The sequence below is a fragment of the Thunnus thynnus genome, chromosome 2, assembly GCF_963924715.1.
Source record: "Thunnus thynnus chromosome 2, fThuThy2.1, whole genome shotgun sequence".
In the NCBI taxonomy this organism is placed as follows: domain Eukaryota; kingdom Metazoa; phylum Chordata; class Actinopteri; order Scombriformes; family Scombridae; genus Thunnus; species Thunnus thynnus.
In genome coordinates, this window is record NC_089518.1 from 31,379,017 (window position 1) to 31,523,195 (window position 144,179).

General features: G+C 38.8%; 7 protein-coding genes and 1 long non-coding RNA gene across 14 annotated transcripts; 4 read left to right on the forward strand and 4 right to left on the reverse strand.

The window, feature by feature from the left end:
- The first annotated feature begins 1,341 nt into the window (after positions 1-1,341).
- On the forward strand, positions 1,342-3,955 carry LOC137171739 (glutamate-rich protein 3-like). Its single transcript, XM_067575832.1, has 5 exons — positions 1,342-1,345; positions 2,388-2,571; positions 2,727-2,896; positions 3,052-3,450; positions 3,642-3,955. The coding sequence occupies exons 1-5, from the start codon at positions 1,342-1,344 to the stop codon at positions 3,824-3,826; spliced, it is 942 nt and encodes a 313-aa protein (XP_067431933.1). The 3' UTR covers positions 3,827-3,955.
- Positions 3,956-5,653: 1,698 nt separating this feature from the next.
- Positions 5,654-9,869, forward strand: LOC137172485 (NLR family CARD domain-containing protein 3). The gene is made up of 2 exons (XM_067576950.1): positions 5,654-5,952; positions 7,309-9,869. The coding sequence occupies exons 1-2, from the start codon at positions 5,738-5,740 to the stop codon at positions 7,910-7,912; spliced, it is 819 nt and encodes a 272-aa protein (XP_067433051.1). The 5' UTR covers positions 5,654-5,737; the 3' UTR covers positions 7,913-9,869.
- A 12,005-nt stretch (positions 9,870-21,874) lies between these two features.
- Positions 21,875-92,323, forward strand: col27a1b (collagen, type XXVII, alpha 1b). 2 transcript variants are annotated; one of them, XM_067616464.1, is made up of 61 exons: positions 21,875-22,420; positions 24,398-24,462; positions 29,112-30,424; positions 34,540-34,593; positions 39,655-39,708; positions 43,110-43,163; positions 45,207-45,260; positions 52,174-52,218; positions 54,603-54,656; positions 55,928-55,972; positions 56,877-56,930; positions 58,350-58,394; positions 60,412-60,465; positions 61,450-61,494; positions 61,981-62,034; positions 62,328-62,372; positions 62,593-62,646; positions 62,963-63,016; positions 64,132-64,185; positions 64,342-64,395; positions 64,483-64,536; positions 64,636-64,680; positions 65,759-65,812; positions 66,041-66,085; positions 66,268-66,321; positions 66,959-67,012; positions 67,246-67,299; positions 67,695-67,748; positions 70,755-70,808; positions 71,227-71,271; positions 72,171-72,215; positions 72,446-72,499; positions 73,158-73,211; positions 73,299-73,352; positions 74,309-74,362; positions 74,629-74,682; positions 77,001-77,108; positions 77,200-77,253; positions 77,529-77,636; positions 77,796-77,849; positions 79,125-79,178; positions 80,171-80,227; positions 80,322-80,375; positions 80,492-80,545; positions 80,660-80,713; positions 80,856-80,909; positions 81,027-81,134; positions 81,222-81,329; positions 82,710-82,817; positions 82,924-82,977; positions 84,876-84,938; positions 85,106-85,159; positions 85,261-85,296; positions 85,841-85,858; positions 86,015-86,050; positions 87,237-87,263; positions 87,389-87,454; positions 87,616-87,787; positions 87,901-88,010; positions 89,360-89,578; positions 90,550-92,323. In XM_067616464.1, exons 1-61 carry the CDS (start codon positions 22,368-22,370, stop codon positions 90,694-90,696), a joined length of 5,109 nt encoding a protein of 1,702 aa, XP_067472565.1. In that variant the 5' UTR covers positions 21,875-22,367; the 3' UTR covers positions 90,697-92,323. The 2 variants fall into 2 exon arrangements, with proteins under 2 accessions (XP_067472565.1, XP_067472572.1); XM_067616471.1 differs by having other exon boundaries at positions 87,619-87,787.
- On the reverse strand, positions 84,612-89,487 carry LOC137201450 (uncharacterized). Of its 2 annotated transcripts, XR_010932178.1 has the most exons (3): positions 89,353-89,487; positions 86,307-86,381; positions 84,612-85,335 (listed from the first exon to the last, which is right to left on the reverse strand). It is a non-coding gene; the product is annotated as an uncharacterized lncRNA (long non-coding RNA). The 2 variants fall into 2 exon arrangements; XR_010932179.1 differs by lacking the exon at positions 86,307-86,381 and having other exon boundaries at positions 89,353-89,471.
- zgc:101858 (uncharacterized protein LOC449555 homolog) lies at positions 89,719-97,645 on the reverse strand. 3 transcript variants are annotated; one of them, XM_067616490.1, is made up of 9 exons: positions 97,532-97,645; positions 97,202-97,372; positions 95,244-95,422; positions 94,063-94,156; positions 93,892-93,961; positions 93,759-93,795; positions 93,467-93,530; positions 92,581-92,745; positions 89,719-89,934 (listed from the first exon to the last, which is right to left on the reverse strand). In XM_067616490.1, the coding sequence occupies exons 1-8, from the start codon at positions 97,553-97,555 to the stop codon at positions 92,587-92,589; spliced, it is 798 nt and encodes a 265-aa protein (XP_067472591.1). In that variant the 5' UTR covers positions 97,556-97,645; the 3' UTR covers positions 89,719-89,934; positions 92,581-92,586. The 3 variants fall into 3 exon arrangements, with proteins under 3 accessions (XP_067472591.1, XP_067472600.1, XP_067472584.1); XM_067616499.1 differs by lacking the exon at positions 89,719-89,934 and adding an exon at positions 90,282-90,979; XM_067616483.1 differs by lacking the exon at positions 89,719-89,934 and having other exon boundaries at positions 92,533-92,745.
- A 324-nt stretch (positions 97,646-97,969) lies between these two features.
- ppil3 (peptidylprolyl isomerase (cyclophilin)-like 3) lies at positions 97,970-101,118 on the reverse strand. Its single transcript, XM_067616510.1, has 6 exons — positions 101,025-101,118; positions 100,690-100,764; positions 99,731-99,824; positions 99,567-99,634; positions 99,344-99,462; positions 97,970-99,182 (listed from the first exon to the last, which is right to left on the reverse strand). The coding sequence occupies exons 1-6, from the start codon at positions 101,025-101,027 to the stop codon at positions 99,056-99,058; spliced, it is 486 nt and encodes a 161-aa protein (XP_067472611.1). The 5' UTR covers positions 101,028-101,118; the 3' UTR covers positions 97,970-99,055.
- Positions 101,119-110,964: 9,846 nt separating this feature from the next.
- On the reverse strand, positions 110,965-121,626 carry lrrc8ab (leucine rich repeat containing 8 VRAC subunit Ab). 3 transcript variants are annotated; one of them, XM_067616535.1, is made up of 4 exons: positions 121,487-121,626; positions 120,766-120,891; positions 115,992-118,110; positions 110,965-115,811 (listed from the first exon to the last, which is right to left on the reverse strand). In XM_067616535.1, exons 3-4 carry the CDS (start codon positions 118,101-118,103, stop codon positions 115,536-115,538), a joined length of 2,388 nt encoding a protein of 795 aa, XP_067472636.1. In that variant the 5' UTR covers positions 118,104-118,110; positions 120,766-120,891; positions 121,487-121,626; the 3' UTR covers positions 110,965-115,535. The 3 variants fall into 3 exon arrangements, with proteins under 3 accessions (XP_067472636.1, XP_067472645.1, XP_067472653.1); XM_067616544.1 differs by having other exon boundaries at positions 121,398-121,606; XM_067616552.1 differs by lacking the exons at positions 120,766-120,891; positions 121,487-121,626 and adding an exon at positions 120,089-120,239.
- A 124-nt stretch (positions 121,627-121,750) lies between these two features.
- Positions 121,751-128,039, forward strand: hscb (HscB mitochondrial iron-sulfur cluster cochaperone). The gene is made up of 6 exons (XM_067616562.1): positions 121,751-122,135; positions 122,243-122,339; positions 126,618-126,707; positions 126,886-127,030; positions 127,617-127,664; positions 127,806-128,039. Exons 1-6 carry the CDS (start codon positions 121,768-121,770, stop codon positions 127,898-127,900), a joined length of 843 nt encoding a protein of 280 aa, XP_067472663.1. The 5' UTR covers positions 121,751-121,767; the 3' UTR covers positions 127,901-128,039.
- The last annotated feature ends 16,140 nt before the right edge of the window (positions 128,040-144,179 follow it).

Genomic DNA, 144,179 nt, shown 5'->3' on the forward strand with positions numbered 1-144,179 from the left:
GTTGCTAGAATGTGCACAAGAGAGCGTTTAGCTTTTAAAGTACAATACATGAAAAAAAAAAATCTGTGTTAAATGTCTTTGTTATTAGGATAGTTTAAAAGATTGCCTACAGGAAAGATTAAAGTTTGACATGCAGTATTTCCAAAACTATGGGTGAGGGTAATTAGAGATGATACAATTTCACCCCCTTTTTTCACGCATTTAATTACTCATCAGCCCTTAAAGCAACATAATGTAATGACATTGATGAGCAATATCGTCTGAGGCAGTATTGGAGTTGAACAAGAATAGAAAGCTGATAGACAACCATCACATAAAAAAAAAAAAAAAAGTCAGCAGACAAGACATTTCATCTATGCAGCTGGTGCATGTTGATACACACTGTACAGCCGTCACCCCGGGGACCAAATCACAATATCAGGCAGGTGTACAAGAGAGAAGATGTGGATTGCTGCTTGAAACTGCGTGTGTGTGTGTGATCTGATTACAAATCCGCTGCAGCTGTAGAAGCTGACGGAATAAAACAAAGGAGGAGCCAATGCACATAGAAGTACATTTAAAGTGGACTATACATTTATAAAGTTTGTTTGGACTACTTAAATTATACTGATTAATGCCGCTTTTTACCTTTATCGTATTCTTGATGTTAAACCAAATGTATACTGTATATTGGCTACTATATGGGATATGTAGCGTTTGTCTGCAGAGTGAAGGTTCACCATTAAGTAATGTATAATATACTAATATATAAGGCTATTTTTATACCAGACTGGTACATCTAGTGCCACTAACTAATGCCCTTACACATCAGAAACCACTGACTGTCAATTTATAGGCCTAAATATGATGATAGAAGAACATAACAACAGTTCTTGTCTTGTCTTGGACTTGTGACCTTCAGTCTATTTGATAGGGACTTGATAAGCTGTATGATTGACTGAATCTTGATTTGGTTTCCTATCAAAATATGACATATTGTATGTATATGACATATTATCAAAAATGTGATATATTGTACAGTATGCAAGTGGTTTCCAATGTTGGGTTGTGAGATGATCAGTTAGGAAACAAAAAAGACAAAACATAATTCTGCTAAACATGTTTATCTTTCTGGCTTTTCTTAAACCTGTTTAGCATATGTACAAACAAATCTTGAAGGATATGGCTGGCAATTTTCTACATTTTTCTCATTGCTGTTTTTTTTTTGTTTTGTTTTTGCTTTGACCTGCCAGACTACAGATGTGAATTAGCTTGCAGCTATAATCTGGTGCAGTGCATCAAGTGGTGACATTTATGTTTTAACTGTACACTGTCCCTTTTAAATAAAATAAATGAATAAAAATGGGTAACAAATCTCAAGTGCAAAGCCAAACTAACAATGTGTGTGTATCCAAAGCCTGATATATCGTAATCCTCCGTGCCGTAGACCTCAGTTGTTATCCAAAAATAAATAACGTCAGTGAGTCACAAAACTGAGCTGGGTGACGTGTTCCTTGGCCTTGAAGAGTTTGGTCATATTAGTTTGTTTAAGAACGGCGCCAAAGACATAATAACAATAACAGTGATCACATTTTCAGTCTCCAAGAGTAGTGCTGTGTAAGTATGCCACTGCGAATGCATTGGCACGTGTTTCTATTTACAGAGCATCGCTAGCTTGTTGTGCAACATATCACAACCTCTTGACTTTATACTAAAGTGTATGAAAATAGCACAATGTAGTACAAAGTCAAGAGGTTGTGATATGTTGCATAACAAGCGAAGCACTGTAAATAGAACTGGGGATAAATATGATACATCAGGCTTTGGATATACACACAATATTGTAAATAGGATCAATGTATTCTTGGTTTGGCTCTGCATGATTTGTTGACAATAAAAAAAACACAGAAAATTGCCAGCTATGTCCTTTAAACACCAAATCCTCAAGCAAAACAGTCTGTAGTAAATCATGATTGTCACTGACTGAATGAGAAGCTTTTTGCTTTGGAGTTTCCCTCACTGGTGACTGAGAGCAGCATTGTCAGCTCAGCTGTGACACATAGTACATTGATGCCTTGTTACAAGCTTACTGAAAGACTGTGAAACTCACAGAAATAATCTTGATGCAAGACGTCAGAGAGCTGGTTTCTCAGCCATTATCCTAATAAACAGTGTATGTATAGGACTAGTTTTATACTGAACTGAGTAACAGTGTGAACCAGCAACAGATAGAAAGTACTAAACAGTCAGAAGCAGCACTATAAACAGCATTATGAACGGTGATGATGATCTTTGTGACAATATAATCCAAACAAGACAGATAACCACGCTGGATATGTTAAAAATATCAAACATTACCATCTTTGTCTTTCAAGTGTGTCATAATATTTTCTCATTGTACCTTTCAGAGCAGTTCCAGTTTGTCTCTCAGAGACACAGAGGTTATCCCTTCAGTGCTACCCTGTATGTTAATGGTATCATGTTGGCCAGAATCAGCTCCTGTTGTGAGTACCGCTATGCTCCTGGCTTCCAACAGGGCAAGAAGAGCTGCTTCAGACTTGTGTGGCTAGCTGGTGGGATACCCTGTTACAGGTCAGATTTCACCCTCTGGGAGAGGAACAGCATAACATTGGCAGAAAATGTGAAATTAGTACCAGTCAAAACAGATCAGGCAAAACCATCAGTCTGCAGATATAATGTATTGTGGGGGGATAAAGGATGCATAATGCATGACACGGTGGTGGTAGGCTGTACGGTGGAGGGAAAGCAAGTCACGATGAAAGCACATTTTTCATCTTTTTCAGATGTACAAGTCTTCGAAACAAATACAGCTCCTGCCAGCAACTGAACAACGGCACAAAGGAGAACTTAATTCTCCCTCTAGAGCAGAGCCCTGGCAACGGTACAAAGCCTGGAAGTAAGTGTCTCAATTTTCCATTACTTCATAAAGCTTATTCATCAACATTTTTTTGACATTAGGCCCAATCCTTGATTTCTATGGAGTAGTTTAAAGACAAAATGGCCCACAAAGCATTTTTTCCCTTCATTTTGTCTCTAATGTCTCCAATGCAGGCACCATCGAGTCATGTTCATCATCCCCTCTGTTTATGCCCGCCAAACCAGAGAAGAAATCAGTGAGGAGGACAAGAAAACACACCAAGGAAGGTGGCGGTGGATCCACAGACAGCGAAGACCCCGCTGTAGCTGGGATTAAAGAGATCTCAAAGAAGAAGCGACACAAGGGTCAAACTAATCAGAAAGCGAGCAAAGGCAAAACAGCCGGAAATAGCAGAGGGGAAGAGGGACATGACAGCAAGGGCTCCGAGGTCTCACGGAGGTCAAAAGTGACAGAAAAATGTGAAAGTCTAGCATCATCTGCCAGAGAGGAGCAGAAAAATGAGAAAACAACCAGCAATGTCTCAGCGCCGCCGACAGAGAAGCTGCGATCGAACAAGACAAGCAAAGTTCATGGTGAGCACTGTTTGACTCATTTTAGCTGCTGTGTTCATTCCTGTAAGAGAAGATGGAAAAATAAAGGAGAATAAAATCTTCCACTCTTTCAAGTGGAGCTACAGACGACCTTCAGTCCATGCATGTGGTCTTTCCATTTAATATTCTTTGTGGGGGGAAAAAAATGGCAACAGGAGTATTTCTTTTTAAAGAGTCATTGCAGGATGAGGAAGCACTGACTAAGCAGAACAGAGAGAAACAGAAGGACCTGGGATCAAATGGGAAAAACAGAGATGGGGAAAGACTGAAGGACTTCTATGAAGAATGTGTGGAAATGAGTGCTGCGTTGGAGCAGGTCCCAAACAAACACAACTGGTTCAAGGCAAACAGTGAGTAAAGAAACCACAGCACAGTAGGAATGGACTGGAATCCCCCGGAGTGTTGTAACTGATTTACATAATACACTTTAGCAGAAAAGGTTGAATTTACAACAAAGTGATGAATTGAACAAAGTCTGCTTGAAGAAAGATAGATTACGTGTGGGAGAGGTTATGCAGACATTGTTCACAGACACACACACACATGCCAGCATACATAAATCTCACTGCAGTAGATCTGCTTTCTCTATTGAACCAAGTGAATTTTAGATTTTTATTATTTACAATCTCACATCAACAGTAGGTATCAATATGTACACTTGGCATAAAGAGAGACAGTTTTATTGTGGCTGAGTTGGTTTTTTTTTTTTCTCTCTCTGTATGCCAAGTTCTGGAGAGGTGCCGGCTCCAGAAGAGGTTGTCATCATGCCCCAAAGCTTCAGGCTCAGATGTGGAGCTCAGTGCAGAAAGTGACACTGTCCTGCAGCCTGATGGGGAGCCAGACAAAGAAGAGGACAAGGCCAGCCAGGGCTCTGGCGAAGAAGAGCCTGTTAAAGAACAAGACCTGCAGGCACAGGTGTGTGTCCAACACAAATTATTGCGGTGAATCTTTGTTTTTGCCAGAAAAGCTCTTAGTGTTAAATTACTGGCAAAACTCCCTGGAAACAATCACATTCCTGTGTATGCAGCTGTGTTAATTTGTGTCAGTGCTGAAAGTTTAATTGACAAATAATATAACTGATTGTCACTATAAAAAATCATTTCCTTTTAATACATTTCTCATCAGTGTAAAGATAAATGCATACAGTACCATGCACAGACCATGTTTTTCTTGTTTGCATACCGATTATTGAGTTTTACAGCTTTTAGTACAGTATAGCAATATACTGCAGCAGAAAAAAAGGTTTTTAATAAACATAAAAATATCCCAATTAAAAGGGCAATTTTTTATTTCAATAAGATGATGCGGTTTAAAAGGGATGGATGCATTTCAGTGTCAGTGTGTTTAATGATTTTACACTTCACAATGTTTGATACATATTTCAGTAACTTAACCTGAAAAGGGCATTATGCCATATGTAACATTTATTTGATTGGTAAAAAGTTGATTATTGAACTATAAAATCATTTAAAGCTAATGGATTATGCCATTATTAGAAGGTTAATACACAAACGGTTCTAACAAATGGTCACTGAGCGTTATCTGGGTCAGGCAGGAATTTGGCTCAGTCGTATCCATCATGATGAAAAAGTTTCCAACAGTTCCTGAAAAATTCCTCAAGGTCTAGCAAAGTGGCACAGTGGATGTGGCCGGCAGCCAGACCATATGTCTCTCTCTACTCTCACCTCGACTCAGTGTTTAGAAAACCTCCAGCACCTGTCCCGCTCACATCTCATTCCCAGCCAGCACATTTTGGTGCTTTGCTGCTGTCACGCACAAACAGTAAACACTGTACGTTTGCAATACTCTAAAGTCTGAATAGAGGGAAAAAATAATCTGCCTGTGCAACAAAACTTTCTGTATTTTACAAATAAACAGCATGATAGAAACTTGTTGTCTGGTGGTTGAAGTGAACTACAAGTTAGACGAGATATTTCTATTTGTATCACTTCTTCATAGAATTGCATCATCATGTAGGAGATCATATTGTACCAGGAGCAAAACATATTTTTAAAAAGTATTTTCTAACTTGAACAACATTTTTTCATAGTTCTACAACCCTTGGCCTCATGAAATCCTTGTGAGCCAAGTGGATAAACTCTCAAATGCATACCAATCATTTTTTTCCAGTCAAAAGACGACCTTTTGTAAATATGTCTGAACTTTTGGAAATGAAAGTCTCGCACCAAACCAAAACGAATCCAACAATAACAGCACTATTCAAATGCCCTTCTGACTTTATTTTGGTTTGTCACTGTAGCTGGAAGCGATGATGACAGTCCTGAGCACATCTGATGAAGTGGAGCAGCTGGTTCTGAGGAACACGGGCCTGACAGACGACCTTCTGCTGGGCCTGGCGGGGGCCTTGAAGAGCAGCTTGTCGGAGGTCACGCTGCTCAACCTCAACCTCAACCTCATCGGCCCATATGGTGCTCACATCCTGCTGGACGTTCTGAGAGTGAAGCCTCAGGTCAAAAGTTTACAGTAAGTCTCAGCTTTCTTACTCCAAACTGATCCAAGTTACATTAAAATCTGACTCGGAAACACGCTGAATAACATGACTTAGAAAAGAAAATAACAGGATTGAAGAGACAGTGAGAAGCAAATCCAAGGATGGCCTTTTCTTCAGAATATAAAATCTTAGCCTTCCACCGTTGAATTATATAATCCTTGACATTTATGTGAAGAAATGCCCCCACTGCTTTACATTTCTGAGTTATTTCATATGCACCACATACAGTAAATGTCAGAGTGTTGGGCTTAGAGACATATTGACAGAAACTTAGGGTGCAGCTGACATACATTAGATGCAGTGCAGTCCATGCACAGCTGGTATCACATACAGGACAAGAATAGTGTGTTTAAAGGACATTTTAGGAAATAAGTTTATTTGTTTTCTGGTGTAGAGTTACAGTAGATGAGGAAACTGATGCCACTCTCACATGTGTCCGTTAAATATAAGACTAGAGCTAGCAGCTATTTGCTTGCAGTACCTTAGCACAAAGACTGGGAATGGGAAAGCAGTTAGCCTGGCTCTGTCCAACAGTAACAAAGTCTACCAGCACCAGTCATCTGATGATGACTGATTAACACATTGTATCTTGTTTGTTTAATCAAACAATATAAAATCCTGGAGTGTAAAAACAATTGGCTGTTTCACAAGGAAGGTTATGTGTCAGACTAATTCTTGGCACTGGGCATTTGCCAGACAGCCAGTGACAGCTCCCAGCCAGGAATTAGGCTGTTTCCAGTCTTAGCTTCTGCACCAAGCTAATCTTTGGCTGGCTGTAGATCATATTTAATCAGATATGATGTGACATGAGAGTGGTATCAATCCTCTCATCTAACTCTCTGCTGGGAAGTGAATAACATATTTACCAAAATGCTGAACGATTTCTTTGTTGTGCACTGCAGATCGAATATGTCACTCTAAGGGGCAAAATTGTTCATACAATGATGATGAAAATGCATGCATAGATTTCCCCGCATACATCATTCCACACACTTGTGGTGCAATTAAGCAACTTTTCATTTGAATAAAGATTCCCTATATGTTAGACTCAATAACAGGGAATTGTGTAGAAAATCACAGACATGAAGAATCTTTTGATTAGATGTTATTCTAGCCATGAAAATATCAAGTTTCAATGAAGCTGCAGAACAACCAAACACAAAACCTGTAAGTGACTTTTTTAGACAGTTGGAAAAAATGTTTGTTGTAACTTTTAATGGAAAACTTAACATTATGGTACAACTGGCTTTCTTTTAGAGATGAGCAAGTCATGAAGGAATCCAAACAAATCGCCATGGTTACCACTTTTTTTCCCCCCCTATCTACAGCTTGTTTGGAAACAAACTGCGTGACCATGGAGTGCTGACCCTGCTGAACGGAATAGCCGAGTTGCAGGAGCAAACAGTAAGAGCTGCTGCCGCCATCCAACAGGCAATGCTTTTCTCATCGGAGCAGAACATGCTAACTCACCTCCCTGCTGGGTGGAGCTCTGTCAGGGTTTTTGCAATTTTGGAACTGGATATCGGAGGAAACAGCTTGAGCAGCGACGGGGTGAAGGTGTTAGCATCATATTTAAGGCATCATTCGCATCTGCAGTACTTAGGGCTGGCTCAGACAAGTGGCGCTGACCTCGCAGCTTGGAAGGAACTTTTCGACAGCCTCAGAGGAAACAGCTCACTAACACAGATCATTCTAGATGAGAACAACTTGGGAGACCCCGGGGTCAGACTGCTGGCCGACATGTTGAGAGTGAACATGAGCGTGCGGCAGTTGGACCTGGACAGGAACGGCATCAGCGACGTGGGAGGAAACGACATCATGGGGGCGCTGCTTTGCAGGACGCAGTTTCCGCTGAGGCATCTGAGCCTTCAGGATAACAACATCAGCGCAGGGCTCATGAGTAGGATACAGGAGGAGGTAAAATATAAATGAAATCACGCAGGAGTGGAAAAATGCCCTCGTAAACTATGAGAACCCATGTAACATAATAAACAAAGGGCTTGCTTAAGAATTCACAGGATCTTCAGTTTACATTTTGAGGTCAGAGAGGAAAACACTGACTCATTTGACTTGTTTGACCTTCAAACACACACACACACACACACACAAAGAGCTCTTCTTTCCTGTACCTGGGTGGCCCCACTAACAAATGCTGCATCTTAGTTTAGCCCAAACAGGTAGTGTAGGAGTCATGTTTGCTTTAGGGCTGCACTGTGGTCTGGATGCATTTTCAAAGAGCTCTCGATGAACTGAACCTTTCTTCTTTGTGGTGAGGTTACATCCTCACCTTGAGTTTTTTTTTTTCTCCTTCTTCTTCTTCCCACCAGCGTTACCCCTCATGACTCCACACCTCCTTCTTTTCTAAAACTGACTCCAGCTCAAGCCTCACTGATCCCTCTGTCATTTTATTGAATAATTTGCTGCCCCCTGACAAAAAAGAAACCACGGTGATTCATTCCACCCACAGTATTTACAGGTCATGGATGACTAACACACCACTTTTTTTTTTTTCTTTTTTTTTCCATAGTACATTTCAGCAGCCATCATCAGATCCCCTTCTGTACTTCTAAAAATCAAAAGAGAGTTATGGACAGCTAAGCCATGCCACGTCAACTACCCTCATTTTGTCGTTCTTGTCTCTTCATGTGCTAGACAGTGCCTCTATTCAGAATATAAACATGAACGAGGAAAAAAAAAAAAAAAAAAAGAAAAACTAGGGCAAATTCATCTGAATTTTAGGCTCGTCATCTCATTGTTCTATCAACACCGACATTCTGAGAATAACTGTACCTGTGATCAAAGCTTGTCAAAGTGGTAATTATCTCCTCCTCTCAGGGCTGCTAGTAGTGATTCTGCTGAAACCAATCCCTCCATATTTCATCTGAGGTCTTCGCGAATTCCTTTCTGTGGAACCCTGATAAAGACGCTCTCCGAAGCCCTGAGAGGATGACAGATAAATGAGACTGCCGCACCTGAAGATTACATCTGCAGAAGTTATCCCGCTCTAGTATCAGAGTGCATATGCTGATATTTGTGGTGCACATTTAAAACTCTATACAGCAAAGTAAAGATGTCTCATTTTGTGAGATCAATTCCGCTTTATAGTCTAGCAGATGATATACAGACTGAATGTTGTTACCGGCACCGAAAAGAGTACACAAAGTTGTTTCTTCTCTTTGTGATAGTTGATCTACTAAGATCTAAACAGCCACATTTGTACTAGGTTGAATACAGAACTAAGTGGTACACCATCATGCCTGGCTGAGCAAAGTCCCGCAAACAAGAGCTGCACTGTAACTCATCAACTCCTTCGATAAGGCCTTCATGCTTCTCTGTTACAAGTAAAACTCAGATCAGTAACCTCGTTGTTCGTCTGCTAATGTTATCTTTATCTGGCCTGAAACAAATCCCACAGTGTTACAAGCCTCTTTCAACTGCTTTTCCAAAAACAAGGTCTTCAGTCAGTGAAGCTCAATCTGTAAGGAATTTGCAAGTTTGCTCAAGAAACAGTTTCCCCTTTCAGGCCGTGTAGGATACTGTACTGTATCGCTTGGTTTACTGTATCTCTTGGTCTGAAATAATCAGGTTAAACACACCAATCATCAGTGTTTTCCTGATAAGAACTAGTATTTATGATTTACAGGTGGACAGATAATTTACTTTAATCTTTGTAAACCAAAGAATTATTCCTTTATACAGCAAAGTAGCAGAGATACATCTGATACACGGTTATACAGGGGTTAAGTTTTAGATAACTGATTCAGTGCTGTGGGGAAATGGGAAAGTCTTGGGAATTGAGTTTCTTGACTTTGACTTACGGCAAAAACAAAACAAATGAAGTGAACAATGGTTACCTAGCCTCATGGGAAGTTCAAGGATTCAGGCTTCCTTTAAGTTTCCTGGGCAAGGTAATACAATTTATTTCCACTTACAACACATAAAGGGTCACTGTCTGTTTGCAGGGCCATTAACTTTTGATGTCTTTGTACCTCTGGATACACAAAGGTAGGTAAAACTTTTTTTTTTCAACTTTAAGTGCACTTTTAGCTGTGCTAGCGATGTGGCTCTAGGGATGGTTGGTTTGGTCCACCACTTTGGTCCAGACAAATATCTCAGTAACTATTAGATGGGCTGCCATGGAATGTCATACAGATATCCATCGATCGGTCAGTGATCCCCTGACTTTCCTCTAGCTCCACCATTAGGTTTGCATTCTTTATTTTTAGTGAAATGTCTCAACAACTACTGGATGAATTTGCACATGAGGTGCAGATATTCAGTCTTTCAGGTGACCCTGGTGATACCTTGACTTTTCATCTAGCGCCACCAACTGGTCAAAGTTAAACTAATACTTTGTGTTGTTATTGTGTTTTTACCTAAATACAGTCTCACAGAGCTGCTAGCACAGCTCCAGACTCTGTCTTGTTAAATCTGCAGAGGTGGAAGAAGTATTCAGATCCTTCTTGAGTAAAAGTATCAATACAACAACATAAAATACTTCATTACAAGTAAAAGTATAGTATTAAGTACTGACTTGAAAATGTGTATATAGGTCGTAACAGTTAAAGTATTCACTCTTCGGCAGAATGGTTCCCGTCAGTCTCACATTCACATACTGTATATTATATGATTGAGGTAATACTACCGATACATATAGATGGGCAATATGATATATACTGTAAATGACACACATTAAGCCAAACGTAGCAATACTAGATTCACTTTTTTTTGATGTGATGAAGTACTTTGATTATTCATGTATTTAATTCACCAGATGAGCCAGTGAAACAGACAAAGCGATCTGGTTATTTCATTTACTGTATATATGGTTTCTCAATTTAATCAATCAATTGAAAGATACATCATGATAGAGTATATATCAATATCATTATATAAATTGGAGTGAAACAAGATGCCATCCATATTACAATCCCCTACTGATGCATAAATGTGTAAGTTTAATGTTGTAGCTGGTCAAGGTGAAGCTAATATGAGCTACTTTATAGACTGTTGGGTAGTTTATTCTATAAAAATGAATCATGTTTTGAATGTCAGATCTACAAAATCAAGTCAAGTCAGTTTTATTTATACAGCACCAAATCACAACAGAAGTTATGCCAGGGCACTTTTCATATAGAGCAGGTCTAGACCACAGTCTTTAATTTACAGAGACCAAACATTCTCCCATGAGCAAGCACTTGGCGACAGCGGCAAGGAAAAACCCCCTTTAATGGGAAGAAACCTCGAGCACAACCAGGGTGGGTGGGCAGCCATCTGCCTTGACCAGTTAGGTCTTCTGACTAGTAACTAAAGCTGTCAAATAAATGTAGTGGAGTATAAGGTACAGTATTTGTCTCTGAAATATAGTGGAGTAGATAGAAATGTAATGTTAAATGGAAATAAACTATAAACTATACACTAACATGTGCATCAAAATTGTACTTAAGTAAAAGAACTTGAGCAAATGTACTTTCCACCAAGCTAAATCTGTATATGTGCAAAACATGTATAATAAAAACCAACTTGAAAATTGTAACTGGGACAAAGCAGCCTTTATATAGACATTCAGAAAGGTTGTGATTTAATACATTCCCAAATAGAGTCACTGAGGCTACCCTACTGCGTCATTTCCACCACCGCCTAAATTAACAGCAAAGTGTGCCGGGAGAGACTGTGTTCACTTTGAGGACTTGTGCCATGAACACAGTCTGCGTCAGTGTATGACATGAAGGGGTGTATGTTTGTGTACACTGAGCCTGTTTTCAGCCAACATTTAGAAACCAAGGCGGTGTGTTTGTGTTTACGGAAGCCCAGGGGCGGTGGACCTCTGTCAGAAAACAGCAAACCCTCTGTTAGGTGTGCTCTGTACTGACCGTAGGCACATGCTAATTTGTTTTGTCTAGTCTGTCCAAATCTGATGTGCAGCATGACCAATGGAGGCTGTTTGTTGTTAATTCAAATATATTTTCTCATGTGGGGACACGCTGCAAGCCCTGAAACATTGCCTGGCTTTGTAGCTGGATAATTAGGATTGCTCTGTTTGCCAACTGGAGCAGTGAAGGATTAATTTATGAAAATAAAAAGCTTATCAGGTAAGTTACAGCACTCACAGGAAACCTATGATTAATTGCAGCATCAAGATCTTTGTCTTCATCTCCTCAACTGTTGCAGTAAACAATGAGAAGAGAGCAGGAAGTTCATGTTGGCTCATACTTTCCACACAAAAGCATAGCAGAGGATGGATGTCGAAAGGCCTGGCTGAGGATGAGAGTGAGGGTTTCTAGATCTGTGAGATGTAGCGCTGCTGTGAGATCTCATCGTGGGGCTTCTTCATAACGGATCCCTTTTTATCATCCAGAATAGGAGAGTAATTTATAGACTGGTTACTGCTGTGATGATGACACATGCAAAGCCACAGTTACAGAAATTTTTTACACTTCTATAAAATTTATTTTCTGTCACCAATGGTTCAGTTCACCAGACAGAGCCATAATCAAGAGTATCTGTGAAATGAATTTCATTGGATCTTGTAGACTAAGCAAATCTGTCTGCCGAGGTTTGCTGTGGATTTAAAATGATTTTTCTTTATTTTTTTTATTCAACCAGGTAAGTTCTATTGTGGTTGGAAACTTCTTTTGCATAGAAGACCTTCTCAAGATGGCAGCATAAAAAGTTGCAGATGAAACACAACAAAATAAGCCAACAGATAAAGAAGTTATGATTATACTAAGAAGACTAAAATAAACTGAATTGAATACTAACAACAACATTTTTGGATTGACGCCTTCAAATTTGAACATGATTATTCCAAAATGTTTGAAAAGTAGTAATTGTATTTTACTCACCTCAAACTGGGAAAGTTAACAGCATTTTGACCATCATGAAGTACTGAATAAAAGTGAAATAATTAGCTTCTTTAAGGACAGGGGAATTCAGGTGCTAGCTAACTAATCAGATAATTTGACGTTAGCTGGTTAGTTAGCCAGCACTGTTAACGTTAACTTACACTATTTAGCTCTTGACTTTGTAAAAAATCTCCATATGTCCATCCCATTGTATGGGATGCATGTCAGTGCTACAAATTTGTTTTGACAAAAACAATAAAGGCAATAGCAATAAAAGGCATAGTCACTGAGGGATGTCTATCATAAGGGCAGTGGATTATGTGACTAACAGTCTGTGAAATACTGCGTAATAAAGGGCCTACTCAACCATAGTTGTTTTATCAGTCTAACCCTACTGTCCTTAAACTCTCCAGATTATAAACAACTCCATGTTCAGTGCACCCTGCATTGCCACATTCACTTCAGGATGTGACACAGCATTATGATGATGGTGAATGAAAAGTTTTAGAGTCCGCTCCTGGAACAATGGCTCCTGCTGCTGTTTGACATTTGGCAGAAAGAGCAGCTTTTCAATATGGATTATTCATCAGCGGTTTGATCCTCCACTCAAATGTCACCACAACAATGCCTCTGACTTGGCAGCAGCGTCTGTCTTTCTGCAGCTCCACGGGGTAAGGAATTGGCAATAATTACCACATCTAATGTGGCCGTCAGAAAGATTCAGACTGTGCTCAAGCGCTTTTGCTTTTCACATTATTATGATTACCATTTAAATTTGTAAAGGAAGAAATGAGAATCTTGGCTTACCACATCACTGCAATGTTGTGCCTTAGCTGTATGCTCTGACTTGTGACGTCTTCAAAATAAGCTGTAAAGAGGCCGAATGCAGGAAATAACTGCTGCAGCATAACATGGGGTCTCAGATGACTGATGGATCTGGATTCAACAGACTTGAGGCCACAAAGAAAATATCCAATGCATTTACTTAACAAGCAGCTTGACCCCAAAACATGTCAGGGATCAACTATTACATCACTTGTTATTTGCTTGGAACAGGCTGTCATGTAACCTCGATTTGTGCTGTAAAACTAAAAAGTTTATCAAAATATTCTAAATTGTACCGGAGAAGCAGAACCCTCTTCCTGATTTGTGCCATAAAGCAATCTGTTTTTGTGCTTTAAAGGCAGAATCAGACCCGGTGGCATACATGTACTTTTTTTTTTTTTTAAAAAGGGCAATTTCACTGATTTTCAAGTTGATTCCTATTGTTGTAATGTGGGAAATGCCTATATATGAATGACATTAAACTTTCCTCTTCCCAAGATGAAGAGGAAACTTCCCTGTATTAACGATCTGCCTTTGGCTCCAACACTTACTCTCCAACACTTAAAAGACATACTTTTTACAATTTCGAACACAATTGCACAACATAGATGACCTAATCTTAAGAAATCATCCTATTTACAGTGGTGAAATTCCTCTGTAAGTATTCAAACCTGTTTTAATTGATTTTTTGGCCACTTGAGGGCAGCACAAGATGCTGTGGACACATCATTGATTAATTATCCCCTTTTAAAGTTGATATGCTGACCTTATTTAGACATCCAGCAAATACATACACTCTCCTTTTAGATCTGTTTCGTCTCCACCACCAGGACGATATCTGGCTATTCAGCTATTAAATGCTCCACTATGTTAACAAGCTAGCTGTTGTTTGATGCTGAGCAGGTAGCATACAGTAGGTTTACCAGAGCTGCCTTCTGTGCCTGGAAACAAAGTGACAGTGGAAGGAGTGAGCCAAAACTAAAATTGTGGCAGTAAAAAAGAAAAAACAAACAAACAATGAGCTGAAAGACTTCATGCCACAAATTTCACATTATATGTAGTAATTCACAACTTACGTAGTAATTTGATCAATTTTTAATATTCAAATATAAAACAGCTTTAAAGAAGAAATGTGTGGCAAATTTCCTGTATCCACTAAGCTATTAAGGCTGGTATTGGCTGTAAGTCTTATCTGATCTTCTCTTTCTTTTCCATTGTTTTTCTTTACAAATAATCAATTAATTTTCAACATTCATTGATTTATTCTTAGCAAAATGTGGCATGAAGTACCTTTAAATACGTCCTCATAGTTTAGTTATCAGGCTTTAAATAGTTTCATACCCTATGAAAAACATTAAAGAATCTGTGTCCATATTCACCCACCCATATTCATTCAGTCATGTATTTATTTAATTATTCCAGCTGTTGGTTTATCAATTGAGGTTAGTAACTGTTATGTTACCATTAAGGTCAAAACACTCCTCTAATTAGAAGCTTCACATTTTCAACAACATATTATTAACAGAGAGAGATACTGTTATGTCACTCTAAATTTGGACTTACCTAACATGAATGAATAGGACGTTCTTCTAAATTTCCTGTTGTAATGTATGGAATGGGTAAACAGAGCACCAGGGCATGCTCTTATTGAATCCAGCTGTGCCTGGACAGAGATTGCCGCATTCAGCTGGCCCCAGTTCCCCAAGACATGAGAGTAAAACAAAAGACCCTGTGTTTATCAGACAAGAGTTTCCATCACGGAAGGATACTTGTGCTATTTTTTAAGCTCATATTTTGAGGCCTCATGTAAAAATAGATGAGGAATAATCTAAAATTATCACAATCCCCTCAGATCTTTTGTTTGTACTAATCTCAAAAATTACATCCACATCCAATGGAAAAAATAATCACTTGGACTCTGCACAACCAAATGTTGCTCATGAATAATGTGACTGCTATATTAACTAAAGATGATTCATATGGATATGGTATAGGGATGCTAGTTACATTGACACTGCCTGTCTGCAGGAAAATCCTCTAATTTCCTGCAGACGCTGAACTTCTAATATCCATCGTAATGTCGGGGTATACAGGCCAGCTGACTTCTATTACCCACCACTGGTCTGGAGTAAAAACAGTCACAGCGCCTATCCACACCTGTCTATGGTTACAGACGGGGTCCAGGATGGCAGTCACATGTGATGAGTGGAAGAAAATCAACTCATAAAACACTAATAGAAAAACTTGCCTCCGGATCTCTTTTTTAAAAAAAAAAAAAAAAAAAAAGAAGCTAGTCTGTATAATTTCTCTTTCCATCAGAGCTCATTCGTGGTTTCCATGAAACAGGATTTTGGCCTCAATACGAGATGGAAGGCCTTTGCTTGGATTGGAAGGAGACTCGTGTTGAACTGCTGTCAGGTAGGAAATCGGTGATAAAATTGCGCTGCTCTTTCCTCCAGGCGCAGTGTCCCATAGGCCAACATGAAAAGAGTTCTCAAACTTTTTGAAGTCAAGGACCACCATGATGATAAACTGTACACTATATCAAACCACAAAACCCTATGTGTCCCAAGGAACCGTATCTTGGAAGACTTGACATAACAATTACGTAACTTTCTACAGCCTATGTTAAATAGTTAAGGAAGGACTAGTGGCGTTACTCCTTTCTTTTAATATTGTGCATTAAAGTCTGTTGTCAGCAAATTCCATGAAAATACCAAAATCAACAATGAATTGTTTCTGCTAAGAAGTATTGCCTGAAATAGCTTACTCCTCTGTGCCGTAGACCTAAACTGTTGTCCAAAAACAAATAAAACCACATCAGTAAGCATATTTATTTATTACCATGAACATGAACATTGCAGTTTCTTTTAAGTCTATCCCACAGGGTTAAATTGGGATTTGTTATGTGGGGGGGCTCTGTGGTTTCAAAGTTGCCATGGGCGCACATGTGTGTTCCCATAGACTACAAAATGTGATTGATATCTATCCAAGCTCCTCTGCTCCTCTCTCCTGTCCAATCTGCTCTGCTTGTCTCTCATCACCTGACCTGTCCTGCTCAACTTGGCATTTAAATAAGGAGAGCTGACAAAGGAAAAGAAAAAACTTAATATTAAGTGAAAGCACTGATGACAATCTGACACCAGATTGAAAATGAGCCAAGGGACAATAAACTTGAACTAGCTTGGCCATTCAGTTTGGTGCTTTTATATCAAGAAATGAAATCACCTAGTGAACATATTACAGAAGATACAAATGGCTTCGGCACATGTGCCTAGTTAAGCAAGATCAGAAGTGATGTCTAATGTACCTTTTGAAGAAGTCTGTAAGCTTCCTCCTCTTTGCTTCACCCATTTCTACACATAACTTTAACCTTTGAAACTTTGAAATTTAAAGGAATTAAATTTATGCAACACCTTATCTAAATGAAAATAGGGGTGAGAGAGCATAATAAACTAAATTTAAACAAAGCCTTGTTCCTATGAGAGTCAAGACAAAGACCATGAGCTAGTTCCTTTTCATTAATTAATGTGAAAGCTAGGAAATGGTCAAATAAGGTCTGCATTATCTAGCCATATGTAATTTGAGTTGCTCTGAAATTCTGCTCAAACCACAATTGTCTTGACAGTGCTGAGAGATTTCAATACATGCTAACTTGATTGACAGTTTAACTTGAACTACAGCTTGCCAGCTAGCTTAATGTAACAGCGAACTGCCAAAGACTGGAGGAAACCTGCTGCAATCAATCATATCATTTTGTAAAATCGAAACATTGTTTAAGCAGAATATCAAAGCAATTCACTTTCTGTTATTAAACCTGTCAGTTTCTGACCTACCAGCCCCGGCCCAATTTAACCCCTGGTCCTCATGGAGTAAATACTCACCAGATCTGCAGCTGAAAATAGTCCCCAACAAACACACTATTTACTCCTGTTTAATGTTTACTAAAATCATTATGAGCAGAAAGGGGTAGGGAAGTCAGGAAGTATTGAGAGACAAACTATGATATTAAGAAAAAAAGAGACTTTTGTCAGCTTCATCTTTTAAGTGACAGAATTTAGAAAAAGTAAAGGAGTAGTTCAACATTTCTGGGATATAGGCTTATTCGCTTTCTTGCGACCAAGGGTTAAAAGAGAAAATCAATACCTCTCTCATATCTGTACAATAAATTTGAAGCTAAAACCAGCTGCTGGTTAGCTCAGCTTGGCGCAAAGACAGCTAATTAAATAACAGAATATCCTATAACTTGTAAAAACAGCGAGTTGTTTTACTAGAGGTTATGTGCCTGAATATTTCTTGAGTGGGTGCAGTGACTTCCTAACTCCAAGTAAAACCACAACGTGTAATTTTTACACTCTGGTTTTTGTATGGATTAAACAAACAAGATATAACATTTTAATTAGTGAGTTTTAGAGATGATGGTGGGCAGATTTGTTGCTTTTGGACAAAGTCAGGCTAGTTGTTTCCCTATGTTTCCAGTCTTTATGCTAAGCTAAGCTAAGCTAAGCAGCTGCTGGTTGTAGATTCATATTCACTGTACAGACATGAGAGTGGAATCAATGTTTTCATCTAACTCTTGGCAAGAAAGTGAATAAGCTTATTTCCCAAAATGTCAAACTATTCCTTTAAACCACTTCCATAGATTGCCGCAATAATCATTAAAAACCCCATGAAACTTTACACTCCAGAAAAGAGATCTTCCTCTGTGCTCCTCCACAGGCCGCGAGGACATTGCCCTTCTTGTCTGTGAACTAAAACTTGTGGTAACAAAAGCTCACATCCGACGTAGCTTAGACAGGTACATGGGAAGTGCTCTTTCAAGGTGGTGAGCTCTCTTCCTTCCTGGCCCTGAGAGGACGAAATGTGAGGGGGCTCTGTGTGAGGAGGAGGGATCCAGTTGCAGGCAGCTGAATCGGTGCTCTGTTGGGTCTCCCCTGGACACTGTCATAGCGTGTTTGCTGAAGGCGGGTCAATGAGGACTTTCTTTGGCAGAGGAATTTCACAGCACACGACAGCACACACACACACACACACACACACACACACAAACACACGCTGGAACCAGTGTAGCCCTGCAACCCAGATCCCTGTTACTCTGGTGAGAACAGACGTGGATGTTGGTGGATCAGGAGGTGAAGGATAGCTGCAACGAAAAGCTGGGTGTACTGGTTTAAATTTCATGTGATGAAGTGAATTTGTTAACCGTTGTCTCACAGTAACATGTCTGTCATATTATACTGTAGTTCAGTGAAACTTAACGCAGACAGAGCAGTTGTGAAGCAAACAGTAGGAGTGTTTACACTGCAATTTTTCAACTGTCAAACAGATTATTCTGCAAAAGTCATACCGCTTCACTTACGCTCTCTCATAAGAACTGAAATTCTTTGAGAAACAGTTTATAAGTGATTACATAAAGGTTTTTTTTATTGTAACCGGGCTTCAAACATACTGATTTTAAAAGGATAAAGATGCTTGAGTCCATAGAGAGGATACCAATACTGTTTTTTTATTCTGAGAATTTGTGTTTCTAATAAATCGACTGCCTGATATTAGCTTATCACAGACATATTAGTATTGGCACATGTGTCTGCCAATGACAGACAAAAAATTGTACAGAAATGTAATAGATACAGTAGATATGTAGATATGTAATTTAGTGTATTCACCAGAGAGCACTGACAAACTTATTTTTCAACTTTAAAATATAATAACCTATGATTCATTTAGACACTTTTAAAGAATCTTTATCAAAAATAACTGTTGGGGTTATGCATTTGTTAAAAAAAAATAACACTGGCCAATATATCGTTATCAGTCTCAGATGTTGATATTGGCTTAGAAACCCAGTATCAGATGGATTCAAGTTTTTATTCTACAATAAAATGTAACACAAGGAGCTTTTTGAAAGACTGTAAACCAATAATTTTTAGCATCTGAATGTTTGAATTTGATTATTTTTTAACACCAGTCATTATTTCTAACAATGAGAATGCACAAACAGCTAAAACTTGGTGGATAAATTGTCTATAAACAGAGTCCTTCTTCACAGCAGACTTTTTGTCTTGTCACAGTTGTTACTAACAACATTAATGATGGTTCAGTAAGCCATGACAGTGGCTGTGTTTCCATTAACCTATTCTTTTATCACATTTTTAAGTATTGCATTAAAAAATCTTAATGGAAACACTGGAATTAGAAAAAACAACCTCAGTTTTGCAAAAAAAGTTTTTATGCTCGCTTTAGGTGGATTTTGGAAATGTCGAAAAAGAGTTTATGCGCAAAATTTGTAACGGAAATACATTTGCCGAATAAATAATGATGTAGCGAACGTTTAACTCATATGACTGATCAGCTATTTCCGCTTTTGGTGTCTTCCGGCATTTCAAGATAGCATGAAGATGGCCGGTATTAGCTGACATGAAAGAACAATTACAACTTGCCCAATTGAAACAAATTCCTGAAAACCTCCCTCTATTTTTCTCTCGTCAAGGCAATGTAACTATTTGTTTTGTTCCCAGTTGGCAACCTCTACTTCTTCTACTCTGTTTATTGGCAGATTATTTAAGCCTCTGCTGTCATCTTCTGACGAAACTATGTGTTGTGTAGCCTAGTTTATTCGCTTCGTACCAGTTGATGGAAACACACGTAATTCGCATTTTCCTTTTTCTGACATTTCAAAAGTTTGCTTAAAACTCTCTTGCGAAATCTAATGGAAACACGGCTACTGTGACTTTCGCCAGCATACGCAATACAACAACCCTGAAACTGAAACAACTAAATGGAATTCAGCCATTATTCATTTTATCATCTACACCTGTGCTTTTTGTACTGTGGCATGTCAATATGTCTTCCATGAAACAGGCCTACTCAGGTTTTTCCTGGTAGCGAGAGGAGGTCTCTGAAAGAATAAACAATAGTTACTGTTGCCCCAGTTTGTGCTTCTCATGTATAAGCATAGATTCAGGTCAGAGATATAACCATCGTTTTTTCTAAAACATAATTAACTGCAATGTTTGAAAAACCCAGACGGTTGTTGAAAAACCAATTGTTATGGAAGTATTTCCAGAATCCTCAAAGCTCAAAGACTCTTTTAATCATCTGGATGAAAAAATATTTAGTCCTCTGAATGGTAATTTTTTTTTTTGCCCATTTCCCAAGTTATGCATCTGTTTCCAAACAAAAAAAAATGGCAGCCCACCAGCTTCCTGGAAAGGAAACAGAGTTGCAAATTGGGGATTGGATTTTTTTCTTATTGTGTGAAGTGGATGCTGAATAATAAAATTAAAGGAGACATATTATGCTTGGGTTCATCAGAAGGGGAGTAGAGCCCCAGAATATAAATATAGACCTGGAAATGTGCATGATACGCCCTCTTTAACGGTCCAGTTGTAGAATTTAGTGGCATCTAAATGCTGCTAATATGATATAATATGATATGTCTGTGATAATACCACTTGATGCCATTAAATCCTACAAACTGGTCCTTTAACAAATATTATAATTAAAGCTTTAATTTAAAGGACTGGTGTGTAGGATTTGGTGGCATCTAGTGGTGAGGATGCAGATTACAGCTGGTTGAATACCCCTCCACCTCCACCTCCCCTTCCAAAACGTGCAGGAGAACCTACGGTGGCCGTGTTATTCATGAAAAACACAAAAGGCCCTCTCTAGAGCCAGTGTTCGGTTCGGCTACTGTAGACACATGGTGGTGCAACATGGTGGGCTCCTTGGAAGAGGACATGCTCCCCATGTAGATATAGAGGTCTCATTCTAAGGGAGTAAAAACACAACAATTCTTATTTTCAGGTGATTAAACACTAATTAAAACATACTTATGAATATTATATTCAATTTCTGACAAGTTTGTTTTGCTAGATGCCATTAAATTCAACACACTGCACGTTTAATTGATAAAATGATCAAGAATGTCAGATGTTTTCCACATGGCTTTCTGCAGGGGGGTTTAGGGGGGCTGAGGGGGCTTTGAACTCATTTCTAAAATCCTTGTTGAGGCCCTGGAAAGACTCTAAAATGCAACAGCCAGCTGCTGGCAGATGTGCTCAGCCATGTATAACTACAGTATTTCTGTTATTTACTGAGCATCAACACAGGATATAAATGCTACACGTGCAATCTGAGAGAGTCCCGCTTTCTAAAAAGCTTCAGCTGAAGGAGCGCTGCAGCGTATTGCTCCAAATTTGTTTCCCTCGATGTCAGCTGAGGGCGACAGAGGGAGGTGTTCCCCCTTCCCGGTTCTCAAGATTTCCCTCAGTCCACAATAAACTTTCATTTTGGGAAGTCGACACACACATACACACACACACTCAACGGCGGTCGTCATCTTGTCCTGCAACGGTTCCCCGGGAAAGCTGGACTAGACATGACTTGACGTTCATTGTACTTTTCAAAACGCGCGTTAAGGAAGAAGGAAAAAACACATAGGAAGCGCACAGGTGGAGCTCTGCGGAGCGTCTTTTTTTTTTTTTTTTTTTTTTTTTTAAATCCTCTGGACGGAGACTACAGGGACAAGAAGACACAAGACAATGACAGAAAGCAACCTTTTCACTGGTTTATCTTACAGTCTTTGATTTGTTGTTTTTGTTTTTCTGGCACGTTCACTCCTCGCGCGACCCTCAAGGAACACCTGGAATGGAAAAACTTTATCTGCCTCGTCTGGACTGTAGTAAAAACTCCCAAGAAAGAATGAAGTAACCGCTATGGAGCCGGACAATGCCCCGTACTCCAAACTCAAAACCACTGGAGTCGGGGGGTGAGTCGCCAGTCTTTATACTTCAGAATGAACAGCATTTTCTTTACGTGGTTATGAGTTATCAGGCTGAAGAGGGAGTCAATCATGTGCTCGTGAACATCACCTGCGGTTAAATTTGTGTCATGTCCATTTGACAATGATGTTTAGTTTCCATTTGGTCTTTAGCATGGAAGTGAGTTTTAATATTTTGTCTGTAAAAAAAAAAACGTGTAGCAGCATTTGTGGAGAGATGTCGTGAGAAATTACACAAATTTTTTAAAGTTTAAGTTAAAAAAAAAACAAAGAAACGAGGCAACTACAATTGTGAACAGGTGGTATACTTTCATAGGTTGCAGCTATGCCTATAGCTTATGGAAACAATTTTCTATGCTCTTCACACAGTTGAGGGGAAGCCAGTGCAGTCTGCTGTATACTGCTCTTGAACTTGTGTCTTTGCAGCTTGTATTAGAATGAGCTGCCAAGTACTGAACGATCTGGGACTGATTTGAGAGGGATGTATGAGAGGAGGAGACAGTCCTCCCCCTTTCCCTCCTCCCTGCTATGCATCTCACTCAGCTGGTTGGCCGGTCATCCCAATGGGAGGGGAAATAAAAGTCAAAATGTTGCATCATATACCACTGCTGTACATATGAGAGTTGATCACAAACTGCGTATCCCTCCCCCCTCTCCCCTGTTTTTGTTTCTGCTAATGTTACTGTAGTGTGAGAGCGGTGAATGAATGGGACATAAAGAGAGTGGAAGAAAACTTTAAGAGCTTCAGTGTGCCAGCGGTTGACCAGTGGTTTTCAGCTGCACTCTGGAAAAAAACCACAAATGTAAAAGATTTCCTGTATTATGGCACTTGACACTGAGCCTGTGCCACTTAAGAATCACTCGCTCAACAGGCGTCCAGTTTCAGCTACTGTATACAACCACATCGTTAGCTCCAAGATTGTAAAAACCAACATTACTTGGGTTACACCCATCAAAGAAAATTTAACACCTTCAGAGCCATATCAGCTCCCCGTGTGAGCAATCGACACCGCTGTTATCACTAGTCTCGAGACATAAATGTCGCCAAAAAAATCAATAGTGAAAAATCTGCTGTGTGTACACTGATGTGGGACAATAAATGTCACTCTTACAATGTGAAGACGGAGTTGATCTAATTCCACTTGATGGATTACATGGTCTTTTATGGGTGGAGAAAATTGTGAACCTTTTCTTAGATCCCTGAAGCCCGTTCAAAACCCTGGTGTCAAAAAATGAAAAGCACAAGCTATGATCAAGGCGGTTTGTCTCAGTCACTGAAAAGTTCAGATGTCGGAGATAAAATGCAGTGTTGATGTATGAAACCTGTCACATTTTGTCTATATCTTTACTTGAAACTGTAGGTTTTGAGGTGATGCAGTGTTTTGTGGAGTTGTCAGTGGCCTAGTGGGGGCACTCACCTCGCCCCCGCTGAGCAGTAGCTTATCCGGTCAGGCCCAAAGATAAAGTGATGCTTGTTGTCTTGAAACAGATGTTAAGACTTCGTTTAATAAAGCAGAGCTGCAGCTGATGCTCTCCTGCAGCAGGTCTGATCACTGTGGTAGGTGGAAGTACAAGATGTTCAGAACAACTCCTGATAATCTTTTCAGAAGTTGCAACTTTTATGTCAATACTGATCAATCAAATAATGAGTACCGTTTGCTAGTTACAGCTTCAAAAATGCCAAGGTTATCTTTCTTTTTCTTAGTTTCATTCATTATGAAGATGTGAATGAATGAATGAATGAATCGTTTTAGCTGCTGATCAGACTAAACAAGACAACTTAGGATAAAACTATGGAGCTTGGTAATGTTTTATGAGCATTTGTCATGGCTTGTGATATTTTAAAGACTAAACATACTTGATAGATTAATCAATTGCAATAAATAATCTCCTAGATTAACTGTATAATGACTGTCTGCCTTTTTTCTTGTTCCTTTATGTTAAAACGTTGTTCTTCCCCTTTAGGAAAGTTCTGATTCTTTGGACTATACTCTGCTGCACCTGCTCTCTAAGACTGGCACAAGCACAAGGTGAGTAACTTTAGAACAAGGAGGGGGCGAATGAGAAAGTATTGGTGCAAACATATTGTTGAACCGCAGCACAAACAGTGTGGGAAAAGAGGAAAAATTACTTTTTCAGGTGTCTCTAATGCACACTCAGATAACTAGCCAAAATGTTGATTTATGTGCAGTTCAATACCACTGGACCGCAGAATAGGGAAACAAAGTCAGAGTATGTAACCCCAACATGGGCCCCTTGTTGTAGGCGACACATGCCAGTCCAAGTTATCCCGGGATTATCTACAGAGGTGATCGGCATCTACATTTCCCTGAGCTTGGTCCTCTGTACATCTGTCAACACTGCTGTTTGATCTATCAAGGACAAAAACTCTGATTCAATATGTTTACTCTTCCCTGGAAAGTATATTACCTCTTTGGCGGTGATGGGAGGCTCTTTCCCCCCTTTGTTTTTCCTTGCGGTGAGTGTTGTGTACCGAACACTTGAACTGGATTAGTTGGAAACAGTAGACACCCCTCAAAATATGGCTCCCTGTTTATGACATTGTTTTCTAAACAGAATTGGTGATCATATCTTCTATTTGAGAGGTTAGACCAACACATTCTGCTTTCATAACACCTCATACTCTCAGTACAAACATTTTAAAACCCGATATCTTGGCAAGTAGGGTATTCAGGGTATACATAAACCAAAGTATGAAATAATATAGATGTATGTTTCTGAAGTGTTTTGACTTTTTTTTTTTTTTTGGATGAAAATCTAATCTAACTGGAAATGTTCTGATAAACCAGCAAACTTTTTACTATTCTGCCGCAGTTCAGCTCTTATGTCTCTTATCCTAAGCGAGCCTTATACACCGGTCTGTCTTAATAAAGGTTTCCAAGGTGTTAGACAACCTGTCACTGCTGATTCCCAATTTCTTCTCTGCTCCACTGAAGTGTGCTCTTTCTCATGTTCACTCACATTCAGCTGTGTCTTGATGTCTGGCACAGTCAGCCTTCTGTTATACGACTTACAGACACTAATAAACATGTCCTCAGATTTTTTTTGTCAATCAAAATCTGCCAGATCTTTTGCGATCAGAGCTCTTTTGATAATGTAAGCCACTGCGCTCAATGACAACTGCTTCTAGCTATTTCTGTGTACCTCTGCCTTCATCAGTTGATATTTAGTGAACGTCTAGAGACCTAGATTCTTATATGGGGTGTTAATTTGCAAACTTTCAGATCGTAATGACACTATAAATTTGTGCCTTATTAAGGGAGGCTGAACTGGAAAAAAACAGCACTGCTGGTATAAACCTGCAGACTGTGCTCGCATCATTTGTAAGTTATAAATGATGTATGTTGTCTACTCTCATAAAAAGATGACTTTCAGTGGAAATATTACATATGGAAAGTGACATGGTGTTGGCTATATCCCAGTATATCAAAGCCTCAATCCATGACTGCTTTATTGCACCTTACCCTCTGCAGAGTTCTACCACATGGGCTGCTTCTGCTACATTTTGACCTCAAACACTAGAGGCAAATGTAATTGTCCATATGCAGACAGTTGAAATTATTATATTTTGAATAGTTGCCCTATATTCCTCAGAGGGGTCACAGTGCAGGGTCAACCACACTGTAGCATCTTTGGAGCAGATTTTGGGGCTCAGTGCGGCACTGCAGATGTAATACCAGCCTCCTTCCAGGTGGTGGCTCATCTGTCAGTGCCAGAAATCAAACTCTGGTGTTACTGGTCGCCCCCCCCCACCCCCTAGCTCCAGCTCTTGAAGCTCTCCTTCACCATCCTGTAGACAGAAATCTAGCAGTTCATGTATAATAATATAAAGACATACATCCTTGGAACACACCAATCTAAGGAGTCAAGATGTTCCACCGCTCCCTCAGACCTTTTTAAGAGAACATTTCATCCATTTTAATGTGGCATGGGAGAAGTTTAAGTGAGACAACTTTTGACCGAGTTTCAGAGCTTTGGAAATATCCACTGGCCAGTAGATGCATTAATGTACTGAGCAAGAGGCCAACAACTCACGCCCTGTTTCTTGAATCTTTTCTTAGATCCAAAAAATTAAGAGTTGAAGTTTTTCTGTTTCTGTTCGACCTTGTCGTCACTGATTACTTTCATTGTGAAACAGCTGCAGAAAGTGTTTGCATTCAGATGATATATATACTAATATTTTAAATACACCAGTCTGTGCACTTGCCTGCTTTCTGGGAAAAGTTGTGTTGTCTGCTACACTTGTTCTTTAGCAATACTTTGTCTCCAGGATTTGTTATATTCAGTTCTATGTTGTTTTTTTTCCCAGCTCATCAGGAGGTCACAAAAAGCCCTAGGCAGCCTGCCTACCCGCTAAGATTTAGATATGCAGAAAGCTCTGAAAGTAGATCACAAATCACAAAATGAAAGAACAATTTTGCTTTCCTCATACCATATTATCAATTCAAATCAGTGTTTTATGGGAAATTCTGCTGAAAACAGTCTTTGTTCCTCTTTCAGTTTCTGTTTGATGTTTCTTTTCCATGTGTGTTTTTTTAAAAATTTGTTTTTAGTTGAGCTGACCTCCCACTGCCAGCACACACTGAGCAGGGTTTCCCTTCTCTGAACACAGCTAGTGTCTATACTTGTTTCTCCTCTGCTGAACTGTGATTCATCATTTAGTAGTTTTATTTCCTACATTTGTTTTGTATTAGGCTGGAAAAGCACAGATATTTGAGATCTATATGTAAGCTTTTAGTTGCGACATTGCACGACTGAGAGGATTAACGTACAGTATTCAAGATATGCTGATTGGCCTGAGATGATCAATTCCTCTTATTTTCCGACCTCACTAAACTAAACAAAAAGCTTTTGTTTGACAGTACTGATGACTTGCACCAGTGCCTAACAATAGACAATCGTATGATAATGGGAACATTTTCAGTTTGTTTTGGTGTTTGAATCAAAAGCAGATTTGATTTTCTAAGAGCGCTGAATGTTATGCTTTTGAAAGTAATATCTTAGATTTGAAAATAACCTTGGTGCTGTAGTTGCAGTTATGCTTGGTGTGGGGGCTGAGACCACCTGGTTATGTTTGGAGGTTGCAAAGTGCATTACTGTTTGAGGTCAAAATCAGGATTGTTCCCCAATTTTAGATTATTTTTTTCTAAAATACTCAACAGGTTTCAAGTTCCTCTGATATTTAATCCACAGACACAATCTGGAGAGGAAATATCATCTTTTTCATATCATCCTGTCTTTCTTTATACTGTAATGGAAAGCTAACAGTAGACATTGAGATGCTTTACAGTGTCACAAGGCAGAAAACGACTCTACTAATGTAAATCTTAAGAATGGGCATTTATGGTAAAGGATACTCTTGACAAAAAGGCTGTTTTTCGCTACACTGATTTGTGGATTTAAAGGACTAGTGTGTAGGATTTAGTGGCATCTAGAGGTGAGGTTGCAGATTGCAACCAACTGAACATGTAGGAGAACCCACAGTGCCCGCGAAACTTGCAAAAAATACAAAAGGCCCTCTCTAGAGTCAGTGTTTGGTTTGTCCGTTCTGGGCTACTGTAGAAACATGGCGGGCTATATGGAAGAGGACCCGCTCTCTATGTAGACATAAAGTGCTCATTCTAAGGTAACAGAAACAAACAATTCTTATTTCCAGGTGATTATACACTAATTAAAACATACTTGTGAGTATTATATTCCATTTCTGCCTTGACCGTTTTAGATGCCACTAAATTCTACACACTGCACCTTTTAATTAAACTCTAATGCCAAGGTGTGGATCCAATTAGGATCAATATACAGTACATAGAACACTCTAATATGTGAAAAATACCTGCATTTTCCTCCCATGAGATGCAAGTGACATTTAAAACCCCCAGGAAATATTCTGCAGTATGTTTTCATGATTTTGGGCCCATGTCAAAGCTGTCATCTTTAATCATCAGACATTGCCAGATAAAGTGAGATAGCTTTTCTGTTTCTTCACTAATACATCTCTTAAAACACCACTGCTGTCTTCTCCAGGGACCCATTCAGCTTCCATTTCCTGAGATTGTTCTAATTAAGACTGATGTAACAATTACATAATTTGCAGCAATTCCCAAAACTGGATTTTGATGTGTGGCTTTATCAGAAATCTTACGCAGCCTTTTAAAAATGCTTTTGCCACAAGATTTCCATTAATCCATTAAACTTGTGGTCTCCCAGCATAGGATCAAAAAATATGAAAATATTATTTATATTACTGCACTTCTCTTTTTCTCATTATATGTTTCGGTGTAGATCAGTGCATTTAAGTGGAAGTGAACAAATTAATGCAGTATCTTCTTTTTAAAAGCTTATTAAGCGCACATACAAAATGACATGTAATTATTGTAGACTTTTCTGTTTCATATTTCATTTTGACTTTTATATATTGTAATACTTTTCATTTTATGCTCTTATATAAATCTCTTTATACTCTGTGCCTTTACGAAAGTACTTGATTAAAGTCTTCAAAAATGAATTATCATTATCAAGGAAAGTACATGTTCTATTATGGTATAAATATAAGCTTAGAAATCATGTTTAGAAAAAATTATTAGTAATTCAATATTTCTACATGCTTTAAATCTACAAAGCTAATACTCGCTGACTTCTCTCTTCTGTTTCTCTGAAGATGTGGATGTTCTGCAGCAGCTTGGGCTTTCTGGGCGAAGGGCAGGCGGGTTGTCACCTTCAGGCACTCGATCCATCCCTAATGGCATCATCCCCTTCAAGTCTGGAGTTATTCTCACCCCAAGGGCACGTGTACAGGTGCCTCTGCACACTGTTATCCCTGCTACTTACAGCTCCACCAATCTCTCCCTGATTCTCAGCCTGTCTGTTCATCGCATCAACAGTGCTTTTCTTTTCTCGGTTCTATCCAAGAAAAGGAAAGTGCAGCTTGGAGTGCAGTTTGCACCGGGGCAGGTCCTGGTACACGTGGGGCACAGGAGCTCTGTAAGTTTTGACTATGATGTCCACGATGGCCAGTGGCATAGTTTGGCCTTGGATATCCGAGGCCATCAGGTGTTCTTACACACGTCTTGTGGAAAGAAAAGCGTACATGCAGATTTGCATTCTAAAAAAGAGGAGGCTCTGGATCCAGAGGGCTCTTTCCTGCTGGGCAAAATGAACCACAACTCGGTGCCGTTTGAAGGCGCCATCTGTCAGTTTGACTTTTATCCCTCTGCAGAGGCAGCTCATAACTATTGTGATTACATTAAGAAACATTGCAGAGAAGCCGACACATATCGGCCCGTGTTTGCACCCCTGCTACCTCTATTTTCCACAGATCCAAATATTACTGTCACTCGTATAACTCCACTGTCATTGACGGAGCTATCCAAAAAGGCTCAGAGACCTACTTTGGCCTTGATTGAGGAAAACACCAGGACTATGATTCTTGACCGCTCACTGATGCTGAACAAAACATCTGTGTATCAGACTGTGAGCACACCAAAACCTGGTGCTGTGCCTGTTTCTCCACCAGTTGATCCAGGGTTGGAAAGCCCGGTAAAGTTTCTGACTCAAACTGTCACTACATCTCTTAGGGTCAGTGTGACACGCCCAACCCAGAAACCGACTTCCAATGGCAGTGCTGGAAAGGACGCAAACCAAGGAGATGATTATCCTCAGAAACATTCTGGGAAAAGTATGGATTTACCTGCTTCCACTAGACCATCAGAGATGAAGCCAAACCTCCGGTCCACAGCTGCTTCCACACAGGGGTCTCCTTCAAACACCTACCTTCCCCATAAAAAACAGTTGACCACAGTAGCTCCAAAGAAACCTGAGCCAAAAGTGACCAGCATTCAGGATGTCAAACCCACCTCGTTTATTCCAGTCACTCCAGCTGCGACAGATGGCTTCCAAACATTTGACCTGGAACCGACCCAGTTCTCACTGCTGGCTGGACCACCTGGACTAAAGGGACAACCAGGACCGCCGGTGAGTGTTTGAACCCTAAACAGACACGACAAACTGCCTCACTTGTAACTGTTGCAAGAGTGCATGCATGATTTTCACAACCATGAGCCACAATAAGTGCATCATGTGCTTGAGGAATATTTGTTTATCCTATGACTTGTTTATAGTATAGTATTTTAGTGTTTATTTTATGAATGAATGTTTTATGAATTAGGGCATTCAACTTGTAATACATGCATGTTAGAACTCTTGGCTGGCATATTTCTACAACCAAAGAAATCGAGCCAATTTCTTAATACATATTTGGATCACAACAATATACAAGTATGACAGCTTGTTGTTTAAATGTTGGTTTGCCTTTCTTTGATTTCTGCAACTGCTGCTGACATGGATGCTGACGTGTGTCTCGATAATGTGGTTTTTTAAATCTGGAAGTCACCAAGATTGCATCTCTGAAATGTTTGCTTATTTGGCAACACTTATGTTGCATTTGTTAATGATTCAAATTTTGAATTGCTCCATTGCCTGTCCTCAGCTTTTTTTTCTGTCTAGCTTAAAATACTTGCATGTGGTTTTAAAGGTTTTCTATCCCTGTTGAATTGGTGCTGAATAATGTGTGATTTCCTTTTTAGCAGCAGTGGTAGAAATAGCCAGGTTCATAGCTGGACTTTGCCAGTTTGTGTTTGTCTGAGTGAATGGGTTGGCAGTGAGGTGTTAGATTCCTCTGAGAGGGAGTGAGACTCTTCAGAGAATGGATACTTTTAAAGTGGGGTCAAAAGTTAAAAAGGATAAAGCACTTGTGCACAATTAATGATTTAGACTAAAAATTCACAATATGATATAAATGCAGTGCTTTATCCCCATTGGTGAGATCTGTAGTGTTTCTGGATGTCTGTGTTGGTCTGTCTGCTTTTCCGCCACTTTGGTTCAGACTGAAATATCTATTGGATGGACTGCCATGAAATTTTGTAGAGACATTCATGGTACACAGAGGATGAACCGTAATGACTTTGGTGATCTCCTGACTTTTCCTCGAGCGCCACCCTCAGGTTGACTTTTGTGGTTTAGAGTGATATACTTCAACAACTATTGGATCGATTGCCATGACATTTGCTACAGATATTCATTCTAATGACTTTGGTGATCCTCCGACTTTCAGTGCCACCAGCGGGTCAAACTTTTTACTTATTCAGTAAAATATGTCAAGATATACATGATTTATCAGATTTATTCAAGGATCTCAGATGATGTATTCTAATGACTTTGGTGATCCTCTAAACTTTCCTCTAGCACCACCATGAGGTTGACATTTTGGGTTTGTACTGAAACATTTTGACAAATATTGGGTAGACCGGTGGGGAATTTGGTACAGACATTCAAAGTCTCCAGAGGATGAATTGTTACAAGTTTAATCCCCAGAATTCATCTCATGCCTTCATCAGCTCAAAATTTCTTTTTATCCAATACTTTTATATTTATGACCAAATACCAGGCAAAATTAATGCCATTCCCATTCATTTTCTTTCAAATACAGACAAATTCATGAAGAAAAAGATATATTAAAATGTATTATTTGTTCAGTTTGTGTCACATCCATTACTTGGACATGAAGTATTAAATATTAAAACACTAGAGTTCAGATGGTAGGTCTGAGGTTTTGCTTGTTTGACATTAAACATGAGACCTTACTAGACTGTTTCTTACCTCATACAGCAAGCTTCAGTGTTAAAGAGCTAGAATATAAAAAATAACTGTAATGGAGAGAAATGTAAATGCTCTTTTTTATTACTGACCTTTCTCAGTTCAGAGCATTGAAGCTTAAGGGATCACCACAGTCAAAGTAATTCATTTCGACATTTATCAGCCAGTGTTGACTGTAGACTGTATACATTTATATTGGCCATGTGGTCCTGTTAGGCGCTGTTCCTCTGTTGAACACAAAATGGTTACCCAGATTTTCCATTGTTAAGAGGACCTCTCAGTCTTGTATTCAGTCATGTTTGACCAGAAAGAATGTTTTAAGTAAAGCTTTCCTGCTTTGGCAGTGAGGGAAACCACAACTCTGCGTGCCCCTGAAGCCACTCAAACCATTTTTATGAGAGAGCAGCAACTGATACTGATCAATCTCTATTGTGTGGTAAAGGTTACCTTCCTGAGGATTTGCGACGCTGTATTGCTTGCTAATGTTTTATTCTGAAGTCAGAGAAGATTGCTGAGTCAGGCAAAGAATCCAAAATCATTTTAATATTGTCTTTTGAGGCATTGTTGAATTTTTCATCCATTTCCCCTTCCCCATGGGATTAGGGTTGACACTGCTTGGCCATGACCCATTTTAGAAGTCATAAGTTTCAGCTGCTCACAAGACGAGGGATGTCTTTGAAAGTAAATATGACAGTCTGCTGCTACTTTTTTAAAGATAGTGTTTCAGTTGTAGATTACATAAGAGCTGACAGCTTCTTCCACAAGATTATACTCTGAAGGACGCATGATCAAAATTAATGACTAGATAATCAAGTAAAACATCTTTAATTGAGCACTAAAGACTGTGCTTTAGGTACATGAAGACGCTTGATGTTTATCCAGAGGTATCTAATAAACATGTTGTTTTTCTCATTATAAAAACAATACTGATAAATGTCTTGATGAACCCTAAAATTCTCGGAAGTACTGATTATAGTTCATGATTATTTTTATTAGAGGTTCTTCAAAAAACTGTTTGTGGGGTGCCCCAGTAGCCTAATGGTTAAGGTCTACAACATAACCGATCATATCTCTCTCCTCATGTTTCCTGACTGTCTTTACACTCAAAAAATACAGTAATAAACCTTTTGGGGTTAATTGTTTTTTGTAGGAATGCACCGAACAGATATGCCAGATCAGTATCGGCTCCTATTCTGACTTGTGTGGATCAGGTATCAGCCACATGTGACCGATTACACAATTTCCGTGTCAATGTTATTATAAAATCCAGTGTTTTTTTTCAGTGCTTCATTCAGTCATGGCAGGCTGCTGCTGACTCAGGTTTTAGTGCCACGGCAGTTGTAGGCCTCATGTTTCCTTACTTAAAAACAGTGAGGCATACAGGTTTTCACAGCAGGAAGTACTACACTACCAGCACTACCTCAAAAAATTTGCACAACTCAAATGTTACACCTTGTTGCTGCTTTCAGAGTTCAAATTATTTTTATCTCATTTATTGCTGATCAAATGTGTGCATTTGCTACTTTCTGACAAAATATTCTTAACTCAATTCATGAGTTTAACTTAGAGTTTCAATAGTTATTCTTTAGAAATCATCTAAATTATATGAAGAGGTACCTTTGTTGAACTCAGCTCTAGCACTACTTAGTTGGCGCCCAACACAGCTCAGACTGCTTATCATGTGTGGACAGCGTGATGGTTCCAGTCTTAAGAATCTAAGGGTTGCTAAAATCCCTTTGGCTTTTCAGAGCGTATGCTGGCTGAAAGACTATGATTATAGCTATTGGTCCAGTCTGACTCAGACAAAAGTGCTCTATACATCTGACATTATTACAGTAGCCCAATTTTAGCTGGACTACCTCGGGCTCTTTTTAGGCTCATTTTCCTCTTCCTCTTTCTTTGAAATTCTGGAGTCATGGGAAAATAAGTAACAATGCTAACATCTCAAGAAAACTCAGGTTCCTCAGATTGACCCCTCATTAAATTTGACCTTTCAGAGCTTTGCTAATCCATGTATGAAATTGTTTTAAAGCTAGCTGATGCCCATAATTAATGTGATTGGCTGTGGCTGGAACCAGCACCGACCTCCCTGCCAGTACAATGAGTCAGACTTGCAGTCCGGGCACTGTAGTGGTTTTGGGCTGAAATGATTTTGGCTGCAGAGGCACAGGGCAGTTCTAGCCTCTAACAAGACATTTAAATTCCTGCCAGCATCTCACAGACTGAGTGCCTTGCAACTTAAAGTTCACCTAATGTAAAGTCAGAAAAAAAAGCCCCAGAATGGGATTTGCTGTTGCAATATATAAGTTGAAAGTTTACACTTGAAACCTGCTCTTTTATTATTCAAGACTGTTCAACAGCTTCTTTTTGTCTCTCTTTTGTATTCATAGGCTTTTTTCACTCTATCCCTGACGTCTTTTATCTTTTCCTTTTAGGGCCTTCAAGGACTTCCAGGGTTGCCAGGAAAGCCAGGGAAGAGGGGCCCACGGGTGAGTGGTGTCCCACTCCGCTCCAACCAATGACAAGTTCCCTATGTACCTTCTCACAGTTCCTCTTTTTTTCCATTTCCACTTTTGATTTCCTTCCAAAATCATCCACATGTATTACACTGTAATCTCTATGATGCCATAACTATGCCTGATCTGCATTATAGTGAGATAACACAATTAGCGGTGCGCTGATATGGCAGACCTTTGAGCGTAATGATAAAGCACTCGGTGACATCTTTGGATTATGGAGCATTATTCAGCCAGACTTCAGTTTGCTTTGGCTCTGGGTTTGATCAGGCTGTGAGTTTCTGCGGCCAAGGTCCATTTGTAAAGCTGGAGAGCAAACAACCATGAGCTAAAAATCTGTGGGTTACCAATGTAAAATTAATTGAATGCATAAGGTAGGTATTAAATGGACATGGAAAATAGGTTAGTTGTTAAAATATAAAAGACAGAACTTGCATATGTATTTTTCCAGAATAAGTACTTTCTATCCCATACGTAAACAGTACCAGTACTTAAATTAGGCATAGGTCCTATGTTAACGTCGGTGAATGCTACTAGTGGATATGGCAGACATTTGAGAGTAGTGATAAAGCACACAGTGTCATCTTTGGATCACAGAGCATTATTCAGCCAGTCTTCAGTTTGCTTTGGCTCTGGGTTTGATCAAGCTGTGCTTCTCTGCGGCCAAGGTCCATTTGTAAAGCTGGAGAGCAAACGACCATAAGCTAAAAATCTGTGGGTTACCAATGTAAAATTAATTGAATGCATAAGGTAGGTATTAAATGGACATGGAAAAATAGGTTACTTGTTAGAATATAAAAGACAGAACTTGCATATGTATTTTTCTAGAATAAGTCATTCCTATCCCATACATAAACAGTACCAGTACTTAAATTAGGCATAGGTCCTATGTTAATGTCAGTGATTGCTACCAGTATATTAGTTCCCTAGACTGAACCCTCTAGTGTCACGTCTTTCATTTTGGGGCTCAATGTCATCCTGCAACTGTGAGCTCTTGATGGAACCAAATAGAGTGAGAGCAGATGTTATTTTAAGCTCATGTTTTCAGAGGAAATATAAGAAGAGAGAAAACACTGGGAGATGATTTGTCTCATGGGATGGTTTGTGTTTTTGATTTCTTTCTAAGACTTAACACTGATGGTTGTGTAAGTATTGCTGCTCTTTTAACAGCCTCCTAACTGGCTTTTATATTAAAATGAATGAAGCAGAAGTTGAACTTGGCATTTAAGTGACTCCTAAGATAAAATCAATATGCTGCTGTAGAAGATGAACTGAAGGCGGTGAAAAAAATGGTGAGATACCCATGTGGGTACCCATGTGTTTTGCAGTACTCCTGCAGAGTACTTGTGCTATTGAGGAGTATGTATGAGCTACCTGCCACAGCCCGTGAGACTGTGCCCTGCGGTCGGGCCTCAGAGGGGTGGGCTGTGGGAACCCAATCTCTTTAAACAAGGAAGAAAGAGGGCTTTGTCCCCATCTTATTAAAGGCATTTAAGACCCTGTCTGGAGCTCAGCAGCTCTATCCAGTAGCACACCAACCTCTATAGAGTTCATTCATCATCAAGCTCTTGAGACCCAACTGCAGGCCACGGCGACTCAGGTTTTTACTGATTGTTTTCCTGAACCACCAGAATTTTCCTGGATAGTTCACGTGATTAGAAAGAAATACCTCACAGCGACACACATGATCAACAGAAAGCTCTCAAGTGGACTCTGGTCCTCGCAAAGCCTGTACAAACATTTTGAATAAAAGTGACATTCACAAAGGTATAAGATTTTATTTTTTACACATACTTTGATTTTGTAAAAAGTTAATGAACTGTAACTCCCCTATTTAAACTGTGCAAAGCACTTTTTTATCTTTTCCCAATCAATTCTCTTGACATGTTTTCACATACATATTTCTGAAACAAAAAGTCATATTTTCAACATTATTGTAACATTTTGCTGCATTTTGTATCCATTTTTCTTGGAAATTGAAACTTTTCAGTTGAATCAAGTTTTTATTTGAAAAGAAATTTACTGAAAGACTGGTAAATGTAAAGACTTCTAAGGAAAGGATTCTGGGTACTGTTGATATTTGTACACACACTTAAAAGTACCGTTCAAAGATTGCTGTGTCTATGCTCAATACAGTACAACAAGATCTGATATCCTCTGTTTATAAGTTAAAAATTTCCTCCAGAAATCGAGTGTATGTGATGAATCTATTGTAACGTTGCAGGAACAGTTTGGTGTGTCTGTGGAAAGTGTAGGTGTTCTTACTCATCACAAAGGCTTGAATGACATAGCACCATTAGGGCTTTAAACTCTCTGACAGTAAGGTGTCATGTCTGACCGAGCAGACAGTCTCACCGCTGGTAACACCTAGCAGCGTCTCTTACACGTGAGAGTATCCACGTTCCTCGATCCAGCCATAAGCCCGGCAGAGCGCTGAAGTTCACCCGACCCAGCAGGAGAGGCTTGAGATCAAAGGAGGCTCAAAGAGGGCTTTGTGCAGGGAAACCTGCCAGTGTGCAGAGTCAATATGTGACACTGGGTTCCTGGGAAATTTAAAACATTTGCATGATTGCTAAAATTGTTGACACTACTATGACATGAAATAAGGCATCTAAGGATACTCATGCAATTGGTTGACTGGTGCAGAAAAGAGAACTGATTTATGTAGGTTGTAAAACTGAGATTCTTTTGAAATTAATGACATGTGTAGGCTCATATAGAACGCTTGATTAGGTTTTTCTCTCTCATCATTTATTACACAGATGTTTTCATTTATTGCTTGTATTTAAGCTAATAAGGAGCACATTTAGAGGGCTAAGTGGCAGCGGGTTCACAGAAGATGCCAGCAAAAGCCTGCCAGTTTATTCATCCACTGCATGTTGAATTGTTCCTGAGCATGGCAGTTAAACTGTGAGCATATGTAAATCTCTGGATTTGTTGACATGTGGTTGGTCTACCTCCCACACATTATCTCTGGTGCACAAGAGGTGGTGCATTATATATTTTCATTTGCAGCAACAGAGGTTTCTTTTAACTAAATGATTAAAATGAAAGCACCACCTTCAGAAACATGAATGTGACTCATCAACAGAAAACCCAAGCAAAAGGCTAATGCACTTTGTACTTAAAGGATTTGTTAATTAACCAGTCTACAGAAAATGTATCATTGTTTAAGTCATTTAGTATTTTTTTTTTTTGATATTTTACAGACCCGGTGAATAATTGACTGATCAAAAAATATAGGCAGATTAATCAATAAATAATTGCTAGTTGTAGCTCTTGCCACACTACTAGCCACACTGTTTCACTGACAGATCAGTTAGCATTAGCACTTAGTTAGCGCTGTGGGACTTTCCTAAACAAAATAAATAAGTTATGTAATTAGTTAAGAGCCTTTGATGTCCATTATATTGAATAATCATCTGGGTAAGGACACTGTGTTTCCCTCAGTGCAGTCCACAGAAGGTGTTAGCAGGTCTGTTGTGGGTTAATAGCCTATAAAAACAGTAGCACTCCACGTAAACTCCTGTAAAAGTCATTGGCCTACATTGTAAACCCGGTCACAGCTCTGGCATACAGGTGCCCTTTATGTGCAGGCCTCAGGTGTGAGTGTGCCTGTGTGTGTTTGTGTATTTGCTGGGTTTACATTAGCGCTGATGTGTTTGTTTGTTATGAGCTGGTGGTCTTTAAATGGTCTCTTGTTAGGAGCTCTTTTCAGTAATGATGTAGGATCTTCATTCCTCTCCTCACCCACGCAAAGACAGATGGACAATGTGACTCATTTTCCCCATTCTCCTCATCTCCATCAGGGTAACATCCTCACCTCATGTACTGTGAGAATGCAATTTGTAATATTCTGTCCCGACCTCCCTTCTTCTCCACGTCTCCTCCTCCCTTTGCTTCCTATCTGGAGATAATGACTTCCATACGTTTTAATATCGAGCTAGTGAAAGGGGGAATGCTCTGAATAGAGGAGGAGGAGGAAATCTGTAGATGAGCTTCTGTTAAGTGTCTCCATATGCCCAGCAGCGAGCGCCTGAGAGGGGAGAGGTCTGGCCAGTCTGAGGGGAGGGGAGCTGCCTGGGCTGTTTGACTTCTCTCCACAGCCTGATAATAGAGTACAGATAAATAACAGAGACGGGCTGGATCACCCAACCGTACACTTACACCTCTTGGCCTCTGCCGTCTGTTTGACTCAGAGTAATGCTATCCCTCACTTTCACCTCAGCTCAGGGGGAAAAGGTCTCTCTTCACAACCCATGGAAAGTCTGAACAACTCAAAGAATGGGCTGAAGTACAGTAGCTTCCTGTTCAGGCCTCTGAACATGTTTCAGTGCTTTCAATTTTGCTGCAGAAGATTTTCCATGCTCAGCATTTCGACCCCTCCACACAAGTGCAGAGTTGAACTGAACACTCTTCATTTAGATGCCTCAGGAAGTTGTGGCTTTATTTTTTCAAACAATCCCCCTTTGCAGCTCGCATGAATTTATGGTCCCTTCAACAAGAAAAAATATGTCTACCCACCTGACCTGACTTTCAGGGGATGGTCCATTTTGATAAAATATTTGACACAGATGGCTCAATGAATTACATATAAGCGAGTTATATATCACAGATACCTACGGTTTGTGGCACAAAGCGATTGGGGAATATGGTGTGATGGATGAGTGGCCTTCACTTTGTGGGACCCCAGAAACCAGTGGAAAAGTGTCAGGATGGGGAAAATCACATCCATATGTCATAACTTGGACAGGCAGGCAGACAGGCAAGGCAAGCAGGAGACACAGTATGTCTCACAGAGCACCTATACACAAACACAGAGGGACCTCGGGGCACCGCTGACCTGTCCCATAACACAGACAGGCAGTGGAAAGGGAACAATATGTACACACATGTGTGAATACCTCACATATAGTACTAACCCCCCCCCCCCCCCCCCACCCCTCTTTGCTGCTGAAATAGAGGCCTGCTCAATGACCCTTATGATCACCTTTACTCGGTGTCTTCCTTAATCATGTGTGTGTCTGTTTTCAGGGTCCTCCTGGCCCACATGGAAACCCTGGTCGCCCTGGATATCCTGGACTGAAGGTACAGCATTGACAAATCAAGAATTTTATGTTGAATGCCACTTTTCTATTTTTAGGAGGAAAAAAACTAAGGTTCCTGTTGTAATATGATTGAGAGGATCAGGCTATAATCATCTCTTCATTTTATAAACAAAAGAGAACCAAAATTAAAACAGTACTGGAATATACTAACCTGATGCGCCAGATGGTTTGTTACACAGAACCATCTGAGAAGTTGTCCATGGAAACTGTTTGGAAAAGGGCAGGCACTTTCAAAAAAATACTTGGCAGGTGATTGGATGAACCATCTGTCTATCACTGATTTACCTTGCGAGGCCGCTGGATTGACAAGATCACGCGAGAATCCTCATAGGACGCTGATTGGTCCGAACCGCCGATTGTTCGGACAGAAGCGTATAAGTTGAGAAGATGGATTCTCGCGTGATCTCCTGAATCCAGCTGCCTCACAAGGTAAGGAATATACTGTCACTTTAAAACTGATTACGATCTTTAACAATAGACAAGAACTACATTGAATTATTAAATGACACAGCTGGTAATCTTCTATATTTTTCTGTATGTCAACAAATTCTCTGAAAAGGACCAAAACTAACAAAGAATTGTTCTGGCTAACAGGTTTTGATTTATTCCTCTGTGCCATAAAGAACTCCATTGTTGCCCAAAAACGATTAAAAACCACCCCTAAATGATTTTACTTGGTAAAATGTTCCTTTGTGACCATGAAAATGGGCAATGTAGTTTATTTTGAGTCTATCCCACATATATTGTCCTGCTGGCGTCAATGCTCACTAGAGCAACAAAGCCGCAGCTGGAAATAGTCCCTAACAAATGCACTGTTTACTGCTGTTTGAGTAAGGTTTGCTAAAAACTACAGTGCCCAGCAGTGTTAGGAAATTACTGAGCCTTTTTTTATTTTAAAAAGGAAACCATATATTTGTGAGTTTTACATCTTAAATAAGAAGCAATGGGCTTGGGACTGAATGTCTCAGACAGGGGATGTAAGTCCGACAATATTGAGAGATGGACTAAAACATTGTTTGTTTTGTTTTATTCATTGCATTTGTTGACAATATGAAAAACACCAGCCTTATCCCTCTGCATGCTCTGATGCTTTTAGTAGTTTGTTTACATCAGGAATGTGTGTAAACACAGCAGACAAGTTTCAGTTAGGATTAGCTGACGATTACAAAAATATTTTTCATATTTATGTTAAACTCTTCATAAAAATATGAATACACTTAGAAAAAATGACAGACTGAGCCTTTAAGGTAGATAAAGATAGATCCATTAAGAGGTGACTTAATTTATATTCACTCTCATTCAGTCATATTAATTTTTCAAGACTGGATCATATTATAATTAAATTTTGGATATACAGTATCTCCAAGGTGATATGTATGTGACTGTGGAAACACAAGTGACTAGACTCTTTCAGAAGTTTTAAACATACTGTCCACACTCACTGCTGGATCCTTAAAGTGGACCAAATAGATATGGGACAACACTAATCTGAATCTCTCTGGGATGCAAGTAGCTCTAACCAGTGAAGATGTGCACATGATAGATGAATAGAAGAACAGATAAATACACAGCTGAGCCTTATACAGTACATACACATGTATTACTTTAATGGTCCTTATCTCATTGATTTAACAAGGGCATTTAAACACAATACAAATTTAAAGAGCGAGTATTCCTTGTGGTTTGTCTTTGTAATCAGTGTTTTTTTGCTACCTAATTTAGTTTGCATGTCTGAGGTCAGATTCCCTTGGCTTCACAGTACAACTTTTCAAGCCTCTTAAAAAGCTATTTGTTTCCCTTCAGGAGAGAACAGCAGTTTTAAGTCTAACTGACTCACTAATTTGCAAATACTTGACATCAGTCTGTGTTCCAGCTGATTTGAATTGTCAACAGAGAGTGTGACTTAGCTCCATAATATGTCACTCTGATATCACAAAGGAGTCTGTATGTTAGACTTTGCTTGAATAAAATGGAAAATTGCTTGTATTTCAGGTCCATACCTAATCCATTCGAATGCATCAAATTTCAGCATTTTCCACCCCATCTTCAACATTACAAAAAACATAATTGATACCATGCTTTGGCTAGCTTTAACCAGGGAAAAACCATAACTCTTATAGTGTACATATGTGTTAGCTGGAGCCTAACCAAACCTGGCCTGGCTCAGCTTGACCCACTTGCACACAAACCTCAAACAGCAGACTTCCTGGTCTGGCACAGTTCTTTGCTTTAGGAAAAATGATGAGCCGGATGAAAACATACTGTGTGTTAGCTGAATTTTGTTTTAAATATGTCACTTTATCTGGATGTAATGATGATAAATTGAGACAAGATGATGTTCAATTACCTACTACTGTAAGTAGCCTACCATTAGACTTAAAAATGAAATGAATGAAGGCATAGAATCTGAACAGTACAAGTGCTTATTAAGGTCTTGAGTTTTCAAAAGAAATTACCTAATTTTGCTTCTCTTTGAGCTTAATATCTTCTGATGATGTAGTTGAGATGAAGACCTTTAAAAAGTAAAAAGACACAGTGTGCATGTATGTTTGTTGCTCTTGGCTGTAGCTGCACTCCTGGCTCTGTTAAGAAATCAGTCTGGAGAAAATTCCCACAAAGGCTTTTCAATGCCAAGTTGTAGCTGACACGAACCTGTAGGTTTAAATGAGTTGATAAAGGTGAGCATGGGAATTCTTGACTTTCTTTTAACATTAACCCAGTCAAATAAAACAGTGCTGTTGCCTTTTGCACTAAGAGGTTTGGGAAAAAATGCTCCTCATACTCCTTCAAAGGGCAGTGTTGCAGGGTTGCACCAAACTTCAGTATGTTAAATGAAATGTGTGAGTAATAGCACAGATAACAGTGCCTGTTGGGCTACAGTTCAACAACCACAGTGCTGTAACTGTTTTCTCCATAAGCATGTTTCTTTATGGAGAAAACAGAAACGAGGAAATTATCTATTTCTCCATGGACCTCTTACATTCTAATTACGTTGATTACTGGGCCGCTCTTTCCCTGGTGCAATTGGACATCAAATACTGACCCAGAAAGCACTGAGAGGACTCCCACTGCCCGAAAAGGGAGAAGAATGTACACGGTCACTCCCCATAACTTCTCGCTGGCTTGGTGTAAACCGAATCACCGGAGGGTATAAATGGACTGCATGCTCATGTAAATACAACCTCTCGTCTCACCAATGAGTAGGATGAGCTCCTTACTCTTATATAGTGTAAATCCAAAGAGCCAGCTCCTCTGCGCCTTGTGAAGTGGAATGCTTATACAGTGAAAGCTAGTGCAGACTAGGAAACATCTCATGCCTACTGGGGAAAAAGTGTCTCCTATAGTATAAGATATAATATGTTTTCTGTTTTTATGTTCTAGGGGCAAAAAGGAGATCCTGGACTGTCCCCTGGTCAAGCCCCAAAAGGACAAAAAGTATGTCATCACTCGCACTAATGATTTTGATAACCCTAAAAAATTTGGAACAGAATTAAGAGTATAATCAATAAATCCACCAAAAGCTCTACTACTCATGTTAGGGTTAATAATGAAGTTGTTAATGATCCTTCTATAATAGCTAATGCCTTCAGCCAGCATTTTTTCCTCTTTCTGCAGTTCACAGTTTTCATATTTTCCCTACTCTAATATTCCATTCAATAACTCTAAATGTGATAGCTCCTTCTCCTTTAGAAAAATCCATCCAATTGATATTCAGCAGGTTATTTGTGATTTAAGCTCAGATAGTGGTGCTGGTCCAGATGGTATGGAAGTTAAGTTAATCAAACTTGCCTCTCATATTCTGGCATATCATCTGTTTGACTTATTCAGTTTATCTTTATCTATATGTGAAATTCCATTAATTTTGAAATGTGCCAATTACCCCCATTGCATAAAGGTGGTGATCCTTTCGATCTCAATAACTGTAGACCTATTTCCATTATTAACAGTATAGCAAATGTGTTTGAATTTTTAATCAACTATCTCAATTTGTTAATGACTTTCACATCTTATGTCCATACCAATCTGGTTTCAGACCCAACTTCTCTACAACCACTGCTCTTTTAAAATTTACCAATGATGTATCCTCTTCATTGGACAACAATATGCTTACAGGTGCAATATGTATGGTCTTATTAAGGCCACAGATGTCAGTGTGTCTCTTATTAGGGCAGTCAGTCAGATTTTAAGATCATGGAAGGTGGTGTACCTCAAGGTTTATCTCTAGGGTTAATGATCTCCCACAAACCTGTTCTGATTGTCATATTCAATTATATGTAGATGATACTGTGATTTATTCTTCCAAGCATGACATGTTACAAATTCAGTGTACATTACAGGCTGATTTTGATGCTGCTCAAAAATGGGTTTCTTTTAACACACTTCTACTTAATAAGAAGTATTATAGTATGTTGTTTGGCCAAAATTCTAGACCAAATTCTTTGCATTTAATCAATAATTGGTCGATTAATATGTTAGATAGCACACCACTCGAGAAAGTGGTGGAATTTAAATATTTGGGTCTCTGGCTTCTCAACTTTCTTTTAAGCCCCATATTAACTCAGTGATAAAGAAAATAAATTACAGCCTGAGAGTATTGTTCTATCAACTGTTTCACCCTACAGGTCAGAAAATAATTATTTCACAGATGATATAACCACTACTAGATTATGCAGATATTGTCTATCAGAATACCTCAGACACAAATCTTTGTCCTCTCACATTAGTTTATAATAGTCTCTGTAGATTTGTTTTGAGGGGTCCTTGTAGAACCCATCACTGTTCTATGTATAAGTTGCTAAATTGGTTAACACCTAAATCTACAAGACATTTTCACTGGTTGCAATTCATTTTTAAATGCATTTTCTTTAACTATTCTTACTTAAAACATTTTTAAATTCCATATAGGTCATTGTATAGTCTAAGGCATACTGAGTATTCTTTTTTCTTCATTCCTAGAAAGAAATTGAGCGATGTGCCTTTAAATTTAAAGCTCCATCTGATTGGAACAACCTGCCCAGTCCACTTAAATCTATTACCTCATTTAATTTTTTTATGGCATCTCTATTTACATATCTTCAAACAACCTTCTCTTGCTTCTAATTATATTTGAAATATGGAAATAATTTATCTCTAATGTGTAGGTGTGTGTAAATGTGTGTATATATATATATATATATATAGCTTTGTATGGGTATGTCCACATTTTCTGTATGTATTTTTGCATTTTTGGGGGAATCAGTGGGTGTGGGAGTGACTAGGCCTCAGAACTTTTGTCTGTGTATGTGTGAGTGTATTTGTGTTTTGCTTTATGTACTGTATTTTCTGCGTATTTATGTTAAAAACACTCATGAATGAGATCTCAAAGGGTTTATCCTTTTAATAAAATGTGTTTACTCCTTCCTTAGAGCTACTTGATTATTAGCAGACACAGTCATGATATGTTGATGTACTGAATTTGGTCTAATTTGTCATTTTTAGGGAGAGCCTGGTGTCATGGGCCCCCCTGGACTGCCTGGCCAAGATGGACGAAAGGTAGCCCATCAAATGATGGTCTCACAAATTCAAACCGTGTGTTTGTTTGTGTGTAAAACTATGAGGATGTAACTGATATCTGTCCCTTTACCTTCACAAAATGTTTTCAGTCCTAAATCTGACACAGAATGAATGAGTGACTGAATGAGTGGAGCTCTGTATAATGAGGTTCAGTAAATCAAACGTACACACTCAACCCTGGACCACTGAACTGCCTTTGAGAGAGGAGTATGTGAGGTTGGAGTGGTTGGAAGTCCCAGCCAAACATGGATGTCTGAGCTCTTGTTTGGAAAGCAGCCTAACTCAATGCAGGCGTCAAGGAGCACACCTGTGTTCTGGCTCCCCTGTGTGTTGAAATACTTAAGGTTTGAATATCGGTGCTGTTACATCATCAGTATCATTGGCCTCTGAAATGATGATGGCAGTTAAATAAAGCTCAAGTTTACAGGGTGAAGCTCATATCTTGAATGCTTCCTCCAAATTAATGTCATGTCATTCACTCTCTGGAGAGCAGTTCCTCTCTAAAACTAGGACAAATTTTGAATGTGGATTAATTCTGTAATATGGTCCTGCATGGGATTATTCATCTGCATTATTTGACTGCTTTACATACCGCTGTGCATGTTATCCTGACAGAGAGTGATGTTTAGCAGTAGAGCGTTTTCTTTGTGGCCTTGTATATTTTAGCCTTGGCCTTTTTCCCAAAGCCTGTTATCCTGCTTGCAGTAATTACACATCTTAAGTGGGCCATATCCTGCTGGATTTCCTACTATGCATAGTGTGCAAATAACATAGTACTAAATAACTGAATGATAGTGTTTTTGCATAATGTTTTTTTAAAGAAGATATGTTTGCATTTGTTACTTTTTGCACATATTCTGCATGTTTAAATCTGGTGACTGCAATACTTTTAATCAATATGCAGTACCAGTCAAAAGTTTCGACACACCTTCCCATTCATGAGAAAGTGTGTATAAACTTTTGACTGGTACTTTATTACTAATTTATTCATCTGTATAATTGAGTACCATAAAACATAGAACCTGGTACCATTAAAGGATAAGGCTGGTGATAGTGTGGAGTCAACAAATCTCATGCAGAGCCAAACCGACAATGAACTCATCACTTACAAGTATTGTGTGTCTATCAAAAGCCTGAAATATTGTCTTCCTCTGTGCTGTAAACCTCCGATGTTCAAAAACTATTAAAAACATGTAAGTGAACACCAGGTTACATGTTCCTTTGCCACAAAGAGTGTGATTGCTGTAGTTTGTTTAGAAATGGCTCCAAAGACTAATAACAAAGATCACATTTTCATTTTCTGGAGAGTAGTTCCTTGTAAAGAAGATATCACTGCGGGGTTGTGTATACAGAGGTTCGCTAGCTTGTTTAGCTTCATATCACAACCTCTTGACTTTGTAATTAAGTTTTTTGGGAAATTTACAATGTAATACAAAGTCAGAGGTTGTGATATGTAGCACACCAAGCTAGCGAAGCACTGTAATATGTGATTGACTCAAAACAAACTACTGTGCCCACGCTCGTGGTTATGAAGGAACTTGTCATTCAGTGTAACAGCGTGACTCAATGTGTTTTCAAAAGTTTTTGGACAACAATGGAGCTCTAGGAATAAACTGTATTTGGCTTTGGCTAAACAGGAAATACTTGTTAGCAGGATGAATTCATTTTTTGTTTTGGTCTTTTTTTGGGATTTGTTCATGAAAAATATAGGATATTTCCAGCCTTATCCGTCAGCTGTGGTTGGAAATACTCTACTCTAAAACATGGAATGTGGATTTTCTTTTCTAGTTGATTCAGAATAGCAATAAATTCTGCTCAGAACCGAACAAGTTGACTGGAAGAGATGTGTTTCACTTCATGTTTGTAGTTTCACCCTTAAAATCAATAGCATATGTTTAGTAGAATCATGCTGAATCAAGCAGACTTTATCAGTTGCAGATTCCAATAAACAAGAGGCTTCCATTAAGCCTTCCACATAAACTCTACCATCTTTGCTACAGTTAGAATAGTATGTCCGTTAACTCTTACCACTGGAGTGGGTGACAATGTGCAGTTAATTTGTTTGCCAAAATTTTCCCAGATTCAGCAAATTCACCAGATTCATCTTGATGCCAAGGGTGAAAAACTTTGGAAACAGCACTTAAACTGTTGTGGGACTCAACAATTCGCCACTGAAGGCCAAATGTGTGAAATTAACTTAGGGTTATGGTTTTTTCAAGCAGGAGGGCCCACACTACTTACTTAGTAGCAGGGAATCTCTGAAGATTTAAATGAGGAATTGTATTAATATGGTGTTCAGATACATTTAAATTGAATCACATTTTACAGATTGTTTTCATTATGGATAAAATGAAAAGTAAAGAGCAGAAAGTTTGCAAAGAGGATCCCTGCTCAGTTACAGTACCTGACAGTCTGAGTGTTGTTTCAGCATCTGTTTAGAAAAACAAACTCATAAAAAAGCTGTGGAGGACTCGACAGTTTATCATAACACTACTCCTTTTGTGGTTTGCTGTGAGAATTATACTGTTGTGAAGATGGAAAGACACAAAAACTGTGCATCAGTACAGTAAAATGTCACAGCAAGGTCAGTATTTGCATGCTTGAAGAATGCTCATTAGAAAACCACTGTCACACACTGAGAAAACCTTTTGTAAGCAACTTTCTCTCTCTCACACACACACGCCTGTCCTCATTTAAGGCACAATTGTATGAGTGCAATAACTCCTTGGCGGGAGCTGCAACACTGTTATGCAATCGGACAGCGCTGACTGTGAAAAACCATCTGGTGCACTCAAGGTTCCTCCATTCAGTGTAGTAGTGGGGAGGACTCCAGCTCGAAAAAAGGAAGACCTCTTTCTTGCCTTGTGAGTCATGGAACGTGGAGTCATGGGAAAAAGCTGATATACTTCCTACTGATTTATGGTAATTGTAGATCTTTGCTGGGCGTGGACCGGCATCCTGGCAGAGGTTAAGTGGTTGTAACAGATCCCCTTTTCTTGTTCTGAATGATCAGTTCAGGTGGGGCTCTGGACCCCTTGATCAAGTGTGTGTGATAGACACTCACGTCCCCACAAGTAACTGCTGACAGCCATACAAAGTATTAAAATGCAGTTTGTATCCAGCTAATAAAAGCAAGGCAATCAGCTTGGCTCAGCTGAAGGCCACCAAACACCTCATTGCATGCAGCTGTGCTGAACTCACTCAGACAATTTTTTTTTTTTTTTTTTTTTATATCATATTCCGGCACAGGAAGCCAAAGCTCCTTACATGGCACTTTTTTATTCAAATTACACTGAAATTCCATCATCTGTCAGAGAAAAAGTTTGAGGTTCATTCTCTTGTCTGCTGTTGTCAAACCAGCCAGTAAAACTTAGACCTGCCGCAGCTTTATGGACACTTTTTGCTGAGTTTTGTGCTCACTCCCTGGCTGGCTGCCAGAGAAAGCCTTTCTCACTGTGGGAAATGTGTAAAGATGTAATGGGAAGGTTGCCTGGGAGTCAGTCAGCGGTCTGCACTGTAAAGTAAGAAGGGACTTGTGTATGTGTGTTTGAAACTGACACACTCTGGAGAGTATTACCAACTCTGGACCAGTGTGCTTTTTACTCAGCCAGCTCTGATCATGGCACACTGGAATAGCGCTCAACTTTTTATTAGCTGTGCAGCCCTCAAGATTTTTCCTTCCTGCTCCTCAGGGTTGTATAATATCATTCTCATACCTTTATTTGCTGAGTCTGATTTGTCCAAGAAAGAAGTGTGAGCCTTGCCAGGTGGGAATAAGTATTTGCATTATAATGAAAAAAATAGAAATCTATGGAAAGAACAACGTATTTCGTGTCTGCCAAGTGAAGTCTGTTACTTATTCTGTAAGGAAGGGAGACACTGTTGCTGCTGCTGTTGGCTGCAGGGTTGATCTGGTGTCAGTTACACTAATTAAAACTGTTTGTTCTTCATAGAGAGGGGGAACTAATGGAGAACATGATCTTTTGCCATCTTTGTGTCACACAATATATTTACAGAACAGAAAAGCTGCCCAACTGTTACGAGTGCACACACAGAGATACACATGCGCACACTGAAGCGACAGACCTCCACACTTTTACTGTACTCAGCTGTATTGGCCTTACTGGAGGACCCAGGCACATTCTTTTGTCCTTTTGTGGCTGCAGTGCTTTGGCTCCTACAGGAGACTCATCTATTCCTTAAAATCCTGTAAGATATTTCCAATTCGAAGCACATTGCTGCCCGTCTGCCGATAAATAGACAAATAATCAGGAGTTTGACAGAACCAGAATATGCCAGTCTGATAGAATTACTTTGGCCAATGGACCAGCATCTGGCTTCACTCTGTGTCCAAAAGCTGCAGGAGATTTGACAGAAAATTTGAATCTTAAAAAAAGTGTGTGTTTATTACTTTCTTTCTTCGTGAGGACTTTTTATTGGACTCAGGATCAAGCGCTGATCATTTGCAAAAGATCAAGTCATGAGTGTTTTTCATCTTGACTACATACAGTATTTCTGTGGACTAAGCTTCCTTCTGGTGGTTTAAGGATTGATCTCACATCGTGATGACATCACACACTTGAGTCACAGTTGATCAGGTTGTAGCTGTGGGACAGTTGTGATATATTTTCGTTTACATTAGCTGAACTGTTTCTGGCATGTTAATAAGGTACTTTTCTGAGTTCAGATGATACACTGGACCTATATTGGCCCCTTGAACGACGTCAGTCTGCCAGTGTGATTTTACTCAACAGTTCAAGCATGTCAGTTTCACTCTGCCTCAGCCTCTCAACCCGGTCTGACCCAGCGATAAGTCGATCAGTATCAACTTATATTGTGTGACCAAATGTTTTTCAAACACATTAAACTCCATTTTAAATTCTAATCAAGACTCCAAACTTTCCAAAGATACCAAACATGTCAGGCTCCATTACAGCAAAATATGTGCTAAATTATTCATGAGACCCGTCTATGATAGTGTATTCCCATTTAAAAAGCAAAGTGTCTTTGGTTTTAATATTTTATTCATAGTAAGCGTCATATGGCCTCAATGATATGTAGAAATCAGACTAAATATGTTATGTGATTTTATAAGAGTTTGGAAAGATTTTTTTTCCTAACTTCAAAGCTACGGTTAAGGGGAAAATGTTTTTAAGAGGTTAAAAAAGTGGTTTGACATTTTGGAAAATATACTTTTTCTTGCTAAGAGTTAGATGAGAAGATTGATGCCACTCTCGTCTGTATGCCAAATATGAAGCTACAGCCAGCAGCCAGTTAGCCTAGCTGTGCTTAAAGACTGGAAACAGGAAATAGATCAGCACATAACCTCCTGTAAAACCACAACTTGTTTTTTGTTACACTTTGGTTTCTATCTGGATTAAACAAAAGGAGAAATAACATGTTAATTGGTGAGACTTCGAGGTGCCTTGTTACTTTGGGACAAAGCCAGGCTAGTTGATTCCTCCTGTTTCCAGCCGTAATGCAAAGCTAAGCTAGCCGTCTCCTGGCAATAGCTTCATATTTAACAGACATGAGAGTGGTATCAATCTACTCTAACTCTCGGCAAGAAAGAAGAAAAACAAATTTCGTAAAGCGTGAAACTCTTTATTTAAGGGAAATTTAAAGTGAAATCTGGTGCATATTTAATAGTTTTATTAAAATTCTCTAGAGTCACACTGCTTTCTAATTATGTTTCAGAGATTTTTAGCATCCTGTAAATACAAAAAGGTTGTTCCTGGTTATAAAAATGGTAAAATCTTAATATACCATTTTTCAGCACAAAAGAGGCTAATCCAAAAGTATTGAATTTATTATTTCTTGATAAAAATCCCTTAAATGTAGTAATTTCCCCATTTCTCATCACTGTCACGGAGGTCTACATAACCTCAGTGAGGTAGCCTTTAAAGTCGTGCCCTGCTTTACGTCAGTATTACCCAATGTCTCACCGGACACTTGCAGAAGGAGATTTTAATGATGTAGGCTTACATACACTCTGGCTGGAGGCTTAAGAGTGCTTGGTATGAGTCTCTTGATGGTGACTTTTGTTTGTGTTTACCGCTAATTTTTTTTTTTTTTTACATCAGCCTCCAGCAGCCTGTGGTTTACTTGTTCTGCTGCCGACAGGCCAGCACAGCTGGTGGCTAATGACTTCACACTTGAGGAGACAGAGAGATGTCTTCATGTGACTCTATTTACACTAGGTCTTACTGTGGGCCTTGATTGCGAAAAGATGAATACATTTGTAACCAGCTGGCACGCTCATTACTACTAAGCGTGAAGGTGACCATTAATTACTCTTTTGGGTTTCACTTGTCACTGTCTAATTGGTTTATTGGTTTAATTAACACCATATTGTTTTGTCAGAGTGTCATTGTGGCAATGATTAGACAAACTCTGTGCTGCAACAGCAAATAAAAACTGCATTGTTCTAGTGTCGAAATCCTAAAGAAGTGTCTATCCAGGGTTAACCAGCCAGTAATGCTGCTAAGTGCTCTATTAGTTTCACAGCTATTAGACTGTCTTTGCTGTGGACCCTTTGAAACAAAACCTTCCAGGTCTTTGTTAAGCTGTTTTATTGAACTCTTTATAAGGAAACAAAGTGAGGTCCTCTCTAAGGCAATTGGAAAATCCTTGAACATAATTTTAGCCCCTGTGGTGTTGACTGAGATGCTCTTGAACACAAGGTGATAAACTCTCTAACAACAGAAATTTGATTAAATGTGACCGCTGACTTTAAAATTTTCCACCAAAGACCTACATTATCTTTCTCTGAAGCGCATCATTAACATCCTACTTCCCTGTGGCTTTGTGATCAGAATGTTAATAGGAGTATTTTCACTTAGGTTTATTGTGGTTTATGCAAAATTCTAACTCATTGTTTGTCTATCAACAGGGACAAAAAGGTCATCCTGGTCCCTCTGGTCTTCCAGGTGAACCTGTGAGTACTTCATATCTCTTGTATTTTCTCTCATGGATAACATGCAGTTTGTAGAATTTCTCTCTTGATATCCCTGACCAGTTGCTATGAAACTCAGTAAACAACACATGAGAAATTGCAGTGTCTGCAATGTGGCGCCCCCCCTTAGGTCAGTCAGAATGATTGTGAACGTGCTGGAATGCAATTCTAGCAAATTCTGCTCTTTTGAAAATGAAGTAAACTCTAAGGTGAGATGCATCATTTCCCCATGCCTTAAAATTTGATCAACAGTGTCTTGAGGTATGATTGTAGGAGACAGAAAAACAATCATGAGGTTTCCAACGAAGATTTTCTGAACAGAAGGAGTGGCATCTGTAAACAACTAAAATGTGACTTTTCCGACACAGTCCCTCCTCTGTCTCTTTGAAGTGTTGTCATGCTGACTAAATACACCGCTGGCTGCACTTGTGTGTTAGCTGTATGTCAACGTATGTTTACTTATCGAATAAAAGAGCCAAGACTCTGCAGAGACAGTTCCCACAAGACCTCAGCATGTCTTTCCATTTATAGTTACAAAACAGGAGAAAGGGAGGGAATGGTAGAGAGAAAATATTAACACAGAGCATCGGGACGTTAAAAAAGAAGGGTGGGGATGGTGCAGGGGGATTACAGTCAAAAGGAGAAGAGACATAAGACATTAGTTGTTCAGGAATCTTGGCGGGAAAACAGAGGGAGAGATTTTTGGCAGACATACAAGTGGGCTAAATAGTTTGGACACCCTAGGTCATTCCTCCTCTGCTCCCTCCTTCCTGAGTCCAAATCCTGTGCACTATCTCTGGGAAGAATGTGCTGTGTCACAATGAGGGAAAAAAAAACTTTTCCTGTCTCCTCCAGCTCTCTCTAGAGACGATGCAGTCTTTTCTGTAGAAAAATGACTCAGATAGCGTATTGTTTAACATCCAGATCTGTGAACACACAGTTATGATTGTCTCATACATGTTGAGGCCTGTTAATTTTGTTAGTGCAGTTGCTTTGGTTGTTTTCTAATCTAGTGAAGATAACTGGTGACACCTTGTGCCGGAAAGACATTGCTACGTGGTTAGTGAAGACTCTCCTGATTCACCATTGACTATTTGGAGGTCTTGTATATTACTTAAAGGTACCCTGAGGAGTTTTCTTGTAAACGAACATTATGTTTATATTCAGCTATGTCCTTAAGACCTACAGAAATTTCCTTCCTCTTAAAACCTTTCTAAAACCAAATTTTAATTATCCTGAAACCTTCAGTTTTTACATCCATGTTTACGCTGACTGGCAGTCTTCTTCTTCCTCGCCTTTTGCTGGTGTATGCTACGTTTGTGGACGTGTACTGTCACCAACTGTTGATCGGTAGAACAGCATGGCTTTCACACATGACACATCAGCATTATCGCCCTCTGCAGTAAGCAGGAATTAAAACAACACACCCACATGCCTGTGTTCATATATGTGCGTCCCTTGTGCCAGTAGACCTGAAATTACAAACAAAATGTGCACCAATTTGTACCTAAGAATTCTCTAGTTGTCCACAGGGTACCTTTTAAGAGTTTTAATTTTTGTGTGAAATAATTAAATGTGCTTGGTTAGCAGGTGCTTAATAAACTGGATAATGTGTGTTGATTTGCCAGGGACTTGCATTATCCTCTTTTGGCTTATTTAGCAATAATAACCTGCCTTGTCTACAATATCCATGTTGCAATAATATCTACTGCCTCTATTACTACTACAACTAACAGAGCTGCTACTATAACTACTGTTTTTCTTTGCCCATTTACAATAACTCTCAGATTGTGTTTAATAATACATTTATATGTTGCTCTCTCATAACACATTAATTATCTGGTTTTCCCAGGAAACTGAGGGCACAGAAACATAACCATCACCAGTGTGTATTAAATTTGGTCAGCTTTCAGTTCACTGTACAAACAGCCTGTAATTTCTTGCATGCCTTCATTCCTTCATCCTGTTTTACTTTTCCCATACATGCAGAATTAAGCATTTCTCTTGGAGGGATACATTTGGTTTGGTGGCAATGTCTGCAGTGGTGCGTCTTTACTCAGTGATTTTAATAAACAAATGGTCTTTTATTAGAAAGCCTAGAGATTTCAATTCTTCTATCGGACCAAATAACTGTTGTTTATTATTTTATAAATGTTGTGCTTGCTTTCAATTTTTGTTAGTCTTTCCTATTATTGCAATCAGCGTGGCTCCAACAGAAACCACATGTGCACAAAAGAACCGATTTCCTAAAGAATATTGCTTCCTTCCGTCCCTCCATCCTTCAGTGCTTTCTTCCTTCCTTTTCCCTCTTTTTAGTGTCTTGCCCTCCTCTAGTGCTGATTTCTGTCCTGCCTTTCTCTCCACAGGGTGAACGGGGAGATGATGGAAGCCCTGGGGCCAAAGGCTATCCTGGCAGGCAGGTGCAGTAAATCTAGTGTTGCGGTGCTGGTTGTGCAGGGCCACACACACGCACATACACACACACATACAATACACATGCCGCATAGAAACACAGATATACACACACAAAGATAAAACAGTAGAATATAATCTATATGGTGCATTCATCTTTTTTGAAAATATTGGGGTTATTGTAACATTTTTTAATAAATCAAATTTCAACTGGTAATTGTTGCTCACTGTCAGAATGATGAATAATATGTGAATCATGAGGGAAACACTGAATCCTTGTATGTTTTCTGTAGCGAGAAAATAATCAAATTTAAAGATATTGGATGCTGGTAACAACTCTCAGCCATTGACAGCATCAGCCTGAAAAAATATAAATTTGTAAATCCAAATAAAAAGTCAAATGGAAAAGAAAAAAAGGCCTCAGAAAATAGCGACAAACAGCTCTAAGCTGTAGTTGAGAAGCACCTGTGGTGGAATTTCAGCGACGGATGCCTCCGGTCTAGCGAGGAAATAAAATGTCAAAAGGTTTCCTTAGTAATCACTACCCCGAAGAAAGAAAAGGTAATAAAAGTGTGACTAATGCCACAGCTCTCAGGGTACAAATAAGCTTCCTCTGCCTCTCCAAACTGTGAGCGCCATTCCTCGCCCCACTTCTAGGAATGGTGTTTAACTTAAGAAGTCAAAGCTGGGGAGCATTAGGGTTCCTCTGCATTTAAAATCTGTTTCCTCTTAGCTTTAAGCAAATTTAAACTCCAAAAACAGCTGGACAACTGCTCACTCACTTGCGCTCCCTGAATGTTTATGATAACTTGGAGTTCAGGCACGGGTCTCAGTGTTTGCCTCCATGCTTTAGCACACTTACTATGTCAGATCTGTGATCCCTATAGACACTTAGTGGTGTGTGATGGATTAGGTTTTAGCACCCCCTACCAACTGCAGGCTGTGAATCACTCGGGCTGTAAGTTCAAGTCAAGACACTGCATTTTGCTGTGGGGAGTTCTCCTGAGCTGAGAGTTGATCTTTATGGTTGCAGGGGGATATTTTCTGCACTGATGGATTTGCTGGCAGTGTCTCTGTGAAATTAATGTGTATTCTCCTGAAGTATTAACACTGAAAATGTCAAGCCAAAAGGCCAATTTTACAAAGATAAAAAAACCCAGATAAATTTGTGATCAATCAATGATTTTTTTGTTATTTGTCCAATTAAGTACTTTTACAGCAACATAAATAAAATTCTGCTGCTGTTTGTAACCACGGGAATATTGTTTTGTTATCTTAGGGTTTACCTGGGCCTGTAGGGAAAATGGGACCAAAAGGAATCAGGGTGAGTAGATGCTGGAAAAAGTACAGCTTTGGCATGCATTTGAACTCTGGTAATAAAAAGGTGCTTGAAATGTAAATACTGTATGTCTCACCCTGTTTCAATCAACCTCCAAAGGACTTTCTCTGTTTACTTGTATTTCATGTTCCTGTCATGCAGCTTCCAATGAAGGGCTCAGGGGAGAGATGCATGTTTCTACAGCAAAGTTGTTGAACTTTCGCTTTTGTAAATGAACTGTGAAATGTATGCTAAATGAATTACTTTACCAATGTGGGAACATAAAAAGGCCAACGTCATAAACGCCACTCATCCGCTGTTGTTAACTCCATAATGATAATGACTGACGGTTTTGCTAGTATATTTAAAGTACTGTAACTCTAGTCTTCCTTAAATCTTTCCTGTGCATACTTTTCTTGTTAATGTTAGCCAAATATCATAAAAATATATTTCTCTGCTGCCAAGCGCAACAGTAATGCACTCTTGACTGTAACTTCTAATGTCATTGTAATGTCTGTTTCTGCACTTTTTGCCTGTTTTTTCTGTCCTTTCACAGAGCAGGTGTGGAAGAGAGCTCTTCAGAGATCCCTGACGTGAGGGTATGTGCCCTTGGACTACATCGTGGAAGCCAGCACCATGCAGTCCATGGGCATATACACTTGCCTCAAGGCTTGGCTCTTCAAGACAAGTCCACCCTAGCAAAAATCATATGGCACTTTGACAGATCAAAGAATCACAGCTGAAGTCTTTGTACAGATTTTTAGATGTGTTAGAGTTGTTGGCATCTAACTGTTCATCATTATGTCCATCATTCATTCCTGCTCAGTCTCACTGTACCCCCTTGTCCACCTTCCTCTCTCATTCCATCTTTCTTTTCCTTATCTCTTCCATCTTTTATTAATTTCTTTAGGGTCACATTGGCATCCCTGGGCTTTTTGGCTTTCCTGGTCCTGATGGCGAGAGAGTGAGTATCAGTGGCTGTGACAGTAGATGCCCATTGGGTTGCATTATATGACTGTCCATGAACCAAAATGATGAAACAGAAATAAATTTGATTCATGAAATACTGCAAGCACACTTCATCAAAACACTCTTTATAGGCCCCAAGTAGCACAAAGTCCCTCACACTATATTGGATCAAGCCTGAGGGCAAAGCCAACTCACACGTCCAGTACTCTGTCTTGGATATGGCTAAAATGTAAGAAGTGGACTTAAATTGGCTTTAACCCAGCCAGGACTCAAGTTCTCATGAACCTTTGGGGCAGTGGAGCAGAATAATGATGCCAAATCTCATAGGAATTTCATTCCCAGTATTCTGACATCTGCGTGCCGTTTTTTTTAGTCACACTAGCAATGTAGCTCAATGCAACTGTGGGTCCATCAGTGCTTTCATTGGTTCTCTGATTGGTCTGTCGTTCAACTGTTTCAACACTTTGAGTAAAATATCTCAAGAACTATTGGATGGCAGGAAATTTGGTAGAAACGTTCATGGTCTTGAGACGATGAATGCCAAGGACTTTGGTGATACCCTGACATTTTTAGTGCCACCAACAGGTCAACATTTCAGTTCATGACTGGATACTCCTAAAACTAATGACTGAGTCCTGTCAGCTGCAGCCGCGATTTGAGATTAATGTTGACATAGCATGCTAACAAGTTAACATGCTAAAGGTAAATATTCAATGTTATCATGTTAACATGTACTGTTAACACGCTACAGTGAGCAAGTTGTAATGATATAAAATTCACACCAGAGTACAGCTGAGTCCAACAAAATACAGTTTAGTCTGATTAAAAATTAGCCAGGTGTAACACTGTAGAGCTGAGTCATAGTCACTGTACAGATTATGAAGCTTTTTGATTTAGGTAACAACACAACCTTTTCTCTGGTGCCACCCCCAAGCCAATCTTTACATTTTTGCTACATCATTCCTCACGTTCTCCCCATGGAGCAACTAAAATCTTAAGCCATACTAACAGCTCCATGGGGAGACCATGGAGCTGTTAGTATGGCTTAAGATTTTAGTCATTTTGTGTAATATGAATGTCTTGTCCCAGAAGAGGAAATTATTACTGCGGATAGGCAGAGTAAAAATGTAAGAGCACAATAAACAGTAAGTTTAGAAGACAATAGAAGGAGAACTTTTTATTCAAATGTAATTAATAACTCCATGGGTAATAAGTATGTTGATTTCATATGGAATAAATGGAAATTCAACACCTACTTTTCAAATTACAAACAATGTAATAATAAAGTTTATTTACATATCAAAATCAATCATTACAAAGTAACTTAGAGAGAGGATGGTCCTGATTCTAAGTGATTTGTCTCTTACAAATCCATTTTTCTCTCTCTCTCACTATTTTCTCTTGTCTGTTTCAGGGAATTCCTGGCGTTCATGGGAAGAAGGGCAAGATGGGTAGGCCGGTAAAGTTTTCTCTCAACATACTTCTCAGACAACATTTTCAGTGCAGCCTCATGAAAGTGTGGTTGCTTTGTCTTGGTCTATGAGGTCTTATTGTAGTGCAGAGCTACTTTAAACTGTATTAAATGACCATTACTCACACAAAGACTCTTGTTCAGTCTGAAACCCCTCCTGGCCTTAGTCATAAATCTCTGAATAAAGTCGTGGTAACTTTCATACTGGCACTGTTATGCTATTGATTATTGTAGGGATTGCAGTAAGGGGAGAGATATGCACAATAAATTGTGTAAAAAATGTTTTAGAAACACAAGTTCATGTGTCAGTAGATTACAGTCAAACTCTCAGTCAGTTATCTTTTTAATATCAGAAATTATTGCCCTCATAATAAAGTAAGTGAGTTAAAATAAGATTTATGGATGCCCCCATAAATCTTGTGTGATTGATTTTCTCTGGCCAAATTTGATTAAGAATCATTATATGTCATACACTGTGCTTGTTACTGTCCTTGTTTTGCATTAGGCTGATATGATAATGTAATGTGTCAGTTGCGGGTTTGGCTCTCTGGAGTCCCTGCCCGCAGACCAGAGAAGTCTATAGTCATTGGCGCCTGGAAGTCAATTTCCCATCCTTGCAGGCTTACATGGAAAATACTGATACTGCATAACCACTTGTGTAAATCTGGTATTTTCCCAGGCTCAGTCTGGTTGTACATGTTTTTTTTTAAAGATTATTATGCTGTAACGGTCATTGACATAGATAAAAGTCCAGAAGTATGTTCAGAGTAGCCAAGGCATGAGCAAGCCATTTCTCTTTTTCTGTGGTGAAAAGTGAGGTCAGTCACTTTGCGTAAGAAGTTTTTTTTTTTTTTTTTTTCCTGTCCTGAGTCAGCAGTTTAACAAAGTCTGGAAATAAAGAGTTAGCATGTGTGATCCAACCGAGATACATGTGATTCACGTGTCTTGAAGCCTAAAACAACTTGAACTGCAATTTCAGAGACTTTTTTTTTTGTTTTTACAGCTCCCCTCCTCCTGTGTTAACCTTACGTATGGAAAGCAGGAAATTGGCCTTTTATATATTTTATCTAGTCAGTGTTATAGTTTGCACATAGCTGGCAGAACCTCCTAGGATGGATCACATAATGAAAAAGGTCTTGCCAACCTCGCTGAAAGTTGTTGTCAATACGAGAACAAAGACTTGAGGTTGCATGTGTTTCTGATCAAACCAACTCAGTTATTGACAATTTTGGAAAGAAGCACATTTTTCCACATTTCCTGCGGGCTTCATGTTGCACCAATTACTGCTTATTACTTTATCCACATTTGCCTAATGTACTAAATCAGCATTTTGCCACACAAACAATCCTATCAAACCATCTCTTGAGGTCTTCATACTTTCATTTGATCTTTTTTCCTCTCTGTCTGCAGACAGAGGACGAGAGCCTTCTCTGCTATTCTGCCATTTATCATTTGTCTAACCATAGCGCTCGCCTTCTGTGGGCGAGTGCTGAGGCGTGATGTGCGGTTGGTTGCATGTTGACCTTGGCACATTGACAAGCACACGTTGAGCGTGTGGCCTCACGGCTGCATCACGCCTCTTGTTCTGCCTCTATAATGGAATTACGAGCACCAAGCAAAAAAAGGACGCAGTCAGCAGTTCCTGGGCCAAGCAGCTTTATTCAGCCATTTAGGCAAGTCCTGGGGGTTTGATTCGCAGGCTGCTGAGCGCTCCCTGCCAGCGTGTGCACACACAGACACTCGGTCGCTCGGAAACACTCAGCCGTGGAATTTCCTGCCGGTCTCCCAGGAATGAAGTGCTGGGAGCGCATTTGATGGGATTTGCTTGGCTTTACTCTGCAAACTTCTGTTTTGGGAAACACTGTTGATCCTCTGTGTATGGTGTGATAACTCCCCTTGCAAAGCATATGATATCTAAATTAATTAAAAACTAACAATGTGACCATGATAAAACCACTCAGTTCCCCTCTGGTTACATAACTACCCTGTTTGTTTGTGTGCTCAGGGGTTTCCTGGTGACTTTGGAGAGAGGGGACCTCCTGGCCCTGATGGGAACCCAGTAAGTGAAATGATATAGATTTGTGCACCCTTGACTCCCTTTAAGCACAGTGCAATTCATTCATGTTTGGCCCTAATGTCCACAACATTACACTTGACTGAGATTTATTCAGATTTCAGTATAAAATGATCATAATACAACTACATTCCATTAGATACACTTTGAAGAGACATGGAAAAAAGTAGACACAGTAAAAACAAATGCTACTACTGTACATCATTTGACTTTCTTTAGTCTTGGTCCTCTCAGAGCAGTGCACTATTTCTCAAAAATGCAGAGTAATAGAGTTGGAGCTAACTTGCATATTGTTTTACAGCTAGAGTGTTTTATTCCTAGAGACTGACGGTGAGGCAAATCCGTGTAGTCATTCACTAACTCCTCTCTCACCCATCATAATCCATACTGATATGAGGGCAGCATCAGCAGTTTCACTTGCCTCTCTCTTTTCTTTAAGTTTGACCCCCTCCGCTCATGATTGACAGGGTCACCGTTAGATTGAGATTGGCTGACCTCCGAGAGCCTCCTCCAGGCCTCATTTCCTCTCCCTCCAGAGGGAAGAGGGGGATGTTCCATTTGGCTGAATTCATCTCCTTTCATTCATAGAGAAATGGAGGAGGCGACAGGAAGGCCACACTGGGCTGTGTGTCATCCAACTCGCCATTGGATGCGTAGCTTGGAGAGGATGTAGGCATGGCGTGTGGCTGCGGGGTAGATAATTCAGACAACAAGCCTCTCTGTGTGCGGAGTGCCAAGTGCTTAGTCACTATGCTAAACTGAGTGGAGAAACACATTACTCAGGCTGTCAGTGGAGGAACAAAATGAACAAATAAACATAGTAAAATATGGAGACATACAGTGTGCTTACATGTGCAAACCTCTGTGACAGTCCTTCCCCCTACACCTTTATCTGATGGGTTTTTTTTATAGAACTTTTTTACTGCACCATTTTTCCATTATCTTTCTTTCTTCCTCTCTTTATCTTAGGGTGAACTGGGAGCTCCTGGTCCATGTGGAGTCCCTGGTCTTGTTGTGAGTGCTGCTATTTTACAACTTTTTTATAGATATTTATATATCCTCTACAGGGTATCGAAATCTCAGTACTTCTTTGGTACTAAGGGAAATGTTTCCATAGCACTGAGTATCAAAAATTGTCAAGTATCAAAAGCTGGCATTGAATGTCTTGTCATTTGTGATCTTTTTTTTTTTACTTATTCTTTGATCAGATAGTTCCTGATTTTAATTAAAACATAAATCAGTTTGAGAGTATTTTATTTAGGCAAAGTTCTTGTGTAGGAGCATTTAACATTCAAGAAATCTGTCTTTTGAAATTTTGTACAGAAGCTCAGCACTGGTATTGAATATTTTTCCCCCGGCCTGTGTTATGGGTAATAGTTGTTAGTGAGAGCATAACAGGAAACATGGTAACAACAAACTGAAATTTGTATATTATTTAGGGTTTTATCTGTCCTTCCAGTTTATTTAGTTTATGTTTTGTTTGTGTGTTGTTGGTGACAGGGAGACATGGGCCCTGTTGGCATTATGGGTTTTCCAGGACCGCCGGGACTCAAGGTAAACAATGTGGACATGTTGTAAATGTCTCTGGTTTCCATATTGGTGTGACATGAAAAGAGCACATTTAGGCTAATTAGTTGTTATTCTCAATCTGAATGTATTTAAGTACCAGTTGAATGAGTTGCTCATAGACACTTTGATCAGACTTTTTGCTTGTTTTGGGATCAAATGTGACTGCGTGAACCTTGTGACACTTCCACTCCATGGCCACGTGTTCTTCAATGTAAACCCTAGTTTACAGGAAAAAACTAGGGCTAATTATGTTGGTGTTTTTCCTTTTTGCTCTCAAGGGAGTACCAGGAAACCCAGGTGAACCAGGACTGAAAGGTGATAAGGTGATCTGCATATGTATTTCTCAGACTAATAATCCCCTAAACACAAGAATGCTAGAGATGACCATATCACAGAAATGTGTCTCTGACTCTGATGAAAGCTAACAGATTACACAGAGACAAAAGCCGTAATGCATGACCAACACTCCTGTGGTGAATGTTGATTGATAATTTTTGCTAACATTCTGATTATTTGTGTTATTTTTTCTTTGTGTTTTCACAGGGGGACATGGGTTTACCAGGAGAGCCGGGGGAGTGTGGTTTCCAAGGGGACAAGGTATGTTTATGTTTGTATGTGCACAGGTGGTACAGCTGGTAGTCTATTAATCATAGGATTGGTTGTTCAATCACCAATTTCTCATATCTGCATGTCAAAGTGTTCTTGAGCATGACACTGATCTCTAGATGGGTAAATGAGAGATATTGTAAAGTACTTTGCTCTCCTTTCAGGTTAAAATTCTGTAAAAGCACAGTCCATTTACAATATTTTTTAAACTCAGTGTTCCTGTATGTGATCAGTGTGCCAATGTATGTGATGAGTATTATTATTTTACACATGACCTGTATACACTGAGGTTGTTTTTATTTCACAGGGTATCCGTGGCTCACCTGGGTTACCAGGTCCTCGTGGAAAACCTGGACCACAGGTGAGTCCCGTAGTCTGGTATTTTCCATCACATATTTGGGCACTAGTACCAGAAGTCGAAAAACTATATCCAACGTTGGCGACAGCTGTTGGGTTTCTGGCATGCAAATCAAATTCAAGCACATTGATACAACAGAGTTGAAACTTGATAAGATTGACTATGTTTGAACAGTTTATCGCTGTACTTCACAATATCATTTTGTATAGATATTATATTTCTTTCTCTCAGTCTGATTTTTCTTTTAATGTTTAATTACTTTGGTTACTTGTATGTGTTCATGTATGTGAAGCACTATACTGAGGGTAATGTTGTGGGGGCAATTTCAACTTTTGAGAGAATTTTGGACTAAAAGCATGATGATGTACTCAAAGGGTACGGTAAGTCTTAGGATGCATTCAAGAAGAGAAAGAAACAAACAAATGAAAAATGCTGGTGCCACTGAAGAAAAAAGGATGAAAATCTTCAGATGCATAGAAAAGCCACTCTCACTTCTAGGAGTCTTTTGGTTTTATTTGGTCTAAGAAATATATGCTAATGAACCCCTCAAAGAGCAGTGCACAGGCAAATTCCCAGTGCAATTACAGCCACAGCTTTAAGACTAATCCACCAAAGTTGGCACTCGTGTTCTTAAGTGTCTTTAATATTTTGAGGACTCTCTGATCTGCTTTGAGATTCCAGCATGGAAAACCCACTCTCGTGCTTGCTTGACCTGCTATATAATGTCTGCATCTTGTGGTAGTAATAACAGCCATTCTGATGGTCAAACTCTTTCCTTAATCTGTGGTTAAAACACCACCTTACAGGGTCCTTCCTGGTGCTGTAAACAGCTTAAAAAATAAAATAACAAGACAGCAAATGCATGACCTTGAATGTATATAGACGATGTATTTTTATCTGATGCTATTGAGTCCTGGCAGGGTTAAAGCCAATTGAAGGCATATTTCCTGTGATTTTGCAGGGTTAGATTAAATAATTATGGTGCTGTACCGCATGATGTTCTCTGCACAGACCATTTAGTGAATCAAGGAAACGGTATTTTCAGTTTGAGTAAAGATATGCTGAGTTTACTGGTTGACTGTATGTCATTTAAGTGCCTTTTTTTTAAACACTTTTAGGGTAAACCTGGTGAAAAGGGCCCTGATGGTATACCTGGCCCTCCTGGCCCAGAGGTAGGACCTATTATGTTTACTAAGTACTGAACAGAACAACATAAATGCATTAGATTTACTGTATGTAATTCTATAATTTCTTTTAATAGGTAAATGCAATTATAGAATAGTGCAGAAAGTATTTACTGTGTGGTGATGAAGCTTTGGTTTTCGCAGGGCTTTCCAGGTGACATTGGCCCACCAGGTCAAAATGGCCCAGAGGGACCTAAGGTTAGTAGAGTGACATAACTCTTTGAATATGAATCATCAATGAGTAGAAATGAAGTGAAAACTAATTTTCAGTATTGCTATTCATAGGGGAAGCAAGGGACAAGAGGCTTACCTGGTCCACGAGGAACACCTGGACTTCAGGTGGGGTTGACTTTGGTATATTGGCAGATTTTGAAAATGAGAAACAGATAATAGATGTTTTTTTTTTTCCCTGACCTTTTGCAACAATTTTCTTGTCAGGGTGATGAGGGACCAGTTGGGCCAGCTGGACCGGCTGGACTCGAGGTGAGTGCTGATTGGATGAGGCCAGTTAGAAAACACAATAACAGTTATCTTGTGGGATGTACTGATTACGCCACTCTTCTGTACATAACTACACACAAGAGCACCATGTGTCTCTACCTATATTTAGCTTTGCCTAAATTTGCTATTTATGGTCTGTTATAGACAATACATTCTTTGGATAACACATCTCTCTATTGTTCCAAAGCTGTTTTGAGAGACTTCCTGTTGGACATTGTGTACACATATTGCCAGATTGGTCAGCAAATTGCTATGCTCTTTTCTATCATTAAAAAAACAAACAAACACACAAAAACAACTATTTTTCAATTTCAGACCCATATAGTGTTTGTCAAATATAATTTTATCTGATAATTGATTCATTTTAAGACGGAAGAACAGGAAGGGACATTTTGTCCTAATACCAACAATAGTGTATTGTATTAGTATCTATTATGGAAGTCAAATGTGCAATAGAAGTTGTTGAGTCAAGGAAACAACTCAGAGTCCCCTTTGTTTTTCAAATATCTCCACCATACACAGATTTGGACTCAGTTATCAACATCTGAAGATAGAACATAGTGAATAAAGAGGCAGTGCAAGGCAAAGTGCTGATTTTATGAGACAAATAGGATGCCTTTGAACTGCTCTGCAGTATAAATAAAATCCACAGCCACCATCAAGATCCAAAAAAATTGTGTTTTGGAGTTATCCCAGGCTAAACAATAGAGAAGACATGCCCAATGAAACTCTCTGTTTTTGCAATGGTTCACTCCAGTCTGCCTTCTCTCAAAAGTGTAACCCACAAGTGATTCGTGAAAACAAATACAAATGACCCAATGACTTTTGTGAGTAATCAGAGACCTTTAACGCTGCAAACGGCTCTTTGTTTTACGGATCATTAAATTTCTTAGAGGGATGTTTGTGTTTTGGCATCAATTGCTGCTTTGTTTTGTTCCTTGACCTCTCCAGGGACAGCAGACTCACATGCTGCGCCTTTTTACAGGAGATACATGGAGTTTATTGTCTGTTCAGTGGAGCTGCAGTACACTTCTCTGTGTCATTTTTGCTTTCTGTTCAGGGCAGGCCTGGGAGGCAGGGATTCCCTGGACTGACAGGCCCAGATGGACTCAAGGTCAGACCCAATAGGCACACATCCACCGCCGAACTACTGTCATCCTTAACTGAACATTGTCTCCCCGGCTCTCTTTTATGATAATGTATCATCTGAATAAGTGTAAATTAGATGTTAATTCTCCGTTACCACAGGGGAACGGGCCTCCAAGCACATTTCCACTGATTAGAACTAAAAATGAAAGGCATGAATAAGTTTGTGATATGCTAATTGGCTGCTTTGCTGTAGGGCGAGACCGGGATAACTGGAGAGGTCGGAAAGCTTGGCGAGAGGGTAAAGGCTTTTCTCCATCTATCTGCTGATCATTGTTTGATGCTCACAGTGTGTCTGTGTGTGTTTCTGTTTTGTTGGTGCATCAAAGCTGTGTGGCCTATTTATGAGAAATAATACTTCAATGCAACTATGAGAAATAAGACGCAGTAAAGACAGCATGTTTCCTTGACTTGTTCCTTCAGGGGCTGCCTGGTTTTATCGGGCCTGTTGGAGAAATGGGGATCGCTGGAGAAAAGGTTAGTGTTTTCTGTTAATATGGCTTGTGATTAGTGCTGAAAAGAAAAGTTGATTAATTGGTAGGTCAATGGACAAAAAACTAATCAAACAATTTTGATAAACTATAAATTGTTTATGCCATTTATCAAGCAAAAATGCCAAACATTTGCTGTCCAAGCTGCAAAAATGGGGCTAAAATAGCTGCTTTTCTGTTTAATTTTATTATGAATTGAATATTTTGGTTTTGGACAATTTATTGGACAAAACAAGCAATCTGAAAAACATCTCATCACCACTAGTAGCGCTATAAATCAATGTTTTGCAGGTCCTTGATTTGTTTTTTATCTCATGCATGCACACAAGGACGCATATGCATGCATACATGCAATACACTTTCCTGCTGCAAGTTTCACAGTATTCCACTGATCTAAAGTAGGTGACATTAAGGCATTGAGTACTGTAGTAATGTGCCAACGAAAGACAGGGAAGAATATGCAGGTTTCGAAATACTTAACAAATCGGAATGTTTGTTAGGCCAGAAGGAAACACGAAGCATTTTGTTGAGAAAAAAGTGATCAACAGTTTATTCAATAATGCAAATAATGAGTCAGAGCCCTACTTGCGATGTTATTGTGATCCTGATGTGTGCTTCCACAGGGGGATCGAGGAAAAACAGGCGATCCCGGGCCGCCAGGGGAACCGGGGCCGATGGTAAGGAGTAAGTCTGGACCCTGTCTCTCGTACCAGGGGGGCATTCAATTCTACATACGTAAGGGATGGGGGGTGTGATGTGTTTGGAGAGACTGATCTGAGTAATCAACAATAATCAAACCAATATGCAGAGTGAAAATATCCATCTAGTTTTGTCAGAAATCTGAAAGTTGATTTTATGATTTCTTTGCTAAATCATATAGATATAATTTGAGTAATGTTGTATCCTTCAGGGTCACACTGGAATACCTGGAGAGAGGGGGTCACCTGGGCTGCAAGGGATCCCAGTAAGTTTGTATCCTCATCACTTTATGTGCACCCAAACTCCTGGGCCCTCTTTTATAAGCTTGAAGTATGAGGAGAAACGTAAACCAGAGATGATCAGCATGAAGACTTTAATGTCCATCCCAATCACACATATTTGTGAAACAGGTTTCTCCTTTATGTCAGCCAAAAAAGAGATTTTGGGATAGAGTGGATGCTGGTAGAGCCCTCCCATAGCGGTTTCTTCCACGCAATGACAAAAGAGTTATGTAGAAACAAGCCCAAAGCCCTTTCTTTGTACAGTACCTGCATTTAACTTGCCACAGTTAATAAAGAATATAATAGAGGAATAAAACTGTCCCTGTTACTTCCCTTAGTTTGTTACGTCAAACTATGTCAATATTTCTCACACATTTAGGGGCCTCCTGGTTGCCGCGGATCCATCGGCATCAGAGGACCCAAAGGCAGGAGGGTAAGTAAATTAAATCTGTCTTATATAATTATTTATAGCCATTAGATGACACTCTATTACTATCTGTCACCAATGGATATGGTACAATCTACCGTAATTCAACTGATACCTAATTAATGGAGCTTTTTATATTGCTGGCAGGTCCTCCTAAAGAAAGAATCATTTTTTTCTGCATAAAGCAGTTAACATGAACAGTGGCAGACCATAGAGTATAGAAAATCAAACTTAATCGACAGAAAATCCAACCATCCACAGTTAATTAAATCTCTTGGAAGTACAGTGCAAAAACAGTAGACCAAAGATTGCTTAGCAACCTACTGAAAAAATACTTAAGGAAACATAAAGTACTGGATATTTCTACACAGACGCAACAAGTTGAATCTGAACATGTGTTGGTACAAAACATAAATTCCAGCATACTAAGCAGCTTGTTCCAACATCTTGCGCCATAAAACACTCTGAAGTTTCATAAGAACATGTGTGCATTACTGTGTCTTCCATGAGCAGAGGATAATTCCAGTGTTCGCTGGCTTTTCCATAATTGAGTTTTCTACTTTGGGAAAATAGCCCTTGGTTACACAGCAGGATCATTTGACTGAATGAATAATTGATCCAACATGAATAAGTGGTACTGTATAATTAAGGCATTTCATTTTGTAGATTGGTTTTACACGACTCCCATGATATCACAAGCAGTCACAAATGTAATATTTAATAACTATAATAGCTGAAAATTACGTCAAGGTTTCAGAAAATAGAACTGAGAGCAGGACGATTAAATACCTGTCTAATCAACAAGAATAGGAAAACCCAGTAAACACTATTTTTTGTGTAAGTTTTTATTTAAAATTTTCAAATTACTTCCAAAAAAGGAGAATTTATCTTTACTCTTGAGGACACTCATCTTAAAAATATTGTCAATGTGTATTCCTAAAAGGAGGAGCAGCAATATATAACAAAGCCAATAAACTTATGATAGCATTTCAAGGAAAACGGTGACAGCTATTTGTACGCATATATCCAATCTTATTTATTTTGTGTTTTTTTTGTCTTATGTCATAGGCCCTCTTAAGTGCATGTCATTCAATTTTGTTTAAAGATCACTCTTCTAACCTTCATCCAAACTGACTCCTGAATTCAAGCTTGCTTCTTAACTGCAAGTAATGCTTTTCTCAAACATATGAGCAAATCATTACCATCATTTTATCTGTGTTTCCATCTTAATCTTCAATAAAAATCCCTCAAATTGATGCATTTTCAAAAGAAGAGTGTCCACCAGAGTCCAGAGTAAAAGGGTGAGCGTCAAGCTAATGTGCCTGTTCAAGCTGAATGGATCTGAGTAACTGATAACGCAGGGAGGAATGGATGGTAAATGCCTGCACTATAAAACATGTTGATCATAATAACTAATTTAGTCAATCAATCCCTCTAAAATGAAAAAAGCAAATGGGTTTAGAAACTTTCAGGGTTTCCCATGAATTTTTATCTGTTTTCAAGAATTTTGAGAAATATTATCAGCATCATGGGTCTAAGGATGGAAATGTGGGTCTGTTGTTTGGTTCACAACTTTAGTCCTAACTGATACAGTACTGTATCTCTACAACTATCGGATGGATTGCCATGAAATTTTGTACAGCCATCCTACTGTAGGTTCCCAGAGGATGAAACCAGTTGACTTTGGTAATCCCCTGACTTTTCATAGCGAGATCTGTGGTTTTGAGTGAAATGTGTTAACAACCATTGATTGGATTACCATAACCTTTGGTACAGACATTCATGTTCCCCTCTGGATAATTTTAAATGACTTTGGCTATCTCTAATTTTTCATCTGGTGACATAATCAGATCAAAATTTTAATCTGTCCAATACTTTGGTTTATGACAAAATACCTGTAAAATTAATAACATTTCTATCAGCCTTAACTGTGCTTTGTATTTAGTACTAATTAGCAAATGTTGCATGTTAAGATAGTGACCATGGTAAAAACATTGTTCTCCCTAAACATCAGTATGTTAGCATTATCATTGTGAGCATGTTAGCATGTGGATGTTAGCATTTAGCTCAAAGCACTGCTGTGTCTAAGTACAGGCTCACAGACCTGCTAGCATGGCTGTAGAAACTTTTAGTCTTGTTGAAATGACAGAGATCATCTCCTAAGTGCCTTGCAGGTGGGACTAGGAAGAAAAAAGTAATTTAGACTGGAAAAAAGTAAAATTATATCACCTCATGTCACTTAATATCAGAGGAATCAGTCTCAATTTATTTTTGGTGTGTCTACATAACAACACAAACAACTGAAAAGCAGATGAAAAGGTTTGTAATATCTGTGTAATTATTCCAAATGCTTTTTTTGGAATCATCATGAAATCTAGATACAATGAAATAAACAATAAATATCACTTTTTCTTTCCCTCTCAACAACAGTCTTTCACAGATTTGTCCGTTAATACCAAGGTGCAGCAGAAACTCCAAGGCCTCTTATGAGGTGGAGCTGTATTCTGCACTGGCTTTATTTAGATCAACTTTATATAGGATGCCTACATGAACAAACCAACAAAGTCACACGTACTTCTTTCCATTTCCTGAGTGAACAATTTGGCATGATTTTAAAGGCGAGAATGAATCAGCTACAGGATTTGTGTCCTTTCCCAAGGCTTCTTTACAATAAACTCTGTGTGCATGAGTCAAATATCACAGTCCCACTGTGTGTGATCGTGGAAAGATGGGGACAAAAGTCTACAGTGTGGATTGGGCATGCTGCAGAGCTAATTAGCAAATGCCAAGTATTTGCAAAATAGACACAATCTTTGATCGTGTCTCTCTAGTGTGGGCTAAACCATAGTACACAATAAAACCAAGAAACTACCTCCCAGGCTTAAATAAATGGAGATGACTAAAGTGAAGATTAAGTGCCTTAATTCACCGACTTAACATGTGTCTGGGGTTTGTGAAAGACCAAGTTTTCCAAAGCTATTCATTAACCACAAGTTTATTTTTTTTCTGTAGGGTCCGAGGGGTCCTGACGGCCCACTGGGGGAGAAAGGGTCTACTGGAGTAACGGTGAGCACAAGGTCAAAAAGTCAAAGTTACCAGCGGTTAATAAAACATCTTCAGACCCTCATGTTGACTTTGAGTGTGTGTCTCTTTGTTGATTACTTTACTTCACAAGCCAAGCTGCATTTTGAGCTTGTCTGGCCTTTAGCTTCCTAATTGCACACATCAAATCTGTCCCATGGAAAGCAAGGATAAACAAAATGTTGGTAGGGGGTAAAAAAAAATCATGAGAACTTTTACAAGCAGCTTTGTTCTTCTGTCTGTTATTATTAACTTTTTTAACATCCAAAGAATATTTAGTTAAATGAAAATCCAACAACAGAACCTTAAATCAAAGAGTTGGGAGTGCTTGGCAGTAGGGAGCATTTTAACTCTGGGGGATTTTAGAAAGCTTGGTTAACTGAGTTGAATGTTTTCTTTGCAGGGCCCTGATGGTCCACCAGGAAAATTGGGCCTCCCTGGGGATATGGTATGAAAAATTAGGCTTCTTTACTTTTCCTTCATAACAGTGATGACATTAGTGGTATTAGTAATGATCCTAGTTTGGTCATGTGGCCTTTCAAACCCTCAAAATATCTAGAATACATTGTGTTGATACTTTTTGTCTCAGTGAAAACTGATTTCCTGTGTTGCCTTAGAAAAGCATGCACAGATAAGCATTTTCACAGTTTGATTTAAGCTCTGTGTTTGATGTTACATATTATCTTTTTTTGTCAGTTATCTTTTTTTTTATAATTGATTAATAATGTAAGTGATTGAACAAGCATAAATGCCTGATTCTCTGGTTCCAGCTTCTCAAATGTGATAATTTACTTTTTTTCTTTGTTTTATCATTTTAAACTGAACATGGAGTTTTGGAGTGTTAATTGGACAAAACAAGCATTTTTCTTTTTTTTTTTTTGTAATTCTAAGACTAATCTTTGTGTTCTTTCCCTTAAGAATCATAGCATGGTTGTCATTAGAGCTGAAGCAATTAAGTGATCAATAAACTAGGCAATCAACTATTTTCATAATGAATCTATTATCAATTAACATCATTGCAAACAGACTATCTTTGGGTTGTGGGCTGTTGGTAGGACAAAACAAGACATTTCAATATGTCAACTTCAATCTTGGACCTTGTTATAGGCATTTTAAGAATATTCCGTCATTTTATGAAACAATGAATCAAGAAAATAATTGTCAGATTAATAAATAATGAAAATCATTAGTTGCAGCCCCAGTGGAGTGAACTGAGTCTTAGTCCTGTATTGGATATGCCCGTTTTGCCCTATTTTTCATGGTGTAATAACAAACAACACCAGTAAAAATTAACTCGTTCATCTGTTAGAGTAGAGCTTATGTTTCTGTTTTGTCATTTTGCTGCAGGGGAAGCTTGGCGAGCCAGGTGAAGCTGGGCCTAAGGGATTTCCAGTAAGTGATTGGGGCTAACAGAGGTCTCATTTAGGTCAGTCTTGATTTTTGGGGTGGACACATTTTGGGGAACAGTAGTGGATAAGAGAGACTTGTGTGGCACACTGTTACTCTAATGGGTGTTTTAGCAGTTCAGCATCGGTATGAATACCAGTAGTGTGTGTGTGTGTGTGTGTGTGTGTGTGTGTGCACGTGTGTGTTTCTGTTATAAACGCTTGTGTTATTTTCAGGGTGTTCAAGGACCCTCAGGACCTCCAGGAGCTAAAGGAATTGCAGGAGAGCCAGTGAGTTATGTTATTTGTTTAAGTGGGTATCACTTTGGGTGATATTTTTTATACCAAAGAATTACTGTATAGTAATGTTTTCATGTATTTATATTTTTTTTCTATGCCATGTTTCTGCTATATTTTTGCTCTCTAGTCTTGCTGCTACAGTTTCAATTACCTAAGATGTAGGAGCTTGTATCTCATTACCTACTCTTAAATGACCTGTGGCTCTCTACCACATACTGTACATCCTTTTTCTTCCCCTTACATATAAACTCTGGATTTCCACGTTGACACCTTTTTATTCAGTGCTTCCTAGAAACCCATTTCCTGGCTGAAAAGCCCTGAACAACCTAATCCTCTTTCTCTCATTCTGCCCAAGTTTCACAGACACAAGCAGAAAAGTAGTGAGTCAGAGACAATTTGATTTACACCATCCCCTTTCTGGAGAGGCAGCTTTATTGTAGCCGGAATGTGTCTCAATAACAACAGGCCCACTTCCATCACATACAGAAGCTCTGGCTCAGTGTTTTGAAGGCTCTTAGCCCTGCAGATTAACTTATCTCCACAAATCCACACATTCTGCCTGGTTCTTATTTCTTTTCACATTTTTCCTCCCTTACTGTCACTGTTAACTCTTAACCTTTTTGTCGATGCCTTTACTTTGTGGCTATAGGGACCAGCAGGGCCACCGGGAACGATTGGACCACTTGGGGAGATGGGACTGATGGTGAGTTTGATCACATAGCTGGTTTAACAACTTCCACTGACTTTTACATTAGCACTGAATACTGAAGACTGTCACTGTTTCTGACAGGGGCTGCCAGGGAGGGATGGAGAGAGAGGACTGCCTGGTGAACCTGGAGAGAAGGTAAAGATATTGATATGCTGTTGAAACCTTCACTAATTATTGAAATATTGGACTGTTGGATTTGTTTTGTGTGTTTGTGTTTTACACCTTGAACATTGGTGTGGGGTGATAACATCACAACAGCCTTTGCTTACAGTAATTTTTTTTTTTCAAGTGGATAAATTATATTTTGTTTAGAAATTAAAAGCCATTTGATTTGGGCAAATAAAAACCTATCCTGTGCTCAGTACATTTATTTGTGTGTTTGCTGATATCCACATAAGCACACACTAATCACTTCTCTCACTAAGTTTGACTCATTTACCCTCTTTACATTTCTACCTTGTGCACACTCAAGTTTTTCTGCACAAGTAGGGAAGCACAGGGAGAATGGGAAGTAACTACTGTTACCTAAGTTGGTTGGCTTCTGCTAGATAAACTTAACTTATCTGGCATATGTTAGCAAGCTACCTACCAAGATAGCCAGGTAGAGACTAATTTACAAGATTTCTAAAACTAGGTGTGTGACCCAAACCGTACAAACTACTTTTGTGTAGCTTTGGTGTGCCTACTTACCATCATCCCAATACTTCCCTACTTCTCCAGTAATTGATTATCCTTGAAAACAAATAAGAAATCACCCTCTCAAATTTTCCAATTGGCTGAAATTTTGGCATAGTAAAACTGAGTGAGAGGGGTTATTATTGTGCACTTTATATAGACAATCACAACTACTGAGCACAGAATATATATTTATTTAATGGAATTAAATTATTCTTTGCCTGATCATAATTTCTGTGCAAATTATAAATTATGTGCTTGCAAACAATATATTTATTGAGGATTTAGGCACAAATATAATGGCATACTACTCTCCATCATTGAGTGTGCAGCATTGGAAAAGCAAACACAGCAGAGGCAAAAGGAGATACAAAGCATTACCAATGACTTAACCATTATGTTTCCTTCAATGACAGGGCACCGATGGTCCACCTGGCAACATCGGAGAACAGGGTTTGATTGGCCAGAGAGTGAGTATTCCATATTTTCTTTCTGTAAAGTCTTATTGAGTAAAAGTGTACTAAATTTATCTTGGCAAACCATTAAACTGTAACAGGAGACATGCAACTAGCAGCACAGAGTTAACCAAGTGGAAAATTTGCTTTTAGAATGTAATCAAACACTATTTTGCCAGTGTTTGGATTGTTACACATATCTGTTTCTACTTCCTGTGATTACTGTCCTTGGAATACTGGAACATATTGCAACCATTACATTTTTATGATTTGCCTATCAGGGTGAGCTAGGAATTGATGGGGAGGCTGGACCAAGCGGACCTGATGGAGCCAAGGTTAGTATGAAAATAAAAGACACGTGTACTTAACTTACTTATCATACCTAAACTTGAGATATTCATCAATTTAAAACAGTGTCTTTAACTTAAGGGGACCACAATAAATGGAAAAAGGTTATTTCAAGACTTTGGCCAGTGATCAAATTGTTAATAATTTCAGCACTGATTAATTCTGTCCCAAGGCTGTGTGTGTGTGAACCCAGTGAACTCTCCTGTTTACTGTAGCAGCTTATTGTAATTAGAGCGAGTCGAGTATTGTTTGTGAGATCTTGGCCTTAGTTGGAGCTGCATTGTGTTGATGCTTAGTGAAAACAGATAGCGGGGCTATTTTAAGAGTTCTACTGTCTGGCAAGTATTGTGACAGGAAAAAAAAGCAAAAAAACCTGCCTATTCAGCAGGTCCAAACTGCTAGAAGTATGGCTGACAGACCCACAAACAGCTTTTGGCATATAGAAGGTGGTAAAATGTGAGCATGGAGAACACTGAGGATTAGAATAGAGTCAACCTGAGAGCCTGTACAGCTCCGTGCTATACACAACATTTTCTGTAAGTCAGGAGAGTAAACTACTTTGAGGGATTCTTGGCCACTGTGTGGCTCCTGGATAAAAAACAGCAGCTCAAGAGGGATTTGCAGCTTGTGCTGTTCACTGTTAGGGGAATGAGAACCAGTTCATTGTCATGGTTCATTGTTGTATTACTTGGTGAAACTGAAATAGAAATTCAGCAAATAATCAGAGGATTCAGACATTATTTCAACTGCCTGCTTCCAGCAGTTTGTAGCACACTGAATACCCAATTCTTGTTACAAGGCATTATAAGACTATCAAGTGAGCGTTGCCAAATAGCAAAAGCCATTTGTATACTGTATCTATAATATCAGTTATAATAGGTCAAGCAGATAAATTTGACACTGGGAGAAGGAGAAGAAAAAATTTAGAGTCTAAGAAAGAAGGTAGACTCTTCAAAGGGAGGAATATAGAAAAATAGAATAGGAACTGCACAGAATTTTGGGTGACTGCAACACCAATATTGTATCTTGACAGAAAATCGAACCACAAGTTTGTATTTAGAGGGCCTTCGTAAAGAGATACGTGTTGTGGAGGAGAAAGAGCTATAAAAGAAGGTTCCCAAATGACACAATTTGGTAAATAGCTATCACTTATACTATATATTGAAACAAATAATTGGGAGAAGAATGTTCATTTTTAGAGGCACCTACCATCATTGAAAATTACCTAGTGTGCAAGGTGTTAAATTGTAAAAAGAAAACACACTTTCTACATGATAGAAGTCAGATTATTTTTCCATTATCAGCATGCCTAAGGGTCCCAAATGGTTTTGAAGTGAGTTATTGCTGCCAAGTTCTCAATTTTGTTTCTGTAGCGAATTATCTGTCATCTTCTTCTCTACTCGTTTGTGGTGTGCCTCAGGGCTCAATTCTTGGTCCAGTCTTGTTCTTCATTTACATGTTTCTGCTTGGACCGGTCAATCTGTGTTTTGGTTTTATTTATTTCCATTATTAGGCAGACAGGCCTTGCTATACATTGCCTTAAAACTACTTGAAGTCAGTAGGACATGTTGGCTGTCTTTTAAGATGGCTTGTCTGCTTTAAAGAGTTGGATGGCCAGCAATTTTTTTTTTCAAAATTGCAATGAAACTCAAGTCTGATAATGTAGCAATAAAAGTGCAGCAGAGCCTTTGCCACTTTCAAGCAATTAGAGATGCTTTGGATGTATAATAACTTTAATAATATATCAAGTCACTGTGACACTCTTTTTTTTCCATTTCAGTTATGGACTGTAGTGTCTCACTATTTTTTAGATTAAATATTAATGCTTTATCCCAACTTAACTTCTGTAAATCTCTGTTTATTTGCCACAACTGCAGAAAACCTTTTACATAGAACCGTCTGTAGAGCTCAGAACTCCCCTGTCCTGGCATCATGTTGTTGGCGACTTGTGAATACTGGATTCATTTCAGGATTTTACTGATAACCTGCAGTCAATCACAATCAATCAAGGACATCTGACCAGACTTCACTGGCTGTCAAAATTAAAAAGGCAACCAAGCATTTATTGTTATGGTCCCCAGGCTTTACAATAACCTCTCTATAACAATTTTTTTCAGTTACTTAGATGTAGTATTCATCACATGGATATGAATATTTTTCAGTTTTGAGTTTTTGCTTATGATTTAACTGTATTTTATTTGAACCAGGCCAAAATCCTGGCTATTGCTGCATGTGATATTAACACAGTCCTGTATTATAGGTGAAATTGTATGATCGCTATTTTTCATTGGGCTTCTCTGTTTAGGGTGAAAAAGGGGATGCTGGTCCAGAGGGAGCTAAAGGAGAGAGGGGTGAAATTGGCCTGAAAGGAAAGGAAGGACCTCTCGGGCCTCCTGGACTGGCAGGTGTAAGGGTGAGTGTCTTAGCAGCCAATTCCTTTCAATTCCCACAAAAAGACAGCTCGTTTTGTCCACTTACAATCCTGTTCGATTTTCTTTTACTAGGGTCAGGAGGGTAAACCTGGCAAAATTGGTGAGAGAGGAAAACCAGGAGAAAAGGTTTGTCAGTCCACTTGCTTGAGGCTAAAATCCACCATCCATTTTTGTCTGTCAATTTGTTCTCTCTTGCAAAAGAGGTGGAATAGTTCTGTGCTGTAGTTGTAGTAAACAAACAGTGAGATCAATAACCTCAGTATGTATGACATTGGAGGTGTCCATCAAACAGACTTTCAATATGAGATGTTTGAATTGTCAAACTACCCTCACAACTGTTGAGTTGCTGAGGGAGGTTTATACATTCACTGCATACCTGCTTATTGATGGTCTCTCTCCAGGGGAGCAAGGGTCACCAAGGTCACCTGGGTGAGACCGGGCCAGTCGGTGAACAGGGAGAGTCAGGGTTTGTTGGACAGAAAGGTGCCAGAGGAACCATTGGGCCGGTGGTAAGACTTCCACTAATGGACTGAAGGATTGAAGGACTTAATTGTAAAGCCCCTTGAGGCAAATTAGTGATTTGTGATATTGGGCTATATAAATAAAATTGACTTGACTTAATTGGTTGTTGGTGGTTTGGGCTAAATATTATGTGTATATTTCCCTAGGGTGCTCCAGGAAGAATGGGCCAACAAGGAGATCCAGGTATACAAGGTTACGAGGTAAGGACTTCTTCATTAACAGAGGTGTAATAAAACATTTCACAGCAGGATGATTTGAAAGCGAGGAGCCTGCCAAAACCATAGAGAAGTCTTTAATCAGCTGTCAGTTCATAAATGTTAAAAATAGTGACAATCACTTTTTTTTTTTAAGCTTCTAAAATAAATGCTTTTGAACACATTTACGAAGCCAAGCATCTTTTATTCTCAAATTCTATTAAACATCTTGCATAGAAAGAAAGCTTTGTATTTTTACCATGCTATTCACTTTTTGCTTCACTCTGACATGTGTTTAAAAAGCCTGGATTGGTTTTTGGTGTTTCATCTAGGTTTATATGTCACACAAAATATTCTTAAATGACACCATCAACTTTTGAGTAGATACTATGCTTGTATTGTTCAAGTACTGATGAATCACAGTCTGAATCTCATTTGCTGGTGTTTTGTGCTCGATATTCACTCCACAGTCAGGGGAATCTCCTACAGTATGTAGTAACAACCTCTTGTGTTGTTTGGTTAATGTTTTATTTTTTTATGGCGTGCAGGTGAAATCACTCTTCTGTCCCACTCACCTGTCCTGCCTCTCACAAGAGTCTTCAGCCAATGTCTTGACTTTGATTACTCATGATTATTTGCTATTTAAAGGTAAAAAAAATAGCCTGAAATATAAAATTGTATCTCTCTGACCACTCTCTAACCAAAACAAATTTGTACTGCGCTATGGAGGTCAAACAAGAACAAAAGCTGCAAAGGAAAAAAAAAATTAATAGCAAAAAGAGAATACTGTGTCTTTCTCTAGCAAGCCATGTATGCTAGCAGCTAGCTAATTGTACCTATCTTCCATACCATACCAATGAAGAAGACAGTAGTAGCTTTGGTTTGGGGTGGACACACTTTTCATCTTATTTCTTGTGCAACAGAAATTAAAAGTGCAACATAGTATATCTGGTCCACACCTGTATATGCTCATAAAAGTATCAAGATAAAACAGCTAGTGAGAAATAAATCACTGGAGATTTAACACCGCAGTATAATCAAATTGTGGACACATAAACACCACTCAACTGCTGAATCACAAAATTGTGTTCTTCATGGAAACAGAAGATGAAGTAATATATGACACTGATGCATTCCCAATTTACTGAAGTTTTATCCTTCTCTGTGTTTACTTCAATTCCTCGTCTTTCTCTACATTATGAACACAGTAAAGTGGAGTGAAGGCTGTGAGGTTACAGTCCTGAAATGAAACTGAACTACAAACTCTTCCTCTCGTCTTAGGGTCACATGGGACTGCATGGCCCAATGGGACCTCCCGGGCCAAAAGGTGAAAAGGTACATTCTGACATTTATTTGTTATCCCTAATAGCCGTCTGCACTTTGATCATGTCTAATGAGCTCTGGGGTCTGTAATGGTTGCATTACTTAAAAAAACTGTCGTGCAGCACATTGCCATTGAGTGTATGGTTGTTTTTTATGCATTAGGACTTTATTTGTGTCCCTAATTAGTGCTTCTTCTGTCTGTTCTTGTCCTTTCAATATTCCTAAAGTCACCCTTGTTTGATCAATGATTTGAACTGGGACACATCCAATAAACTTTGTGCTGTCAAATGTATATAATTAGCCAAGCACCTGGACTCTTCTGCTCATGGTTTTGGGGATATTAGCACCATAATTTGTGTTTATTTGACAGGAGAAACACACAAAACACACTTCATCAGAGTATAGTGAGACACTAATTTGCATTTTTTTTGGTCCCTGAGCAGGAGCCATCTGGAAGTGGATATTTGTTATTTTCTCTTTGCCAATATTCACATAATAATGGCTGTGCTTGCTCTCTAATGAAATCAATATCATACATGGGTCAGTGCAAAATGTATTATTGCACTAAAACATGCTGCTGATAAGTACAGATCTCTATCACAGTCATGTTAAAAGCACTAATTCTATAATATACTGCTTCTCATTCATGTAAGTGTCAGTTTTGCTCGGCCCCTGACATCACTAATTATCCTTCTACGTACAATCCTATTGTGCTCTTCAGTTATTTATTTCATTTGACACATGCACAACACATGACTATTAAAATCATACACGAATCCATGGTTATTGTTTAATGAATCCCATAAAGACCCTGGAACAAACATTGGCTCCATTTATGTAAAATGAGATCACTGTGGGTAATCGCCCATGTAATGATTTGCCATTCATATAATGGGAGTGGGCAATGTGTTTCCATTGTTATACCCTTTCAAACTAAATGTGCATTGATTTTGCACAGAGCACTACATTTGAGCAAAATTCCACTTTCTATATTGTTTTTTTAGGGTGAACAGGGGGAGGACAGCAAGGTGGAAGGTCCCCCAGGTCCCCAAGGTGACAGAGTAAGTTCCTTACATGTTCCTGGTTCTTCCTGTGTTGTTTGTTAGCAGTGGCCTAGATTGTTTGTTTAATTGATTTGTTGCCATGTGAATCCAGGGTCCTCCTGGAGACAGAGGTGATAGAGGAGAGCCGGGTGACTTTGGACACATTGTAAGTGAAATATAAAACCGACATATTGTTTGATTTTTCTCATCAACCACATGGTGCCAGTTAGCTTTAAGTGATGTTCATGTACACACTGTAATTGAGAAAATGACATTTTCTAGGGTCATATAGGTGTTGATGGAGGGAGAGGTGAAGCTGGTGCCCCAGGGCTTCCTGTAAGTATCTAATTTTTATCTTTTAAAATCTGAAGCTCATCAATATAAACACAGAGTCAAATTGTCCAGACACAAATCAGTGTAATTCAAATCAAACAGTAATGATCATTTCAGGGACATCCTGGGCCAAAGGGACAACCAGGGCTGAAAGGATCCAAAGGTGATCAAGTAAGGACATAAATAACAGAGGCGCTGTTTTGTTTGTTTGTTTTGTTTGATGAATTGAATTATTTCATGCAATATTTTTGGACTGTATTTTCTGTCATGCAACCATGTCAGTGCTGTGGAACATGAACTCTTTGTGCTCCAGGGTCAGAAAGGAAAATCAGGGGCCACAGGCGCGCCTGGAATCAAAGGGCCACCAGTAGGTTGAATGCATGTTTTCTCTTTTTATATAATCAGACATAACTCACACTTGTGCAACATGTAACCATTCAGAAAAAATTAAATGCATGATACATTTCTGGTTGTATTTCCTAAGGGTCCAGAGGGCCCTATCGGCCCAAGGGGCGTTGTGGGCAGGGAGGGCCTTGAGGGGCCACCTGGAATGGATGGACTGCCTGGTAAAGATGGAAGCAAAGGAGTCAAGGTGAGGACCCTGTCAGTGGTGCAGTTTTTGTTCAAAAAAATGAACAGAAGCCTTGATTATTTTCCATCAATCGCATTTTGTGTTTAGGGGGAGCAAGGAGAAGATGGTGAAGTGGGCTTAATTGGCAAACCTGGACAGCAGGGTAAAACTGGTATGATGGGGCTTCCTGGCAGTCAAGGCTTCTTTGGACCCAAGGTGAGACTGACAGGAGGACAAGTTGCATTTTCCTCATTTCAGTTGCTTGAGCTTAGGGTGCAACATATTTATTTTATTCACAAAGAACTTAATGTAAGATTCCAAATGAAATTAAATAGCTCTTTCTATCTGTGATGTAAATCTGTGTTCTGTCTTGAGGAAAAAAAAACAAGTTTACAATATGGCGGTCCCTATTTTTGCATAATTCAAAAGAATACTGTAGATGGAGGAACATTTCAATACAGCCAATCAAATCTTGGCATAAAGCAGTAACATTAGCGTGGTATCATAGTCAGTCACACTAAGCCATACGGCAGCCTGCTACAGAAGAGCCACAGACAACAACAACAACCACACATTAAAAAACATGAGCACGTCTTCTCCTGCACTTTAGCTCGTTTAAGGAGCCATCAAACAAACATTCACTGGGAAAAGAGCGGTTAGCAGGCTAGATAGCCAATTAGCTGCTCAGCTGCAGCACATTTAACGGCATGTTAACATACCTAAAAATGTCACTTTGGTTCTGTTAGATGCTGGTGTGTTCCTTGCTCTTCAAAACCACTTCCAACAACACACTGTCTGCCCATGTCTTTAGGTTACAGTACAAGTTTGTTTACTTTGTCTCTTGTTGCCCTGCCGGTGCCACTGAAACTCAGTCTGCCAACTGTTGTCAATCAAACACAAACACTAACATGTCCCTCCAGCCAGATGAGACCAAAAGTAGCATTTCTGAGATTTCCCCAAAGACCTTCTTTCTTCTTTTTAATAATAAAAAACTATTAAAAATACATTTTTTAAAAAGCATTGACATTATTTATAACTGTAAAAAGGGATGACTAAATGTGATTTCAGTTGGACTCTTAAGTTATGGCGCAAGCATTTTTATAGATCACAATGCAGGCAGTTTTATTGCCAATATCAAGTGGAAAATGCCAACTCAGCTTTATGACTAATATGCCGGGACTGCCTCCCTTGGCACCATAATGCTGGCTTAATATTTCGACCATTTTCTGATCTCAAAGGCCAAACTCTGCATTAAAACCGCAGCAGCATACAGCAGCTCTCAGAAGACCTCATATTCACGGCAATAATTTCAGGAAGTTAGCGTTGCAAAATGTTAATGAGCTGGCACATTCTTGATTTGCATGGCCCCGCCAATATAACATAAAATTTTATACATGTGTGATCATGATTAACACAGGGAACCTTTATTTGTTGGCCATGGGGCCCACTGAATGCACTTGGCAGTGTCTAATGGTGAGGAGCCAGTGAGAGATCATGAGCTTGTCACTGCACTAGCTGCATTTCTACTGGTTTGCTGGGTGTGAGATGTGAGGACGATGTGCTAGTGTTTACGTGTTTTTTGTGTGTGTTCTCCAGGGTGAAAGGGGTTTCCCAGGCCAAACTGGTCCTACAGGAAAGAGAGGTTACATTGGTGGGATGGGATTTCCAGGAAAACAAGGAGACCTGGGCTCTAAAGGGCAACCAGTGAGCAATGATATGTTAACTTACTGCCGAAATTCCTTTATATGTCAACTTCCTCACTGGTGCAGTGATGAAAATTATTATATTTCTGCTTCTCTGTATCCATCAGGGGGATTCTGGTGAACAAGGATTTCCAGGGGTGCTGGGTCTCTTTGGACCAAAGGTACGCTCCTGTCAAGCTCCATTCACAACCAATATCATGACCTCAGGTCAATCAGACATACTAAGTTTAAGCTTTCCAGTCTGCATAATGTTATTAAGTCTCTGGCCAGACTTTAAAATATCTCTGGCAAAATAACTCGAAAAGCAATTTCTGTGTTTAACTCACCTTCTGTTTGAGGTACTATACTTCGGTTAAGTTTGAGAAAAATTGTCTGGAGGTACATTATATTATAGCGTCTTTGGGAAGATTTGGTATGAAAGCTGTTAGGTATTACTGCATGCCCCAGGATGACATCTGCTCCACCATAAGCCTGATAAACTTACAGCTTTGCTGCGTTATAGATTATTGCCAGCTGAGGAAACAGCGCACGCTTTACTAGACTTTCGTTCTTTAATTTAGAACCTCGAGACTTATGTTGGATATTTTCCTATTGTGGGACTTGAGCAGGATTGTGAAGCAGATGAGTTTTGGGTTAGTGTTCAGTAGAGTTTATAATAGTTGTTTGACAGTAAAGAATAAGGATAGTTAAAGCAAATTCCTCAGATAAAATGGCACTATTAAAGAATTTGAAACACACTGTTTTAATGTATCAGGTGCTGGAGTGTTGTTGAATGGCTTCATTTATATCAACTGCAACTATATTGACCTTATTTGAAATAAGAGTAGAGATAAAGCTGTTTACGCTTGTTGCTTATAGAACTGTTTCCTTTCCACAGTATTATTACATTAATCAAACCTTCTGTTTTTTTTGTATTTATACTATACCATACTATACTATATTCTTGTGGCAATCCTGTTAATTTAGCAAAAACACTGCTGAGATATGCAGAGACTGCTGTCAGTAAAGCAAACAACCCAAACAGCTCTTTAAGCCTCAGTATATTTCAATGAGAATGTAATTTGTTAAAATTGCCACAAAGACAAACATTAAGCCAAGTGAAATTAGTTATTAAGGTCTTTCATAGTGCTGAAATGATTCGTCAGTGAAGCCAATCAACAGGAAATGAGTCTAAAACTATTTTTAGAATCAATGTTTTAGCAATTTATTAAGCAAAAACACTTACTGGTTACAGCCTCTAATATGTGAGGATTTTCTGCTTTTCTCTAATTGTAAATGTAATACCTCTGGCTACAACCCAAAGGTATTACATTTACAATTAGAGAGAAGAGAAAACTCTGGGAAGCTGTGGTGTGAATTTTTCATTTTCTTTCATACACTAGATAGTTAATTAATTTAATTTCCAAAAATTCATTTAAAAAAAGATAGATTATCTGATGCTTTTTGCAACCTTACTCCTGTGGAAAAAAATCTAGTCGTCTCAAGAGAAAAGCTGAAGCCTTGATGCTAAGACACTTTACATACAGTTTTAAAGCTATTCCATACTACATACTAATTTTGAGCAGGTTCAGTGTATGAAGTGTTTTCACACTAGTCAAGTGACATAATTTAATACACTCAAATAATAATAAATTACAAATAATAAATCCTTCTAAAGCCATTTAAATTTTTGAGTGTGCTGTTGGATGGACATTATTGTCCTGCAGTGCCATTCACAAAGGAAATGAAGGACATACTCACATCTGCAATGAAAATAAATTGTGAATGGTGGTAAAATAACTACAGAAATAGCTCATAAAGTCAAACGAACAATGTTTTTAATTTTGAATTTTATCATGCAGTGGTATTCCAAGGTTTTCTGACATTTCTGCACTGGTTATCATTTATATCATGGTGGTTGCCACTTTGCTAACAGCAGAGAACTTTGTAATTGGAACAAATCCTACGTTTTGCCAATAGAGGTCAACAACGGTCATTGATTACTTAATACTGGTTTAACCTTTAAACTTACCATACCTCATCCAACATTATAAAAAACAAATGTTTGTGTCTTTTCTAGGGACCTCCAGGAGACATTGGCCCAGCAGGGATACAGGGACCGAGAGGACCACGTGGTTTGATGGTAAGATGAAGATTAATCGTAGAGCGGTGACTCAGTGCAGTGTTTTAGCCAGTGCCAGTCCACTGAACTCTCACAAACTGTACACTTCCCATGAAAAATAAGCAGTGCTTCTTCAGATGCTCCATCATATATATGTCCTCAGTAACTAACATGCCTTTGCTTTCCAGGGTATGGAGGGAGCTTTGGGCCCCGTTGGCATCATTGGCCCCAGCGGTCATCCTGTATGTACTTCATATCTCATCCTATCTGCCAAGCTTTATGTTACTTCTCCCTGCTTTCTGGCAGTGATGGAGTGATCCTCTGTCTCCTTTCTCTCCATCAGGGACCCCAGGGTGACAAAGGAAGTCGGGGAGAGACGGTGCGTGGCGCTGTTTTGATGAATCCTTTTCTGTCTGTACTGTGAGCACAGAATAGGATACTTAGTATGGAGACAGCACACCACTCAGCCTCCTTTGCCCTCAGCACTTTTCATTTCCTATTGTGCTCCACTGTTTGTTGTTACACTCACAGTGACACTTAGCTGCTGTGGAATTCCTGTCAGGGTGATAAATGTTGGCTGCATGCTCATCTCAAGGTTTTTAAGAGGTTTGTTGAGCGCTCATGCACAGGCATAATTCACAAGCTCACTCCTAAAACGCCAACATTCACGTATGGGTTCTCTGTGTGAAAATAGCATTTTCTGTGTGGAAATAAGATTTCTGAGAGCAGGCTTGCAAAGAAGCAAGAGCGCAATTCAACAGCAATTCAGCATACAGTAGATAAAGATTGTCGGTTGAAAGTGTAGCACAAAAATGGCATTATGCTGTACATGATAGAATATCTGGTCTGCTTTCAGAGTCATTCTATTATTGTGGGATTGTCCACTTATGAATATTGATTTCTTTTTCTTTCATCCCCAACAGGGGTTGCAAGGACCGAGGGTGAGTAATTATTCACCTCTGTAGCTTAATCATTGTTCTCTGCTCGGGCCTGTGGTCCGCTCAGTACCAGAAGAAATGAATGAACTACTTAATCATCTTCTGTAAAGGCCAAGTTATAAATAATCTGAAGTCTAATGTGGTGATGCAATTTTACAGGGATCTCCTGGTCCACGTGGACCACCAGGACCACCAGTAAGTTTGTCATTTTGCATATTTTACACATGAATTCAGTCTAGATTCGCGTGTTTTAACTAATACAAGTGAAAAAAATTAAGATGAGAATTTAACTTGAAAAGGGGTTCTTAGTGCATCTTCCAGCAATTTGCAGCTGAAGTAGGTGCTTCTCGGATCAAAGAGAGCTAATTTCAAGAGGGAAAAGACTGGAGCAGTACACAGATTAACGTTTCGACTCTTCATCAGAGTCAAAAATGCCAAAAATAATACTTACAAAAGAGTTCATGCAAATCAACACATGATGGCCCAGTGCACAGCTATAAGCTCATCCATCTTCCTGTGTGCTAAGCTGAAACAACAGAACAATTTCAACAGAAACACTTCCAGCACATGTCTTAATTTATTTGTTTGATTAAATCTGTGAGCGAACAAATTTGTAATATGTACGACTGAACTGGTTAAGACAATCTAGTCATTCCTAATGTGTGCTGGACTTACAAAATAGTGTTTAAATGTTTGTCTATTTGCATTATTAAAGACTGCAAATCCATCAGTATGCATCAGTCTTTCCCTCCGAAGACTTTTTCTTGTTTCCAATGGAGATCCTTATGTTTCAAGTTTAATGAAACAAGTTACATTGTTTAGACATATGTAAGTCAGATCACTCCACTGGTATCAAGATATTGTCAGTTGATCAAGAAACTTGTTTCAAAGAAAAACCACTTTGAACAATCCATCTGCATTGAACACAAGTGAGGGTCTTGTCAGTTTTGATTAATCTGATGTCACATGTGGTCACATCATGCGTTTTCATAACCGAGATCCAACAGTTCCATTTATAATGAAACACATAGACTCAGCTGTGGGTGCAGAATCTAGTCAGCTTGAAAACCATTTGAAGCAGACAAATTCATCTGTTGAGCTACACTCCGGGTTAAACTGAGCACATTCACAATCACAGTGATCTGTTTGGAATAGCATTTAGCCAACGGCTCCTCTTTTCTGCATTTGACATGCTTTATTGCCTGTGTTTTCATGCTTCATTTCATGTACATTTGTGTTTCTGTGAATATCTGTATATTGGGTGAAAATACCAGAGCCCACCAGCAAAAGTGTAGATTAGGATTTACAGAAATGCTACCAAGAAAAAATCGTGTCAGGACACACGTTGCCTATAATGTGGATTTCTTCCTTTGGTTTCTAGGGTTTTCCCAGTTCTGCCCTTTCACTTGTAAGTATATTTCTTTTTATTGTCAATTTGGGGTTTGGGGAATGATAACATATTAAAGTACAAACTGTAAAATAGAAATGACCGTGGCTGAGGTTATCTTATTACCTTCCTGCATTCTTTGGTAGAAAAATGAGGCTTTTGGTGCTGCCTTTCAAGTCATCATCGATTCCCATGCTGCATTGAGGCCAGAGGTCAGTTTTGAGGGGTACTATGCTGGTTCCATGTAATCACTGTTGGTTGTTGGTTCTTTAATGGTTATTATTAATGTGAATGACAAGTTTACTGTCATTTTTACTGTCAAATTTACTGACAAGTAAAATTTAAAAAGTCACGCCAATATTTGTATTTAAAGCAGAATTATCAGAGCATGGACCTGCCCATGTTAGACCAAAGCACAGAAATCTTCAAGACATTGCAGCATCTCAGCACTCTCATCCAGAGTCTAAAGAACCCGTTGGGAACCCGCGACAATCCTGCTCGAATCTGCCGAGACCTCTACAACTGTGAACAGAGGATGTACGATGGTGAGGAGACAATGTCAAGACAGACATTTAAACTGCTCCATAATTTTTGCAAACACATTCATTGTGTTCCTGTTAGTAACGAGCCGTTTCCTTCTCTGTTGCCACTCTGACAGGCACTTATTGGATTGACCCAAATCTCGGCTGTGCTGCTGACACTATTGAGGTGACATGCAACTTCACTGGCGGAGGACAGACTTGCCTGAAACCTGTCACGGTTTCCAAGGTTAGGTTCACCTCTATATTTAGATATTTGCCTCAGCTAGACAAAACACCCACATATCAGTTGGATGCAGACAAGATCACTTAAGGAGCATGTTATGAAGACGATGGATGAATATCAAATCCATGATTGCTCATGTCTTATGATGTCTTCGAAAGAATTTTTCAAGAAGTTGAGAAGTTTAGAGAGAAGCTTAGAGTTTAAGATGGGCTGTGTGTGTGTGTATGTGTGCATAAGGTCATTCATGTGATAAATTAAGGAGCACAGCTGTTCATTTTCTGGCTCTATACTATAAAACTGTAGCTCTTTTTGGATGGATCATTCTCGCAATGAATCTTAAAGCTTCACATTTTGTCTTGCTGGCCAAGTCACCATCAAAGGCACGCACAGTTGGCAAGTAAACCTCCAGAATCTTAAACTGTCCTTTATCCTTTCACTCTCTTATTGTTGGAGTGATATTTCAGCCATATCATACAGCAAGAAAACACAATGGAGCACACAAGAACACAATTATAGACAGCCTATATGAAACGTAAATGAAATCATAGGGATACAAAGTGATACTTAAAAGCTCAATCTGTGATCCAGATATAATTAATTACAATTTATAGCAGAATTGGAACCCGTTATCAACTCCCAAACTTATTATGCTCAAGTTCTACTTCTGAGAGTAACATCTGTCCAACAACCAAGTCCAGGTATTAATGTTGTCTGATGCTGTTTACATCGGGAATGTTTGTGACTATACTGTATCAGTAAAATGGGCCGTCTTTTTTAGATTACGATTCTTAACACAACTTTCTCAATCTACTCACTTTTATTATATCAGAGGATATACATCAATTGTAAAGGTCCAAAAATTACATATTGGACCTAAAGAGGTAACTTCAGATCAAAATGTGGATGAAGCATAACCAACCACAATATGTGACTTTTAAAGTTGTTGTTCTGACTAATCAGTGAAATGGTAACCATGCAGACTGAATTCTAAATTACATAGGAATTCATGCAATTCTGCACGGTCAATGCTACGTGGTAAACATTTATATAGCCCTTTTAAAGAGATTTACAACTTGCCTCTCATTCACACACACTCGCATACTCACACTGGTTCCAGTGAGCCATTATTTAAGGCCAAACCACCAAGAGTAACTTGGGGTTCAGTGTCTTGCTCAAGGACACTTCAACATGAGGAGCTGGGGATCAAACCCGTTCTACCTCCTGAGCCACAGCCATTAAGACACACTTCTTCCAGATGTTGACCTTATATTATAAATCTCACAATCATGCTACAAACATGTAAAAATGGAAGTAAATTAAAGTAATTTGACAAAAATCCACTTACTTTGTAGTTGGAGATTGGAGTGGGTCGTATCCAGATGAACTTCATCCACCTTTTGAGCACTGAGGCCGTGCAGCACATCACCATTCACTGCCTCAACACACCTGTGTGGGCAGCAGGACCCTCCTTAACGCCCTCTACCCAGGCTGTGAGCTTCAAGGCCTGGACCGGGGAGAAGATTCAGGCCGGAGACCTCTTGGAGCCACTCATACCCAAGGATGAATGCTGGGTACGCACCGTTATCCTTACAGCATGGGTTCAAATCAAAATTTGTTCTATGTAAACAGTCTATGCAATACTCCAAATGTTCCAAATGTTAACATCTTTTAAAGCAGTAGTTCAACATTTTGTGAAATACACTTAATGCAGTTAAATCAGAAGATCATTATCAGTTTAATCTGTCAAGTACAAAGACAGGAAGTAAGGGGAAACACCTTGCTTCACTAATTAACACAATCTATCTTCTATACAAACAAAATACATTTGAGACAAATATAAAAACAAGAAGTTCTGGTTTCACAGGGAGTTGTTTGCTGTAACTTTTTCTTGGCGGGGTGAGATGACTTCCTGAGGGCACGTAACACACTAAAAAAACACAATTAAATGTTTTTAAATTTCTGTTTGTGTCCTGATAAAACAAAAGAAACACGTTCATTTGTGAGCATTAAGGTGAATTTCTAAACTTTGAAGTAAAACCAGGCTAGCTGTTTTCTGTGCTTCCAGTCATTATGCTAAGCTAAACTAATTGCCTCATTGAAGTAGGTCAATACTGAACTAAGCCCACAACAAAACCTATTTTCTCACATTCCTCTTGTGGTATTTAGCCCTACAGGAAGGTTTTGTTTTAGTTGTCCGAGTTTTGAGACATCCATATTTAAGATGTTTGCTTCTAAGTCGATACAGTGGAGGTGAGTTTAATTGTGTTTGAGGTGCACACAGCAACAGCAAATTCAATAGTATTGGCCCTCTTACCAGAAACAGTCTCCCTGTTAATTTTGGATAATCTAGACCACACTGTCAATGTTTTTTGGTAGAAAACAGTGAAATCAGTGAAATCTCAGAGACGTACCTCCCAAAACTATAGGCATGACTAGATACCACTAGAAGTAAGTTAGAAAACAGACCCATTGGTATATATATATATATATATATCTTTGCACATCATCTCAATATGTGACATGTTGCAACCTTGACTTTCAGATCAAAGATGGCCGCTGGCATCAGACCCACTTCATCTTTCAGACCCAGGATCCAAACTTACTCCCCATAGTGGATGTGTACAACCTACCGACCACAGAACCTGGTTCACGTTATCACCTTGAGGTTGGACCAGTGTGCTTCTTATAGGGCCCCTATGTGTATGTGTATGTATGTATGTGTGTGTGTGTGTATGTGTGTGTGTGTGTATGTGCGTGTATGTATGTGTGTGGCGGGGGCTTTGAATACTCCTCAAAGGAGTGACTGCATGGAGGATGGCAGACAGGGGAGACTGGTGCTTTGGTGGTTTCCAGAACAGCAGACCCCCATTTTTCTCTCCACAAAATATGCTTGGACTGCAGAAACAGGAGGGGGCGCTGGAGAGGGAAGGCCCATTGGAAATGCAGAGATAAGACTTCTGGCACTAATCAGCCTATGGAAAAAAAATAATAATAAGCTTCTTTTTCAGAGACTTGTTTGTTTGATACAAGATCTGGATGCCCTGAATCGAAGGAAGTAATATGAACGTCTCATTTCTGTCATCTCTCGGACCATGTTGTATCATATTCCCTTCACGGTCTGACCTGATTTTTGCAAAATCCTAGAACATTTTACAGAAGTGATGTGTACAGAAATATGGAACAGTTACATCTGCAATTGCAATAAGTCCAGCTTTCATGTTTTAAGTATTATTTATACATGTATATGTACTGTATATTGTAATATAAAGTGCAATAGTTATTGTTCCACAGCCTTTACAGTATAAACATCATATCACTCATTCAGGTATATAGTGTGCCTCAGACACACAGGCGTACTGCCTCCAGGTAAGTCTTTTTGAGCCTCTAATAACTGTCCAGTGCTGAGACCCCACGTTTATACAGATACCTTCACACAAACAACTGCTGTGTGGTACTTTCCATGTTAAAAGTGGATCCAAGGTTTTCCACAGTGTGAACAGAGAAAAGTGTGTCAAGATGCTACCTCGTACTGCACCTCTCATCTCACAGCAAACAAGACGTTACCTGATATAATCTGGGATGACAATGAGGTGACACCTGGTGCTGCAACAGTTGACACTCGTATGATAAATTCTTGTCAGCTCTCAGCAAAGCTATGTCTGTGCTTTACTTAAAAGGGAAGATTGTATAATATACACACAGGCCAAACTCCTAAATTATATTTTCAAGGTAGCATATGTTAACATTTTCAATATTCTTTGTATGAGTCTGACACTATAAGTTAAGTTCTTTTTTATTTGTCAAAATGTAAATGTATATAATTATGCAACCTTTATTATCTACAATGGATTCTATTTAAATTTTATTTAAATTCTGATTAATTTTCCGGTTCAAAACCATCAAGTTCATGTTTTCAGCACACTTTTGGTCATATGGAGGTTTAAAAATTCTACGGTCTGTATGTGTTTTTATACTTAAACTGTTCTCAACAATCAGCTGTATTTTAGGACATCTTTTATTACTTACTGTTGATGCATTTGTCACTAAAATATGCAGCAATGATGGTTAGTCCCACCAATCTATAAACTCAGAGGATTTCTTACAATACACATTAAACTACGGTACATGTGTTTAGTGTTTGGTCTGTAAAGACATTTTATGCTGAGTGAATGAAGTCTAATGACTCAACAGGTTATTCAATAAATGTCTGAAACCTTTGTTGATAAGCAGCTTTCAATTTTTCTTCAACGAAAACTTCTTAGCAAGGTGAGAGAATAAAATGCATTTAAACTGCCTACTTGTGGCAGTGTGTTCTAGCTTCGCTTCAATTCATTTCACACCTGAAACTATCAAATCCTGACAGCTACCACCATTGTGAACACTGAGAAAAATTGTCTACTTGAAGTAATGCCTTGTTTTTTTTTTTCCCTCAAACGTCTCTCTTTCAGTTCAGTTTTAGTAGCAATGGGGGGGGGGGGGGATTCTTTCAACTGCAGCCTCATTTGATACAAAAACACAAGCAGACTTGGAGGTTGGAAGCACTATATTAGCAGACTGCTGTATGTGTGCGTACATGGTCTTATCGTGGGCACATGGCATGGCGGCCTCCGTCAATGGGTAGGTTGACTCCAGTAATGAAACTGGCGGCATCTGATGCCAAGAAGGCGATGCTGTGGGCCACCTCCTCCACCTCACCTGGTCGACCGAGGGCGTGGGTGTGCTTGCACTTTGCAAGAAACTGGTGAAACAACAGAATGAGAATGTGGGATACATATTAATATTCAAAATACATTGAAAAATCCAGAATCTATTAAATATGCAAGTATTGTTAATTTCAAGATTTTAACTATATACACAAGATGAGTCCTACTTTACTTAGAAGTCCATTATCAGTATATATGCACTGGAGGCTTCAAGTTTGTTGCTTACTGGACCACAAGTAGCTCCAAACTTGTTGTGAGGTCACAAATCACGCTTGTAGGCACACGCCTTAAACTAAGATTTAAGGTGAGTACAGAGACACTTTCCCACTTTGGCAGATGAATCTGAAAACAGCCTTCTAGTGTCATACTCCACATAAATAATTCTGCACAGTGCTCAGATATACAAGTGGAGTAACCATAAGAAAAACACATTTTTGAGTGAAGGGGGACTTAAGTTTGGGTATGCTTAAATTAACTTTATAGCACGCAGATTAGGGGGAGGTTTGGAACGCCTTCCAACAATGCATGCCAGACCACAACTGAACCCAGAGGATCAGTTTCATGTCATATACACTGCACATAATGGAATACATGTTCCACAGTGTTAGTTTCATATATTGCCTGTTGGCATTTACACTTATTTCTTCTGCGCTATCAGATCCCAGGACATGAAAAACATGGAACACTTGAGTAAAGAACCGCAAATGGATTTAATCCATCTCAATGGCAACATAAAGTAGTGACATGTTGTGTTACCTGAGCATATTGCTCCTCATCCAGTCCTGCTCTCTTGTGGACATCTGTGATGATCACACCAGGGCTGAAGAGAGAGAGAGTAGGAATGTAGAATAAAGTGCATTAGAAACAGTCCTTTTCTAGGAAAAGGTGATTAGATTGTTTTTTAAATCACAAATTCAGAGGATCTGTGTAATTGAATTGTATGTATCCCAAAATGTTAATGGTGGTCAAGAAAATGCTAATGAGGTCAATTACTGAGCACACACACACACACACACACGCACACACACAAAGTAATAATTATACATACCAAACAGAGTTTACTCTGACTTGCTTTGATGCCAGTTCTGAAATAAAGAGCAGTTATGTGATTTCTTGTGCTCTGATGCATCTTTATGAACGTTTTAAATGTTGAACATACATGGAGACTCTTGCTAACTCACCAAGTGCTATACAACGTGTGAACTGGTCAATCGCTGACTTAGACATACAATAGGCCAGGACACCAGGGAACTAGAAAGAGAAAAAAAAAGAGACTGTCACAGTTCCCCAATATGCTTCATAACAAATAAAGATATTTTATATGGAGGGTTGGCCGGCTGCATGATACCCACTGATCTCTGTCCGTTGACACTGGATACGTTGACGATAGAGCCTTTAGTCTTGATGAGGTGAGGCACACAAAGTTGAGTCAGGTGGTATACTGATCTATAATATAGGAAAAAAGGGAGAAGATCTACTAACTAAAACATTAAATATCAAGTAAGGGATCATCAGTCTTTTGCCTACTCAAGGCTGAAAAAGACAATTACGTCTTAACATCTGTAACTGGATTCTCCAGATAACTGCAGTACTGCACCTACACCAACAAATTCATCCTGTTACATTTAAATTGGGTGGCTGGTGAATAAAGCTGCCAATCTGATGTTCCTGCAGATTTATAACAGTGTGCACCTGATGTCCTCAGAACAGATATCTGAGGGGGTTACAAAAATATTCTTTTCACATCTGAATCAGTATTCTGTGAGGATATCCACCTGTGTTTGTGGTGCAAATGAAGGTAACAAATCCAATCTTATGCAGTGGTAAATGCAGGTGCAGGTCCTATATGAGATGATGTGAACTACAAAACTACCAATTCCACCTGACAAAGACACCTTGTACTTGAAATCAAGTCTATATGTATTAGGGGTAACTTGCAACCATGACCCTGCACATTCATGCATACAGTAAATGTATAGTGTATGCATACGGCAAAAAATAGTAAAATCTAGGTTTAGTCAAGCATGTATACTCATACTGTTTGAATCTACATATAGTTACATTCATACAAAACAAAGAACATCATTTTTTTATTTATTTTTTTTACAAAATACTCTTCTTTTCCCAAACAACCAACTCAAATTACATCTTGCTGCTGAAACATTTTGTTTTCACTACGATTCAAATAATATTAAAATAATTTCACATAATTTTCAGTTTCGTTCAGATACAGAAACTCATACATTGAAAATAATACCTTAAAATAAAACCATAATCTCACAAAAACTGTGCAAGTTTGGTTTTCCTCATATTTCTACAGCTTTTTACTTTGAGGACTTTTTCCTTTTAGCGTATGAATATCAACTTTACTCATGACAACACTGCCACAAATCAACTCTTAAAACGTGTCACATACTTTAGCCAATTACCTCCCCTCCAGACTTAACGCTACATTCCAGAGCCGTGTCATCTGACTCTTCTCGTCAAACGAACGCTCGGCACCAGCGTGTCTCTAGGATGTTATGACACCTACCTGACATTGATGTTCATGACCCTGTCATACTGAGCCAAGTCTGTTGTCTCGATGCTGCCCATTGCCAGGATACCAGCGCTGTTGACCAGGACATCCAGCCGACCGAAGCGAGCGATAGTCTGCTCTACCGTCTTCTTCACCGTCTCCTCATCAGTCAGGTCTCCGGGTACAAGCAAGGGCTGCACGGTAAAGCACATGTAGTGTTTCTTAAAGGCCTGACTTTTATTTATTTATTTTTTTTTTCATTGTGCTTTTAACATTTGAAACTTGTAAAACACAACTCTCCGCATGAGAGGCCATACAAAATATATCATGTAAATTATACTATTATAATGAACAATATGTTGGCGCTCTCCTTATTTTTTTTTACAAATTTGTGTACTGTCTTAAATCTGTGCCTATATATGATTGTGACTACTATTGTATTATTATATATGTTTGTATATATTTATATATGCTGCTAAGTCGAGTTTTGGTGTGTTAACATGCAATGACAATGAAGCATCTATCTATCATCTATGTATACAGCACAAATATACAATACACAGAGATTTTAAGTCATACCAACAGAGGAAAATAAATAATCGCTTTATAAAAAGGCAGCAATGTTTTCATTTTAAGCAGCAAGTTCTTAATTTATTGTACATTTTATGATGTGTTGACATATTCTGAGTCAAAAGGGACAACTGTATATCTTACGTCCAGTGTACATTTGTATGGGCCTTTAAAGAGAATTTTACCCCAAGGTAGGTCTTAATGCTTCTCAAAAAACAGGTTTAAAAATAAGCTTTAGGCTCATCCCACCATACAGTAGAGCTTATTACATTAATACAGGATTAGCTCATTACATTTGGGAATACTTATATCTCATATTTATTAACCTGAAATGTCACAGGCTCTGAGGATTAGGCCAATACCCAGTGGTGGAAAGTAACTAAGTAGATTTACTCAAGTACTAAAATTAAGTACAATTTTGAGGTAGTTGTACTATACTTTCTTTTTAACCCCCCCCCCCCCCTCTTCTAATTTTATGCTACTTTATACTTCCCCTCTACTACATTTCAGAGGGAAATATTTACTTTCTACTCCACTACATTTATTTGACAGCTTTTATTACTTTTCGGATGAAGATTTGACACAATGGATAATATAACAAGCTTTTAAAATACAACACATTGTTAAAGATTAAACCAGTGGTTTCCAACCTTTTTGGCTTTTGAAGTCTTACAAAAAGCAGTGTGTAGTCGGGATCACATTTCAGATGTCTATGAGTTGTTAAAAGCTCCACCAAATAGTGATTTTTCCCTCTAAACTTCTCACATGCTTTCATTTCAATAAATGTTCAAATGATCCAATATTTCACCAAAGATCAAAGATTAGAGAAAAAGTCCAAAAACTAAAAACAGGTTTGTTTATCAGAGCTTTGTTTCTTCTTCTTTCCTCTCCCATTAATCATCTCACATCCCCTCAGGTTTATCTGATGACCCTTTCGAGGAGAACGACCCCTAGGTTGGGAACCACTGGACTAAACTATCGAACTGTATATAAAGTAGTTGAAACTAGCTCCACCTCCAGCAGCTACAACAATAACATGCTGCTCTAACACTGATGCTTCAGTATTAATAATATAATGATGTCTAATATAATAATATATATGAACGTTTTGCTGTAAATACGTGATGATTTTTCATTTTTCATGCAGAACTTGTACTTGTAATAGAGTATTTTTACATTGCTGTATTGGTATTTTTACTTAAGTAAAGGATCTGAATACTTCCACCACCGCTAATAACTGTTACATCTATCTAGCCTACAGTTTTTTTTATGTGGAGGGTTTTTATCACAATCATAACTCCATTCAAAATAATCTGTTTTAACAGTGCAGATTAACAACGTCCTCTTCATATTCAACATTATTCTAACATTAGTAGCTGAAACCTCAGTACTGTGTGAGTTACCTCTGCGGCCCCGAGGTCGGTGCACTCTTTGGCTATTTTGTTCAGGTTCTCCACGTCTCGGCCGTTCAGGGCGAGCAGGGCTCCCAGTTTGGCGAACAGGACGGCACAACCTGCTCCGATACCCGAGCTGGCCCCTGTTATCAGGGTCACTTTCCCTTTCAGGGAAGACACCTATAAATGCACATTAAACACGTCAATGCAGGTGTGCACACACAACCTTAATACGAATAAATGATTGAACTATAATAAAGGTCACGCTCGGTATGAAAGCTGTTATGAAAATACATACTGACTCGACTGATAAACCATATACAAAAACAATAAACTTACTTTAAATGCGTCCTCTGAGGCCATTTATGTATGTAGTTGTTGCATGTAGTTTGGTATGAACTTGCAACAGCCAGTGTGACGTTTCGTCCACTAGTGATGACGTGTTTTACTACTACGACTACAACACTGATTCAATTCGTTTACCTCTAAACCAAGTGTAAAAACTATGAATCCGTTTTTTTTGTTGTTGTTGTCTTTTGAATCTTTCTATGAATTATAACTCCTCCTCGATCAGTTTTTTGTTTTTTCTTATTTTTCCTCTATTTTGATATTTTGTGCATGATCATTTTGTGGAAGAAATTGTAATTTTTTACATGTCAATAAAGGCCAAAAAAAAAAAAAAAAAAAACTTCAGCACCACGTCATTCCCAGTTGAGACATTTGCAAATATATTTCAATGTAGCAAACGTTTTGAAATCATGCTAAAAACAGAACACATTCATTATAAAAGTTTTATTTAGTACAAAACATTGACAATTTATTTACAAAGTCTTATCAAGAAAAAAAAAGATCAGAATCTGTAGAGCAATGTTGCACAAAGTCAGACACGTTACTTTTTGGACTGAATTATGAAAGCATTAAAATGAATCGTTGAAGAGCAACCTATATTCTTCATTACAAATGCTTTTGAGGGGGATGTGAACAATTTCTTAAAATTCTTAATCATATTTTGCTAGAAATTGGAGAAAGCAAACCCCTGAATTTTGCATCTGGATGATATCTGGGATTAATCCATGGACAGTGACTAAAACATATAATGTCTTTAAACCATATAATATCTTACACCTACATGAGTTAAAGGACAGGCCTGAATGAGGTTTTCCTCGCTGTAATCATTCCTCCTGTTCATACTGGCTGTTAAAAGATCCCCTTCAAATGTGCTTTCAATGTAAGTGATGGGGGTCAAAATGCAGTGTGTCCACACAGTCATTTTGTGCAAAAATACATTTAAAAGTTTATATGAGGCTTCAGCAGTCTGGGTTAGTCATATCAAGTGGATATCTGACACATTTACAGTCTTTTTGGCATCAAATTCCCTTTTTCCCTCTAACAAAAAGAGGAACTTTTGCACTAAAAAGACTAACATTAAAAGATATCTACTTGATTTGACTCATTTGGACAGCTGAGGCTTCATATTAGCTTCAGATAAAGTTTTAAATACATTTTTGCACAGAAAGACCATCACTTACATAGTAAATGCATTATGGTGGGATCTTCTAATGGCAAGTATGAACAGAAGGAATGATTACAGCAAGAAAAACATATTTCAATGTTCATTTTGGCCCCTGACTACTGTTTTAAAACAGGCTTGAAAAATTGTGAACCTGTCCTTTAAATTCTGGGTCACACCTGTCAGCAAATGCTGGTATGCAAATTGTCCAGGGGTCTTCTCTCCAATTTCTAGCTTTTGACAAGTTATCCATCCATGACAAGGTACTATACACTGTATCAATTGGCTTATTGGGAATATCTGAGTCCATGTCTGCGTTAAAGGCCAATCTACAAATTTGAAGAGCGTGTCGTCTATCCAGCAAAAGGGTTAGCGTGAATGGTCACATCCTTTATCCGGGTGTCAGTCAGTGGTCGGAACGTCTTTTCGTTTACAGGCAGTTTCTCCAGTTCATCCAGTGTTTCCAAGCCATCGATAATCCTGCATGTTGAAGACAGAGATGTCAGTTGACTAATCAAAAATTAACTGAGGTCAACTTGTATCTTGTCTACAGAAAACAAATTTTGTGTTGCATATTGAACATATTTTATCTATCTATTACATGACCATACACCCATGATTGCCATATATGATTTGCGTACTTTCCAAACACTGTATACTTCATGTCCAGATGAGGCTGTTTGGCATACGTGAAGAAAAACTGGGAGCCGTTCATGTTGGGGCCATTGTTTGCCATTGAGACCACTCCTCTTACATTGTGCTGAAACAAAATGAAAGCAGAACAAACAGTGACAATTTTAAACAACAAACCCTGATAAGATATTTAAATAAAATTTAGACCAACTAGCTAGAGGTTATACTCACCTTTAAGTGTTCACTGAACTCATCTTCAAATTTGCGGCCCCATATACTTGTTCCTCCTTTTCCTGTGCCTGGGTGATTTAAACAAAATAGTGGAAACTACACATGAGGGTGTGAATTCTGACATTTCAACCATTGATCATATGCAACAACACTCCTCTCTTTACCTGTAGGGTCTCCAGTTTGAACCATGAAGCCTTTAATATTTCGGTGGAAGATGCAGCCGTTGTAGAACCCACTGGCACACAAGGCAAGAAAGTTCTATAAAACAAAATAAAAATTTTAAAATTAACATGTTAGGATATAAAATTACTTAATTAATAAGTAATTAATAGAAAATACATCAGAATCTCTGTTTAGACCTTACAATTACTGTACCACATTTCTAACACAGTTTTTAACCTTATGGCAACTGTAAAGTTGTTACCATGGCCACTGAAAACTCTGGATTCTGATTGGTTGAATGGTGTGGATTACCTTTTAATGTCTGGACAGTTTAACCGGACACCTATGACGAAGGTGCTCTGTTTTTGACCATGTGCTGATGTTAAAGCTACAATTTTGAGGTTTGAGAGTAGGGCTGCAACTCACGATTATTTTCATTATCGATTAATCTGTTGATAAATTTCTTGAATAACCAATTAATTGTTTGGTCCATAAAATGTCAAAAGTGTGAAAAATGTCGATTACTGTTTCCAAAAGCCTCAAATGACTTGTTTTGTCCTGTCCAACAGTTCACAACTCAAATATATTCAGTTTACTATCATAGAAGACTGAAGACACATGAAAATATTCACATTTGTGAAGCTGAAATAAGAGAATTTGGACTTTTTTCTTAAAACGATTATAAATCTAGTTGACAACGAATTGATTAATTGACTAATTGTTGCAGCTCTATGTGAGACTCTACCAAACAGCACTAAATTGAACTATTGTAAATCTAAACTCCAAAGAATGTGGAAGTTGAGGAATAATAGCTTTCTTCAGCCAAGTCTTAAACTTCTAGGAGAACACATCATGTCAGGCCTAACATTAAGATATATTTAAATGTGCAAAAACGTTTCGCATCGGAAAGAAGTCGACAGTATTGCAGTAAAAGAGTAAAAGAGAGTATGTAAAAACTTACCTCACATGACCTCGGTGCGCGCTCACAAAACAATTCAATTTTAATCTCTCCCAGATCTGTGTGAAGGGTAACAGCCTGCAGAATTTCAAGAGAAAAGAATAAAAACATTAAACCTGAACTTAAATGAGGCACAGGAACGGTCATTCATTACTGTTTGCTACCTAGCTTAGCCTGTTACATCGACAGCAAAAATAAGCAACTTATCATGTAACAAAAGGGAAGTTAAGATAAACAGCATAGCCACGTAAAACTATGATTTTAGTTTATAACTTTCTGAGCTGTTTTGTGTTCGATGTTGACAACTACCTATTGGAAATTTCTATAATGAAGTTTACCATTTCAAACGTTGCGTCTGTGCACAAGTGTGTCAGAGAAACATGTCCGTCTGGGTACAGTCACCGAGCACTGAATGGTTCCGGGCCACACACACACAACGGCACAGAAGTGGAGCTACAATGTTTAGTTGATAAAGTTGATTGGAAGAAAATTAATTAGCAATTATATTTTGATTGATATAATTGTTTCACTATTTTTTTTAAAGAAAAAATGCTAAAAATGTGTTGGTTTCAGCTTCTCAAATATGTGGATTTGCTGCTTTCCCCTGTTATATCACTGTGAATTGAATATCTTGGGGTTTGGGACTGTTGATCAGACAAAACAAGACATTTGAAGAAGTTCCCTTGGGCTTCATCAAATGACACTAAAATTTGTATTTTTTCCCCACTTTTTGACATTTTATAGACTGAACAATTAATTGAAGAAAATAATCGTTAGTCGAGCCCTAGTTTGAAGTTGTGAACAATTTAATTTATTTGGTCTTCAAAATAGATTAGATGTGAAACTGAAAATGTTTGCCTACAACGACCGAAGAACTGAAATCCCTCCCTATGAAAAACTTTCAAATTAAAGGCCAGTATCCACTTCAGATGAGGCAACCAGTCACTGGAGTAGGAGCGCTGGGGGGAACCATCGGGTACATGGCTAATAAAATTGAACATTCAAGCACCAACACTATTTCAGCATACATCATACCAAGATTTCTTTGAAGCTCAAGCAACCTCAACACTCATGTTCCAGTTGAGCCGAAGAGGAAAGATAAATGATAACAGATGTAAATTAACTTAAAATATATGAAGGACTTACCATACAAACACACAGTATGTTCAATAGTGGTACAGTTCAATATTTACTGGTTCAGTCAAGCTATTTATATCCAAAACCAAACTATTAATTTTTCCTGGTTAAAAAAATAACTTTTTTTGACTATTATAGTATCAAATGTATCAAATCTTAAGATCAGAGACGGAAAGTAGTTCTAGGATTGTTTTATTTGAATAGCTTTTAGAAGCTGTGAAAAAGTGGGTAAGACAACCATTCTGTCCCCATTACACTTTGTATTTCTTGCCATACTTGTCATTTGTTTTGTTTTGCCAGTCACATTGCTGTCACATACTATCCTGGGTTTTGTTTGTGTTTCGCATTGTTTTGTTACATTTACATCTGCATTTACGGTTTAATCGAGACAGAAAAGTATTTAAGGTCATTATTTATTGTTTATTGATTTAAAGTACTGAGTTTCTTGAGTTATAGATTAGGTTCTTCTTCCTTTTCTTCTTCTTTGCATTTATTGGCGGACTGCAATGCCAATTTATAGGTGCATATTGCCACCTACCGTACCGGAGTATGTAGAACAGGATCCTGTTTACAATAGCTTACTCAAATAAATAAATAAATAAAATTAAAAATTAAAAATAAAAATTAAATAAATGAAAATCTTATCACCTACTATATTCTGTTAAACAATCCACTGTTTCCTAAGAGTATTGAGTAGTAAGTAGTGTCTGCTTATCTGCCCCCTAGTTATATCCAGATATAGTTCTCATTAGATTAATTACTTTTTTACATTTTGTTTCTAGTTTTTCACAACATGTGTCTTCCATGTACATCTTTCATCCTGCCAAATTCCTGAATCCTTGAATTCCTTTACTTTTACCACTGGTTTCCCATATAAATGAAGCCTCTCTTCATCTACTTTCCTCCTCCTAGTCAAGTGTATGTAGCACATCTAACTGGTAGATAGTCTGAAACCCCAATTATATGACCATTGTTCTACCTTTAAAGTAGCATCCTTCATCTTTCTTAGCATGCTTGTCTGGTCTCTCCCCCTAATCCATATAGCTCCATCATCTGCATAAAGTGAAGAACATATCCTTCTATCTAAATTCATAAAAATATCGTTGATCATGATAGTAAATAACACTGGGCTAAAAGCACTTTCTTGAGGGATTCCCTCCACATAGAGTCATAACGATAACCGTACAATAGCATCCATGTTAGATCTTCCTTTCTTGAATCCGTTCTGATAAGAAGCTATTAATCCTCTGTTCTAAGAAATAATTAAGCCCTCGGACTAATATCTTTTCCATCCATTTACATAGATGCGATGTTAAAGCAACTGGTCTGTGATTTCCAGGAACATTTGGATCTTTACTGGGTTAATAAAAGGCTAAATGAGTGCACTCTTCCAGCTTTTTGCCAGCAATCCCTCTCTCCAAATCTTATTAAAAAGTTCCAGAGACTTAGAACTTTATCAGGAAGTTTACAAAACATAACATAACTTAGTTGGTTCTGTCCTGCAGCTGTGTAATGCTATTTTTAATTCACTAATTGTTATCTCAGCATTAAGGGTTGAGTTGTCATCATCCTTTTTCTTAGTTTTATCATGATTAACATTTAGCACTTCCTCTTTTCTCTTTTTATGACTATCATCTAAGTGATTTCCGCTGTGAATATTGGCAAAGCTTTTACCAAACATATTAGCCTTTTCTTTATCTGTAACAGCAATTACTTCTCCATCCTCTAACACTGGAATGTTGGTGTACTTCCTTTTGCCAATACAATTACAACATTAACCAAACATCCTGTAGTTTCACTTCTTTATCTATAGCAGAACAGAATTCCCTCCATGCATTCTTTTTACTAGATTTGATACCTCTACGAATCAGAGCTTTTTTCTTTGGTGGTCTATTAATAGGAGTGTGCCCAAATACAAATACATTCTTTTGCAAAGCGCAAATAGTGTTTTGTTTTTTGTTTTGTTTTTTCGAATATTTGTTTCATACAAATAATTTAAAAAATACTTGTTCTCAGGAAGAAAATAAAAACATTTCAGTGCGCAGGTTGGTTACATCGCTATCTCAGTCTCTCTCCTCTGCTCCGCTGTAACGTCTATCAGCAGGTCTCAACGAGGGGAGTCACATCCACCTGCTACATGACGCACATTTCCTTATTTGGACATCACTCCCAGAGTTGGGGGTGTTTCCCCAGAGATAAAGCTGAGCTACTGACACAAGTGTTCTCAAGGGACTCTCCATAACCTTTTGTTCCCCTTCCCCTTTCCACAGAGTAGGCAATAAATGAAAAGTGCAAAGCAATAATCACCTTTGAAGTTCTTCTCTCCATGTTACATGCTGTGCTGTCTCTGTGTTATGGGTGTATACATAGGTAGAGGTCTGTCTACAATGAGGCAATAATAAAGTTTTACCTCAGTAGTCAGTGCAGTCGCCTATGATCTGAGAGACTCCAGTTGGAAACTTGGTGTGGGGACCTCCCTCATAAGGTAGTTTATTCATGAACACTTATTGTTACACTTAAAATTTCTAAAATTAAGAGTATAATAAACAGAGTATATATAAACAAAAACAGGATTTATAAGCCTATTTCCACTTTTATTCAAATACAAATACAAATACAAATACAAATAATTTTGCTGTCTCAACAAATACAGATATAAATACAAATACTGGGCTCCCTCCCGATCTACTAAATGTTTTTGATTCAAGTTGCTCCTTAATACTTGTAATGCTTTATTACGTTATTACAACTTTGGTGCATTCCTCATTACACCATAGCACAACTTTCCTTTTTCCGGTAATTCCACTCATAGGCATGCTCTTTGATGCAGCGTTCAAAATTAACTTAGTCACTACAGTTACACATTCTCCTATATTACCATCCATTGAAATTGAATTAGCTTCCTCCAAACAATATTCTTGAAATTTTCCCCAGTCAGCTTTTCCAAAGCACCATTTCTCTAACATGTATCTTTCTTGATCATGTACCTTCAGATTTAAAGAACAAAAAATTGGAAAATGATCACTTCCTATGTTGGACTTATCATTTACCTTCCATTCACAAGAACATGCCAGAATTCTAGAAACCAGTGTTAAATCTATAAATGAAAGAGCATTTATATATATATATATATATATGTTCCTTTGTTATCATTCAGACAGACTAGTGATTTTTCTTCCATCAGTTCTTCAACTACATTACCATTATTATCTGTATGTTTACTACCCCAAAGGCTATTACGTGCGTTAAAATCACTGCACCAGACTTCTCCTCTGTTATCACGTGCAACTGCATTAAAAATTTCAACACACAACTTCTTGCAAAGACTATAAAAGTTTATTATCTTAAGGTTTCCTTCTTCATTACACACTTCGATAATCACACATTCCAGTTCTGCTGGTGATGGCAATCTTCAGTAGGTTATTTTATTTTTGATAAATGTTATACAACCACCTCCTTGATTGTCTATCCTGTCATATCGGGATGAGGTATATCCTGGTATAGCAAAATCAAGATGTGGACGTAGCCAAGTTTCTTGTATACAGAGAGTATCTGGGCGTGGTTCTGATCCAAAAACATATCTTTTGAATTCTTGGCCTTTAGCAATAAGGCTTCTCGTGTTCCATTGCAATATATGGATCACCATAAAAACAATATTAATCATTACTCTTAGATCCTCCATCAGTGTTTACTTTCAGCATTGCATAAATATCTTCTGCCCTCAATCCTACAAAATCCAAAAATTCTTCTGCCACATTCACCACTGTCTTAATCCTGTCACTTTTTTTCTCCTGCCTGGTAGCCACAATTAATAATTTTACAGATGAAGGGTATGAACTTTGTTTGATTAACCACCAGCGAATCCTCTGTTACCTTGCATTTATGTGAACATTGAATCTGTTGCATTATTGGGGCTGTAGTTCTCCCTTCTTGCTCCATCCCTCGCCTACTTGTTCTCTGGGGTAGAAGGCCGCCATCTGGTCTGCTTCCTTTGCTGTTTGCTTCTTTATAAGTTTCTGAGCTCTGCATTTCATCATTTACTCTCTTTTTAGTGCTTCTGCATATGATATATTAATGATTACTGTATTTTTCTGTACCTCTTTTGCTTTAATCTGGACTGCACAACCCCCAAATGCAGCACTATGCTCTTCACCACAGTTACAACATTTCAATTTGACTTCCTTTGCACACTTTCTGTAATCATGTTCACCTCCACATTTCGCAAATCTTGGTTTACCACGGCATTGTTGAGCCACATGCCCAATTTTTTTGACAATTGTAACATCTTATAGGGTTTGGAATAAATCCCCATACCCTATAATTGATCCATCCCATTTTAATTTCCTTTGGAAGTGTGCTTTCAAATTGTACTAGTATAGACAAGCTGTCCTTCTTAACACCATTTTCGTTTGCCCGAAGTCTCTGGAAGTTTCTAGTGGCACATTTGAAATGACTCCTCTCACTTTAGCTACACTACCAGGTATGTGTGTTGTGATCCTTACACCGTCAAGTGTTTCTATCTTGAGAATTTTGTCTTGCTGTTGCTTACTTGCAGCAGAGATAAGGACTCCTCGATTATTGAGGAATTTGGCAAACTTGATTTTTCCGATTTCTTCTTCAATTGCTTTTGTCATATGCATTGGGTGAAAATGTACCGTTTCCCTCCCAAACGTAATAATAAATTTCCACTCCTCCTTTCCTTGTGGTGCTGAATCTTCCTGATTAACTCTTACTTTCTTTGTGGTGCCCTCATCTCCTTGGCTACTTAAGTCTGACAAGTCTGCTCTTCTGTCTCTCCTTTCTTGTCTTTTTCTTCTTTTATTTGAAGCCATACTCCATCTCATCCTCCTCATCATATCCCTCTGAACTTTCACCTATTCTACAATCACGGTACAGTTGCTGCATGATGCAATCCTATTTTCAAGGGGGAGGTACTGAACCACATCCTGATTTTAAGATCTTGCTGACATCACCAGTGTCATGGGTTAGACCAAGTACTGGGGGGATTTATTTTATTTAGTTAAATGTTTGGTTTTGTATTTATGTTATTTGTACTTATTTTGGTTTATCGTACTGTGGTTGATGTGTATGTAAACATTGTTAACTGATACAAGTGACATTGTCTTACACCAGTTGTTGGTATAAGGGAAAGGACCCCTCTAATACAAAAATGGTTCTGCCTACATAGATTGGAGGGCCTATTTAAGGGGAGATTTGTTGGTTTGAGTAAGCGCAGAAACGAAAGAGGATGTCAGTGTAGCTATGTTAAGGTGAGTTTGAGTATGCTTGATTTCATTTGGTAGTCTCTGAGTCTGTCTCTTATCACCTTTCTTGACATTCTGGCAAAGCTTCCTCACAGGTAAAACTTTATTTTACAGTAAAACAGCAAATACTTGTAAAAAGCCAGAAGGGGTTCCAGAAATGCTTCATTTTTCTTATTTCCTATCTCGTCAATTGTCTTTTCGTCCCAAATTAGGTTTTAATTTAATTTAATTTAAATGTTTTAATTGTATTACATGCAAATGAAGAGATTTGCTTTATCTATTCATATAACAAAAATGAACAGAACATCAGTTGGTCACCAAATGAGGGAGGGGAGGGAAAGGGAGAAGAGGGGTGAGAGACAGAAAGTGATAATCAGTAGATACAGAGTACAAGAGAACGGGCAGCTTTACATTACAGTGCTGTATTGTCTCTTAACTTTTGAGATTGTACTAAAAACAATCCTTTCATCCCCATGTTTAAACTGTGTGAGTGTCAGCATGTGTGTATGTAATACTGTAGGTCAAGGCTGATGATTAGTGTGATTACTGCAAGCAATCACACCATTGTAGCAGCAGCTGGCAGCAGCTCTCTACAACAGAGTTGGCACATGTGTGCCTGGACGGTGGAGGATGATTTTTCACCCATCTTCATCCAGCAAATCAATAGGTGAGTTCCTTTTTGCTTTACTTGGTAGCATAATACATTACATTTCCAATCAACTTGAATTGTGCTATATGCCATTACTTTTGTCACAATAATGATTTGGTACCATGCCATCTGATGAATGAATGAATGAATGAATGAAAAAGAATGAATTTTTTCATTAAGCCTGCAATCTATTCTTCGAGATTCTCTCTGACTTATTGACCAATCTTGAGTTTTTGCTGAAATTGTTTTCCCAAAGTGATTTTTATTCTGATTAAATGTGAAAGGCATCAGGCTTGAATTAAGTTTTGAAATCAGTCTTGCTAACTAGTTACATCTGTATTGTTGCTAAAATAATGACTTGTTTTGGTGGCATGTCAACATTTCTGAGAGTGAAGCTGGATTTATGATTCTGATGCTCCAAATTACACAGTAAGTTTCATTTTGCAATATTCCAGTCCTTCAGTGTTGCATCCCTGGATGGATGCAACAAAGGGGGAAATGGGGAAGGCAGCAATTTACTGCGGCTGGTCCCGTTTTTTCTTATGGGGAAGTACCCAAGGGAGTGTGGGAGTGGTGGCCAGGGTACTGGCACCACCACAGGTACCTGACCAATGCTCCCAATTGCACCCAGGAGCACAGGGGGTCCTGGAGGGCAACAGGTCACTCCAGTTAGTCCAGGATTCCCCACTACTCAGGGGAAAGGGGGAAGGCAGCAGCTAGCTGCGACTGGTCCCAGGTACTACAACAACAACAACAGGTCCCGGCGTGCGGTTCTCAAAATATACTCATTCACACTATTGTTCCTCAAAGATTTATTTATGATACAGGGCAGGTGTGAGAAAACACAGAGCAGGGCAGGGCCAATGATACCCAAAACACAAAAAGTCCAGAAATCCCAAAAACAAAGAGTCCAGAAACTCCAAAACACAAAAAGTCCAAAAACACAGAGTTCGTGACAGAAAGTCTATGGGAGGAATGTTTGCAAGGTGGTATCTCAAAAACTAAAAGTGCTAAAATATTCATACTACATGGACAGGTGTCCCATGTGGAAATACTTAACATATGAAAACATGGGAACAATAGCGCCAGTTATTACATGTTTTACATAACCCATGAACTATGAGGCATCTCAAAACAATATTTGAACAGTGTGTTCCTCGGACAATGCTGACTCAACTGATATAGGCCATGCCCATTTGCGCCTTGAAATATTTTCCGCCATTTAGGACTTTTTGCTTCTGTTGGCACATATTTCATCTAATCTTCACCAAACTTGGTAAACACCATATTTAGATGACCCCAGACAAAACTTATGAGTTCATTTCTGGGTATCACTTACCATTTGTCTGTAACTGGCTGCCAAACTTTTGAAGGTTTGGATGATGCAGAACTCTTCAATGCTAAGTTGGATTGCGACTAAATTTAGGAATGTTGTACATAAACCTACACTACACAAGTGTGTAACATTTGATTCAATTCTACCCTCTTCCCTTCTACCCTGTTGTCTTTAATAAAATGAAACTTGGTACACAACTTCTCCATGAGAATCTGCACGACATACTCAATCATGGCACCAATAGCCCCACCCTGTGGTCATGAGTAAAACACCACCATACTACTTATTAACTGCCATATCTCTTAAACGTAATATACCATGGTAATCAAATTCTGCAAAGTTGTACAGATGGGGATGCTGCACAAGTGTGTTGTATTTACAGCAATACTTTGCAAGTTATTTCAGCTGTCAACATTCACACACATTTTCCGCAGCAAATGCATTTCTAGTTACAAATATAATAGATCTGTGAGAGGTGATGCAAGCAGCTGTTGGAAACAGGAAACAATCTTTGAAATGAGCATATACTTGTTAAAACATGGTCATATTAAATGTGGACTAAATACTGTACATAGAACGGGTTAACAATTTTTCAAGTCTGTCTTAAAACAATAGTCAGGAGCCCAAATGAACACTGAAATAGGTTTTTCATGCTACAGTCATTCCTACTGTTCATACTAACCATTTGAAGATCCCTTCATAATGTACTTTCAATGTAAGTGATGAGGGACAAAACCCACAGTCCTCCTTCTTTGTAAAAATGTATTTAAAAGTTAATCTGAGCTTCAGCTGCCTGAATTAGTCAAATCAAGTAGATATCTTTCAACGTTAGTCTTTTTAGTGCCCTCTTTTTGTTACTATACTTCCACCACAGCTCAACAGGGAAACACTGTCCGAGGAAACAAAAAGAGGGAATTTGATGCTAAAAAGACTGTAAATGTGGCAGACTATTGAAGCCTCATATAAGCGTCAGATCAACTTTTAAAAGCATTTTTGCACAAAATGACTGTGGACACACTGCATTTGCCCCCCCCATCACTTATATTGAAAGTGCATTTGAAGGGGATCTTTTCATAGCCAGTATGAACAGGAGGAATGATTGCAGCAAGGAAAACCTCTTTTGTTGTTCATATGGCCACCTGACTGTTGTTTAAGAGAGACTTGAAAAATTGTGAACCTGTCCTTTAACCTGCTGTGGAGCAGCATGGCAAAAAAACAAAAAAAAGCTTCTTTGTTCTTATGAACACCCAACATCCTCACTCTGTGAGAAATGTGTAGTTTTATGCTTTCTCTGCTATATTACCAGATTTGGGGTGGAATAAACAACATGTCAGCTTAGAAATAGCCAACATATAAGCACAAAACTGAAAAAATGAAGGTCTTAAAAATAGATCTTGATGCTTCAAGACAGGGCCTTAACATTTGGTGGTACAGCAGGATGCAGGCCCTTGTCAGGTTAGTTGTTATATGCGCTAGTGGTGCATGTTCCCAATCAAATTTTCAACTAAATTAAACAAACACAGTTAACACACAGTAAGCTTGGAGCTCTCTGGGCTCCAGGGCAGCTGCCTATTTTGTCCAGTTGGCAATCCAGCTTTGTGTTACAATAGACTGTGAAAATGGCAACTAGTAGTGTCATTATAGACGGCCAAGTGTTTAGCGAGACCGTTATCCAGATAGCCTCAGGTTTTAACTGCTCCAGCAAGTAAGTGTTCATTGAATAATGTGTCCTATACAGGTGTTCTTCTGAGTTACTTCTTAATAAATGTTATGACTATCTTAAAGACCACTATCTAATATGGTACTTGTGTAGTTAGCAAGACAGAAAAGGTGCATTAGACAGACACACTCAACGTCCAAACAAGCAACAACCTGACAAAAACCACGGCAAATTTGGTCAACCAAGTTTATTTACTTATTCACCTATAGTGGAGTGTGTACAGAGGATGAGACTGACACATGTTCAGAGTACTCATGGTCACATCATTCATGTCAATACTGATGCACTGATGATTTCCTTTTTAATGAATTTGTTGTTGAACTTTTGTCAAGCAAACACTATATGTAACCACATTTGCTCATTACCTATGATTAGAATTGAGTTGGGAAACCTTGAAAAATGATTTGTACCCAAGATAATGAATTTAAGAGAACAAACAACAAAAGTGGACATACACATGGATAACATTCACACACACTTCCTGCTAATCACAATGAAGACTTATGAAACGATCGGCTCAATTAATACGTGATCTCTGACGAAAACACATAATCAAGGTTAAACCAAGTGGTTTCTTTAGAAACACAAAAACACATTTTAAACCAGCAGTCAATATTAAGTACACCAAACTAGAAAATAATGTATAGAAATGCATATAAAAATGTTATCACAACTGTTTAAATTAATAAAAATACCTGGTGTAGTAAAAAAATAGGCAATCAACTCAAAAAAGAAGTGAGTACTAGCTGGTTTCCTGAGAAATTTAGTTATACTGTAATAATACTAATAGCTGTCAAAATGGAAAAAAAATATAACAGGTCAAAATGATGAGGGGAAATACAGAAAACAAAACTATGCGACAAAAACATACTGATAGCACTCACTACTAGCAACCAACAAAATGTATTTTTATGTACTGACCATTTACTTGCAGTGTAGACTGCCCACTACAACACTCAACTATGACATCAAGTTTTCTGATGTCACTCTTAATAAGGATAGTCTTGATTGTCTTAATCTGTGATGTATTGCTGAGGTGTCATTTTAAATGCTCTAGATGGGACTTAGAGGTATCTGTAGGGCCATTAATTTGTCTTCCATTGAATAGTTCTAAAAAACTGAAATAGTAACCTTATACAATTTCATTCTCATGGCTGGCAGTCATTCATTTGAACTTTACAGTATACCTTATATATGCCCATACTAGAAAACATGTTGTATACATCAGTTGTATAACATTATTGGCATTTACCTAAATGTAACTTGTGGGAGGTGCTATAGTGCAAACGCATCTTCTAAGAGCAACCTACTTAAATTCAAAGTCTCACCATCACCTTTAGTAAAATGAATGTGACAAAAAGAATGCCCATGCACATTAGAAAACTACATCACTACTAACTACCCTTTACATAGTTTAAATCAAGGCAATATTGCACAATATAGCATAGTTAAACATGTTACTGAAATAAATGTACATAGTTTAAACTCAGTCACTATTCCTATGCTTTTCAACCTAGTTACTGTAGTATATATTGCTGCTGTCCATGTTTTCTTTGCACAGTAAGGTTTATTAAAACATAAACTAATATTTTTTTTCTTGGGGAGGGAAAACACCAGAACCCCTATAGTGTGTTGTGCTGTGTCAGAGCTGTGCAGTGATGTTGTATTCAGAAGTCCACATTTTTAGCACCGTGCTGCTTATTGTGGCAAAACACAAGTGCAGAAGAGTCACTCTCAGGCAAATAAGCATTAAACTTTTCTCTACACACAAAAACAGTTTGCAGAAATAAATAATAATTAGGTGACCTGACCTGAAAAGTATGGAGGTCCGTTACTGACAGAAAAAAAATGAAAAATTAGGAATGATAAAAATAGAAATACATCTGATATAATTATGAGATACTAAGTTAAAATTGTGACAAAATATGATGCTAAGTCAAACTGTCATTGGGTTTGAACCCAGGACCGGCCTGCTGTAAGGCAACAAGTCAAAGTTTTGTATATCACATTAGTAAACTAAAATGATAAAATATTAAAATCATAATTTTTTACTTTGTATAAGATTTTTACTTAATTACTAGCTTTTTGTTTTTTTTGTAATTTTCCTGTCAGGAATGGGTTTCCATAGAAGGTGAGGACTGTATCTGGCACAAAAACAAACACACACACGCACAAAAAAAAAAAAAAAATCAAACATAAACCTCTCTTTCATTACCAAAATGATCTTGTCTAACTGCAATAATTAATATCTAAACTGATAAATTTCTACATATTTTTTTTTTACAAATAAAATGTAGAATTTATTTTATAATTAAAGTCATAATCTTCAGATTTAAAAATGTACACTTCTAGTAGCTGTTAGCAGTGCACAGCAACACTCGTTAAGAGACTTAAAAGTTGCATTAAGGGGAACATTTATGTAAAAAATAAAATTAGCAGAGCCATCATCAGAACAGAAAAGAATGTCTCATCCATCTCATAGTCTTCCTAGTTGCCCAATTTGATTACTGGTTTCAACTGTGGCAACTTGTCTGTAGAAATGTCCAAATAAAATGATGAAATGAAACATTTGAACAAAATATAAAACAGACAGAAAAACCTTGCTGTCCCTGCCATTGTTATTTGGGGCTGAGTAATAGTACTACAATTTGTTTTGAAGTCTGCGGATGCCACAACAAACAACAGAAACAGTACATAACACAAAAGCAGTGAACTGTGGTTAAGGCAACTGACCTGAAAGACCTGGCTCTCTCAAATAAGCACATACCTTCTAATAAATTTGTGGAAGTTTTTTTTTTTTCTCCATAAAATGTAGTGTAGCTAGTTTTTATAACCTAGAAAAAGATAAGATTTCAAACTTCACTAATATGATCTTTCAGACACGGCCATGTTTTTATTCGCCTCACCTTAATTAATCTAATTTGTAGCAACTAAAATATTTTTAGTTTTAAGGTGGCTATAATATTACTAATGCAGTTCAGCAAGATTGAAATAATAGAATAATTACTATCAAGATAGAGACATCATAGAAATATTACAATGATCTAATAACAAACTGTAATGAAGACAAAGCCAGGCTCTTGAAAATAAAACAGTTGAGGACATGTCTGGTTGTTGACTTATTGTATGTAGACAGCAACACCCAGAGTAGTCGACCAGTGGTTACTTCATATCCACCACAGCAAAGAAAAGTGTTTCAGGTAAGCATCTACGTCTACAGAGGGCAACACAATCTGACCTGTTTATAGAACATTTCTTTTTTTTTCCAAACAAATTACCAGCAATGTATTATCCTTTAGAACCTTTCCTTGACATTGACATGACTTATATCATTCAAACCTTTTTCCCAAAATGTGTTCATTTTTTTTGTGCAATTCATTGCAAACAAAGAATGTGAATGCAGCATGGCTATGTAATAGATGTAGTTAAAATCCCACTTAATAGTGTATTGGCAGTAAGGGTTGGGTATCTGCTTGCTGAAAAGCTGCCCCTCTAGTTTAATTGAATGGGGGTGATGCTTTGTAATGCTAGTTCACTGAGAAGAATAGTGGAATAATTGCTTTTCTTCAACTGCTAGGTCAAAATTACTGAACATCTATCCCCAGAAAGAGGCCAACCACCACTCCACTCTGCCAAAAAGGCTCCGATTAAGGGTCGCACTCTAATACCTCACATGGTACTGTTACCAAGACTTAGGCCAATCAACGACAACTCCTCTGCCTCTGAAACACTTGCACTACTAACACAGTCTCTTCACCAACCCTTTCCATCCTACTGTATACAACATCCTCTCATTACTACTGACTTTTGTGTTTTTGTCATACTTTCATGATTTTCTAGATCAATTTCAAATATAATACAGCACACAGATACAAAGGTATTTCCTAATAATAAGTAGACTGTTGAAAGCCATGGTCTTCTCTCTAGACCAGGAAAAACACTGACCAACAGTTACAAATTATATCAGGTTAGAGCCAGGTCTACTGACTCAAATGTAAAGGATTGCCACCTTGACTATGTAGTTTACTTTTGATCAGGTGAATTGTCAAAAATTGTAAGTGAACTTCTGCTTAAATTTTTCCTCAAAAAACAAATAAGACAGTACTACAGCTTCTTGCCTTTCATGATTAATTACTTTGCATGTTATGATGCAATTCAGAGTGAAATACAAGTCAAAACAGCTGGAGCAAGTGATTATTGTAGTTTGACTAGAAATGAAGAACCTTACTATCTCATTTGTTCCCTTAAAATAATGATACTATTTGGATTAGACGAGAGCAACCTCCTGTTTCTAGTAACTAAGTACAGTAGAAACTTTGTTCATGATCTATTTCAGTCTGTAGGAAACTTGGCCCACAGTTTTGCATACTCAAACTTCTCCACCATAACTGAGAAGCACAAAATGTAAACGCACACTACAGATCACAATGGCACTGCTTAATTATTGCTAAAAAGCATCATTACTGAGTTATAATGGAAAGGCCTGAGACGTTGTTTGTGAGGGAATACAAATCAGCTGGACAATTAATAACTAGGAGAACTACCAGTAGCTGAGAATCAGCAGAATGAGTAAGAATCACTATTTTGGGTCTGTCAAACTGGCACTGGTTCTCGATACCCAACCCTTCTGGCTGTACACTGCAGCAGCCTGCTTCAACAAGCCCTCTGCGACAGTGTGGGCATTCCACCTGTGTCAGGGCCCAGTTAGTGAGTATCTGTTTTTACTTGCAGCCACAGACCTATTTAAGTCTGCTCTTTGTCAACTTTCCACAACTGTTCCTTAACCTCTGTGGGTAAGGTGTTGAAGAGGTCCTCCTCCACCACGAGGCCGGTTCTCTTTAGCTGTCGGCACTCGCCCAGCTCTACTGGCAAACACTCCAGACGGTTGCCTCTCAGCTCTAGCTGTGTCAACCCGGTGAGCTCTCCAAACCGTGATGGCAGAGACTGCAGGCAATTGTTTCCCAAGTTCAAAGTGCGGAGTTTCTTGCACTGGAACAGCTCATTAGGCAGGCTCTCAATCTTTATTTCAAGGTGGTTGAGATTGGGAAGGAAAAAGGAGAGACATTAGCATTTGCAGCTTCATAATATTTCAACAGCAGAAAATCTTCTTTTAACAAACTACACATGACAAAAGAATCCAATACACAATCAACCGCAAAGATTTAAATGCTTGGAAAACAGTGACTATTCAATACTCACTCTATTGGCAGTCACTGCCAGGTATTGAAGATTCTGGAGAAATCCAATGTCTGTTGGGATATAGGTTAGGTTATTATGGCTAAGGTCCAAAAAGCGAAGCTTGCGGCAATAAAACAACTGGCTGGGAATCTTCTCAATCTTGTTTCTGTTTAGGTACAGTTTCTCCAGGTTGGTCAGTGTGCCGATCTGGATGGGAATGTAGGCAATCTGGTTGTACCAGAGCTTAAGGCAGACCAGCCGGTGAAGGTGCTGGAAGCTGATGATCTCCTCAATGGTCTTCAGGTTGTTGTCCTTCAGATCAATTTCCTGCAAATTGTGCAAGCTGAAGATCGAGTGCGGTATGCGTTCCAGATCGCAGCGAATGAGCTCCAGTTCGGTCAGGTTCACCATCTTCTTCAGACTGTTGAGCACCATCAGCTTGGTGCCTTCATTATTGATGGAAAGCTTCTGGAGGTGCATGCCCACATCAGTCACCACCTGAGGTAGCTTGGTGAGATTGCTCTTTAGACGAAGAACTTTGAGCCTCTTGAGCTCCCGGAGCCCATCGATGACAATGTAGCGGTTGTTCTCAGCACTGAGATTCCCTGTGAGATGAAGCTCACTAAGATTCTTCAAACTGTAGATCCATAGGGGAATCTCTTTGATGTCAGTGAACTTGATGTGCAGAGACTTCAAATTCTCTCGCAAAAAAGCCAATGCTGGAGCTTCAATTTTGGCTGGAGTGTGGTAGAGCCACATCTCTCGCAGGTTGACCAGCTGAGCAATGATCGGGGGGATGGTGACATCTGGGATGAGCTCCAGTTTAAGAACCTCCAGCTCCATCAAGTCAAATACTGTGTCTGGAATGCCACTGAGCATAAAAAGGTGCAACTCCAACTTCTCCTGAGAGTTCTTGGTTATCCTCTGCCTGAGCTTGTCCAGTGTCCACTCATTGTTTAGGTTGAGCTGCCTCAGCTTATTTTCGCTTACTTCAGAGAGGAACACAGCAAAGCGCTTAGAGTACAGAGGGTCATATTGATCTATCATGTGCAACATGAATGCGAAATCATTCTTAACATCTGGTATGTCACTGTAGCTGCTCTCTTCCCGTATCGACTCAAAGGAATACTTCTTTAGAGAGCGCCGAAGCATCCAGCAAAGGGTATACATGCAGATCAAACCATACACCACTACTAAGCTAATGTAAAAACAGGCCAAGATTTTAAAAAGTGTAGCCAACGGGTGAGCACAACGGTACACACTGTAACCTGTCAGACTCTCTATATCCACTGAACAGTCAACACTGAATTTAATATCATGCACGTAATACCCTGTGTAGCAGATTATCAAAATAAATTTGATGACTTTGATGATAGTCTGACGGATGTACAGTCTGTACACAATGTCTCCCTCTTCCACATGAATACGGAACTTCTTCACTTTTTCAAACAGGGCTTTTGCCTGTTCACCCTCTTTCTTGTCCAAAACCCCTGTTTCAGTTCTGTCTACAATGCCCTGCTCAAAGCGCGTCTTTGTCCTTTGGAGCATAGGAACACTTGCTTCAACATCCTCACTGATAACAGACTCCTTGTGGTCCATTGAGCCATTCATTTTCATTGGTTTTGGATCACTCTCTTCAACCACTGTCTCTGACAGCGCCCTAGTGGTCCATGGCGAATCAAAGCATTTGAGCAAGATGGATACAAAGTGCTCTAGTTTAGAGCTAGTCCGAGGGAACTTGAACCAAAAGTTGCTGCAGGCTAGGAAAATAAGGGTGTGGAGTAATACTAGGTAGGGGAAATACTTGGCAAACCAGTGCAATCTGTTCTCATAGCACACAGCATCCACATAGTTGTACTGGTGGCGGTCCAGATCATACTGGATCCCTTTGGGCTCCAAGAAGAGCGATGTGGAGAGGGTGGAATTGAAGTTCTTCTTGCAGGTCTGATTGACCACCCATTTGCAGGGCAGACAGATCATCTTGTCCTGGGTGACCTGCAGTGTCCCCCCAAACACAGAAATCATAAGCATAACAATGGAGATGTAGTCGGTGAACACATCCCACCATGGTTTCAGGATGCGGTATGCTGGCTGTGTGTCCACAAAGTACCGCAGTTCAGTGATGGGGATCATGGTTTATCTGTGGAAAAAAAAGAAGATTTAAGGAAATAATCATAATTAGGTAGAATGAGATACTGAGTCACTACAAATAACATAGTCAAAATTCAAAAAGCTTCCTCCCATTAATGCTGGCACGGCCTTTACCTGAACCCCAACACAATACTGCTGACAAATCAATACTACAATGCTAACTAACAAGGTCATACATCTGAACATTCCAGACAGTTAATTTGAAGGCTGCCAGGAGTAATGAAACAGAGATTCCTGCTTGTTGTGACAAAGAATTGCCTTATTGACTTCACTTGGGTGGGATACCGTGTTATTGATTTAAGAATTGTTAAACTGGCACAATTAATCTTGCTCTCAAAACAGGTGTCATACTGGACATATCCATGATTTCATGATTTGTTAAGAATTAATGGGTTGTCCCTATGAAGAAAACAAAAAAATTACATATACACAGACTATAAGACAGCCACCTTTAAAATGTATGCAGGCTATAAACAAAATTTAAAAAACAGAACAATCATTTAAAACTGTCTTAATAATAGAAAAACATACGCCTGACATTCAGTTGGGAGGATGCCTATTATGACACCCAAATCAAGTGCTTCAAATTTTATAAAGCACTCAGGTACTCTAAAATATTTTATGAAATTAGGGATAATTGGAAAAAAGTCTGTAAAATTGCACTGTTACACAACAACAACCACAGTGATGACTAAACAGCAATGTAGATCAGTTGTATCTGGCCAATATCCTATGTGTCAGTAATGGTGCTCATACTGATCCATGGTTTCGCATAGAAACATCACTATCAATTAATGATAGAGGTGGGGAATATAGGGATATATAACATGAGACAATATCTATTCAACCAGACATCTCTGGGTGATTTTTACACCAATGTAATGAAGTACTTTGTTTAGTCAAGTATTAAGTTTGCTGGATTAGCTCAAAACAGACATTTAAGTCTGGCTATTTTAACCACTAACAATTTCTTAATTCATCTACCAGAAAATGTAATATATCGTGATATACAGACAGATGACAAATTAAAGGAAAACCGGTACAGGCCTGGATGCTTGACCCCTACAGTGGGGGCATCCAGTGGCTCTGTTATGCTTTAGGGTCATTTTGCTGGCATGTTTTGAGTCCACTTGTCCCCTTAGAGGGAAGGGTCACTGCAAATCAATACAAAGTTATTCTGAGTGATCACCTTTATCCTATGATAAAACATTTCTATCCTGATGGGAGTGGTCTCTTCCAGGATGACAATGCCCCAATTCACAGGGCACGAGGGGTCACTGAATGGTTTTATGAGTATGAAAATGATGTGAATCATATGCTATGGCCTTCGCAGTCACCAGATTTTTGAAGAATGGTGTTCATTCCTCCAGAGGAGTTCCAGAGACTTTTAGAATCAATGCCAAGGCTGAGGAACACCATTCTTCAAAAAGATATTCCCTAATTTGGTGTTTTGATGACGGTGGTGGAGAGCGCTGTCTGACACGTCAGTCCAAAATCTCCCATAGGTGCTCAATTGGGTTGAGATCTGGTGACTTTGTATTGATTTGCAGTGACCCTTCCCTCTAAGGAGAGAAGTGGACCCAAACAATGCCAGCAAAATGCCCCCCAAAGCATAACAGAGCCACAGGATCCCTCACTGTTGGGGTCAAGCATTCAGACCTGTGCCAGTTTTTCCTTTAATTTGTCACCTGTCTGTATATTGATATTTTGAAATAAAATTACATATAAAGTGACAGAGGACTCTGTATATCACACTTAATTAGGGCTAAAACTTCTATGAATCCTTTTAAGAAGCAACCTCACATTTACACCTGGCACACAGGTAGCAAGACGCGGTAACGTTACTACTCATAGTTGTTGGAATAAAATATAACCAAACTAAAAAAACCCACGCAATGAACAATACTATTCGTATGTAAGCATAAATAAAAGTGCTCTTTATGTACTTGAAAAGTTGTTCTACTTACAGATCTGGACTGTAAAGCACGATAACTCCATACGTAGACAGCCAAGACCGATCCACGACTACTCCTTTGCTGCTGCTGTACATCAGTGCCAGATAAAACCCTCTAAATCAACCTCTAGCCTTTTGTGCGTGCGACACACCCAACATGTAAGCTTGAGAAGTCACTCCTCTAAAGATGATGTTCCGTTCTGGCTTGTTTAACCCAAACAACACGACTGCCAGAGGAGCCACCTTGCTCCCCTGCTCTCTATTCTTAGCCATTTCCGTTAATAATACCCAGAGTATTGTCTGTGGGGGCCTTGAGAAGCACCTCCCTCGACCTTCAGGAAGAGATCCTGTTTACCTTATAGAAACTGCTGTCTCCAACTGGTTGTCTCTCTGGAATACTTTACCCTCAACTTTTGTACCCCGCCTCCCCCTAAAAACGCACACCTTCACATACACAACAAGAGTTGGGAGTTGGCATTCATCACAGCTTGTACTTTGTTAGGAAACTGTAAAGGCGAGGAGTCAAGACGCCTAGTCTGATCCTTAGCCAAATACGCATATTAGACTGGCTCAACTTCAGAGTACCTTTTGCACACATAACAACTATTGCAATACAGTACCTCGCCTTTGTCTTAAATTGGGTAGATGATGTGACAGCAACAAGTACACTCAGTAAATGAAATAACTCACTGTTTTGAAGGTGTTATCTGTGCTCCAGTGCCTGATGTTGTCCCTGGTGGACAAGCCACTCTCTGTGTATCCATAAGTCTTCATGGACCATTGCCCCTCTTGTCGCCATGGGCTTGAAAAGGATATCTGAAAAAGACATTGGGAAATGGAAACATGGTTCCTTCCTTCCAGCTGTTTTCAAACATGACACACGTTAGCACTAAGCGTGAATAAAGTTAAATATTTGCGTGATACTGATCCAAGTGAAATTTTAACAGCACTCTACCAAAGGCAACATGTGCCTTTATAGGTCACAGGTCTTATTATCAGTGTGAATTGTGACGGATATGATTTTAGTAAGTCAGGTACTGTTCATTTGGATGGCTAGCATGGGATGTCTTTGTCATCTGGCCAGATAGCTGAGACAGCGTCCAAGCAGAAAGTTAACGCTAGTGATTTTTTTTTTCTGCCTGGCATTAAATTATTAGACAGTCTTTTAGCGAAATATACGAGTATCTGACAATTAGCTACTTAGCAACACTGTCCACAAACAACAGTCACTCATGTTAAAACACGTTTAGCAAACCAAGCTAGGCTGCTGTTAGCTGGTGAGCTAACCTAGCTACATATTTAATACCGGCTCCTTTTGTTACCTGAAGTTTACGTCCCGGCAAACGCCGAGGTTAATATGACAGCGGAACATTGGTAACATGTGTTAAAAGTCCTAGGTTGTTCGACTTACTACGTTTGATGGGCTGCTATCAAATCCAGCGTTACTGTAAAGTCTATATTTGCTAACAAATTTGTGTTTGCCGTTGCTAGCCGCCGTTGTTTTTCCCAGCAGCTCCGAGACAGTTTCACCGCCGAACCGACCGGTGGCAGTGTGTGACTTTGAACAAACGTAGAAGAAGACGCATCTTCTTCCTCTGTCTTTCTGATAGATGTGAATGTTTTGACAGCAAGAGGATCGTATGTTTTGATTGTTTGATCAACACCACCAAGTAGTGTATTTCAAATTCAGAAATGTTGTCGTTGAACTCTTTGCGGATCGCGTGCTCATCCCGGGCTTTACTGCAGTCAAACCGGCTGATGACGAATCGACAGTCTGTTTTTAAAGCTGTTACATATTCAGCACACTGTTTGTCTACCAGTTTCCTCAAAAAGGACACATGGCTCAGCAACACGAACCTCAGAGCACTGGGAAAAGGAGGAGAGATAATTAATTACACTAATCAAGTCAATTCGCCAAGGAATTACTGTGCAACTCAAGTGAAACTGAACTGCTGGAACTGCAAACAGTCTCTTGACAAAACACCTGCATTTTTCTGCTTGTCATGCAAAGTAGTCCAACCCCCTGAGGAAGGGACATCCTACTTCAAGATCATGGATTGGTGAGTAATTGTCTCTTCAGTTACTACCCACTATCCTATCTACATAAACATCTTAATTATTAAGTGAGCAAATCGTTTCATGTTGCCATATTTTTGCCTCTTTTTAGTGACTACACATTCACACTGGACTTACAAAAGCTTCAGAAAAGATACTTGCAGCTCCAGCGGTCTCTACATCCAGACAACTTCAGCCAGAAATCTGTGGTAGGCAGGGGTTTGTAAGTGTAATCTGAATAAAGATCAGCTGAGTAACATGGTCTCGGAGTCAGCTGAGGCTGCCCTATCTATTAGTGACACTGGAAATTGTGTTTGACCCCTTGTCACTAATAGGCCACTTGGCTGTGTGTTTTGTTTTGTAAGTATGATTCAATGTGATTTGGCCGGGGGAATAACTCAAATGCAAACGCACATGCAAAGTTGAAAGATGAGCTTGTTAAAAGACATTGACAAATGTAGGACCTTGGATGGCAGCTTTCCCCATATTAAGCTACCAAGCAGACAAGGTCAAGACAAGACAAGCAAGTTCAAGGAATCAAAAGCTAAACAACTGAGAAGATGAAAGTGCATGCCTTCAATAAAGAAAAAAGGAAAGAAAAAGTAGTGTGTTTAAAAAAAAAAGTAAATAAATTGGTGGAGTGCTAAAAGCTTTATAACACAGTTTTAAATTTTATGATGTGGTCAATGTACTATATTGATAGACTCTTTTAACTCTTTTCAATTTGTCGCAGGAAAGGCACAAGTGTAATTAATAACATTAATGATGGCTCAGTTCCATAAACTTTAAGATTTAAGTAGTATTAAACTACTTAAACTTAGGTACTAAATAGAGCTGAAATGATTGATGATCGATAAGTCCATCATCAGAAAATGAATTGTTAACTATTTTGATAATCTATTAATTGTTTCAGTCATTTATCAATCAAAGATACAAAACATTCTCTGTTGTAGCTGCTCAAATGTGAGGATTTGCAGCTTTTCTCCAATTTGTAACTGGAAATTGAATATCTTTGGGATTCGGACTGTTGGTCGTGCAAAACAAGACATTTGAAGATGCTACCTTGGCCTTTGATTTGCTGTTTATTTTCATAGGTTAAATGATTAACTGAGCATATTAATTGATAGTGAAGGTAATTGTGTGTTGCAGCCCTAGTACAATGTATGTAAAAGTCATTAGAAATTAAGTAACGTTTAAGCAAGTGAAAGTTTCACAATTGTCTGATGTCTGTCAAGAACCCTTTATCATCTATGTACAATATTTCATAACTCCTGATACAATAGATCTGTGGTATTAAGCTCACTTCACTTGAAGAGCTCTGAAGGGAGAAATAATCGCTTACGTGTCTCAAAGAGACTGTGTAGTTATAGCTAAAATCCATCTTTTGAATTGAAAGGTGTGTTTAGGCAGAGAATGGAAAAATAAGTGGCAGAAACTAAACCCGAAAGAAACAGAGTTACATACACAGTGAGTATCTATAAATTGATGATCTCAGTGTGTTAGCTCTTGCATGCTGTATGTACACATAGCAAACTCCTGGTGATGAATTTTACTGAAGGACAATAAAAGGAAAAGACATTAAGCACTCACTGCTGTTAAGGATATATTTGGCCTTTTCTTCCTCTTCACTTTTGATTTGTCACTTCTTATAGACAGAAAAGAAAAGGTGACCTTTTCAACACCAGAATTTATTGTAGAAAAGAAAGTTTGATCTACCTGGTAAATCACATGCAGCCCAAAGCACAGTTAGACCGAGGAGACAGTTAGGCCTATATTTTACATACAATCCTTGACTTGTGAAGCTTTAAAAATGTCACAGGAAGAAATAAGTCTCGTCCCAATGCAGCTGAGCAGTTTAAAGTTGAATGTGTTTATGGGTCATTCTGTTTGCAGCACTGTCTCAGGTTTTGATCATACCTTGTCTATGTCATGAATGGATCCCAAAACCAAGGCCTGTAAAATATTTCTGTTCAAATCCTATGTTTTGATATTTTTTTAGCCCTTTTTTATAGCATCAAAAAGACCTTATCTGGGAAACCATGTTAAGGCATTGATATCTTGACAAGTATTGTTCCTAACCTCACCAAACTTTGTAGGATAGAAGACAAACATGTGTTCTGTGTGCTGAAACCATTAAAAGCCTGTACTGCATGCCATTTTATTTTTTATAGGATTTGGAAAAAAGTGCAAAATTCCTAAATGAGAGTGATATTGAAGGTACTACAAACCCACATTTTTTTTTGCACCAATATGATATCAATCATTAGAGCATTTTTTCTGCAAATACAATATTTTATTCATTTTGTGCCAATATTTGAGGTCTCTGCCACCAATGGACATGAAGATCAAACGAATGAATAAAACAAGGCGTGGTAGCATGTTATGGTCATTTTCATAGGACCAAAATGGTATGTGGGGTAGCTAGTAGGAACATAAAAATGTACGTGGAAATTGCTGGATGTATGGTTATTAAGGGTATAAAGTGCCAATGTCCTTCCATCATACAAAAATAGATTTGAGAGGTATTTTACGTATGGCAGAAAAACATCCATTTCAGGATTAAATTTTTTTGCCTCAGTATCTCCATGATTATTGAACTCCTGTGTCGTTGGAATTGTAAGAAATAAAGGATAAACATTTTCCGTGTGTTCATTGGAATAGAAGGCATTTGAGATGGATACTGTGTTTCCAGTTAAGTGCTGGATATTGAAAATAAGTTACATATTTTGATAAAACCTCTGGTATAAGGAGAAATGAGTGGTATTTTAAATGACCCTCTCAAGCTCCAGTGGGAGAATCTAAATATGTTTCCACATAAAAGGTTGGATGTGTTTATACATGTAATTTTACAGTGTGCATGTTAGAAAGCTATATGCCATAATAGAAAGAATATAGCTAGCAATAATGACCTAGAGTAAAAGGAGCCTACAGACAACATGGATTTCTTTACTCTAATCAATATTTCAGAGGCTGGGATGCACATAAGTACAGATAATAAGGGAAGACCGTACTTCTTCATTATGGAGGTTTTTCTCCTAGAGTTAAAACGATGCCTTTAACTGTGTGTATTTATCTATGACGGGAACATGGAAGGACATTTGGTACTTTGTACACTAAATGACCATACATTAAGCTATTTCCACATACATTTTCATTTTGGTCCTATGAAAATGAGGTGAAAATGTTTTATTCATAATATCTTCATGTCCATTGGTGGTAGAGACCTCAAATGTTGGCACAGTATTAATAAAAGATTGCATTTGAAGAAAAAATTATGATACCATATGGGTGGGAATTTTGCAGGAATTTTGCACTTTTTTTTTACCAAATCTAGGGCCTTATAGAAAGTCAATAGGCATGCAGTACAAACTTTTAATGGTTCAGTCATACTGAGAACATGTTTGTCTTCCATCCTACAAAGTTTGGTGAGGCTAGGAATAATACCTTTCAAGATATTATTGCTCAGACATGGTCAAATATTTTACAGGCCTTCTGTTTGGGATTCAAACATTATATAGACAAACTTTGAACAAAATCTGAGACGATGCTGCAACTACTTTCCTGGATTCTGTCTGATTTGACATGAAATGACCCTTGTAGGTTATTTTACAAAGTGGTAAATAGTTGATAAAATTTTCACATAATCCAGTTTCCCCCTCATAGATCATTAAAGGAAATTGCATGGCAGTATAAAGAAATAAGCATTATGAGTACAAGGAGGAGAGGAGGCGGAGGTGTGTTAGCACATAATTTATTCTGTACACTCAGGTGGAAAAGCACAATGCACAATGTTGTCATGATATGATATGAAAGCTAAACTCATATTCAACACAATTTGAGAGAGGAGAGGAAGCCCAAATGTTTTCTACACACACACAACCTGTCCAATAATGTACTGACTCTGTTTAATTTATCAGCACCTCTGGCCATTTTTTCTTAATTAGACATCTTCCAGCCTCAGGGGTCTTCATCATATATGGAAAACTCATTACTTATACAAGGCTACAAGGCAGCCACCTACTGCACTGTTTGTTATTACAGAAACAGCTCTATATGACGGGCCCATGGGCCAGAGCTTGAAACTATTGATTTTCACAAGAGCTGACAGACGTGATAGCTGCAAAATGTACTCGGATCTGCCAGCCATTTCCAAGGTATTTTCCTCCCTGTCTTGTTTCTACACATCTGTCGTGTCAAACTTACACCTGCAACCCCTGAAGGGTCCCAAACTGCTCGGCTACAAAGAAGTAGCTCTATATCATACACTTAATTTTCTGTATCACCGAGGATTTGGTGTTTCACATATTGACAGTGGTATAGATTGGGGTGGCAAGGTATAAAATACCTCCCATGTAACTCCCTTTTTTGGAACTCTGGATAATGTGAACATATGTTGTTTCAAATGCATATGCACAGATTTGAAGTAAATAAATATGGATTAAAGTTGGCATCATTAGAAGAAAACTTAACAGAACCTTCTTTTGCAGAAAGAACAGGAGTATTCAGAACACCAGTCGGCTCTTGTGAACAAAGCATACACGACTCTGCTTAAGCCTTTGAGTCGTGGTCTTTATATGGTGAGTTTCAACTCTCTGATTCAAATTCTAATGAATAGTTTATTTTCATAACTCCAAGCTCTTTGTCAGTCTGTGCCATTGTTCTAAAGAAACGCCATCACCATCTGACAGTCCAATAGTAGTGAAATGCATTTAAAAGGAGCGGTTCAGCTTGATGAACTCCCATCATATGTTTCAGCTGGAGCTGGAGGGGATGCGTATAGAAGAGGGCACAGACTCCGGAGCTGATTCGCAGTTTCTAATGGAGCTGATGGAGATCAATGAAGCTCTTGATGGAGCACAGACTCCAGAGGAAGCCAATAAGATCGGCCAAAACACAAAAGGTAGGTTCAGTCTATTGAGAGAAAGTCTGGTTGAGTGGTTTAATCTGATCATAAATTAACACAGATGAACAAGTACCTGGTTAAGTGGTGCTAACACATCAGATATGTATTTATGTAATACAGAGTTGACACACTGACTGCAGGACAGAATATAAAAGAACCTCACATAGTGCACAATGAACCAAACAGGTCCACATCCAGTCACATTCAGCAGTGGCTCCCAACCTGTGGCTCAGGACCCCCCAAAGGTACCACTGAGTTGCAGAATGGCCACAATTGCTTTACAATGCACAATAAGGTTGAAACTCAATTATTAACGCACACATTATCAGAAATCTATCTTTGTCTATATGGTCTCTCCAATTTGTTTTGTAAACTAAATGGTGTCAAACTATGTTAATGCAATATATCTTTGATTTACTTTTTTAAATCTGGTTTGTTTTAATTGCTTTTAAACTTCAAATCATGCAGTTACTCTCAGAGGCGAGATTGCTTTTGAGTTTCCTCTGTAGAAATAAAAAGCACCCTATGTGCTCTGGCTTGTTAACATGTGCAGTATTGAAATTCGTCTCCCCCTCACTTGCAGAGAAACTGGCAGACTTGACAGTGCAGATAGACGCTGCCCTCCGTAAAGGTATTATACTCAGTCGCTGCATTGAATTTTTTTCTGTTCCTCCCACTCATTTCTTTGTAATCTATGCTGAGGCTTTCCTTTAAGTCGCCGAATGAGTCATTGATTAAACTTCCTTTTGCACTCTCTTTTCTCCTTTTTCAGGAGAGCTTCAAACAGCCAAAGCACTGCTTGCCCAAATGAAATACTTTGCAAACATCGACGAGAAAGTGAAGGAAAAACTTTCGGAGTTTATGTAAAATTTGCCCCCTAGTTCACTTTATATTTTTAGCCACTTAAAAAGTTTTGTACAGAAGCACCTTTACTATTGTGTATTTTTCTTGTGATTATGAAAATATATTGTTCAATATGAATAATAAATATGCAATATATAAAACACTGCTGGATTAATGGTGTTTTGTACTTAAGCAGCTGTTTTTTTAATTAAAAACTGTATAGATATGAGGGTGTAATTGGACACATACACATAATTCCAGGGAAATACTCCCTTGAATTCCACTATTTTCACAAGCCTAATCACATTGTACCTCATGTACAAGTATACCTCATGTATCATTAAATATGACAGAGATCTGTAATTGCCTCTGATTAAAATGCTGCTTGGAGTGTTTATATGATTATCCTGCCTATCAGTTCAGCATTTTGTCATGCAGGGCTCACAGACAGACGCGTGACTTGTATTCAGTTCTGTAGGATACCTTTAGGTGGAGACATAACACCTTGACAATCATCATGCAAAGGAGCAGCACATGTTGTACAAACTGGATATAAGACCAGAAGGAAGTCCTTTTTATTGAGGTGGACAACTTTTGAATTATTTATGGTAGCTTCATATGTAGCATTAATGCTATGATAATCAGGAAGACATCAATGATGGATGGTTACTTAACGAGCCAAAGATCCGTGTTGGTTCTAGCCCATAAATAGATATACATCGCCCCTCTACATCTGTACCTGCAGCACACTGGTAGGTGCATCAGAATGTGAATTCATCCCTCATCTCCCTCTCGTTTAATTCTAAAAATTGTCAAACACCATAGAGGAAATTAGTCATAATCTGTAATTGCTTTGCAAATTAGAGCTCAAGTCACATCAAGGCTTTTGATACAAGCAACTGATATAGGGTGTAATCACACCGAAATATGAAGGCTGTCACTTAATCTGATAGAGGGGAGCGAAGCATCGTATCACATATCACAAGAAAAATATTAGTTGTGACACACCAGCATCAGAACCTAAAACATATTATGTGTATTAGTGGTTTTACACTGACACTGTTTTTTTTTCTCTATGCAGCCCAGTCCACTGGAACACAATAACACATCCTGACTGGTTGTTTTATTAAGTCTGGAACAACAATGTCATGTGTCTGAGGCTGTTTGGGTTTTTTTACTGTGGAAAAGCAGCTTCCCTAATGCACACAGATAGACAGTGAATTAAACAGGAGACTAACAGGCCTATTTATTATTCATGTCGTAATCGGAAGGCATCTACGGCGACTTTAGATTAATGAGAAAATGTGATCGACCAACACTGAGGACACTGCTGTCTCCCAGAACTCTTTGAAATCGAGTTTGAAAGACACGAAAGGGGAAAAAAACTCACTACAGCTGGGCTGTGAAATTGACTTGGATGGGAAAGCTTGGCAAAATGAACTAGGTACATGTGACTACCATGGAGCTCCTGGAATGAGTTAGGTCGGCATCAGGCACACTACACAATGTACTGCTGCTGTTGGGGTGTTTACTGGTCATGGTGCACTGGGTAAATTCCAATATTTTCTACAGGTCTACATGACCCAGTAAATAGGATTCCTCTTAGTTATGTTAAAAAAAAAAATAGCTACTGCGCTCAACATTTTGGGAAATACACTCATTCATATTATTGCCAAGATTTAGATGAGAAGATTAATACTGTCCCCATATCTGTCTGTTAAATATGAAATTACAAGCAGCAGTCACTTAGCTTAGCTTAGCATAAAGACTAAAAAAAGGGGGACACAGCTAGCCTGGCTCTTCTCTTACCAGCACCTCTAAAGCTCAAAAATGAACACTTATATCTCATTTGCTTAATCCATAAACAAATCTAAATAAAAACGCCAACCCAAACTGAGACTCATTTGAAGCCTGGGTATCACTATGCATAGTGACTGTGAAAAATTACATTATTCCAGGCATATTTGGCAAGTGTTGTAAGTTGAAAAATCACAGGAGAACAATTTTACCTGGATTAAGGTGTCGAAATATGCCTCCAACAACGTGACTAATGGTGCCTGCCGTAATTGTAGTATTAATAAACTCCATACGGCCTTAACATAAATACCATAATAAGATTAATGTGTTCTTGTGACCCATGTCTTAATCATAATGTTCTCATAATAACATTAAGACTGAAGTGTTGGTGGGCCTCTCCAACACCATTGCAGTGCTCCTGACAGAATCCTAATGGAAGAATTCCTCATTATTAGTTTATAACGAGGGAGCAGAAAGACCACATAATACCATATACTGTATACCTTTAACTACGGATACAAGCAGGAGCCAAAGAAAGATCTAACTGACAAAGGTCAAAACCAGTGGAGGATGACTCACTGGAGCTGAGCTCTTTTCTTCTCATAGCCGAGCATCAGTCTTTAGGATCCTCGCCCCTCTGCTCAGCCTCTGTGTGACTCAACCCCTGAGTGTCAGTCCCATCATCCCACAAACACCTCAAGCCTGTGTGCATGCTGTGTGTACTCGTGTCTCACCAGGTAGTAATGCCATTATAATCTACCACTATTAGGTTTTCTTCCAGCCCCATAATCCGTGTTTTTATGTTGTTTGCTTCATCTCTTTACCAAGCCGTGTCTTTGCTTCTCCGTAAAGCTCCTGAACTATAGCCTACTTTGAAACCTGTTACTCTGCAACTGTGCCGTCTGAATTTTTGACTCCTTGCTTTTCTATTTTAGTTTTTATAGTACATATTCTGATATGGTTTTCAGTCTGAACCCACTCATGCTCTGTCCAATCTCAATCTTAAAAAGCTCAGACAGCTTCATACTATTAAGGGATTATTGTTGTCCACAGTGGTTTGAAATTGTTTAAGATTTGCCTACATGGCTATTTGCTGGCTTCTATAATCTGTATATAGTTCTGTGAATTCATGTATAGTTTTGTGTTTGCTTGTTAGACTTATGGGATTTTTTTTAGTGAGGCAAATAGAAGGAAGCCTCTGATTAAAGGCAACCACTCTGTAATCATGGTAATAAGTTTATTGACACAAATAAAAGACATTAAAAGGACTCAACCATGAAACTGAAGGGCTATTGCACACTGAAGCAGGCATAGCTGAAATGCCTGTGCATTTTCTCTTCCATATCGTATTTCACAATGAAAACTAAATAAAAGGGGCAATCTAATTGATTTAGCTGTCTGAAGCCTTTTTGTGCTTTTATTGTTCCATATTTTATTTGCGTTTTGCCTTTAGTTGAAAAAAAACCCTTTATTTTTGGCATAAACATTTGGTTTATGGTTTATTTTAGCTCAGCAGGTCAGGTTAAAGGTGGCAATTTAGACATAAATGAGGCCACACATACAGACACTTTATTATTTCTTACAATTAAACTGTCACCAACTCAATACCTAGTGAAAACACAGGCGTAAACAAGATAGATACTAGCACTGAGTCGATGGTAAATGAACCTAGGGCCCTGTTCATAAAGCCAGACAGAGCAGAACAGTGCTACACTTTTTAAAAAATACATTTAACGCTTTTTAACTAAGTCTTCTGGGGGCTTTAAACATAAGTTGGTGAAACAGTCTTACTCCTGTAGACTTTCTTCTACACTAGAATGTGAGAGCCTTAAAAAAGACTAAACGCAGTTGTAACAGGCTATTTACACTGATGGTGACAACAACACAACACCTGGCATGTGCCATATGTCTGCTAATGTGATATGATGCAATGTACATATTGGGAAATAGAGGCTGACAGAATAAAACAAACACTATTATTTTTCCCCCTTTGGTTTTAAACATGGGGCTAAGCGTTCATCCATTTTCCCAGAGATTGTCTCCATTTTCTGCTTATCGTTTACATCTTATCTTCAACTTTAATGGGGAATCAGTTCATTAGAATTATGGAGCTGAGTGTCTCAAGCACTTCAGATTGCTTTGTTTTCCCTTACTGAATGTAATTATAAGTCAAATTGAAACACTCTTTGACAATAAACCCCTTTCTTCTTGGCTTCATGTTTGCGGGGGGAGAATTCCCAGAGGTGTGAGCCTGAATGCAGCAGGCGAGTCGTTTCTCTAAGCTTTTGATAAAGGCCCTGCTGAGAGATTTCTGGGGGAATCTCTGCTCTCCTCAGCAGTATGAGGCAAAGACCTGCACATTTAGACACAGCATGTTTGCGCTCACATGGTTGTTTGTTTTTGTGTAGACCAGAATCAAGAGCGATGTCGTATCATAAAATCCCTTTGACATCTTCGAATGGGTAATCGGCCCAGCAAAAAACAGTTGTCAAATAATCCCTTTATCAATTTCCTTTCCCAGAACCTCTTGTCATATATTCCCCTAAATGATATTGGATTTGCACTGGTGTACTGCACCAATCAAATACACTTACTTTAGTGTAGCAATCATGGCTTGTAACCAACATCAGAACATATATTCCAGGATTTACAGTGTGGAAGGTCTTTTACTTGGCTATCTTCAAATTTTGGTCCAGTCAGATTCTAATGTTAGCTAGCAAAACAGAAGATGATGCAGCTTTTAGTTATTGTAATTGTAAAGCCTATTTTGCTTGTTGATGTAAACATATGTTGCCAACAAGTCCTCTAAATTAAACAACCAAATAGGTCATTTGACCATGCACTCCAGAACAACCCGTAGCAACTTTTCTAATATGATGCCTTTATTGGCAGTAATCGGCAGGACAACATAATTTGTTTGTGCTTTCTGTTACAAATCACTGTTAAAAATGAATGATGTTTTATGATGTGACAACGTCGTGGTTAAAGTCTGGTTAGGATTAAGCACAAAAAGCACTTAGTTAGGGTTAAGGAAAGATGATGGTTAGGGTTAAAGTGATCTTTTGAAACATGGTGTGGGTAAAATTTACTTATGTTGCTTCCTTAAAGTTAGGCAACCTTCATCGTCATGGCAACAGTAAACACCACGACAATTGTAGTTTTGATTTTTAAAAAACAAAATGACTGACTCGCAGTTGGAAACATGACACTTATGGTTGGAAACAGGGGTCTCCTGCAGCTAAATCCACTTTTTGCAAGTTAGGATCTAACCAGCCAACAAACCTGCCACCTCTGGATATGGAAATTTGTCACCTTATATAGACGTCATCTGAACTGCATCACTTCTGCGGGTTATAACTATTATGGCTGCTAGATGGCATCTGTCACTCAAATGAAACTATAGGTTGTTTTTGGCGACTGACATTACGACCTATAGTGTAGTTTTTCTTGGGAGGACAGGCTCATTGTTGCAATCTTACATACTCCTAATATTTAGCTTGCCTCTGTAACTCAATTCAAAATTTCCTTACTGGATTCCACGAGGTGCATAATGAAAAGCTGTTTAAGCAAATTGAACAAGTCTTGATATCTAATACTTTACAGCTGCAATTACTTGCACCTGGAAGTGTGGCTGTGCAAAAATAGAAGACAGACAGACAGAAGGCAAATTGATAAATTACTTGCATCTACAAAGTCAAATAATCCAATAAGAACAAATATCAAATATCTCTAATGTTTACAACATTTCCCCAGCTTTGAGTAGTAATCCCCAAGGAAAAAGAAGGTTCCAGTTTTAATTAAACATCTGTGAAGCAGCAGGCTGCGGTTGGATCTGGATGTTAAGAGGAATTTTTTTGGCGCTCGGCTGTCCCATTGAAACACCAGGAGATATTGCTTCAAAAGGCCCCTTTGTGGTTCTTGAGTTTGGAAAGCCTTTGAAAGCAAAGAACCAGGGGTTTTAAACAAGGTGTATGTGTGTGGAAACACAGATCAGCCATTCACTTTCAGCTGAGTGGAGTGCAAACCACTCGCCTCTGGTGAGATCGCTCTCCTCACCTTATCTCCTTCGCTATGCTGCAGATACTCCCCACTGCCTATCTCACAGCGATCACGTTGTCCACAGTTCAGATTCAGCCTATTTGTGTTTCGTCTCATCTGAATAGCTTGCACAGCATTGTGTTTCACTGCCCTGATGGAGCTCTGGATTCCACTCTTTCAAAGTGACATTGTGGGCTTAAGCCAAAAACTTTTACAAAGCTCTGAAAAATAACTTAAGTACCCCACTTCTGTCTCTGTAAGAGTAGTAATCTAGCCACCAACACTAAGTGCAAACTATCTACTCAGAGAGAAGAAAGAGAGAGAAATTTCCCGCTATACTGTCTCTATATGTCCCAAAGCTGTTCGGCCAGCCAAAGTGGTTCTGATGAAGCATAGTGGCAGCCTGTATGAGAGATAAATTTGTGTAGTGCTTTTACCCAAAGCACTTTACAGTTTGCCACTCATTCACCCCTTCACACTCACACAGCAATGGCAGCAAGCTACCATGTACGGTGCCGGTCTCACCATCAGGAGCAATATGGGATTTCAGTATCTTGCCCAAGGACACTTCAACATGTGGGCAGGAGGAGCTGGGGATCAAACTGCCAACGCTGTGATTAGTGTATGGCCTGCGCTACCCCCTGAGCCACAGCCTACTTCAAAAATAAAGTTTGATTGATTGAAATCTATTCGCTAACTGGCTCACTTTTCTGCCACTTTCCTGCAGGCATTTTTAAGCCAGCATTAACAGATTGTCTGGCCACTTGGGGGCAGTGGAAACAAGTTGTAATCACAACACTAACATATTATTATTATACATATTATGGTGAATAGCAAACAGCTGTTTCATTACACATTCTGTGGATGCGAAGAAAAAACTTCTTAATAGCTGAAGGGAACCGCAGAGTTGGGTTATAATTCTCTGTGGGTTTGTCATTACAATCGACCTGTTTCACATTAGACACAGTTATATGATGCATTGTTAAACACAATCTCAATTATAGCAGCTTTAAACAAACAAACAAAAAACTGTCAGACAGTCAATTTACCACATGGACAGTATGTGGGAACAAGGGCTGGAGATGATTTTAATTTTGCATCTATGACAAAAATCCTGTCTTACCTGGAGATAAATGCACCTGGCAATGTTGTTATTACCCTGTGTGAAAACGGCTCTACACATTGCAGATCTCTTACAGTCACGTCTTTGTAAAATTGAATTGGAGTGCAAACACTTGTTACAAACAGCCTAATGTCTTAGAGATTGCAAGCAGTATTGGGGATGCTCAGTAAGTTCCCTAGTTGGCGTGAATGCTAATGTGCAATCCTCAAGACACATCACACCGTGCTTCAGCTTTACTGCAGGTGGGCCAGACAGGATTCATTTCTGCAGGAAGGCTAGTCAAGATGATTGCATTGTGGCGCAGGTACAAACCAATTCTGAGGCTCTGAAAACAAAATTCTATCACTGAGTTTTATTACTATGCAGGAATTCAGCCAAATCCCTGCACCTGTGGCAGTATATTGCCTTAGCTCAGTATTATCTGTGAGCCTCGCCAGTCTCCTGCATTTTCATACGAGGGGGGGGGGGGTTGAGAATTTGCAGTCACCGCCGCACATTAATTTGTAAGGCCTTGCTTTTCAAGCAAACAAAAGAAACAACAGTCCCCTCTCCGCTTGTGTCGCTGATATCTCACATAATGATGACTCTTGTTACTCCATGCATCCTACCAAGTTCAACAACAATCTAACCTTTTTCTACTGCAGCTGTTTCTATGACAACGCGAGCCCCTGCTGTAAGTTTAAAGCGTGATAAACACAAAAGCCAGATAATGGATTTGATTGATCTTGCTTCTCTCCATGGGACTGATATCAAGAGTGATAGAGGTGTTTAGGCTAACAGGCAAAGATCAAAAGGTAATAATGTTTTAGCTCTACTTACAAAATTTCCGCAGCTTTTGAACAGTGTCTTAGGATTATCTATCTATCTTTCTTAAGCTGTCAAATTGTATTGGATATGCATTATAGCATAGACTTTTTGAGGGGAGGTCACATATGTGCTCAACCAAATTGTAATATCCAGGTGAATCTCTTTTTTGAGGAAGGGATGCCAGACCTCTCTTTCAATGTTATGAAAACAAAGCTGCATTATTGCCTGCAGCAGTTATTGGGTGTGTGTGTGTGTTATATAAAGCTTGGAAAGAAGTAAACCTTGGGCTTTTCGCTGCCTTGCTTTCCTTATTGCATTTGACAGGACAGATGCCACATAACTCAATCCTGTCACCAGCTCAAGTTGAGGCCTTTGAGAAAGTGCTGTGCCATCGACCTTTGGGCTTCACTCACTGCCTCTTCAGCTAAAATCACCCAAGAATGTGTTCTCCACCTCACCATTGCCTCAGCTCGCAAAATAATAGGGATTGTTGCTGTAATCCTGATTCTGAAAAATAAGCAACATGTGATGATGCGTGGCATGATGATGATGCACCATCCTCGGTTTGAGTCTCTTGCCAATCACCAGAGTGGAGTGAAATTAATCACTCTCAGGGCTGTCAGTTGGCGTCAGCCAGGAGACATTTATCTTTGAACCCATGTCAGTAATTTGGCAATAACAGTTCCTTTGATTAATTCACTGCCTGAATCTCTGCCAGGAGAGCAGGAGTTCAGAGACAGTGACAGATTGATGATGCTTGTATCCTGTAATTCTGTGGCCCTCAAACTTTACAGTGATTATGCTTGTGTAAAAAAGACAATACAGATAAATGGCATACTCCTAAATGTGATGATATGTATGAATCATTGTTTGAGCGCAGACCCGTCTTCTGAGGTGCTCTGTCAGTGTAAGCACGGATGTTTGTTGCATCCTCTGTGTTTTCAGGAGGTTGCAGCTGATTGTAGTGTAGGTTAGTTATATGAGGATTGTTTGCCGGTGCTGGCTCACAGTGTCCTCAGATCAGCTGCAGTCATGCTGCTTAAGCAAAACTGTTGACACATCTCAAGCTAACAAAGTTCATTTCAGCGTACATCCAAAAAGTTCAGCCAGGAAGGGAAGACATCATAATACTTTGTCAAACCTGCAATTGAAAAAGCTCATTCAGCAGGTGTCGTTCCGCATATTGCCACCTCCTCTTGATTTGTTATTTTGGACAAACTTGATGTTTACTTCAAGGCCTCTCGAGGGGCTTGCCTGAGAGGTAAACAACACTCTTAGGATATCTTATTCTTTTTCATTTGACAGCTCAGAATGTAATCCTGCTTTCCAGGGTGTTGTCTTTTGCACACATCTCCACATAAAAACCTTTTCACCAAGCGAAATGGAAATTAATGACTGTTATCTTCCTTGGAATTGAATCTATTAGGCAAAAACACTGGAATCTTAATTTGAGTATCACTGTGTTATTATTTTAATTCAGCCGAATGTCAAGATGAAAAATTGCTATAATTACTATATTTAATTGGTATTCGGTCTACATTCAGATTTTCCTGCCAAAATAAATATAAATAAATAAATATATGTGTTTTTTAATCACACACATACACAAAACAGATCCCTCTTTAGGCCACTTGTCAAAACTCATAGTGTAATAAGCTCAATGTTTGCAAACTGTCTAATATAATTGGTCTCAAAGAGCAATGTGATAGGCTTGTTTTGGAATTGGACACACATGTACTGCTTCATAGAAGTCATTCATGTTACAGAGAATAAAGAAAATAAAGCTGGTCTTCAGGTTTACAGTTTAGGATTTGACTTGTCTGTCAGTATGTTTCCATTGGGTCCTACAATATGTTAGATCTTAGCAGTAGTTCTGACAGCGTAGGTCATGGGAAATATCATTTTCCCAGCAGATGGTTTCATCTGGCTTATCAGAGTTTCCCACCTTGGTATGGATCTATCCCCATCTCTTTTTCTCCTCCTGCGGTCTTACCTCCACCAGAACATCTCAATAAAATGTGTACTCATTTCTTTTATCTTACCTGTTCATTTACTGCCTGTCTCTTTAGATAAATACCATCTTCTACCTATCCATCAATTATATGAAGTCGTACTGTGGGTTTGACTAGTGTGACTCCATCTGTTTTCTCTGCCTGACAAATACTTGCCAGTTGATGGGGAAAATATTTTGAAGTCTTGAAGCCATGTAGTGTGCGTGGGTGTTATATTCCACTCTATATTTCATTTAACTGTGGGTTTCTGGCTGTAGCCATGGAAACCCAGCTGCACTGTGACCCCTCCCATGATAATACCTTATTAAAGGGAAATTTTGTAATTTCATGTAATGGAATAGCGGTAATTGGATTAGTATACTATTACAGCCATTACCCTTATCTTCACAGCTCTCCCTGAAATCTCTTAAATGTTCCAGTCACTGATGTATTTTCTAACACTGGGTAAAGCAAAATGCAAAGTATATCATTCACACATTCTTACAAAGATATGAAATAACTAATAAAATCACTGATGGTAACCTGTTATGTATTACTGCTGTGAACAGAGAGTCCTTTATATAAAGGGAATTATAAAAAAAAAGATTTTTTTTTATGACTGGTGGCTTTTTTGAAAATATATAAAGGGTTCTGCCTGGCTGCAAGGCTGCCACTTGCTTTGGTTTGGAGAGCCTGGGCAGATGTAACAGCTGAGTTGACATCAGCTTGTGTGGTACAACATGCTGCTCAGATAGAGAGAAATGCTCTGCACTGGTAACTGGAAAGCTTAAGGATGTTACCTGCTTCATTATGTCCCGGACAAGCTTTCTGACTTGCTAGCCAGAGTATATTTTCTGCCCACTGCCCACGTGTATTTTAAGGGATGGAGATGCAGAGTTGGGTTGTCCAGGTGTGAAAACCTGCTAGACCTGCAAAATTTGACTACTTGAGTTGACCTCAAGAAAACCAGCTGTCAGTGTAGCATCATCTAAAAGGGACTGAAATAAATTTAAGCTTTGGTAACTTGAATTGTAAAGAAAACTTTTCCTCAAACGAGGGATGCTGGGATGCCTTGTCAAAATATGAAAATGAATAATACATATATAGCCTATATATAATAATACACAATATGTTAACCAACTGAGAAATAAGCTAAAAAGTCAACATGGTGACATTTAATCAACTATTTAATACTTTCTGGCAGGTCTCAGGGCTATCCTTTATGTTAAGGGCATGATTGACATACTGTCTACCAGGATGAGGATTTGCTGTCCAAGTGGATCAGCCGTTCTGTCTTTATTTATCCCAGCAGCAGGAGACCCTGCTCTGTAAAATATTCTGAGCAGGTTTCATGATAATGAATGAAATGAACTGATATTCGACATACTGCAAGATGGATTTCCTGTGTGAGTGAAATAACTAGAAATTTTCTAGTAAGTTATTAATTCCACCTGCAAGTTGTCCAGTTTTGCACCCTAATCATCAGCATGCATATGGAAACACTGATAAAAAATGAAGTCATCCTCTCTTTACTGTTCATTATTTTCCTTCTCCAACCCGTAACAGATCTACTTATTTTATATTTTGTGGCCATGCAAGGGCAAGTTGTAGCGCACCAAGTTTGCTAATATATCTGAATAGAAAAATTAAATATTCATCAAGGTTAACGGGCCTTATGTCTCAATGTGAGAATGCAAGAGAATTAAATTTGTTCCAGTTTATGGACTCAAAATGTTTGCTCTCTGCTCTTTCAGCTCTTCTGGGACTGTGAACAATGATGCAAGCTCCCACCTATGCCCTATTCACATTTAAATGATCAAACATATCTTTATTTATTTTATCCCAATAGACTCTCAGATGTATGGAAAGCACATAAATTAACAATTTTTCAGCTAGGCTGGGCAGGGAGCCTCAATTTTATTGCACAATTACACACATATATTTAAACCACATAATCGCCTTTATTTAGGTTTTACATTCGAAAACAACTAACAAGATCAAGCGCATTTGATTACCAGGGACTCAAACATTCCTATTGGCCTGACTAATGGCTGGCCACTACATTTACAAAACTCCTGTTCATGTGGTTGTGTTTAGACTGGAGTCACAAAAGGTTTGGTACACGATGCAGTTGTACTGTTAAATTTTAACATGATCTCGCACATAAAAATTGATGAGATCTCTACTACAGGGCAGTATCCGTAAGAAGCTATTTCCATCTGTGCTTGTACATGCAGAACAAGTTTTATCAGCAGAGTTAACGTACCTATGATTGGCTTACTTTTGTTCCAAACATGAATTTCATCAGACCCTAAAAGCTGCTTAAGAACTTAAAGGTGCATCTAGTACTTGATGACTTAAATCCACCTCCAGAGACGAGCAGCAGGAATTACAGCATCACTGACAAATCTCTAGGACAGCGTGCCCACCCACCCCTCAAAACCCCTCTCAAACCCTTCAGGGACATTCACCTGGAATTAGAAACAATTAAGTCACATTTTCCTATCAGAGATGCAAAAGCGAGGAAATTAAAACAGAGATCCCACAGAAACGTTATGTGATCATTTAATATATCCCAATGAAAATTGCATTAACCGGCATCCTATCAACATATTTAAGATACAAGGCCTACTGATTGGGGCCCTTGGGGACCACAAGAACAAACTACTGTAAGAAACAACCATCACAGCAAAATGTTAACTTATTTTATCTTAAAACATTATTACTTATATAATTAATGTCATCTGAAAAAAAACAGATTATTATTTTAGGAGAGTTACAGTTAATTTGCATGTTGTGTAAAAATAAAATAAATACTTTTCTTTAATACAAATTACAGCTTTTATCCAAAGTACAATCTTTCCACAAAGCCTCAAAATGACTGACAGAAACAAAAGCACTAATTAAAACAGAAGCAGAAAGCAATGATGTGAAGTCATTAGGAACAAATTGATTGACAAAGTCATGAAAAATGGGAATGATAGAATAAAGTACCTGTGAGATGTGACAAAAAGTATACCCTTGGGGTTTGTGGGTACCCCAATCTGTAGAACTAAGGTCAATAACTAACGTAAATAGTGCTTTGTGATTGACAGTTTGCCTTGAGAAAACTAAATCTCTGAGTACTATTGTCTTGAAATGCCAGTGGACTTTTGGAAATTGCTTTAGAACAAACTATGAGCCAGGAGAAGACTTTTTAAAGCATAATCCTATCAACGCTTTGTAGATATATCATGGTCGTTTTGTGCTATGGGGCAGTAAAAACCGTTCTTATTGCCCCCTTTAAGGGATAGTTGGGTTCTCTAATGAGTTGCTCTGTTTCGCTGTGAGCCTGGAGTCTTTTCTGTCCATCCAGAAATCTCAACATCAGCGGCTGTGATCAATGAATCTCATAAAAACTATTTGGGAAACTAAATGCCACATTTTGTTTTGCACAGTGAGAGTTTTGTAATTTAGTCATGTTGAATTTTACCAGCGTTCCAAGCAAATGCTGCTACTTCCAGTACTTTCATCAAGATAAACAGATACAAGTGCTTTTTAAATGGACTGCAAAGAGTTCTGTGTTCATGATTGATCGGATTTGGCTCTTCAAATTCTGATCACTCTTTAAAACTATCCCTTAATTTTTTTTTTCTGTACAAATGACAGAAAACACATCTGCAAAAGCTAACTGAAAGATCAGATGCAACATTTCAACGTGAAGCCTTGTACGCTGGCATGAAGACAAAAATCAGAGGCTGCAGTTATCACACAGTTATTACTGGTGAGATCTCTACAGACTGAGACATTTAATCATAGAAACAAAACATCTGCTTTGCCTCCACATGCCTCTGTGTTTTCACATCTCATGTATTCCTCACACCAGTTTTATTTCACATAACCAAAAAGCGTAGTCATATTATTTTCGTCTGCCCCTCAGCATCAGTGATTATGGTTGCATTGCGCTGGTGTCCGAGGCTGTGGCACTGACCTTAACTTGTGTGGTGGATTAATCTGCCAACAGGTCATGTCTCTGCCTTCCCTTTTGCTCCAGCTACACGATGTTAACGATGCGTCAGCCCAGGCAGCACTGTCACCATTTCTTTAGCCTCTATTGCGATGATTCACATGAGTGAGCCATTAGGAAATGGATGTTTTCATGACCCTGTAAGGAGCAGAGCGAGTGGGTTGAAAGTGCAGGCTTTCTGAAAGGCAAGCGCCCTAATAGCCCATATACCTTCTCTACTGTATGTGTATGGGGCGTATATCAAGCTCAAACACTTTGACAGATCCATCTTCAATCTTAATTAGGCTTCTATTTGTGACTTATTTATTGAAATGTTCATGTCTTTAGTGTTGCTTGTAAAAGTGAAAATCATTTAATATAAGTAAGACAACAAGAGCTGTTAGGAAGATGTCAACGCTTTACTTTTCATGGCTAAACCCTCCGACAAGGATTCAATTCTCCATCCCTTGTTTGGATGGCTATGTTAGGCATTCAGCCTGTTAAGAGCTCTGTGAAAACATGAGAAACACTTAGTCCTTGTGAAGAAGGCTCTGTTGTTTACAAAATGCCTGGGCTTTTAAGGATGCTGTGTGTTTTTTTTTTTCCTTTGACTCAGAAAAGCTTTGGGGAAAAAAAAGGTCCAAGGAGCCAAAAGTGCCGCTCTCTGATCTTCTCCATTTAAATGCTTAAAAGGGCATCTTTAGCTCAATGTGTTTAATTCATTATAGCCTCCCTTTATGTTTGACTTTACCAGCGTTTTCTACTTCTTTCTTTTGTTGCCTCATGGCAATGGCTGGCCAGGCAGTCACAACGCAGCCAGTGAATTCGTAGTCAGAGCCACATCTCTGGGCTGGTATCCCTCCCACTGAGAGCTGAGGTTTGCCATGAGGCCAACCCATCACACACTCGAGGAGAAGCGGCGGGGCCAAAGAGTTTATAGAAGTCCACATGCGAGATGCCTGCGGGGAAATTACCCCTCCTACTCCTCCTCTGTGCTTTTGTACACGCTGTCTATCTTCTCTTTCCCTGTGCTGTCCTGCGCTCTAAAGGCGTGGCCGGGGTCCCCTCAGGGACCCATTTGCCTTCTATAAAGCCTATTGCTATGGAAATTGTGTGTAATTTCAGGGGCTGTTAACGGTGAGAGTGCAGGCATGCATATAGAGCGCTACTATCATCACACTGGAGCAGAAGAGCACCCGGGGCAGAATCTCATATTCGTAGTTCCTTTGCCAGTCTTTGCCCCTACAACATGACATGCATCACCTGATGCTAGCAGAATAAGGAATGGACAGACCTGGGCAGCAGGCAGCTGGGAAAGTGAGATGAGAGATGGATGGACTGAGAGGGAGTGTGAGTGTGTCACACAGAGAGAAAGGGAGGGAATATTTAGAAAAAGAGGAGATTGGAATACTATATGAGAAAGATGGAAGCAGCAGAGGGTGAGGTGAAAGGGATAGTAGAAGGGAATCCGATGAGAGAGAAGCCTGAATCAATATTTATACTGTGAGGCAAGACAATTCTCGAGCAGTAATTAAATTGGTGTGTCATATTTCATTCCATTACTGGGCCAAGCTTGCATGCAAATGATCCAAAAGGCCTCCTTTTCAAGTGGATTTCATTTCTTTTATGACAGTGAATAGAATAGAGCTAGGCACAGAAAAATAAAATACTACGTCAGTATTCATGAGCTTATTGTTGGGAACTTGGGGACCATTCAGTCGGGGGGCAAGGGGGGGATACAAATCCCTCTAACTAGGTGCAGGGGTGGGGAAGCAAATCAATCTCATTTGAATAATGATTAGTGAAATGAGGCAACACTGTCGCTGATTGGAAACACGGTCTGATTCCCAACATCGCCTCTCCTCCTCCCCTCTCTAGAGTCAAGGAGAATGAATAAAACATCTCAAAAGTAAATGTTACACTGGAACACTGCCTGTGCAAATATTTTGGGTCAGACACAGCCCCCTTCAAACATTCAGTACTTACATATCCCCTGTCATTTTCACAAATATGATCATTTACAAGTTGAATAACTGCACCAGTACAGTATTTGTATTGGTTGGTTAGCTTACAGTGGAAATCGGGTGGATGACTCTAGAAGGTGACCGCCTTTCTGTAAATCCTGCCACCAGTGTTTACAGTAAGTATTAGTTTCAGGTGCTGCCTCCCTATTACAGTTCTGTGCACTTCTGACAAATGGAATTGGGGGGGTGGGGGGTTGGGGGGGACAACAAAAGACAGCTGTGCTCTGTGTAGCCAATTAAAAGTTTCCCTTCTACCTCTTTGCCTCGCAGTATTGGCTGTTCTTTCTCAGTTTCAGCTCTTCTGTGCAAGAAAAATGATCAAAAGATAGAGGAGGCGTCCAAAGCATGGCATCAGTGATTTTTTTTAACTAACTAAAATGTTCTGCCTTACCTTTTCTACTCTTACCCACTGCAGCTGATCGCCTGTAAGGGAAAAATGACCCCGACCTGGGAATGCTGGCAAAGACACTAAATGGCAAGGGATGGAAAGCCTCTGGAGTGGTGCCATGTTCAGTGCACAGGTTCTGCCAATGGCATC

Bases quoted from the DNA above. Each gene is read 5' to 3' on its own strand.
- LOC137171739 (XM_067575832.1), top strand. The intron at 2,572-2,726 runs GTCAGATTTCAC...CGGTGGTGGTAG, and splicing joins GGTGGGATACCCTGTTACAG to GCTGTACGGTGGAGGGAAAG. The intron at 3,451-3,641 runs GTGAGCACTGTT...TTCTTTTTAAAG, and splicing joins CAAGACAAGCAAAGTTCATG to AGTCATTGCAGGATGAGGAA.
- hscb (XM_067616562.1), top strand. From the start codon at position 121,768: ATGTTGTCGTTGAACTCTTTGCGGATCGCGTGCTCATCCCGGGCTTTA. The intron at 127,031-127,616 runs GTAGGTTCAGTC...CCTCACTTGCAG, and splicing joins GATCGGCCAAAACACAAAAG to AGAAACTGGCAGACTTGACA. The intron at 127,665-127,805 runs GTATTATACTCA...CTCCTTTTTCAG, and splicing joins AGACGCTGCCCTCCGTAAAG to GAGAGCTTCAAACAGCCAAA.
- ppil3 (XM_067616510.1), bottom strand. The intron at 99,825-100,689 runs GTAAGTTTTTAC...TTTGTTTTATAG, and splicing joins GCGCACCGAGGTCATGTGAG to AACTTTCTTGCCTTGTGTGC. The intron at 99,183-99,343 runs GTACGCAAATCA...TTCAACATGCAG, and splicing joins AAGTATACAGTGTTTGGAAA to GATTATCGATGGCTTGGAAA.
- zgc:101858 (XM_067616490.1), bottom strand. From the start codon at position 97,555: ATGGCCTCAGAGGACGCATTTAAA. The intron at 97,373-97,531 runs GTAAGTTTATTG...GTGCATTTATAG, and splicing joins CCTCAGAGGACGCATTTAAA to GTGTCTTCCCTGAAAGGGAA. The intron at 94,157-95,243 runs GTAGGTGTCATA...CCTATATTATAG, and splicing joins GTCATGAACATCAATGTCAG to ATCAGTATACCACCTGACTC.
- lrrc8ab (XM_067616535.1), bottom strand. From the start codon at position 118,103: ATGATCCCCATCACTGAACTGCGGTACTTTGTGGACACACAGCCAGCA. The intron at 115,812-115,991 runs GTGAGTATTGAA...CTTGAAATAAAG, and splicing joins TGGCAGTGACTGCCAATAGA to ATTGAGAGCCTGCCTAATGA.
- LOC137172485 (XM_067576950.1), top strand. From the start codon at position 5,738: ATGATGACAGTCCTGAGCACATCTGATGAAGTGGAGCAGCTGGTTCTG. The intron at 5,953-7,308 runs GTAAGTCTCAGC...CCCTATCTACAG, and splicing joins CCTCAGGTCAAAAGTTTACA to CTTGTTTGGAAACAAACTGC.
- col27a1b (XM_067616464.1), top strand. From the start codon at position 22,368: ATGGAGCCGGACAATGCCCCGTACTCCAAACTCAAAACCACTGGAGTC. The intron at 72,216-72,445 runs GTAAGTGATTGG...TGTTATTTTCAG, and splicing joins CTGGGCCTAAGGGATTTCCA to GGTGTTCAAGGACCCTCAGG. The intron at 80,714-80,855 runs GTAAGGACATAA...TTTGTGCTCCAG, and splicing joins AAGGATCCAAAGGTGATCAA to GGTCAGAAAGGAAAATCAGG.